The sequence below is a fragment of the Lissotriton helveticus genome, chromosome 8 (genome assembly GCF_964261635.1).
Source record: "Lissotriton helveticus chromosome 8, aLisHel1.1, whole genome shotgun sequence".
NCBI lineage: Eukaryota > Metazoa > Chordata > Amphibia > Caudata > Salamandridae > Lissotriton > Lissotriton helveticus.
The window spans coordinates 1718046665-1718189444 of NC_136069.1; positions in this window are offsets into that span (position 1 = coordinate 1718046665).

Here is a 142780-nt window from a genome sequence, read left to right on the forward strand (position 1 = left end):
TCCCAGTGAGCAGATAAGGAGCTGCCACCCGTGGCTTGCAGTTGTGAGTGCTTCAGAGTGCACTGTACACACTGCCTCAGGCTGCAGAAGTGAATATAGGAGGGGCGTGCTCCCAGTGAGCAGATAAGGAGCTGCCACCCGTGGCTTGCAGTTGTGAGTGCATGAGAGTGCACTGTTCACACTGCTTCAGGCTGCAGAAGTAGATGTAGGAGGGGCGTGCTCCCAGTGAGCAGATAAGGAGCTGCCCCCCGGGGCTTGCAGTTGTGAGTGCTTCAGAGTGCATTGTACACACTGCCTCAGGCTGCAGAAGTGAATGTAGGAGGTGCATGCTCCCAGTGAGCAGATAAGGAGCTGCCACCCGTGGCTTGCAGTTGTGAGTGCTTCAGAGTGCACTGCACACACTGCCTCAGGCTGCCGGAAGTGAATGTAGGAGGAGCATGCTCCCAGTGAGCAGATAAGGAGCTGCCACGCGTGGCTTGCAGTTGTGAGTGCTTCAGAGTGCACTGTTCACACTGCTTCAGGCTGCAGAAGTGAATGTAGGAGGGGCATGCTCCCAGTGAGCAGATAAGGAGCTGCCACGCGTGGCTTGCAGTTGTGAGTGCATGAGAGTGCACTGCACACACTGCCTCAGGCTGCCGGAAGTGAATGTAGGAGGTGCATGCTCCCAGTGAGCAGATAAGGAGCTGCCACGCGTGGCTTGCAGTTGTGAGTGCATGAGAGTGCACTGTTCACACTGCTTCAGGCTGCAGAAGTGAATGTAGGAGGGGCGTGCTCCCAGTGATCAGATAAGGAGCTGCCACGCATGGCTTGCAGTTGTGAGTGCTTCAGAGTGCACTGTACACACTGCCTCAGGCTGCAGAAGTGAATGTAGGAGGTGCATGCTCCCAGTGAGCAGATAAGGAGCTGCCACGCGTGGCTTGCAGTTGTGAGTGCATGAGAGTGCACTGCACACACTGCCTCAGGCTGCCGGAAGTGAATGTAGGAGGAGCGTGCTCCCAGTGAGCAGATAAGGAGCTGCCACCCGTGGCTTGCAGTTGTGAGTGCTTCAGAGTGCACTGTACACACTGCCTCAGGCTGCAGAAGTGAATATAGGAGGGGCGTGCTCCCAGTGAGCAGATAAGGAGCTGCCACCCGTGGCTTGCAGTTGTGAGTGCATGAGAGTGCACTGTACACACTGCTTCAGGCTGCAGAAGTGAATGTAGGAGGGGCATGCTCCCAGTGAGCAGATAAGGAGCTGCCACGCGTGGCTTGCAGTTGTGAGTGCTTCAGAGTGCACTGTTCACACTGCCTCAGGCTGCAGAAGTGAATGTAGGAGGAGCATGCTCCCAGTGAGCAGATAAGGAGCTGCCACGCGTGGCTTAAAGTTGTGAGTGCTTCAGAGTGCACTGTTCACACTGCCTCAGGCTGCAGAAGTGAATGTAGGAGGAGCATGCTCCCAGTGAGCAGATAAGGAGCTGCCACGCGTGGCTTGCAGTTGTGAGTGCTTCAGAGTGCACTGTTCACACTGCTTCAGGCTGCAGAAGTGAATGTAGGAGGGGCGTGCTCCCAGTGAGCAGATAAGGAGCTGCCCCCCGGGGCTTGCAGTTGTGAGTGCTTCAGAGTGCACTGTTCACACTGCCTCAAGCTGCCGGAAGTGAATGTAGGAGGAGCATGCTCCCAGTGAGCAGATAAGGAGCTGCCACGCGTGGCTTGCAGTTGTGAGTGCTTCAGAGTGCACTGCACACACTGCCTCAGGCTGCAGAAGTGAATGTAGGAGGTGCATGCTCCCAGTGAGCAGATAAGGAGCTGCCACCCGTGGCTTGCAGTTGTGAGTGCATGAGAGTGCACTGTACACACTGCCTCAGGCTGCCGGAAGTGAATGTAGGGGGGGCGTGCTCCCAGTGAGCAGATAAGGAGCTGCCACCCGTGGCTTGCAGTTGTGAGTGCATGAGAGTGCACTGCACACACTGCCTCAGGCTGCAGAAATGAATGTAGGAGGAGCATGCTCCCAGTGAGCAGATAAGGAGCTGCCACGCGTGGCTTGCAGTTGTGAGTGCTTCAGAGTGCACTGTACACACTGCCTCAGGCTGCAGAAGTGAATGTAGGAGGGGCGTGCTCCCAGTGAGCAGATAAGGAGCTGCCACGCGTGGCTTGCAGTTGTGAGTGCATGAGAGTGCACTGTTCACACTGCCTCAGGCTGCCGGAAGTGAATGTAGGAGGAGCATGCTCCCAGTGATCAGATAAGGAGCTGCCACGCGTGGCTTGCAGTTGTGAGTGCATGAGAGTGCACTGTACACACTGCCTCAGGCTGCCAGAAGTGAATGTAGGAGGGGCATGCTCCCAGTGAGCAGATAAGGAGCTGCCACGCGTGGCTTGCAGTTGTGAGTGCTTCAGAGTGCACTGCACACACTGCCTCAGGCTGCAGAAGTGAATGTAGGAGGGGCGTGTTCCCAGTGAGCAGATAAGGAGTTGCCACCCGTGGCTTGCAGTTGTGACTGCATGAGAGTGCACTGTTCACACTGCTTCAGGCTGCAGAAGTGAATGTAGGAGGAGCATGCTCCCGGTGAGCAGATAAGGAGCTGCCCCCCGGGGCTTGCAGTTGTGAGTGCATGAGAGTGCACTGTTCACACTGCTTCAGGCTGCAGAAGTGAATGTAGGAGGTGCATGCTCCCAGTGAGCAGATAAGGAGCTGCCACGCGTGGCTTGCAGTTGTGAGTGCATGAGAGTGCACTGTTCACACTGCTTCAGGCTGCAGAAGTGAATGTAGGAGGGGCGTGCTCCCAGTGAGCAGATAAGGAGCTGCCACGCGTGGCTTGCAGTTGTGAGTGCTTCAGAGTGCACTGCACACACTGCCTCAGGCTGCTGGAAGTGAATGTAGGAGGGGCATGCTCCCAGTGAGCAGATAAGGAGCTGCCACCTGTGGCTTGCAGTTGTGAGTGCATGAGAGTGCACTGCACACACTGCCTCAGGCTGCAGAAGTGAATGTAGGAGGGGCATGCTCCCGGTGAGCAGATAAGGAGCTGCCACCCGTGGCTTGCAGTTGTGAGTGCTTCAGAGTGCACTGTACACACTGCCTCAGGCTGCAGAAGTGAATGTAGGAGGGGCATGCTCCCAGTGAGCAGATAAGGAGCTGCCACCCGTGGCTTGCAGTTGTGAGTGCTTCAGAGTGCACTGTTCACACTGCCTCAGGCTGCCGGAAGTGAATGTAGGAGGGGCATGCTCCCAGTGAGCAGATAAGGAGCTGCCACGCGTGGCTTGCAGTTGTGAGTGCTTCAGAGTGCACTGTTCACACTGCTTCAGGCTGCAGAAGTGAATATAGGAGGTGCATGCTCCCGGTGAGCAGATAAGGAGCTGCCACCCGTGGCTTGCAGTTGTGAGTGCTTCAGAGTGCACTGCACACACTGCCTCAGGCTGCCGGAAGTGAATGTAGGAGGGGCATGCTCCCAGTGAGCAGATAAGGAGCTGTTGGACAGGCCGCATGGTCGGGCTGCCCCCTCCCCGCAATGGGGCCTGGACCCTGGCTCCCCCTGCATCCCCCAGCCAGAGTCCCCGACGACCACCCGAAGTACACTGCAATTCCTCACCCACAAGACACCAGCTCCGAACCCAGCTGGCCCGGGTCACCATCCACACCACGGCCTCGGCCGAGCCGCCATCTTGGACCACTACAGCACGAGGCCGCGTGGCCTCAACTCGACCCTCACCCCGGGCCCGGCCGGGCCCGACATCGAGGCACCAACCTCCCCCCGGGAGGCAGAGTGACCACTTGGCGAGTCAATGGGAGAAAGGAATCGTCAACGGCTCTCCTCCGCCAGGTGTCGATCACCCCCGGCCGCCTGGGCGCTGGCTCCACCCCCATGCTGGGTGTCTGGACTCCCTCATCCCGGACCTCCCGGCCCCCCAGGCGCGAGGGTCGGGACATCAAAGGGGACCAGACCTATAACTGGGGCAGGACCAGACCAGGAAACCAGTTGTATCCTGGAGTCGAGAGACCCGAGAAGAACTCATCCGTGACTTGGCCTGCTGGCGCTGCCGCGGCCCTCTGCCTCGTGAAACCATCGTCTTGGCCTGCTGGCGCTGCCGCGGCCCTCTGCCTCGTGAAACCATCGTCTTGGCCTGCTGGCGCTGCCGCGGCCCCTGCCTCGTGAAACCATCGTCTTGGCCTGCCGGCGCTGCCGCGGCCCTCTGCCTCGTGAAACCATCGTCTTGGCCTGCTGGCGCTGCCGCGGCCCCTGCCTCGTGAAACCATCGTCTTGGCCTGCTGGCGCTGCCGCGGCCCCCTGCTTTAAGAGACTATCACCTTGGCCTGCTGGCGCTGCCGCGGCCCGATCCACAGACACTCCAGCTCGAGGATTGTGAGCTCGCCTGTTACCACTACCTGTACCGATCCGGTACCAAGACTGTCCCGCTACCCCCTTTCCCTACAGAGACTAGAAGTGAGAGGACCCCCGGGTCCAAGATCTCCTGTATCGCTGATATCCTTGCCTTAAGAACCTTATATAAAGCCTTGAACTCGACTTGGTGTGGTGCCTGTTTGTGGGGAGGGAGGTAACTGGTCTGTACGATCGCCGGAGACGGTCCCCCTCGGGGATCTCTCCCTCGGTATCCGGCCGACCCTCAGGGTCCCCGTCTAACAGGAGCTGCCACCCGTGGCTTGCAGTTGTGAGTGCATGAGAGTGCACTGCACACACTGCTTCAGGCTGCAGAAGTGAATGTAGGAGGGGCATGCTCCCAGTGAGCAGATAAGGAGCTGCCACGCGTGGCTTGCAGTTGTGAGTGCATGAGAGTGCACTGCACACACTGCCTCAGGCTGCCGGAAGTGAATGTAGGAGGTGCATGCTCCCAGTGAGCAGATAAGGAGCTGCCACGCGTGGCTTGCAGTTGTGAGTGCATGAGAGTGCACTGTTCACACTGCTTCAGGCTGCAGAAGTGAATGTAGGAGGGGCGTGCTCCCAGTGATCAGATAAGGAGCTGCCACGCGTGGCTTGCAGTTGTGAGTGCTTCAGAGTGCACTGTACACACTGCCTCAGGATGCAGAAGTGAATGTAGGAGGTGCATGCTCCCAGTGAGCAGATAAGGAGCTGCCACGCGTGGCTTGCAGTTGTGAGTGCATGAGAGTGCACTGCACACACTGCCTCAGGCTGCCGGAAGTGAATGTAGGAGGAGCGTGCTCCCAGTGAGCAGATAAGGAGCTGCCACCCGTGGCTTGCAGTTGTGAGTGCTTCAGAGTGCACTGTACACACTGCCTCAGGCTGCAGAAGTGAATATAGGAGGGGCGTGCTCCCAGTGAGCAGATAAGGAGCTGCCACCCGTGGCTTGCAGTTGTGAGTGCATGAGAGTGCACTGTACACACTGCTTCAGGCTGCAGAAGTGAATGTAGGAGGGGCATGCTCCCAGTGAGCAGATAAGGAGCTGCCACGCGTGGCTTGCAGTTGTGAGTGCTTCAGAGTGCACTGTTCACACTGCCTCAGGCTGCAGAAGTGAATGTAGGAGGAGCATGCTCCCAGTGAGCAGATAAGGAGCTGCCACGCGTGGCTTAAAGTTGTGAGTGCTTCAGAGTGCACTGTTCACACAGCCTCAGGCTGCAGAAGTGAATATAGGAGGGGCATGCTCCCAGTGAGCAGATAAGGAGCTGCCACCCGTGGCTTGCAGTTGTGAGTGCATGAGAGTGCACTGTTCACACTGCTTCAGGCTGCAGAAGTGAATGTAGGAGGAGCATGCTCCCAGTGAGCAGATAAGGAGCTGCCACCCGTGGCTTGCAGTTGTGAGTGCTTCAGAGTGCACTGCACACACTGCCTCAGGCTGCAGAAGTGAATGTAGGAGGAGCGTGCTCCCAGTGAGCAGATAAGGAGCTGCCACGCGTGGCTTGCAGTTGTGAGTGCATGAGAGTGCACTGTTCACACTGCTTCAGGCTGCAGAAGTAGATGTAGGAGGGGCGTGCTCCCAGTGAGCAGATAAGGAGCTGCCCCCCGGGGCTTGCAGTTGTGAGTGCTTCAGAGTGCATTGTACACACTGCCTCAGGCTGCAGAAGTGAATGTAGGAGGTGCATGCTCCCAGTGAGCAGATAAGGAGCTGCCACCCGTGGCTTGCAGTTGTGAGTGCTTCAGAGTGCACTGCACACACTGCCTCAGGCTGCCGGAAGTGAATGTAGGAGGAGCATGCTCCCAGTGAGCAGATAAGGAGCTGCCACGCGTGGCTTGCAGTTGTGAGTGCTTCAGAGTGCACTGTTCACACTGCTTCAGGCTGCAGAAGTGAATGTAGGAGGAGCATGCTCCCAGTGAGCAGATAAGGAGCTGCCACCCGTGGCTTGCAGTTGTGAGTGCGTCAGAGTGCACTGCACACACTGCCTCAGGCTGCCGGAAGTGAATGTAGGAGGGGCATGCTCCCAGTGAGCAGATAAGGAGCTGCCACCCGTGGTTTGCAGTTGTGAGTGCATGAGAGTGCACTGCACACACTGCTTCAGGCTGCAGAAGTGAATGTAGGAGGGGCATGCTCCCAGTGAGCAGATAAGGAGCTGCCACGCGTGGCTTGCAGTTGTGAGTGCATGAGAGTGCACTGCACACACTGCCTCAGGCTGCCGGAAGTGAATGTAGGAGGTGCATGCTCCCAGTGAGCAGATAAGGAGCTGCCACGCGTGGCTTGCAGTTGTGAGTGCATGAGAGTGCACTGTTCACACTGCTTCAGGCTGCAGAAGTGAATGTAGGAGGGGCGTGCTCCCAGTGATCAGATAAGGAGCTGCCACGCATGGCTTGCAGTTGTGAGTGCTTCAGAGTGCACTGTACACACTGCCTCAGGCTGCAGAAGTGAATGTAGGAGGTGCATGCTCCCAGTGAGCAGATAAGGAGCTGCCACGCGTGGCTTGCAGTTGTGAGTGCATGAGAGTGCACTGCACACACTGCCTCAGGCTGCCGGAAGTGAATGTAGGAGGAGCGTGCTCCCAGTGAGCAGATAAGGAGCTGCCACCCGTGGCTTGCAGTTGTGAGTGCTTCAGAGTGCACTGTACACACTGCCTCAGGCTGCAGAAGTGAATATAGGAGGGGCGTGCTCCCAGTGAGCAGATAAGGAGCTGCCACCCGTGGCTTGCAGTTGTGAGTGCATGAGAGTGCACTGTACACACTGCTTCAGGCTGCAGAAGTGAATGTAGGAGGGGCATGCTCCCAGTGAGCAGATAAGGAGCTGCCACGCGTGGCTTGCAGTTGTGAGTGCTTCAGAGTGCACTGTTCACACTGCCTCAGGCTGCAGAAGTGAATGTAGGAGGAGCATGCTCCCAGTGAGCAGATAAGGAGCTGCCACGCGTGGCTTAAAGTTGTGAGTGCTTCAGAGTGCACTGTTCACACTGCCTCAGGCTGCAGAAGTGAATGTAGGAGGAGCATGCTCCCAGTGAGCAGATAAGGAGCTGCCACGCGTGGCTTGCAGTTGTGAGTGCTTCAGAGTGCACTGTTCACACTGCTTCAGGCTGCAGAAGTGAATGTAGGAGGGGCGTGCTCCCAGTGAGCAGATAAGGAGCTGCCCCCCGGGGCTTGCAGTTGTGAGTGCTTCAGAGTGCACTGTTCACACTGCCTCAAGCTGCCGGAAGTGAATGTAGGAGGAGCATGCTCCCAGTGAGCAGATAAGGAGCTGCCACGCGTGGCTTGCAGTTGTGAGTGCTTCAGAGTGCACTGCACACACTGCCTCAGGCTGCAGAAGTGAATGTAGGAGGTGCATGCTCCCAGTGAGCAGATAAGGAGCTGCCACCCGTGGCTTGCAGTTGTGAGTGCATGAGAGTGCACTGTACACACTGCCTCAGGCTGCCGGAAGTGAATGTAGGGGGGGCGTGCTCCCAGTGAGCAGATAAGGAGCTGCCACCCGTGGCTTGCAGTTGTGAGTGCATGAGAGTGCACTGCACACACTGCCTCAGGCTGCAGAAATGAATGTAGGAGGAGCATGCTCCCAGTGAGCAGATAAGGAGCTGCCACGCGTGGCTTGCAGTTGTGAGTGCTTCAGAGTGCACTGTACACACTGCCTCAGGCTGCAGAAGTGAATGTAGGAGGGGCGTGCTCCCAGTGAGCAGATAAGGAGCTGCCACGCGTGGCTTGCAGTTGTGAGTGCATGAGAGTGCACTGTTCACACTGCCTCAGGCTGCCGGAAGTGAATGTAGGAGGAGCATGCTCCCAGTGATCAGATAAGGAGCTGCCACGCGTGGCTTGCAGTTGTGAGTGCATGAGAGTGCACTGTACACACTGCCTCAGGCTGCCAGAAGTGAATGTAGGAGGGGCGTGCTCCCAGTGAGCAGATAAGGAGCTGCCACGCGTGGCTTGCAGTTGTGAGTGCTTCAGAGTGCACTGCACACACTGCCTCAGGCTGCAGAAGTGAATGTAGGAGGGGCGTGTTCCCAGTGAGCAGATAAGGAGTTGCCACCCGTGGCTTGCAGTTGTGACTGCATGAGAGTGCACTGTTCACACTGCTTCAGGCTGCAGAAGTGAATGTAGGAGGAGCATGCTCCCGGTGAGCAGATAAGGAGCTGCCCCCCGGGGCTTGCAGTTGTGAGTGCATGAGAGTGCACTGTTCACACTGCTTCAGGCTGCAGAAGTGAATGTAGGAGGTGCATGCTCCCAGTGAGCAGATAAGGAGCTGCCACGCGTGGCTTGCAGTTGTGAGTGCATGAGAGTGCACTGTTCACACTGCTTCAGGCTGCAGAAGTGAATGTAGGAGGGGCGTGCTCCCAGTGAGCAGATAAGGAGCTGCCACGCGTGGCTTGCAGTTGTGAGTGCTTCAGAGTGCACTGCACACACTGCCTCAGGCTGCTGGAAGTGAATGTAGGAGGGGCATGCTCCCAGTGAGCAGATAAGGAGCTGCCACCTGTGGCTTGCAGTTGTGAGTGCATGAGAGTGCACTGCACACACTGCCTCAGGCTGCAGAAGTGAATGTAGGAGGGGCATGCTCCCGGTGAGCAGATAAGGAGCTGCCACCCGTGGCTTGCAGTTGTGAGTGCTTCAGAGTGCACTGTACACACTGCCTCAGGCTGCAGAAGTGAATGTAGGAGGGGCATGCTCCCAGTGAGCAGATAAGGAGCTGCCACCCGTGGCTTGCAGTTGTGAGTGCTTCAGAGTGCACTGTTCACACTGCCTCAGGCTGCCGGAAGTGAATGTAGGAGGGGCATGCTCCCAGTGAGCAGATAAGGAGCTGCCACGCGTGGCTTGCAGTTGTGAGTGCTTCAGAGTGCACTGTTCACACTGCTTCAGGCTGCAGAAGTGAATATAGGAGGTGCATGCTCCCGGTGAGCAGATAAGGAGCTGCCACCCGTGGCTTGCAGTTGTGAGTGCTTCAGAGTGCACTGCACACACTGCCTCAGGCTGCCGGAAGTGAATGTAGGAGGGGCATGCTCCCAGTGAGCAGATAAGGAGCTGTTGGACAGGCCGCATGGTCGGGCTGCCCCCTCCCCGCAATGGGGCCTGGACCCTGGCTCCCCCTGCATCCCCCAGCCAGAGTCCCCGACGACCACCCGAAGTACACTGCAATTCCTCACCCACAAGACACCAGCTCCGAACCCAGCTGGCCCGGGTCACCATCCACACCACGGCCTCGGCCGAGCCGCCATCTTGGACCACTACAGCACGAGGCCGCGTGGCCTCAACTCGACCCTCACCCCGGGCCCGGCCGGGCCCGACATCGAGGCACCAACCTCCCCCCGGGAGGCAGAGTGACCACTTGGCGAGTCAATGGGAGAAAGGAATCGTCAACGGCTCTCCTCCGCCAGGTGTCGATCACCCCCGGCCGCCTGGGCGCTGGCTCCACCCCCATGCTGGGTGTCTGGACTCCCTCATCCCGGACCTCCCGGCCCCCCAGGCGCGAGGGTCGGGACATCAAAGGGGACCAGACCTATAACTGGGGCAGGACCAGACCAGGAAACCAGTTGTATCCTGGAGTCGAGAGACCCGAGAAGAACTCATCCGTGACTTGGCCTGCTGGCGCTGCCGCGGCCCTCTGCCTCGTGAAACCATCGTCTTGGCCTGCTGGCGCTGCCGCGGCCCTCTGCCTCGTGAAACCATCGTCTTGGCCTGCTGGCGCTGCCGCGGCCCCTGCCTCGTGAAACCATCGTCTTGGCCTGCTGGCGCTGCCGCGGCCCTCTGCCTCGTGAAACCATCGTCTTGGCCTGCTGGCGCTGCCGCGGCCCCTGCCTCGTGAAACCATCGTCTTGGCCTGCTGGCGCTGCCGCGGCCCCCTGCTTTAAGAGACTATCACCTTGGCCTGCTGGCGCTGCCGCGGCCCGATCCACAGACACTCCAGCTCGAGGATTGTGAGCTCGCCTGTTACCACTACCTGTACCGATCCGGTACCAAGACTGTCCCGCTACCCCCTTTCCCTACAGAGACTAGAAGTGAGAGGACCCCCGGGTCCAAGATCTCCTGTATCACTGATATCCTTGCCTTAAGAACCTTATATAAAGCCTTGAACTCGACTTGGTGTGGTGCCTGTTTGTGGGGAGGGAGGTAACTGGTCTGTACGATCGCCGGAGACGGTCCCCCTCGGGGATCTCTCCCTCGGTATCCGGCCGACCCTCAGGGTCCCCGTCTAACATTGGTGGCCAGCGACGGGATCCGAACCTACGCATAATCGTACAGAAAGTCACTCGCCCCACCACACACAACAACCATGTCAATAGAGAGCGGAACAACGGAGAAATTTCAGATGGAAAAATTGGAAGACTACAACCACCGGGAACTGAAGCAATATTGCATAGAACTTGGACTTCCAACCACAGGTCTTAGCACAAAGGAAGACTTCAAACGAGCCCTAGAAGCTTGGGCGGAAACGGGTACGGCCGTACCCCGAACACAAACAACCGAGACGAGCCCCGCACCAACTAAAGAAAGAGCGGATCTCTCCCTGGAAGAGATCCGAGAAAGAGAAAAAACCAGACTCCACGAATTAGAACTTGCCCGACTTCGCTTGGATGGGGAACTCAAGCTGGCAGAACAAAAAATAACCCTGGAACACTTACGGCTCAGGGAAGAGCGGGAAGACAAGCAAAGACAGAGGGAGCTAGAGGAAAAGAGACTAGAGTACGAACATGAGCGCAATCTCAAAGCACTGGAGGTCCAGAAACAGAATAAAGACCTCGGGCTCCCCGAACGACCGACCCCGTCTGCCTCGACCGAACCCAAGGTTCACATCCCCAAAGATGTCATCCGGGAATACCACAAGAACGATGATATACAGCAGTGGTTTAAAGCCTATGAGGTGGCAATGACCTCCCACCGGATTCCCCGAAGCGATTGGGGGGCCGGTTTATGGGGGAGGTTTGTCAACGAAGGGCGGGACGCCCTGCTACAACTCCCGGACCAGCTGATGACCTCCTACGACCACATGAAGGCCGCCCTCCTCACTCGATACGGGCTCACACCGGAGATGTACCGCCAACGGTTCCGCGACTGCAAACGGATTCCGGGTACAACTTGGGTGGAGTACGTGAACTTTTTTAGCCGAGCCTTCGAGGGGTGGATCAAGGGCAACAAAGTAACCACCTACGAACAACTCTTTGACCTTATCGTATGGGAGCACCTGTCGAACAACTGCTTCGTGGAGCTCCGGCAACACCTCCTGGACAGTAAGCTAACCGACCCTCGACAACTAGCCGTCGAAGCCGACCGGTGGGAAAGCACCCGAGTTGGCAGGAACGCACCCAGCGAATTATCCAGACCGTATCGCCCCCGAGGGGGAGGAGGAAGTCAGGGTCGGGGGAGAGACCCCGGCCCCTCGTCACCCCCCAGAAACCCCTCGACCCCGGTTGGCCGAGGAAGCCCTGCCGTCCGGGCCGGTTTCCGGGCCAACATTACGTGCCACAGGTGCCAGCGACCCGGCCACTACGCCAGTGATCCCAATTGCCCAAAGAACCCGAACACTACCCCCCGCCAAGTTGCAGCGGCGGCCCTAGGGGAAGAACTAATCCCGGAAGACCAGGAAGAGTACGAGACCGATCCCTCTGAATGGGCACCCGCCGCCATGGCACTGGTCTGCTTAGGGGAGAGAGACATGATTCCGCGGGCCCCCCTTCCCGCCAACACCCAGAAGTACGGTCAATGGGTCAACATTAATGGCCGCCGGGCGGAAGCCCTCCGCGACACCGGGGCCAGTGTAACGGCGGTCCGACGCCACCTCGTCACTCCAGACCAAATCTTGCCGAACATTCTTTGCCCTGTCCGATCAGCCGACAATTCCGAAAGCCTATGCCACATGGCCTGCGTCCCCTTCGAGTGGGGGGGAGTAACAGGGATGTTAAAAGTAACTGTCCGCGATGATGCCCCCGTGGACTGCCTCCTAGGAAACGACCTTGAAAGCTCTCCCTGGGCAGCTGTCGAACGGAGGGAGCACCTGGGGATGCTTGGCCTCCCCGAATGGGTCTGCGTCACGACCCGGTCCATGACCGCCCGCGCGGTCCCCAGCCCAGAAGAGCCCGAGTGGCCAGAACCTCCTCCCGCGCTCATCCCCGAGGAGGCCGCCCCAGAAGCCAGTCCATTGACCCAAACCGAAGAAGGATCCGACCAGCTTCGGGACGTCCCTGACCTGGCACAATGGCGGCAGGAGGGAGGCCCCACGCAGGAACAATTCCGGGCCGAACAGAAAACCTGTCCCTCTCTCGAAGGACTCCGGCAGCAAGCCCTGGCCCAGAGCGCCGGGGATACCTCGGGGGCCCACTGGATCTACTGGGACCAAGACCTGCTCTACAGCGAGCAGAAAGTTGCAGAACTAGGGGCCAGTCGGGTGCTGGTGGTGCCCCTTCGCTTCCGAGACTTCCTCCTGAACTTAGCCCACGATGTCCCCCTTGCCGGACACCTGGGGCAGGATAAAACCTACGACCGCCTGGTGACCCATTTTTTCTGGCCCCACATGCGGAAGGATGTCACCAACCACTGCAAGGCCTGCCCCACCTGCCAGGCCAGCGGAAAAAGTGGCCGAAAAATCAAAGCACCATTACAACCCTTTCCTGTCGTCACCACCCCGTTTGAACGAGTGGGAATAGACATTGTGGGGCCCCTCGACCCTCGAACAGCCCAAGGACACCGGTTCATCCTGGTCCTGGTAGACCACGCCACCCGCTATCCCGAAGCCATCCCCCTTCGGACTGTGACGGCCCCCGTGGTGGGCCGGGCCCTGATGGGGATCTTCTCCCGGGTGGGGTTCCCCCGGGAGGTCGTCAGTGACAGGGGCACGAACTTTATCTCCAGATATATGAAGTCCCTCTGGCAGCAATGCGGGGTCACCTACAAATTCACGACCCCCTATCACCCGCAAGGAAACGGACTGGTCGAGAGATTCAACCGCACCCTCAAGGGGATGATTATGGGTCTAGAAGAACCCCTTCGACGCCAGTGGGACGTACTGCTTCCATGCCTCCTGTTTGCCTATCGGGAGGTCCCGCAGAAGTCCCTCGGCTTCAGCCCCTTTGAACTACTGTACGGGCACCCCGTCCGGGGCCCCCTCAGCCTAGTCAAGGAAGGTTGGGAGCAGCCTCCCCAGAAAACTCCCCCGGACATCTACCGATATCTCCTGGCTCTCCGCAACCAGACCCGGCGGTTCCGAGACATCGCCAAAGCCAACCTCGAGGCCAGTCAGGAGGACATGAAGAGGTGGTACGATCAGCACACGTCCTCCATTGAGTTCGAACCTGGACAACAGGTCTGGGTGATGTCCCCGGTTGAGCCCTGTGCCCTCCAAGACAGATGGTCCGGGCCCTTCAAGGTAATCGAACGCAAGGGGCCCGTCACCTATTTAATCGACATGGAGACTGCCCGGAACCCCCTACGGGTCCTCCATGCCAACAGGCTCAAACCCCATTTTGTGCGATCCGAACTCAGCCTCCTGATGGCTACCGATACTGGGACAGAAGCAGACTCCGAACCCCTTCCGGACTTACTGAGGGCCCTCGAGCAGGATGGCTCGGTGGAAGGGGTCCAGCTCTCCGAGGCCCTGTCCCCGGAGCAACACCAAGACTGCCAAACGCTCCTGAGGCAGTTCGCCTCCCTGTTCTCCCTCACCCCCGGAGTCACCCCCTGGTGCCTCCACGATGTGGACACCGGGGACAGCCCTCCTATTCGACACCGGGCATACCGCGTACCAGACCGGGTACGAGCCTGCATCCAGACCGAGGTGTCCAAGATGCTGACCCTAGGAGTGATCGAACCCTCAGACAGTCCCTGGGCGAGCCCAGTCGTCCTGGTTCCCAAGGCAGCTGCCCCGGGCGTTGCCCCTGAGCTCCGGTTCTGCGTGGACTATCGAGGGCTGAATGCAGTTACCCGGACCGACGCTCATCCCATCCCCCGGGCAGACGAGCTAATTGACCGGATGGGGGCCGCCCGCTACCTGAGCATCTTCGACCTAACAGCGGGCTACTGGCAGATCGGCCTCACCCCTAGGGCCCAAGAACGATCCGCCTTCTCTACCCCAGACGGGCACTACCACTTTAAAGTCATGCCCTTCGGCATGAAAAACGCCCCGGCAACGTTCCAACGGCTGGTAAACCAGGTACTGGCGGGCCTGGAAGACTTCAGCGCCGCCTACCTGGACGACATTGCTGTGTACAGCCACCAGTGGACCGACCACCTCCGCCACCTGCGGGAGGTTCTACACGCCCTCCAGCAAGCAGGGCTCACCATCAAGGCCAGCAAGTGCCAAGTTGGCCAAGGGTCCGTGACCTACCTGGGACACCAAGTGGGAAGCGGGCTGGTGGCCCCTCTCCAACTCAAGATTGCTGCCATCCAGGCCTGGCAACCCCCGACGAGCCAAACGGAGGTCCGGGCCTTCCTGGGGCTCACCGGATACTACCGGCGGTTCGTGAAGGACTATGGCAGCATCGTGGGGCCCCTCACAGAGCTCACCTCCAAAAAGAGCCCCAAAACCGTCAACTGGACCCCGGACTGCCAATCAGCCTTCGAGAAGCTAAAGACCGCCATGTGCACGGCCCCCGTGCTCCAGGCTCCCGACTACAGCCGGGAATTCCTTGTGCAAACGGACGCCTCCGATCATGGTGTGGGGGCCGTCCTCTCCCAACTCAACGCCGAAGGGGTCGACCATCCGGTGGTCTTCATCAGCAGACGCCTCTTGCCCCGAGAACAGCGCTGGAGCACCATTGAGAGGGAGGCCTTCGCCGTAGTCTGGGCACTCAAGAAGCTCCGGCCATACCTCTTCGGCACCCACTTCCGGGTGCAAACAGACCACCGACCCCTGCAATGGCTGATGCAAATGCGGGGGGAGAACCCGAAGCTGTTGCGCTGGTCCATCTCCCTGCAGGGGATGGACTTCACGGTGGAACATCGTCCAGGCCAGGACCACGCCAACGCCGACGGCCTGTCACGCTTTTTCCGCCTCAGCGAGGAGAGTCCCCAGGAAGATGGCTGACTCTCCCCGCCTTCAGCTGGGGGGGACGCATGTTGGACAGGCCGCATGGTCGGGCTGCCCCCTCCCCGCAATGGGGCCTGGACCCTGGCTCCCCCTGCATCCCCCAGCCAGAGTCCCCGACGACCACCCGAAGTACACTGCAATTCCTCACCCACAAGACACCAGCTCCGAACCCAGCTGGCCCGGGTCACCATCCACACCACGGCCTCGGCCCAGCCGCCATCTTGGACCACTACAGCACGAGGCCGCGTGGCCTCAACTCGACCCTCACCCCGGGCCCGGCCGGGCCCGACATCGAGGCACCAACCTCCCCCCGGGAGGCAGAGTGACCACTTGGCGAGTCAATGGGAGAAAGGAATCGTCAACGGCTCTCCTCCGCCAGGTGTCAATCACCCCCGGCCGCCTGGGTGCTGGCTCCACCCCCATGCTGGGTGTCTGGACTCCCTCATCCCGGACCTCCCGGCCCCCCAGGCGCGAGGGTCGGGACATCAAAGGGGACCAGACCTATAACTGGGGCAGGACCAGACCAGGAAACCAGTTGTATCCTGGAGTCGAGAGACCCGAGAAGAACTCATCCGTGACTTGGCCTGCTGGCGCTGCCGCGGCCCTCTGCCTCGTGAAACCATCGTCTTGGCCTGCTGGCGCTGCCACGGCCCTCTGCCTCGTGAAACCATCGTCTTGGCCTGCTGGCGCTGCCGCGGCCCCTGCCTCGTGAAACCATCGTCTTGGCCTGCTGGCGCTGCCGCGGCCCTCTGCCTCGTGAAACCATCGTCTTGGCCTGCTGGCGCTGCCGCGGCCCCTGCCTCGTGAAACCATCGTCTTGGCCTGCTGGCGCTGCCGCGGCCCCCTGCTTTAAGAGACTATCACCTTGGCCTGCTGGCGCTGCCGCGGCCCGATCCACAGACACTCCAGCTCGAGGATTGTGAGCTCGCCTGTTACCACTACCTGTACCGATCCGGTACCAAGACTGTCCCGCTACCCCCTTTCCCTACAGAGACTAGAAGTGAGAGGACCCCCGGGTCCAAGATCTCCTGTATCGCTGATATCCTTGCCTTAAGAACCTTATATAAAGCCTTGAACTCGACTTGGTGTGGTGCCTGTTTGTGGGGAGGGAGGTAACTGGTCTGTACGATCGCCGGAGACGGTCCCCCTCGGGGATCTCTCCCTCGGTATCCGGCCGACCCTCAGGGTCCCCGTCTAACAGGAGCTGCCACCCGTGGCTTGCAGTTGTGAGTGCATGAGAGTGCACTGCACACACTGCTTCAGGCTGCAGAAGTGAATGTAGGAGGGGCATGCTCCCAGTGAGCAGATAAGGAGCTGCCACGCGTGGCTTGCAGTTGTGAGTGCATGAGAGTGCACTGCACACACTGCCTCAGGCTGCCGGAAGTGAATGTAGGAGGTGCATGCTCCCAGTGAGCAGATAAGGAGCTGCCACGCGTGGCTTGCAGTTGTGAGTGCATGAGAGTGCACTGTTCACACTGCTTCAGGCTGCAGAAGTGAATGTAGGAGGGGCGTGCTCCCAGTGATCAGATAAGGAGCTGCCACGCGTGGCTTGCAGTTGTGAGTGCTTCAGAGTGCACTGTACACACTGCCTCAGGATGCAGAAGTGAATGTAGGAGGTGCATGCTCCCAGTGAGCAGATAAGGAGCTGCCACGCGTGGCTTGCAGTTGTGAGTGCATGAGAGTGCACTGCACACACTGCCTCAGGCTGCCGGAAGTGAATGTAGGAGGAGCGTGCTCCCAGTGAGCAGATAAGGAGCTGCCACCCGTGGCTTGCAGTTGTGAGTGCTTCAGAGTGCACTGTACACACTGCCTCAGGCTGCAGAAGTGAATATAGGAGGGGCGTGCTCCCAGTGAGCAGATAAGGAGCTGCCACCCGTGGCTTGCAGTTGTGAGTGCATGAGAGTGCACTGTACACACTGCTTCAGGCTGCAGAAGTGAATGTAGGAGGGGCATGCTCCCAGTGAGCAGATAAGGAGCTGCCACGCGTGGCTTGCAGTTGTGAGTGCTTCAGAGTGCACTGTTCACACTGCCTCAGGCTGCAGAAGTGAATGTAGGAGGAGCATGCTCCCAGTGAGCAGATAAGGAGCTGCCACGCGTGGCTTAAAGTTGTGAGTGCTTCAGAGTGCACTGTTCACACTGCCTCAGGCTGCAGAAGTGAATGTAGGAGGAGCATGCTCCCAGTGAGCAGATAAGGAGCTGCCACGCGTGGCTTGCAGTTGTGAGTGCTTCAGAGTGCACTGTTCACACTGCTTCAGGCTGCAGAAGTGAATGTAGGAGGGGCGTGCTCCCAGTGAGCAGATAAGGAGCTGCCCCCCGGGGCTTGCAGTTGTGAGTGCTTCAGAGTGCACTGTTCACACTGCCTCAAGCTGCCGGAAGTGAATGTAGGAGGAGCATGCTCCCAGTGAGCAGATAAGGAGCTGCCACGCGTGGCTTGCAGTTGTGAGTGCTTCAGAGTGCACTGCACACACTGCCTCAGGCTGCAGAAGTGAATGTAGGAGGTGCATGCTCCCAGTGAGCAGATAAGGAGCTGCCACCCGTGGCTTGCAGTTGTGAGTGCATGAGAGTGCACTGTACACACTGCCTCAGGCTGCCGGAAGTGAATGTAGGGGGGGCGTGCTCCCAGTGAGCAGATAAGGAGCTGCCACCCGTGGCTTGCAGTTGTGAGTGCATGAGAGTGCACTGCACACACTGCCTCAGGCTGCAGAAGTGAATGTAGGAGGAGCATGCTCCCAGTGAGCAGATAAGGAGCTGCCACGCGTGGCTTGCAGTTGTGAGTGCTTCAGAGTGCACTGTACACACTGCCTCAGGCTGCAGAAGTGAATGTAGGAGGGGCGTGCTCCCAGTGAGCAGATAAGGAGCTGCCACGCGTGGCTTGCAGTTGTGAGTGCATGAGAGTGCACTGTTCACACTGCCTCAGGCTGCCGGAAGTGAATGTAGGGGGGGCGTGCTCCCAGTGAGCAGATAAGGAGCTGCCACCCGTGGCTTGCAGTTGTGAGTGCATGAGAGTGCACTGTACACACTGCCTCAGGCTGCCGGAAGTGAATGTAGGGGGGGCGTGCTCCCAGTGAGCAGATAAGGAGCTGCCACCCGTGGCTTGCAGTTGTGAGTGCATGAGAGTGCACTGCACACACTGCCTCAGGCTGCAGAAGTGAATGTAGGAGGAGCATGCTCCCAGTGAGCAGATAAGGAGCTGCCACGCGTGGCTTGCAGTTGTGAGTGCTTCAGAGTGCACTGTACACACTGCCTCAGGCTGCAGAAGTGAATGTAGGAGGGGCGTGCTCCCAGTGAGCAGATAAGGAGCTGCCACGCGTGGCTTGCAGTTGTGAGTGCATGAGAGTGCACTGTTCACACTGCCTCAGGCTGCCGGAAGTGAATGTAGGAGGAGCATGCTCCCAGTGATCAGATAAGGAGCTGCCACGCGTGGCTTGCAGTTGTGAGTGCATGAGAGTGCACTGTACACACTGCCTCAGGCTGCCAGAAGTGAATGTAGGAGGGGCGTGCTCCCAGTGAGCAGATAAGGAGCTGCCACGCGTGGCTTGCAGTTGTGAGTGCTTCAGAGTGCACTGCACACACTGCCTCAGGCTGCAGAAGTGAATGTAGGAGGGGCGTGTTCCCAGTGAGCAGATAAGGAGCTGCCACCCGTGGCTTGCAGTTGTGACTGCATGAGAGTGCACTGTTCACACTGCTTCAGGCTGCAGAAGTGAATGTAGGAGGAGCATGCTCCCGGTGAGCAGATAAGGAGCTGCCCCCCGGGGCTTGCAGTTGTGAGTGCATGAGAGTGCACTGTTCACACTGCTTCAGGCTGCAGAAGTGAATGTAGGAGGTGCATGCTCCCAGTGAGCAGATAAGGAGCTGCCACGCGTGGCTTGCAGTTGTGAGTGCATGAGAGTGCACTGTTCACACTGCTTCAGGCTGCAGAAGTGAATGTAGGAGGGGCGTGCTCCCAGTGAGCAGATAAGGAGCTGCCACGCGTGGCTTGCAGTTGTGAGTGCTACAGAGTGCACTGCACACACTGCCTCAGGCTGCTGGAAGTGAATGTAGGAGGGGCATGCTCCCAGTGAGCAGATAAGGAGCTGCCACCTGTGGCTTGCAGTTGTGAGTGCATGAGAGTGCACTGCACACACTGCCTCAGGCTGCAGAAGTGAATGTAGGAGGGGCATGCTCCCGGTGAGCAGATAAGGAGCTGCCACCCGTGGCTTGCAGTTGTGAGTGCTTCAGAGTGCACTGTACACACTGCCTCAGGCTGCAGAAGTGAATGTAGGAGGGGCATGCTCCCAGTGAGCAGATAAGGAGCTGCCACCCGTGGCTTGCAGTTGTGAGTGCTTCAGAGTGCACTGTTCACACTGCTTCAGGCTGCCGGAAGTGAATGTAGGAGGAGCATGCTCCCAATGAGCAGATAAGGAGCTGCCACGCGTGGCTTGCAGTTGTGAGTGCATGAGAGTGCACTGTTCACACTGCTTCAGGCTGCAGAAGTGAATGTAGGAGGAGCATGCTCCCAGTGAGCAGATAAGGAGCTGCCACGCGTGGCTTGCAGTTGTGAGTACATGAGAGTGCACTGTACACACTGCCTCAGGCTGCAGAAGTGAATGTAGGAGGAGCATGCTCCCAGTGAGCAGATAAGGAGCTGCCACGCGTGGCTTGCAGTTGTGAGTGCTTCAGAGTGCACTGCACACACTGCCTCAAGCTGCCGGAAGTGAATATAGGAGGGGCATGCTCCTGGTGAGCAGATAAGGAGCTGCCACGCGTGGCTTCCAGTTGTGAGTGCTTCAGAGTGCACTGTTCACACTGCCTCAGGCTGCAGAAGTGAATGTAGGAGGGGCGTGCTCCCAGTGAGCAGATAAGGAGCTGCCACGCGTGGCTTGCAGTTGTGAGTGCTTCAGAGTGCACTGCACACACTGCCTCAGGCTGCCGGAAGTGAATGTAGGAGGGGCGTGCTCCCGGTGAGCAGATAAGGAGCTGCCCCCCGGGGCTTGCAGTTGTGAGTGCTTCAGAGTGCACTGCACACACTGCCTCAGGCTGCAGAAGTGAATGTAGGGGGGGCGTGCTCCCGGTGAGCAGATAAGGAGCTGCCACGCGTGGCTTGCAGTTGTGAGTGCTTCAGAGTGCACTGTTCACACTGCCTCAGGCTGCAGAAGTGAATGTAGGAGGGGCGTGCTCCCAGTGATCAGATAAGGAGCTGCCACGCGTGGCTTGCAGTTGTGAGTGCTTCAGAGTGCACTGTACACACTGCCTCAGGCTGCAGAAGTGAATGTAGGAGGGGCGTGCTCCCAGTGATCAGATAAGGAGCTGCCACCCGTGGCTTGCAGTTGTGAGTGCTTCAGAGTGCACTGTACACACTGCCTCAGGCTGCAGAAGTGAATGTAGGAGGAGCGTGCTCCCAGTGAGCAGATAAGGAGCTGCCCCCCGGGGCTTGCAGTTGTGAGTGCTTCAGAGTGCACTGTACACACTGCCTCAGGCTGCAGAAGTGAATGTAGGAGGGGCATGCTCCCGGTGAGCAGATAAGGAGCTGCCACGCGTGGCTTGCAGTTGTGAGTGCATGAGAGTGCACTGCACACACTGCCTCAGGCTGCCGGAAGTGAATGTAGGAGGAGCATGCTCCCAGTGAGCAGATAAGGAGCTGCCACCCGTGGCTTGCAGTTGTGAGTGCATGAGAGTGCACTGCACACACTGCCTCAGGCTGCCGGAAGTGAATGTAGGAGGAGCATGCTCCCAGTGAGCAGATAAGGAGCTGCCACGCGTGGCTTGCAGTTGTGAGTGCTTCAGAGTGCACTGCACACACTGCCTCAGGCTGCCAGAAGTGAATGTAGGAGGGGCATGCTCCCAGTGAGCAGATAAGGAGCTGCCACGCGTGGCTTGCAGTTGTGAGTGCTTCAGAGTGCACTGTTCACACTGCCTCAGGCTGCAGAAGTGAATGTAGGAGGGGCGTGCTCCCGGTGAGCAGATAAGGAGCTGCCACCCGTGGCTTGCAGTTGTGAGTGCATGAGAGTGCACTGCACACACTGCCTCAGGCTGCCGGAAGTGAATGTAGGAGGAGCATTGTTGGAAATGGGATCCCCGGCTGGCCAGGGCTTTCGCCAAAGTCAGTCAGAGACCCCCACTCCCAAGTCAGGGCAAGGGAGTTACACGCCAAGATAACCCCTACTCACCCTCTAGGTAACGTGGCGCGAGCAGCAAGGCTAAACTTGGAGGCGATGTAAGTTAAGTATTTGCGCACGCACCCCAGCAACAACACCCAAAGGCCCACCACAAAGGAAACTCCACACAAGGTTATATAAAAATAGCCTTTGTATTACACCAAAACACATTAGATAAAACACACTTTACAATGTGCCAGAGGCACGGGCAGAATTTACAAGGGATTATTTACAAGACAGGGCCACCTGGACCACTGTCAGGAATCAGCACTTTTAGAAGTAACAATACAATACTTGTAGGCCTAGAACTTAGAACATAGCCTATCAGACAGTACCTTCCGTCCTGGTTGCACGGGATAATGCGAGTGACCTCCTTAGTAAGCTTGAGCGGGCGACCCAGCGAAGCGGCGCGGCTCAGGGGAGAGCGGCGCTGCTCGAGGCTTGGACGGGCTGCCGGCACGGTACAAGCGTTTCTCTGGGGCGACCAATGTGTGCGGCTCAGAAGAGGAGGGGGAGGCAGGATGCGGGCGACCCAGCGAAGCGGCGCGGCTCAGGGGAGAGCGGCGCTGCTCGAGGCTTGGACGGGCTGCCGGCACGAGCTGCCGAGGGGAACGAGCGAGGCACACTTCAGCGAGGCCCCAGGGGCCAAGGGAGATCAGACAAGTCCCATCAATTTGGCAGGGAAGGCACCATAGAGTCCACTGGTCCTGGGACTCTGGTCAGGGGGCAAGCTTAGTATCAAGCCCTTGGGATCACTTATAACAGAAGATCACTGTAACACAAAATAGGACATAAAGCACAAAACCAGTACCCACTGGTAACTGGTAAGTCCCCCCTACGCAATCCTAACCACCCTAGGAACAGGTCACGCAGGGAACCAGGACCTTACTAGCACCACCTGCACTAGCAAGAACAACCACCTCAGTATCACAATACACATAGGGGCATAGACCTGGGGACAAAACACATGATGCAGAACCTACATTCAGCGGTGTAAGGAACACATGACGCATCAACACACGTTCAGCGGTGTAAGGAACAGGGCACATAATGTATCAACAACACATTCAGAGGTGCAGAACACAGGGTGCGCAAAACATACTACACATTGTACATTTCCTAACACCCAAAAGCAATAGGACATAGATCATAACAGCATCTAAACCTTTAGCGTAGAACTCACAAAGTCCAGGTTGCGCCACTGCGCCAAGACCTAAACGTAGCAGCTGCCCACAAAGTGCTGGGCAGCTGAGGGACAGAACAGGGGGCCTAAACGCTGCAGCTGGCACTAAATGCTGCGCAGCTGGGGAAAGGCCAGGGATGAAGGAGTGCGCCTCACTCCTAAAGTCCACAGTGTATGTCCCTAGGGAAAGAAATACCTACACGGTGCAGCTGCCCACTACTTGCTGGGCAGCTGGGATCAGAACACGCCAGGGGCTCTCACTAGCCCCTCAGGAACACTGCGCCACACTGAGCCATCTGGCTCTCGAAATACTGGGCACCTTAGAGCCTCTCTGGGCTTGTAAATAGGGCGGGGCTTTTGCTGGAGTCCCCCCTCTGGGGACTCGAGATGGCCATCTGGGCAGTGGGGTCCCCCACAGGGGACCTAGGAACACCTGGAGAGCCACTCGGGGCTCGACGAACCATGAGGCCGGGTTGGAGCCTCTCAGGGCTCAAGAGCAGCAAGTGGGCCAATGTGGGAGCCTCGCTGGACTCAACAAACGACTGGCCTCTTAGAGCCTCTCTGGGCTCTTAACACAATTTTGCGGGCATAGTTGGAGTCCCCCCTCGGGGGACTCGACATCACTTGAGGCCTCACGGGCCTCACAACACCAGGGTCTCGCTCTGGAGGGGAGAGGCGGGCACCGGACACATGCCCCGACGCCCCCTCCCTTCCGCACACACTCACCGGGTCTCTGGCAGCAGTCTGCCGGGGCTCTCCCTCGCTCACGGGGGCCTCGGCGGACATCCTCTGGTAGCGAGCAGGGCTCTCCCTCACCTCATGGGAGCCCCGCCCGCTCGCTCTCTCATCTTCACCCGGTCCCCCATCTCGGGACCGGGGCACAAGGGGGAGCTGCAAGGCTCCGGGTCAAACTCCTCATCCTGGTGGCGCTGGCCAATCGCAGCGCGGCGGCGGGCGGGACTTCCTCCGGCAAACCGGAAGTCCCGCCCCGCGTCAGGCACAGTAGTGCCTGGCTTCCTGTTTTGTGGCGCTCGGGCCGCGGCGGTGAATCTCGGGGGCATTAAAGAGGGGTGGCACCCTCCAGAGATTAAATAAACAGCAATCAAGCGAGGTAGGCACTCGCTGGGGCCCAGGGGCCCTTCTCAGAACGGGGAAAATGTCGGGTGGGCACCGGCTTGAATAAACAGCGCTCCCAAGCGCTGTGGGCATGAATACAGCGCCTCCAGCACTATATGCAGGATACAGCGCTCCCAAGCGCTAGGAAGGAAAATATAGCGCTCCCAGCGCTATGAAGGCACAAACAGCCACAAAGTCCTTCAGGAGGTGGTCATCAGAAGTCCAGGGGCTGGGCAGGGCTCAGGGAGGCAAGCCATCCCTGAGCCCAAGCAGCAGCACGCCCCTGGCAAGATTCAAGCAGCAAACAAGAACATTTTCATGGGTTCACAGCCCCTCTTTTATACACCTTTCTCTTTGTCTTTAGGTGCAGGGTGGGGGCAGAACCAGTCGCAGCTGGTCTGGGAGTACTGTTGATGGCCCAACCACCCATTCTATTCACAGGCAGGGCTAGGGTCATCAGTCACACCACAGGGGGGCTGAGCCAGCATTGTGTGGGGAAAACCCAGCCCATCCAGGACACAGGTACACTCCTCCCACACATCACTCGTGCTAATCTCCCACTCACCACCGGGGCAGACCCACACAGACTTCCTGGAGCCTGGCATCCCAGCCAGCTCCAGCCAATCACACGCCAGCACCCTCACAGCACACGTACAGCCATGTCTAGAAATGGCGCTTCCCTACTAGACACATACATGCGGCATACACCATCTCGCAGCATTCACTCCCCCGAGTTCACACATACCAAACTTGACCATGCACACCTCACGCACCAGGAACTACCAGGGACACAGACATTCCCCATGCATTCCTATGGGAGGGCAGGCCAATCTCACACACGCACTCAGGGAGAGCACGCACTTTACACTGCGCCACAGTGTCAAAGTGCGCAAAGACCAGAAATCACTATAATTTCAAGGCAAAAAGTTCAGGGGTGACCCTGCCAGAAGGCCCAAGTCCAACACGACCCCCTTCCAGCCAAAACGCAGGGTAGACCAATCACCACCGTGATGGACTTCCCTGCTTGGGGCGATAGAACACGGACGCGGGCCCGCACTGCAGGGACACCCTCCGGTTCTATGCCACATTGATCCATAAGACAAGCACATACTTAAAAAAAACAGGCCCAACTAGGCTACCCCACTGGTACTCCTTAGTTGTCCACGGCCAGGACCAGGCCTTAGGCCACCCAGATACCACTGGTCCATGCCAATACACAGAGTGGGGGGTAGTAACCCCTGGCCTACAATAGCCATTCTCCACTCCCTTTCTCAGCGTAGTTCCTAACTACCACTGATCCTTCAACCCAGGGTCCGCACCCTCAGGCTGACCAGAGGTCACGGGCAAGAATGCCCCACCCTACCTCTACTTCTGAAGCACCCTCCAGAACACAACTCTCCCACCAGTTTAGGACCTGACTTCCTCAGCAGCAGTGACCACAGTCAGACCAGCACAAGATCGGTGTAGTAAGGCGTTGCACTTTGCAGGTTGCCAGATGCGGCACAGGCGGCGGCTCGCGGACCGCGTCGAGACGGGGACGGCGAGCGGCATAGACTGCGCGGCCGAAGGCAGACGCGGCTTAGTGCGGTGCCTACAGGACACCAGGCTGGTCATGACAGATAGGTCACCGCTCCCTTAACTGGTCTACCACCTGGGATTCAAATTCACCGGATGCACAGGGGTCAGACTCCATCTGACCCCCTTCCAGAGTTCCGCACCCTCCCACTGTAGAACAGGGTCCCTCCACTTAAGGTAGGCCCCACCTGCTCTCAGGGTAGTACCACAACACTCAGCCAAGAACCCTAAAGATCCCTGCTAGGCCTGTACCACCCCTTCTGGGAAACACAGGGTCTCTTCACTTAAGATGAGCCCCACCTGTGTTCACAGGGGTACCCCTAGAAGACAAACCGGCCAGGACACTGGCTACAGTCGCCCTGCCGTCCAGGACAGGCAACACCTGACCCTGGCTCCCTAACCTAGGGACGCTACCCTTTGGTTAGATGCCTGGCGCACCAGGACTTCTACAAGTTGAAAACAAAAATCTAAGACTTTCTCTCCTCCTTCAGCAGCAAGGCAACCACTGCAGGTCAATACCCCATACAGCTTACCCGGTTCCTTCTCTTCAGGCAGGAGTTCCCTCTTGTAACTTCAGGACACTACATACAGTTGCCCTGACGTCCAGATCCGGAAACACCGGCTACTGGCTCCCCAACCGAGGGACGTACCCTTTGGTCAGATGCCTGGCGCACCAGGACTTCCTTGAGGGTGACACAACTAATGTGTCGTGTACAAGTCTGCCTGACCCTCAGGACAGAAGTGGCATCACCATGGTCACTCACTGGCGACACAACCCTTCTGGCTGGCCCCTGACCCACTGGCTCTTCCACTGAGGAACCTATCCCCCTCGCACCCCTCCATCTGGACTTCTGCACCCTCCCAACTGGAGCGGTACTGCCAGACACCAGAACTACTGGAACCCTGGTTACAGAGGTTCCACGTTCTCCAGACACTCTGGAAGATCCTCCTCAAATGACCTATTGGTACAGCCTAGGCCCCCGACCTGATGTTCCCTTCAGAAACACTCCAGGCCCTGACACTGGGTTTCGGGCACCTGGAGACATGCAGTCCCACCCACTCCTTCTCCTCTTGAGACAGGACGTGAGCCCCTACACCGAGACCTAGCTGGGCTACACTGAACCTCTTCCACCACGCTGGGCTGGAAGACACCTCAGACACTCCTTTTGGAATCACTCCATCCCCTATGCCTCTCTCCTCCCAGAACATTACCAACTCCAAAATTCTGTCTCTCAACAGACCACAGAAATCAAAAAGCAGGCTCCACTATCTGCAGACGTTCTTGGGAAAAGTTCAACACACAGGACTTAGGTATCTGAACAAAACTAGCATTCAGCAAGCTCCCCATCCAGAGAACTCACAAACACATCCAGTGCCACACACCATTCATCCACACACACCCCTCCCCAGACTGGTAAGGCAGTTTCTACCACCCCTGACTTCTCAACCTGACCACACTTGACACAGGTACCATTACTCCAGGGCAGGGACGGGGGACACATGCACTGGACACACTTATGCTGCCACCACTGGATCCCACCCTTCTGGTGAATCCAGAAAACACACTGCACTTAGGGGGATGATCTACCCTCCCGAGCTAGGGACACCTAACTCAAAGTGCACAAGAAACACATTTCCACAGAAATGACATTTTTAGCAAATTCCATACAATAATCCCCAAAATGTTTTTATCTAAAATGCAGAGTTTTGTGGTATGGCCAGTTACTACTAAGGTACAACGCAAACACAAATCCTTATCCCACCGCTTGCCGCCAATGTTGGAAATGGGATCCCCGGCTGGCCAGGGCTTTCGCCAAAGTCAGTCAGAGACCACCACTCCCAAGTCAGGGCAAGGGAGTTACACGCCAAGATAACCCTACTCACCCTCTAGGTAACGTGGCGCGAGCAGCAAGGCTAAACTTGGAGGCGATGTAAGTTAAGTATTTGCGCACGCACCCCAGCAACAACACCCAAAGGCCCACCACAAAGGAAACTCCACACAAGGTTATATAAAAATAGCCTTTGTATTACACCAAAACACATTAGATAAAACACACTTTACAATGTGCCAGAGGCACGGGCAGAATTTACAAGGGATTATTTACAAGACAGGGCCACCTGGACCACTGTCAGGAATCAGCACTTTTAGAAGTAACAATACAATACTTGTAGGCCTAGAACTTAGAACATAGCCTATCAGACAGTACCTTCCGTCCTGGTTGCACGGGATAATGCGAGTTACCTCCTTAGTAAGCTTGAGCGGGCGACCCAGCGAAGCGGCGCGGCTCAGGGGAGAGCGGCGCTGCTCGAGGCTTGGACGGGCTGCCGGCACGGTACAAGCGTTTCTCTGGGGCGACCAATGTGTGCGGCTCAGAAGAGGAGGGGGAGGCAGGATGCGGGCGACCCAGCGAAGCGGCGCGGCTCAGGGGAGAGCGGCGCTGCTCGAGGCTTGGACGGGCTGCCGGCACGAGCTACCGAGGGGAACGAGCGAGGCACACTTCAGCGAGGCCCCAGGGGCCAAGGGAGATCAGACAAGTCCCATCAATTTGGCAGGGAAGGCACCATAGAGTCCACTGGTCCTGGGACTCTGGTCAGGGGGCAAGCTTAGTATCAAGCCCTTGGGATCACTTATAACAGAAGATCACTGTAACACAAAATAGGACATAAAGCACAAAACCAGTACCCACTGGTAACTGGTAAGTCCCCCCTACGCAATCCTAACCACCCTAGGAACAGGTCACGCAGGGAACCAGGACCTTACTAGCACCACCTGCACTAGCAAGAACAACTACCTCAGTATCACAATACACATAGGGGCATAGACCGGGGGACAAAACACATGATGCAGAACCTACATTCAGCGGTGTAAGGAACACATGACGCATCAACACACGTTCAGCGGTGTAAGGAACAGGGCACATAATGTATCAACAACACATTCAGAGGTGCAGAACACAGGGTGCGCAAAACATACTACACATTGTACATTTCCTAACACCCAAAAGCAATAGGACATAGATCATAACAGCATCTAAACCTTTAGCGTAGAACTCACAAAGTCCAGGTTGCGCCACTGCGCCAAGACCTAAACGTAGCAGCTGCCCACAAAGTGCTGGGCAGCTGAGGGACAGAACAGGGGGCCTAAACGCTGCAGCTGGCACTAAATGCTGCGCAGCTGGGGAAAGGCCAGGGATGAAGGAGTGCGCCTCACTCCTAAAGTCCACAGTGTATGTCCCTAGGGAAAGAAATACCTACACGGTGCAGCTGCCCACTACTTGCTGGGCAGCTGGGATCAGAACACGCCAGGGGCTCTCACTAGCCCCTCAGGAACACTGCGCCACACTGAGCCATCTGGCTCTCGAAATACTGGGCACCTTAGAGCCTCTCTGGGCTTGTAAATAGGGCGGGGCTTTTGCTGGAGTCCCCCCTCTGGGGACTCGAGATGGCCATCTGGGCAGTGGGGTCCCCCACAGGGGACCTAGGAACACCTGGAGAGCCACTCGGGGCTCGACGAACCATGAGGCCGGGTTGGAGCCTCTCAGGGCTCAAGAGCAGCAAGTGGGTCAATGTGGGAGCCTCGCTGGACTCAACAAACGACTGGCCTCCTAGAGCCTCTCTGGGCTCTTAACACAATTTTGCGGGCATAGTTGGAGTCCCCCCTCGGGGGACTCGACATCACTTGAGGCCTCACGGGCCTCACAACACCAGGGTCTCGCTCTGGAGGGGAGAGGCGGGCACCGGACACATGCCCCGACGCCCCCTCCCTTCCGCACACACTCACCGGGTCTCTGGCAGCAGTCTGCCGGGGCTCTCCCTCGCTCACGGGGGCCTCGGCGGACATCCTCTGGTAGCGAGCAGGGCTCTCCCTCACCTCATGGGAGCCCCGCCCGCTCGCTCTCTCATCTTCACCCGGTCCCCCATCTCGGGACCGATGCACAAGGGGGATCTGCAAGGCTCCGGGTCAAACTCCTCATCCTGGTGGCGCTGGCCAATCGCAGCGCGGCGGCGGGCGGGACTTCCTCCGGCAAACCGGAAGTCCCGCCCCGCGTCAGGCACAGTAGTGCCTGGCTTCCTGTTTTGTGGCGCTCGGGCCGCGGCGGTGAATCTCGGGGGCATTAAAGAGGGGTGGCACCCTCCAGAGATTAAATAAACAGCAATCAAGCGAGGTAGGCACTCGCTGGGGCCCAGGGGCCCTTCTCAGAACGGGGAAAATGTCGGGTGGGGACCGGCTTGAATAAACAGCGCTCCCAAGCGCTGTGGGCATGAATACAGCGCCTCCAGCGCTATATGCAGGATACAGCGCTCCCAAGCGCTAGGAAGGAAAATATAGCGCTCCCAGCGCTATGAAGGCACAAACAGCCACAAAGTCCTTCAGGAGGTGGTCATCAGAAGTCCAGGGGCTGGGCAGGGCTCAGGGAGGCAAGCCATCCCTGAGCCCAAGCAGCAGCACGCCCCTGGCAAGATTCAAGCAGCAAACAAGAAAATTTTCATGGGGTCACAGCCCCTCTTTAATACACCTTTCTCTTTGTCATTAGGTGCAGGGTGGGGGCAGAACCAGTCGCAGCTGGTCTGGGAGTACTGTTGATGGCCCAACCACCCATTCTATTCACAGGCAGGGCTAGGGTCATCAGTCACACCACAGGGGGGCGGAGCCAGCATTGTGTGGGGAAAACCCAGCCCATCCAGGACACAGGTACACTCCTCCCACACATCACTCGTGCTAATCTCCCACTCACCACCGGGGCAGACCCACACAGACTTCCTGGAGCCTGGCATCCCAGCCAGCTCCAGCCAATCACACGCCAGCACCCTCACAGCACACGTACAGCCATGTCTAGAAATGGCGCTTCCCTACTAGACACATGCATGCGGCATACACCATCTCGCAGCATTCACTCCCCCGAGTTCACACATACCAAACTTGACCATGCACACCTCACGCACAAGGAACTACCAGGGACACAGACATTCCCCATGCATTCCTATGGGAGGGCAGGCCAATCTCACACACGTACTCAGGGAGAGCACGCACTTTACACTGCGCCACAGTGTCAAAGTGCGCAAAGACCAGAAATCACTATAATTTCAAGGCAAAAAGTTCAGGGGTGACCCTGCCAGAAGGCCCAAGTCCAACAAGCATGCTCCCAGTGAGCAGATAAGGAGCTGCCACGCGTGGCTTGCAGGTGTGAGTGCTTCAGAGTGCACTGCACACACTGCCTCAGGCTGCCAGAAGTGAATGTAGGAGGGGCATGCTCCCAGTGAGCAGATAAGGAGCTGCCACGCGTGGCTTGCAGTTGTGAGTGCTTCAGAGTGCACTGTTCACACTGCTTCAGGCTGCAGAAGTGAATGTAGGAGGGGCGTGCTCCCAGTGAGCAGATAAGGAGCTGCCACCCGTGGCTTGCAGTTGTGAGTGCTTCAGAGTGCACTGTACACACTGCTTCAGGCTGCAGAAGTGAATGTAGGAGGGGCATGCTCCCAGTGAGCAGATAAGGAGCTGCCACCCGTGGCTTGCAGTTGTGAGTGCATGAGAGTGCACTGCACACACTGCCTCAGGCTGCAGAAGTGAATGTAGGAGGGGCGTGCTCCCAGTGAGCAGATAAGGAGCTGCCACGCGTGGCTTCCAGTTGTGAGTGCTTCAGAGTGCACTGTACACACTGCCTCAGGCTGCCGGAAGTGAATGTAGGAGGTGCATGCTCCCAGTGAGCAGATAAGGAGCTGCCACGCGTGGCTTGCAGTTGTGAGTGCATGAGAGTGCACTGTACACACTGCCTCAGGCTGCAGAAGTGAATGTAGGAGGGGCGTGCTCCCAGTGAGCAGATAAGGAGCTGCCACCCGTGGCTTGCAGTTGTGAGTGCTTCAGAGTGCACTGCACACACTGCCTCAGGCTGCTGGAAGTGAATGTAGGAGGAGCATGCTCCCAGTGAGCAGATAAGGAGCTGCCACGCGTGGCTTGCAGTTGTGAGTGCTTCAGAGTGCACTGCACACACTGCCTCAGGCTGCAGAAGTGAATGTAGGAGGTGCATGCTCCCAGTGAGCAGATAAGGAGCTGCCACCCGTGGCTTGCAGTTGTGAGTGCATGAGAGTGCACTGTACACACTGCCTCAGGCTGCCGGAAGTGAATGTAGGGGGGGCGTGCTCCCAGTGAGCAGATAAGGAGCTGCCCCCCGGGGCTTGCAGTTGTGAGTGCTTCAGAGTGCACTGTACACACTGCCTCAAGCTGCCGGAAGTGAATATAGGAGGGGCATGCTCCCAGTGAGCAGATAAGGAGCTGCCACGCGTGGCTTGCAGTTGTGAGTGCTTCAGAGTGCACTGTTCACACTGCCTCAGGCTGCAGAAGTGAATGTAGGAGGGGCATGCTCCCAGTGAGCAGGTAAGGAGCTGCCACCCGTGGCTTGCAGTTGTGAGTGCATGAGAGTGCACTGTACACACTGCCTCAGGCTGCCGGAAGTGAATGTAGGGGGGGCGTGCTCCCAGTGAGCAGATAAGGAGCTGCCACCCGTGGCTTGCAGTTGTGAGTGCATGAGAGTGCACTGCACACACTGCCTCAGGCTGCAGAAGTGAATGTAGGAGGGGCATGCTCCCAGTGAGCAGATAAGGAGCTGCCACCCGTGGCTTGCAGTTGTGAGTGCATGAGAGTGCACTGCACACACTGCCTCAGGCTGCCGGAAGTGAATATAGGAGGGGCGTGCTCCCAGTGAGCAGATAAGGAGCTGCCACCCGTGGCTTGCAGTTGTGAGTGCATGAGAGTGCACTGTTCACACTGCCTCAGGCTGCAGAAGTGAATGTAGGAGGAGCATGCTCCCAGTGAGCAGATAAGGAGCTGCCACGCGTGGCTTGCAGTTGTGAGTGCTTCAGAGTGCACTGCACACACTGCCTCAGGCTGCAGAAGTGAATGTAGGAGGGGCGTGCTCCCAGTGAGCAGATAAGGAGCTGCCACATGTGGCTTCCAGTTGTGAGTGCATGAGAGTGCACTGTTCACACTGCTTCAGGCTGCAGAAGTGAATGTAGGAGGAGCATGCTCCCGGTGAGCAGATAAGGAGCTGCCACATGTGGCTTCCAGTTGTGAGTGCATGAGAGTGCACTGTTCACACTGCTTCAGGCTGCAGAAGTGAATGTAGGAGGGGCGTGCTCCCAGTGAGCAGATAAGGAGCTGCCACGCGTGGCTTGCAGTTGTGAGTGCTTCAGAGTGCACTGTACACACTGCCTCAAGCTGCCGGAAGTGAATATAGGAGGGGCGTGCACCCAGTGAGCAGATAAGGAGCTGCCACGCGTGGCTTGCAGTTGTGAGTGCATGAGAGTGCACTGTTCACACTGCCTCAGGCTGCAGAGGTGAATGAAGGAGGGGCATGCTCCCAGTGAGCAGATAAGGAGCTGCCACGCGTGGCTTGCAGTTGTGAGTGCATGAGAGTGCACTGTTCACACTGCCTCAGGCTGCAGAAGTGAATGTAGGAGGTGCATGCTCCCAGTGAGCAGATAAGGAGCTGCCACGCGTGGCTTGCAGTTGTGAGTGCATGAGAGTGCGCTGTACACACTGCCTCAGGCTGCAGAAGTGAATGTAGGAGGAGCATGCTCCCAGTGAGCAGATAAGGAGCTGCCACGCGTGGCTTGCAGTTGTGAGTGCATGAGAGTGCACTGTACACACTGCCTCAAGCTGCCGGAAGTGAATATAGGAGGGGCGTGCTCCCAGTGAGCAGATAAGGAGCTGCCACGCGTGGCTTGCAGTTGTGAGTGCATGAGAGTGCACTGTACACACTGCCTCAAGCTGCCGGAAGTGAATATAGGAGGGGCGTGCTCCCAGTGAGCAGATAAGGAGCTGCCCCCCAGGGCTTGCAGTTTTGAGTGCATGAGAGTGCACTGTTCACACTACCTCAGGCTGCAGAAGTGAATGTAGGAGGGGCGTGCTCCCAGTGAGCAGATAAGGAGCTGCCACGCGTGGCTTGCAGTTGTGAGTGCTTCAGAGTGCACTGTACACACTGCCTCAGGCTGCAGAAGTGAATGTAGGAGGGGCATGCTCCCAGTGAGCAGATAAGGAGCTGCCACCCGTGGCTTGCAGTTGTGAGTGCTTCAGAGTGCACTGTTCACACTGCCTCAGGCTGCAGAAGTGAATGTAGGAGGAGCATGCTCCCAGTGAGCAGATAAGGAGCTGCCACGCGTGGCTTGCAGTTGTGAGTGCATGAGAGTGCACTGTACACACTGCCTCAGGCTGCCGGAAGTGAATGTAGGAGGAGCATGCTCCCAGTGAGCAGATAAGGAGCTGCCACGCGTGGCTTGCAGTTGTGAGTGCTTCAGAGTGCACTGCACACACTGCCTCAGGCTGCAGAAGTGAATGTAGGAGGAGCATGCTCCCAGTGAGCAGATAAGGAGCTGCCACCCGTGGCTTGCAGTTGTGAGTGCATGAGAGTGCACTGTTCACACTGCTTCAGGCTGCCGGAAGTGAATGTAGGAGGGGCGTGCTCCCAGTGAGCAGATAAGGAGCTGCCACGCGTGGCTTGCAGTTGTGAGTGCTTCAGAGTGCACTGTTCACACTGCTTCAGGCTGCCGGAAGTGAATGTAGGAGGAGCATGCTCCCAGTGAGCAGATAAGGAGCTGCCACCCGTGGCTTGCAGTTGTGAGTGCATGAGAGTGCACTGTTCACACTGCTTCAGGCTGCCGGAAGTGAATGTAGGAGGGGCGTGCTCCCAGTGAGCAAATAAGGAGCTGCCACACGTGGCTTGCAGTTGTGAGTGCTTCAGAGTGCACTGTACACACTGCCTCAGGCTGCAGAAGTGAATGTAGGAGGAGCGTGCTCCCAGTGAGCAGATAAGGAGCTGCCACGCGTGGCTTGCAGTTGTGAGTGCATGAGAGTGTACTGTACACACTGCCTCAGGCTGCAGAAGTGAATGTAGGAGGGGCATGCTCCCAGTGAGCAGATAAGGAGCTGCCACGCGTGGCTTGCAGTTGTGAGTGCTTCAGAGTGCACTGTACACACTGCTTCAGGCTGCAGAAGTGAATGTAGGAGGGGCATGCTCCCGGTGAGCAGATAAGGAGCTGCCACGCGTGGCTTGCAGTTGTGAGTGCATGAGAGTGCACTGTTCACACTGCTTCAGGCTGCTGGAAGTGAATGTAGGAGGGGCATGCTCCCAGTGAGCAGATAAGGAGCTGCCACGCGTGGCTTGCAGTTGTGAGTGCATGAGAGTGCACTGTACACACTGCTTCAGGCTGCCGGAAGTGAATGTAGGGGGGGCGTGCTCCCAGTGAGCAGATAAGGAGCTGCCACGCGTGGCTTGCAGTTGTGAGTGCTTCAGAGTGCACTGTTCACACTGCCTCCGGCTGCAGAAGTGAATGTAGGAGGTGCATGCTCCCAGTGAGCAGATAAGGAGCTGCCACGCGTGGCTTGCAGTTGTGAGTGCATGAGAGTGCACTGTACACACTGCCTCAGGCTGCCGGAAGTGAATGTAGGAGGTGCATGCTCCCAGTGAGCAGATAAGGAGCTGCCACGCGTGGCTTGCAGTTGTGAGTGCATGAGAGTGCACTGTACACACTGCCTCAGGCTGCCGGAAATGAATGTAGGAGGGGCATGCTCCCAGTGAGCAGATAAGGAGCTGCCACGCGTGGCTTGCAGTTGTGAGTGCTTCAGAGTGCACTGTACACACTGCCTCAGGCTGCAGAAGTGAATGTAGGAGGAGCATGCTCCCAGTGAGCAGATAAGGAGCTGCCCCCCGGGGCTTGCAGTTGTGAGTGCATGAGAGTGCACTGTTCACACTGCCTCAGGCTGCAGAAGTGAATGTAGGAGGAGCATGCTCCCAGTGAGCAGATAAGGAGCTGCCACCCGTGGCTTGCAGTTGTGAGTGCTTCAGAGTGCACTGTTCACACTGCCTCAAGCTGCCGGTAGTGAATGTAGGAGGGGCGTGCTCCCAGTGAGCAGATAAGGAGCTGCCACGCGTGGCTTGCAGTTGTGAGTGCTTCAGAGTGCACTGTTCACACTGCCTCAAGCTGCCGGAAGTGAATATAGGAGGGGCATGCTCCCAGTGAGCAGATAAGGAGCTGCCACCCGTGGCTTGCAGTTGTGAGTGCATGAGAGTGCACTGTACACACTGCCTCAAGCTGCCGGAAGTGAATATAGGAGGGGCATGCTCCCAGTGAGCAGATAAGGAGCTGCCACCCGTGGCTTGCAGTTGTGAGTGCATGAGAGTGCACTGTTCACACTGCTTCAGGCTGCAGAAGTGAATGTAGGAGGGGCATGCTCCCAGTGAGCAGATAAGGAGCTGCCACCCGTGGCTTGCAGTTGTGAGTGCTTCAGAGTGCACTGCACACACTGCCTCAGGCTGCAGAAGTGAATATAGGAGGAGCATGCTCCCGGTGAGCAGATAAGGAGCTGCCACCCGTGGCTTGCAGTTGTGAGTGCTTCAGAGTGCACTGCACACACTGCCTCAGGCTGCAGAAGTGAATGTAGGAGGAGCATGCTCCCAGTGAGCAGATAAGGAGCTGCCACGCGTGGCTTGCAGTTGTGAGTGCTTCAGAGTGCACTGCACACACTGCTTCAGGCTGCAGAAGTGAATGTAGGAGGGGCGTGCTCCCAGTGAGCAGATAAGGAGCTGCCACCCGTGGCTTGCAGTTGTGAGTGCATGAGAGTGCACTGTTCACACTGCTTCAGGCTGCAGAAGTGAATGTAGGAGGGGCATGCTCCCAGTGAGCAGATAAGGAGCTGCCACGCGTGGCTTGCAGTTGTGAGTGCATGAGAGTGCACTGTACACACTGCCTCAAGCTGCCGGAAGTGAATATAGGAGGGGCATGCTCCCGGTGAGCAGATAAGGAGCTGCCACCCGTGGCTTGCAGTTGTGAGTGCTTCAGAGTGCACTGCACACACTGCCTCAGGCTGCAGAAGTGAATGTAGGAGGAGCATGCTCCCAGTGAGCAGATAAGGAGCTGCCACGCGTGGCTTGCAGTTGTGAGTGCATGAGAGTGCACTGCACACACTGCCTCAAGCTGCCGGAAGTGAATATAGGAGGGGCGTGCTCCCAGTGAGCAGATAAGGAGCTGCCACGCGTGGCTTGCAGTTGTGAGTGCATGAGAGTGCACTGTACACACTGCCTCAGGCTGCAGAAGTGAATGTAGGAGGGGTGTGCTCCCAGTGAGCAGATAAGGAGCTGCCCCGCGTGGCTTGCAGTTGTGAGTGCATGAGAGTGCACTGTACACACTGACTCAGGCTGCAGAAGTGAATGTAGGAGGAGCATGCTCCCAGTGAGCAGATAAGGAGCTGCCACGCGTGGCTTACAGTTGTGAGTGCTTCAGAGTGCACTGTATACACTGCCTCAGGCTGCCGGAAGTGAATGTAGGAGGAGCATGCTCCCAGTGAGCAGATAAGGAGCTGCCACCCGTGGCTTGCAGTTGTGAGTGCTTCAGAGTGCACTGTTCACACTGCTTCAGGCTGCAGAAGTGAATGTAGGAGGGGCATGCTCCCAGTGAGCAGATAAGGAGCTGCCACGCGTGGCTTGCAGTTGTGAGTGCATGAGAGTGCACTGTTCACACTGCCTCAGGCTGCAGAAGTGAATGTAGGAGGGGCATGCTCCCAGTGAGCAGATAAGGAGCTGCCACCCGTGGCTTGCAGTTGTGAGTGCATGAGAGTGCACTGTACACACTGCTTCAGGCTGCAGAAGTGAATGTAGGAGGGGCGTGCTCCCAGTGAGCAGATAAGGAGCTGCCACGCGTGGCTTGCAGTTGTGAGTGCATGAGAGTGCACTGTTCACACTGCCTCAGGCTGCCGGAAGTGAATGTAGGAGGAGCATGCTCCCAGTGAGCAGATAAGGAGCTGCCACGCGTGGCTTGCAGTTGTGAGTGCTTCAGAGTGCACTGTACACACTGCCTCAGGCTGCCGGAAGTGAATGTAGGAGGAGCATGCTCCCAGTGAGCAGATAAGGAGCTGCCACGCGTGGCTTGCAGTTGTGAGTGCTTCAGAGTGCACTGTACACACTGCCTCAGGCTGCAGAAGTGAATGTAGGAGGAGCATGCTCCCAGTGAGCAGATAAGGAGCTGCCACCCGTGGCTTGCAGTTGTGAGTGCTTCAGAGTGCACTGCACACACTGCCTCAGGCTGCCGGAAGTGAATGTAGGAGGGGCATGCTCCCAGTGAGCAGATAAGGAGCTTCCCCCCGGGGCTTGCAGTTGTGAGTGCATGAGAGTGCACTGCACACACTGCCTCAGGCTGCAGAAGTGAATGTAGGAGGAGCATGCTCCCAGTGAGCAGATAAGGAGCTGCCCCCCGTGGCTTGCAGTTGTGAGTGCTTCAGAGTGCACTGCACACACTGCCTCAGGCTGCCGGAAGTGAATGTAGGAGGAGCATGCTCCCAGTAAGCAGATAAGGAGCTGCCACGCGTGGCTTGCAGTTGTGAGTGCATGAGAGTGCACTGTACACACTGCCTCAAGCTGCCGGAAGTGAATATAGGAGGGGCATGCTCCCAGTGAGCAGATAAGGAGCTGCCACGCGTGGCTTGCAGTTGTGAGTGCATGAGAGTGCACTGTACACACTGCCTCAGGCTGCCGGAAGTGAATGTAGGAGGAGCATGCTCCCAGTGAGCAGATAAGGAGCTGCCACCCGTGGCTTGCAGTTGTGAGTGCTTCAGAGTGCACTGTACACACTGCCTCAGGCTGCCGGAAGTGAATATAGGAGGGGCATGCTCCCAGTGAGCAGATAAGGAGCTGCCACGCGTGGCTTGCAGTTGTGAGTGCATGAGAGTGCACTGTTCACACTGCCTCAGGCTGCAGAAGTGAATGTAGGAGGGGCATGCTCCCAGTGAGCAGATAAGGAGCTGCCACCCGTGGCTTGCAGTTGTGAGTGCTTCAGAGTGCACTGTACACACTGCCTCAGGCTGCCGGAAGTGAATGTAGGAGGGGCATGCTCCCAGTGAGCAGATAAGGAGCTGCCACCCGTGGCTTGCAGTTGTGAGTGCATGAGAGTGCACTGTTCACACTGCTTCAGGCTGCAGAAGTGAATGTAGGAGGAGCATGCTCCCAGTGAGCAGATAAGGAGCTGCCACGCGTGGCTTGCAGTTGTGAGTGCTTCAGAGTACACTGCACACACTGCCTCAGGCTGCAGAAGTGAATGTAGGAGGAGCATGCTCCCAGTGAGCAGATAAGGAGCTGCCACCCGTGGCTTGCAGTTGTGAGTGCATGAGAGTGCACTGCACACACTGCCTCAGGCTGCAGAAGTGAATGTAGGAGGGGCATGCTCCCAGTGAGCAGATAAGGAGCTGCCACGCGTGGCTTGCAGTTGTGAGTGCTTCAGAGTGCACTGTTCACACTGCCTCAAGCTGCCGGAAGTGAATGTAGGAGGTGCATGCTCCCAGTGAGCAGATAAGGAGCTGCCACGCGTGGCTTGCAGTTGTGAGTGCTTCAGAGTGCACTGTACACACTGCCTCAGGCTGCAGAAGTGAATGTAGGAGGGGCGTGCTCCCAGTGAGCAGATAAGGAGCTGCCACCCGTGGCTTGCAGTTGTGAGTGCATGAGAGTGCACTGTTCACACTGCCTCAGGCTGCAGAAGTGAATGTAGGAGGGGCATGCTCCCAGTGAACAGATAAGGAGCTGCCACCCGTGGCTTGCAGTTGTGAGTGCATGAGAGTGCACTGCACACACTGCCTCAGGCTGCCGGAAGTGAATGTAGGAGGGGCGTGCTCCCAGTGAGCAGATAAGGAGCTGCCACGCGTGGCTTGCAGTTGTGAGTGCATGAGAGTGCACTGCACACACTGCCTCAGGCTGCAGAAGTGAATATAGGAGGGGCATGCTCCCAGTGAGCAGATAAGGAGCTGCCACCCGTGGCTTGCAGTTGTGAGTGCATGAGAGTGCACTGTTCACACTGCTTCAGGCTGCAGAAGTGAATGTAGGAGGAGCATGCTCCCAGTGAGCAGATAAGGAGCTGCCCCCCGGGGCTTGCAGTTGTGAGTGCATGAGAGTGCACTGTACACACTGCCTCAGGCTGCAGAAGTGAATGTAGGAGGAGCATGCTCCCAGTGAGCAGATAAGGAGCTGCCACGCGTGGCTTGCAGTTGTGAGTGCATGAGAGTGCACTGTTCACACTGCTTCAGGCTGCAGAAGTAGATGTAGGAGGGGCGTTGTTGGACAGGCCGCATGTTCGAGCTGTCCCCCCTTCCCGCAATGGGACCAGGACCCTGGCTCTCCCTGCATCCCCAGCCAGAGTCCCCAAACGACCACCCGAAGTACCCTGCAATCCCTCCACTACAAGACACCAGCTCCGGACCCAGCTGGCCCGGGTCACCATCTACCCCACGACATCGACCCGGCCGCCATTTGGGGCACTGCAGCACGAGGCCGCGTGGCCTCAACTCGACCCTAACCCCGGGCCCGGCCGGCCCCGACATCGAGGCCCCAACCTCCTTCCAGGAGGCAGAGTGACCACTTGGCGAGTCAATGGGAGAAGGAATCGTCAACGGCTCTCCTCCGCCAGGTGTCGATCACCCCAGGCCGCCCTGGGCGCTGGCTCCACCCCCCTGCTGGGTGTCTGGACTCTCTCATCCCGGACCTCCCGGCCCCCAGGCGCGAGGGTCCGGACATCAAAGGGGACCAGACCTATAACTGGGGCAGGGCCAGACCAGGAAACGAGTTGTATCCTGGAGGCGAGAGACCCGAGAAGAACTCATCCGTGACTGGCCTGCTGGCGCTGCCGCGGCCCTCTGCCTCGTGAAACCATCGTCTTGGCCTGCTGGCGCTGCCGCGGCCCTCTGCCTCGTGAAACCATCTTGGCCTGCTGGCGCTGCCGCGGCCCTCTGCCTCGTGAAACCATCGTCTTGGCCTGCTGGCGCTGCCGCGGCCCTCTGCCTCGTGAAACCATCGTCTTGGCCTGCTGGCGCTGCCGCGGCCCTCTGCCTCGTGAAACCATCGTCTTGGCCTGCTGGCGCTGCCGCGGCCCTCTGCCTCGTGAAACCATCGTCTTGGCCTGCTGGCGCTGCCGCGGCCCTCTGCCTCGTGAAACCATCTTGGCCTGCTGGCGCTGCCGCGGCCCTCTGCCTTTTGAGACTACCATCTTGGCCTGCTGGCGCTGCCGCGGCCCGATCCACAGACACTCCAGCTCGAGGATTGTGAGCTCACCTCTTACCACTACCTGTACCGATCCGGTACCAAGACTGTCCCGCTACCCCCTTTCCCTACAGAGACTAGAAGTGAGAGGACCCCCGGGTCCGAGATATCCTGTATCGCTGATATCCTTGCCTTAAGAACCTTATATAAAGCCTTGAACTCGACTTGGTGTGGTGCCTGTTTGTGGGGCGGGAGGTACTTGTCTGTACGATCGCCGGAGACGGTCCCCCTCGGGGATCTCTCCCTCAGTATCCGGCCGACCCTCAGGGTCCCCGTCTAACATTGGTGGCCAGCGACGGGATCCGAACCTACGCATAATCGTACAGAAAGTCACTCGCCCCACCACACACAACAACCATGTCAATAGAGAGCGGAACAACGGAAAAATTTCAGATGGAAAAATTGGAAGACTACAACCACCGGGAACTGAAGCAATATTGCATAGAACTTGGACTTCCAACCACAGGTCTTAGCACAAAGGAAGACTTCAAACGAGCCCTAGAAGCTTGGGCGGAAACGGGTACGGCCGTACCCCGAACACAAACAACCGAAACGAGCCCCGCACCAACTAAAGAAAGAGCGGATCTCTCCCTGGAAGAGATCCGAGAAAGAGAAAAAAACAGACTCCACGAATTAGAACTTGCCCGACTTCGCTTGGATGGGGAACTCAAGCTGGCAGAACAAAAAATAACCCTGGAACACTTACGGCTCAGGGAAGAGCGGGAAGACAAGCAAAGACAGAGGGAGCTAGAGGAAAAGAGACTAGAGTACGAACATGAGCGCAATCTCAAAGCACTGGAGATCCAGAAACAGAATAAAGACCTCGGGCTCCCCGAACGACCGACCCCGTCTGCCTCGACCGAACCCAAGGTTCACATCCCCAAAGATGTCATCCGGGAATACCACAAGAACGATGATATCCAGCAGTGGTTTAAAGCCTATGAGGTGGCAATGACCTCCCACCGGATTCCCCGAAGCGATTGGGGAGCCGGATTATGGGGGAGGTTTGTCAACGAAGGGCGGGACGCCCTGCTGCAACTCCCGGACCAGCTGATGACCTCCTACGACCACATGAAGGCCGCCCTCCTCACTCGATACGGGCTCACACCTGAGATGTACCGCCAGCGGTTCCGCGACTGCAAACGGATTCCGGGTACAACTTGGGTGGAGTACGTGAACTTTTTTAGCCGAGCCTTCGAGGGGTGGATCAAGGGCAACAAAGTAACCACCTACGAACAACTCTTTGACCTTATCGTATGGGAACACCTGTCGAACAACTGCTTCGTGGAGCTCCGGCAACACCTCCTGGACAGCAAGCTAACCGACCCTCGACAACTCGCCGCCGAAGCCGACCGGTGGGAAAACACCCGAGTTGGCCGGAGCACACCCAGCGAAGTATCCAGATCGTATCGCCCCCGAGGGGGAGGAGGAAGTCAGGGTCGGGGGAGAGACCCCGGCCCCTCGTCACCCCCCAGAAACCCCTCGGCCCCGGTTGGCCGGGGAAGCCCTGCCGTCCGGGCCGGTTTCCGGGCCAACATTACGTGCCACAGGTGCCAGCGACCCGGCCACTACGCCAGTGATCCCAACTGCCCAAAGAATCCGAACACTACTCCCCGCCAAGTTGCAGCGGCGGCCCTAGGGGAAGAAATAATCCCGGAAGACCAAGAGGAGTACGAGACCGATCCCTCTGAATGGGCACCCGCCGCCATGGCACTGGTCTGCTTAGGGGAGAGAGACATGATTCCGCGGGCCCCCCTTCCCGCCAACACACAGAAGTACGGTCAATGGGTCAACATTAATGGCCGCCGGGCGGAAGCCCTCCGCGACACCGGGGCCAGTGTAACGGCGGTCCGACGCCACCTCGTCACTCCAGACCAAATCTTGCCGAACATTCTTTGCCCTGTGCGATCAGCCGACAACTCCGAAAGCCTATGCCACATGGCCTGCGTCCCCTTCGAGTGGGGAGGAGTAACAGGGATGTTAAAAGTAACTGTCCGCGATGATGCCCCCGTGGACTGCCTCCTAGGAAACGACCTTGAAAGCTCTCCCTGGGCAGCTGTCGAACGGAGGGAGCACCTGGGGATGCTTGGCCTCCCCGAATGGGTCTGCGTCACGACCCGGTCCATGACCGCCCGCGCGGTCCCCAGCCCAGAAGAGCCCGAGTGGCCAGAACCTCCTCCCGCGCTCATCCCAGAGGAGGCCGCCCCAGAAGCCATTCCCTTGACCCAAACCGAAGAAGGACCCGACCAGCTTCGGGACGTCCCTGACCTGGCACAATGGCGGCAGGAGGGAGGCCCCACGCAGGAACAATTCCGGGCCGAGCAAAAAACCTGTCCTTCTCTCGAAGGACTCCGGCAGCAAGCCCTGGCCCAGAGCACCGGGGATACCTCGGGGGCCCACTGGATCTACTGGGACCAAGACCTGCTCTACAGCGAGCAGAAAATTGCAGAACTAGGGGCCAGTCGGGTGCTGGTGGTGCCCCTTCGCTTCCGAAACTTCCTCCTGAACTTAGCCCACGATGTCCCCCTTGCCGGACACCTGGGGCAGGATAAAACCTACGACCGCCTGGTGACCCATTTTTTCTGGCCCCACATGCGGAAGGATGTCACCAACCACTGCAAGGCCTGCCCCACCTGCCAGGCCAGCGGAAAAAGTGGCCGAAAAATCAAAGCACCATTACAACCCTTTCCTGTCGTCACCACCCCGTTTGAACGAGTGGGAATAGACATTGTGGGGCCCCTCGACCCTCGAACAGCCCAAGGACACCGGTTCATCCTGGTCCTGGTAGACCACGCCACCCGCTATCCCGAGGCCATCCCTCTTCGGACTGTGACGGCCCCCGTGGTGGGCCGGGCCCTGATGGGGATCTTCTCCCGGGTGGGGTTCCCCCGGGAGGTCGTCAGTGACAGGGGCACGAACTTTATCTCCAGATATATGAAGTCCCTCTGGCAGCAATGCGGGGTCACCTACAAATTCACGACCCCCTATCACCCGCAAGGAAACGGACTGGTCGAGAGATTCAACCGCACCCTCAAGGGGATGATTATGGGTCTAGAAGAACCCCTTCGACGCCAGTGGGACGTACTGCTGCCATGCCTCCTGTTTGCCTATCGGGAGGTCCCGCAGAAGTCCCTCGGCTTCAGCCCCTTTGAACTACTGTACGGGCACCCCGTCCGGGGCCCCCTCAGCCTAGTCAAGGAAGGTTGGGAGCAGCCTCCCCAGAAAACTCCCCCGGACATCTACCGGTATCTCCTGGCTCTCCGCAACCAGACCCGGCGGTTCCGAGACACCGCCAAAGCCAACCTCGAGGCCAGTCAGGAGGACATGAAGAGGTGGTACGATCAGCACACGTCCTCCATTGAGTTCGAACCTGGACAACAGGTCTGGGTGATGTCCCCGGTTGAGCCCTGTGCCCTCCAAGACAGATGGTCCGGGCCCTTCAAGGTAATCGAACGCAAGGGGCCCGTCACCTATTTAATCGACATGGAGACTGCCCGGAACCCCCTACGGGTCCTCCATGCCAACAGGCTCAAACCCCATTTTGTGCGATCCGAACTCAGCCTCCTGATGGCTACCGATACTGGGACAGAAGAAGACTCCGAACCCCTTCCGGACTTACTGAGGGCCCTCGAGCAGGATGGCTCAGTGGAAGGGGTCCAGCTCTCCGAGGCCCTGTCCCCGGAGCAACGCCAAGACTGCCAAACGCTCCTGAGGCAGTTCGCCTCCCTGTTCTCCCTCACCCCCGGAGTCACCCCCTGGTGCCTCCACGATGTGGACACCGGGGACAGCCCTCCTATTCGACACCGAGCATACCGCGTACCAGACCGGGTACGAGCCTGCATCCAGACCGAGGTGTCCAAGATGCTGACCCTAGGGGTGATCGAACCCTCAGACAGTCCCTGGGCGAGCCCAGTCGTCCTGGTTCCCAAGGCAGCTGCCCCGGGCGTTGCCCCTGAGCTCCGGTTCTGCGTGGACTATCGAGGGCTGAATGCAGTTACCCGGACCGACGCTCATCCCATCCCCCGGGCAGACGAGCTAATTGACCGGATGGGGGCCGCCCGCTACCTGAGCATCTTCGACCTAACAGCGGGCTACTGGCAGATCGGCCTCACCCCTAGGGCCCAAGAACGATCCGCCTTCTCTACCCCAGACGGGCACTACCACTTTAAAGTCATGCCCTTCGGCATGAAAAACGCCCCGGCAACGTTCCAACGGCTGGTAAACCAGGTACTGGCGGGCCTGGAAGACTTCAGCGCCGCCTACCTGGACGACATTGCTGTGTACAGCCACCAGTGGACCGACCACCTCCGCCACCTGCGGGAGGTTCTACACGCCCTCCAGCAAGCCGGGCTCACCATCAAGGCCAGCAAGTGCCAAGTTGGCCAAGGGTCCGTGACCTACCTGGGACACCAAGTGGGAAGCGGGCTGGTGGCCCCTCTCCAACTCAAGATTGCTGCCATCCAGGCCTGGCAACCCCCTACGAGCCAAACGGAGGTCCGGGCCTTCCTGGGGCTCACCGGATACTACCGGCGGTTCGTGAAGGACTATGGCAGCATCGTGGGGCCCCTCACGGAGCTCACCTCCAAAAAGAGCCCCAAAACCGTCAACTGGACCCCGGACTGCCAATCAGCCTTCGAGAAGCTAAAGACCGCCATGTGCGCGGCCCCCGTGCTCCAGGCTCCCGACTACAGCCGGGAATTCATTGTGCAGACGGACGCCTCCGATCATGGTGTGGGGGCCGTCCTCTCCCAACTCAACGCCGAAGGGGTCGACCATCCGGTGGTCTTCATCAGCAGACGCCTCTTGCCCCGAGAACAGCGCTGGAGCACCATTGAGAGGGAGGCCTTCGCCGTAGTCTGGGCACTCAAGAAGCTCCGGCCATACCTCTTCGGCACCCACTTCCGGGTGCAAACAGACCACCGACCCCTGCAATGGCTGATGCAAATGCGGGGGGAAAACCCGAAGCTGTTGCGCTGGTCCATCTCCCTGCAGGGGATGGACTTCACGGTGGAACATCGTCCAGGCCAGGACCACGCCAACGCCGACGGCCTGTCACGCTTTTTCCGCCTCAGCGAGGAGAGTCCCCAGGAAGATGGCTGACTCTCCCCGCCTTCAGCTGGGGGGGACGCATGTTGGACAGGCCGCATGTTCGAGCTGTCCCCCCTTCCCGCAATGGGACCAGGACCCTGGCTCTCCCTGCATCCCCAGCCAGAGTCCCCAAACGACCACCCGAAGTACCCTGCAATCCCTCCACTACAAGACACCAGCTCCGGACCCAGCTGGCCCGGGTCACCATCTACCCCACGACATCGACCCGGCCGCCATCTTGGGGCACTGCAGCACGAGGCCGCGTGGCCTCAACTCGACCCTAACCCCGGGCCCGGCCGGCCCCGACATCGAGGCCCCAACCTCCTTCCAGGAGGCAGAGTGACCACTTGGCGAGTCAATGGGAGAAGGAATCGTCAACGGCTCTCCTCCGCCAGGTGTCGATCACCCCAGGCCGCCCTGGGCGCTGGCTCCACCCCCCTGCTGGGTGTCTGGACTCTCTCATCCCGGACCTCCCGGCCCCCAGGCGCGAGGGTCCGGACATCAAAGGGGACCAGACCTATAACTGGGGCAGGGCCAGACCAGGAAACGAGTTGTATCCTGGAGTCGAGAGACCCGAGAAGAACTCATCCGTGACTGGCCTGCTGGCGCTGCCGCGGCCCTCTGCCTCGTGAAACCATCGTCTTGGCCTGCTGGCGCTGCCGCGGCCCTCTGCCTCGTGAAACCATCTTGGCCTGCTGGCGCTGCCGCGGCCCTCTGCCTCGTGAAACCATCGTCTTGGCCTGCTGGCGCTGCCGCGGCCCTCTGCCTCGTGAAACCATCGTCTTGGCCTGCTGGCGCTGCCGCGGCCCTCTGCCTCGTGAAACCATCGTCTTGGCCTGCTGGCGCTGCCGCGGCCCTCTGCCTCGTGAAACCATCGTCTTGGCCTGCTGGCGCTGCCGCGGCCCTCTGCCTCGTGAAACCATCTTGGCCTGCTGGCGCTGCCGCGGCCCTCTGCCTTTTGAGACTACCATCTTGGCCTGCTGGCGCTGCCGCGGCCCGATCCACAGACACTCCAGCTCGAGGATTGTGAGCTCGCCTCTTACCACTACCTGTACCGATCCGGTACCAAGACTGTCCCGCTACCCCCTTTCCCTACAGAGACTAGAAGTGAGAGGACCCCCGGGTCCGAGATATCCTGTATCGCTGATATCCTTGCCTTAAGAACCTTATATAAAGCCTTGAACTCGACTTGGTGTGGTGCCTGTTTGTGGGGCGGGAGGTACTTGTCTGTACGATCGCCGGAGACGGTCCCCCTCGGGGATCTCTCCCTCAGTATCCGGCCGACCCTCAGGGTCCCCGTCTAACAGGCGTGCTCCCAGTGAGCAGATAAGGAGCTGCCACCCGTGGCTTGCAGTTGTGAGTGCGTCAGAGTGCACTGTACACACTGCCTCAGGCTGCAGAAGTGAATGTAGGAGGAGCGTGCTCCCAGTGATCAGATAAGGAGCTGCCACGCGTGGCTTGCAGTTGTGAGTGCTTCAGAGTGCACTGCACACACTGCCTCAGGCTGCAGAAGTGAATGTAGGAGGTGCATGCTCCCAGTGAGCAGATAAGGAGCTGCCAGGCGTGGCTTGCAGTTGTGAGTGCATGAGAGTGCACTGTACACACTGCCTCAGGCTGCAGAAGTGAATGTAGGAGGTGCATGCTCCCAGTGAGCAGATAAGGAGCTGCCACGCGTGGCTTGCAGTTGTGAGTGCATGAGAGTGCACTGTACACACTGCCTCAGGCTGCAGAAGTGAATGTAGGAGGTGCATGCTCCCAGTGAGCAGATAAGGAGCTGCCACGCGTGGCTTGCAGTTGTGAGTGCATGAGAGTGCACTGCACACACTGCCTCAGGCTGCCGGAAGTGAATGTAGGAGGAGCATGCTCCCAGTGAGCAGATAAGGAGCTGCCACCCGTGGCTTGCAGTTGTGAGTGCTTCAGAGTGCACGGTTCACACTGCTTCAGGCTGCAGAAGTGAATGTAGGAGGAGCATGCTCCCAGTGAGCAGATAAGGAGCTGCCCCCCGTGGCTTGCAGTTGTGAGTGCTTCAGAGTGCACTGTACACACTGCCTCAGGCTGCAGAAGTGAATGTAGGAGGTGCATGCTCCCAGTGAGCAGATAAGGAGCTGCCACGCGTGGCTTGCAGTTGTGAGTGCATGAGAGTGCACTGCACACACTGCCTCAGGCTGCCGGAAGGGAATGTAGGAGGAGCATGCTCCCAGTGAGCAGATAAGGAGCTGCCACCCGTGGCTTGCAGTTGTGAGTGCTTCAGAGTGCACTGCACACACTGCCTCAGGCTGCCGGAAGTGAATGTAGGAGGGGCATGCTCCCAGTGAGCAGATAAGGAGCTGCCACCCGTGGCTTGCAGTTGTGAGTGCATGAGAGTGCACTGCACACACTGCTTCAGGCTGCAGAAGTGAATGTAGGAGGGGCATGCTCCCAGTGAGCAGATAAGGAGCTGCCACGCGTGGCTTGCAGTTGTGAGTGCATGAGAGTGCACTGCACACACTGCCTCAGGCTGCCGGAAGTGAATGTAGGAGGTGCATGCTCCCAGTGAGCAGATAAGGAGCTGCCACACGTGGCTTGCAGTTGTGAGTGCATGAGAGTGCACTGTTCACACTGCCTCAGGCTGCAGAAGTGAATGTAGGAGGAGCATGCTCCAAGTGAGCAGATAAGGAGCTGCCACGCGTGGCTTGCAGTTGTGAGTGCATGAGAGTGCACTGTTCACACTGCTTCAGGCTGCAGAAGTGAATGTAGGAGGAGCATGCTCCCAGTGAGCAGATAAGGAGCTGCCCCCCGTGGCTTGCAGTTGTGAGTGCTTCAGAGTGCACTGTACACACTGCCTCAGGCTGCAGAAGTGAATGTAGGAGGTGCATGCTCCCAGTGAGCAGATAAGGAGCTGCCACGCGTGGATGGCAGTTGTGAGTGCATGAGAGTGCACTGCACACACTGCCTCAGGCTGCCGGAAGTGAATGTAGGAGGAGCATGCTCCCAGTGAGCAGATAAGGAGCTGCCACCCGTGGCTTGCAGTTGTGAGTGCTTCAGAGTGCACTGCACACACTGCCTCAGGCTGCCGGAAGTGAATGTAGGAGGGGCATGCTCCCAGTGAGCAGATAAGGAGCTGCCACCCGTGGCTTGCAGTTGTGAGTGCATGAGAGTGCACTGCACACACTGCTTCAGGCTGCAGAAGTGAATGTAGGAGGGGCATGCTCCCAGTGAGCAGATAAGGAGCTGCCACGCGTGGCTTGCAGTTGTGAGTGCATGAGAGTGCACTGCACACACTGCCTCAGGCTGCCGGAAGTGAATGTAGGAGGTGCATGCTCCCAGTGAGCAGATAAGGAGCTGCCACGCGTGGCTTGCAGTTGTGAGTGCATGAGAGTGCACTGTTCACACTGCTTCAGGCTGCAGAAGTGAATGTAGGAGGGGCGTGCTCCCAGTGATCAGATAAGGAGCTGCCACGCGTGGCTTGCAGTTGTGAGTGCTTCAGAGTGCACTGTACACACTGCCTCAGGCTGCAGAAGTGAATGTAGGAGGTGCATGCTCCCAGTGAGCAGATAAGGAGCTGCCACGCGTGGCTTGCAGTTGTGAGTGCATGAGAGTGCACTGCACACACTGCCTCAGGCTGCCGGAAGTGAATGTAGGAGGAGCGTGCTCCCAGTGAGCAGATAAGGAGCTGCCACCCGTGGCTTGCAGTTGTGAGTGCTTCAGAGTGCACTGCACACACTGCCTCAAGCTGTCAGAAGTGAATGTAGGGGGGGCATGCTCCCAGTGATCAGATAAGGAGCTGCCACGCGTGGCTTGCAGGTGTGAGTGCTTCAGAGTGCACTGCACACACTGCCTCAGGCTGCCGGAAGTGAATGTAGGAGAGGCGTGCTCCCGGTGAGCAGATAAGGAGCTGCCACCCGTGGCTTGCAGTTGTGAGTGCTTCAGAGTGCACTGCACACACTGCCTCAGGCTGCCGGAAGTGAATGTAGGAGGGGCGTGCTCCCGGTGAGCAGATAAGGAGCTGCCACCCGTGGCTTGCAGTTGTGAGTGCTTCAGAGTGCACTGTTCACACTGCCTCAGGCTGCAGAAGTGAATGTAGGAGGAGCATGCTCCCAGTGAGCAGATAAGGAGCTGCCACGCGTGGCTTGCAGTTGTGAGTGCATGAGAGTGCACTGTTCACACTGCTTCAGGCTGCAGAAGTGAATGTAGGAGGGGAAGCTCCCAGTGAGCAGATAAGGAGCTGCCACGCGTGGCTTGCAGTTGTGAGTGCTTCAGAGTGCACTGTTCACACTGCCTCAGGCTGCAGAAGTGAATGTAGGAGGAGCATGCTCCCAGTGAGCAGATAAGGAGCTGCCACGCGTGGCTTAAAGTTGTGAGTGCTTCAGAGTGCACTGTTCACACTGCCTCAGGCTGCAGAAGTGAATGTAGGAGGGGCATGCTCCCAGTGAGCAGATAAGGAGCTGCCACGCGTGGCTTGCAGTTGTGAGTGCTTCAGAGTGCACTGTTCACACTGCTTCAGGCTGCAGAAGTGAATGTAGGAGGGGCATGCTCCCAGTGAGCAGATAAGGAGCTGCCACGCGTGGCTTGCAGTTGTGAGTGCATGAGAGTGCACTGCACACACTGCCTCAAGCTGCCGGAAGTGAATGTAGGAGGAGCGTGCTCCCAGTGAGCAGATAAGGAGCTGCCCCCCGGGGCTTGCAGTTGTGAGTGCTTCAGAGTGCACTGTACACACTGCCTCAAGCTGCCGGAAGTGAATGTAGGAGGAGCATGCTCCCAGTGAGCAGATAAGGAGCTGCCACGCGTGGCTTGCAGTTGTGAGTGCTTCAGAGTGCACTGCACACACTGCCTCAGGCTGCAGAAGTGAATGTAGGAGGTGCATGCTCCCAGTGAGCAGATAAGGAGCTGCCACCCGTGGCTTGCAGTTGTGAGTGCTTCAGAGTGCACTGTACACACTGCCTCAGGCTGCAGAAGTGAATGTAGGAGGAGCATGCTCCCAGTGAGCAGATAAGGAGCTGCCACCCGTGGCTTGCAGTTGTGAGTGCATGAGAGTGCACTGTACACACTGCCTCAGGCTGCAGAAGTGAATGTAGGAGGGGCATGCTCCCAGTGAGCAGATAAGGAGCTGCCACGCGTGGCTTGCAGTTGTGAGTGCTTCAGAGTGCACTGTACACACTGCCTCAGGCTGCCGGAAGTGAATGTAGGGGGGGCGTGCTCCCAGTGAGCAGATAAGGAGCTGCCACCCGTGGCTTGCAGTTGTGAGTGCATGAGAGTGCACTGCACACACTGCCTCAGGCTGCAGAAGTGAATGTAGGAGGAGCATGCTCCCAGTGAGCAGATAAGGAGCTGCCACGCGTGGCTTGCAGTTGTGAGTGCTTCAGAGTGCACTGTACACACTGCCTCAGGCTGCAGAAGTGAATGTAGGAGGGGCGTGCTCCCAGTGAGCAGATAAGGAGCTGCCACGCGTGGCTTGCAGTTGTGAGTGCATGAGAGTGCACTGTTCACACTGCCTCAGGCTGCCGGAAGTGAATGTAGGAGGAGCATGCTCCCAGTGAGCAGATAAGGAGCTGCCACGCGTGGCTTGCAGTTGTGAGTGCATGAGAGTGCACTGTACACACTGCCTCAGGCTGCCAGAAGTGAATGTAGGAGGGGCGTGCTCCCAGTGAGCAGATAAGGAGCTGCCACGCGTGGCTTGCAGTTGTGAGTGCATGAGAGTGCACTGTACACACTGCCTCAGGCTGCCAGAAGTGAATGTAGGAGGGGCGTGCTCCCAGTGAGCAGATAAGGAGCTGCCACGCGTGGCTTGCAGTTGTGAGTGCTTCAGAGTGCACTGCACACACTGCCTCAGGCTGCAGAAGTGAATGTAGGAGGGGCGTGTTCCCAGTGAGCAGATAAGGAGCTGCCACCCGTGGCTTGCAGTTGTGACTGCATGAGAGTGCACTGTTCACACTGCTTCAGGCTGCAGAAGTGAATGTAGGAGGAGCATGCTCCCGGTGAGCAGATAAGGAGCTGCCCCCCGGGGCTTGCAGTTGTGAGTGCATGAGAGTGCACTGTTCACACTGCTTCAGGCTGCAGAAGTGAATGTAGGAGGTGCATGCTCCCAGTGAGCAGATAAGGAGCTGCCACGCGTGGCTTGCAGTTGTGAGTGCATGAGAGTGCACTGTTCACACTGCTTCAGGCTGCAGAAGTGAATGTAGGAGGGGCGTGCTCCCAGTGAGCAGATAAGGAGCTGCCACGCGTGGCTTGCAGTTGTGAGTGCATGAGAGTGCACTGCACACACTGCCTCAGGCTGCTGGAAGTGAATGTAGGAGGGGCATGCTCCCAGTGAGCAGATAAGGAGCTGCCACCTGTGGCTTGCAGTTGTGAGTGCATGAGAGTGCACTGCACACACTGCCTCAAGCTGCCGGAAGTGAATATAGGAGGGGCATGCTCCCGGTGAGCAGATAAGGAGCTGCCCCCCGGGGCTTCCAGTTGTGAGTGCATGAGAGTGCACTGTACACACTGCCTCAGGCTGCAGAAGTGAATGTAGGAGGTGCATGCTCCCAGTGAGCAGATAAGGAGCTGCCACGCGTGGCTTGCAGTTGTGAGTGCATGAGAGTGCACTGCACACACTGCCTCAGGCTGCCGGAAGTGAATGTAGGAGGAGCGTGCTCCCAGTGAGCAGATAAGGAGCTGCCACCCGTGGCTTGCAGTTGTGAGTGCTTCAGAGTGCACTGCACACACTGCCTCAAGCTGTCAGAAGTGAATGTAGGGGGGGCATGCTCCCAGTGATCAGATAAGGAGCTGCCACGCGTGGCTTGCAGGTGTGAGTGCTTCAGAGTGCACTGCACACACTGCCTCAGGCTGCCGGAAGTGAATGTAGGAGAGGCGTGCTCCCGGTGAGCAGATAAGGAGCTGCCACCCGTGGCTTGCAGTTGTGAGTGCTTCAGAGTGCACTGCACACACTGCCTCAGGCTGCCGGAAGTGAATGTAGGAGGGGCGTGCTCCCGGTGAGCAGATAAGGAGCTGCCACCCGTGGCTTGCAGTTGTGAGTGCTTCAGAGTGCACTGTTCACACTGCCTCAGGCTGCAGAAGTGAATGTAGGAGGAGCATGCTCCCAGTGAGCAGATAAGGAGCTGCCACGCGTGGCTTGCAGTTGTGAGTGCATGAGAGTGCACTGTTCACACTGCTTCAGGCTGCAGAAGTGAATGTAGGAGGGGAAGCTCCCAGTGAGCAGATAAGGAGCTGCCACGCGTGGCTTGCAGTTGTGAGTGCTTCAGAGTGCACTGTTCACACTGCCTCAGGCTGCAGAAGTGAATGTAGGAGGAGCATGCTCCCAGTGAGCAGATAAGGAGCTGCCACGCGTGGCTTAAAGTTGTGAGTGCTTCAGAGTGCACTGTTCACACTGCCTCAGGCTGCAGAAGTGAATGTAGGAGGGGCATGCTCCCAGTGAGCAGATAAGGAGCTGCCACGCGTGGCTTGCAGTTGTGAGTGCTTCAGAGTGCACTGTTCACACTGCTTCAGGCTGCAGAAGTGAATGTAGGAGGGGCATGCTCCCAGTGAGCAGATAAGGAGCTGCCACGCGTGGCTTGCAGTTGTGAGTGCATGAGAGTGCACTGCACACACTGCCTCAAGCTGCCGGAAGTGAATGTAGGAGGAGCGTGCTCCCAGTGAGCAGATAAGGAGCTGCCCCCCGGGGCTTGCAGTTGTGAGTGCTTCAGAGTGCACTGTACACACTGCCTCAAGCTGCCGGAAGTGAATGTAGGAGGAGCATGCTCCCAGTGAGCAGATAAGGAGCTGCCACGCGTGGCTTGCAGTTGTGAGTGCTTCAGAGTGCACTGCACACACTGCCTCAGGCTGCAGAAGTGAATGTAGGAGGTGCATGCTCCCAGTGAGCAGATAAGGAGCTGCCACCCGTGGCTTGCAGTTGTGAGTGCTTCAGAGTGCACTGTACACACTGCCTCAGGCTGCAGAAGTGAATGTAGGAGGAGCATGCTCCCAGTGAGCAGATAAGGAGCTGCCACCCGTGGCTTGCAGTTGTGAGTGCATGAGAGTGCACTGTACACACTGCCTCAGGCTGCAGAAGTGAATGTAGGAGGGGCATGCTCCCAGTGAGCAGATAAGGAGCTGCCACGCGTGGCTTGCAGTTGTGAGTGCTTCAGAGTGCACTGTACACACTGCCTCAGGCTGCCGGAAGTGAATGTAGGGGGGGCGTGCTCCCAGTGAGCAGATAAGGAGCTGCCACCCGTGGCTTGCAGTTGTGAGTGCATGAGAGTGCACTGCACACACTGCCTCAGGCTGCAGAAGTGAATGTAGGAGGAGCATGCTCCCAGTGAGCAGATAAGGAGCTGCCACGCGTGGCTTGCAGTTGTGAGTGCTTCAGAGTGCACTGTACACACTGCCTCAGGCTGCAGAAGTGAATGTAGGAGGGGCGTGCTCCCAGTGAGCAGATAAGGAGCTGCCACGCGTGGCTTGCAGTTGTGAGTGCATGAGAGTGCACTGTTCACACTGCCTCAGGCTGCCGGAAGTGAATGTAGGAGGAGCATGCTCCCAGTGATCAGATAAGGAGCTGCCACGCGTGGCTTGCAGTTGTGAGTGCATGAGAGTGCACTGTACACACTGCCTCAGGCTGCCAGAAGTGAATGTAGGAGGGGCGTGCTCCCAGTGAGCAGATAAGGAGCTGCCACGCGTGGCTTGCAGTTGTGAGTGCTTCAGAGTGCACTGCACACACTGCCTCAGGCTGCAGAAGTGAATGTAGGAGGGGCGTGTTCCCAGTGAGCAGATAAGGAGCTGCCACCCGTGGCTTGCAGTTGTGACTGCATGAGAGTGCACTGTTCACACTGCTTCAGGCTGCAGAAGTGAATGTAGGAGGAGCATGCTCCCGGTGAGCAGATAAGGAGCTGCCCCCCGGGGCTTGCAGTTGTGAGTGCATGAGAGTGCACTGTTCACACTGCTTCAGGCTGCAGAAGTGAATGTAGGAGGTGCATGCTCCCAGTGAGCAGATAAGGAGCTGCCACGCGTGGCTTGCAGTTGTGAGTGCATGAGAGTGCACTGTTCACACTGCTTCAGGCTGCAGAAGTGAATGTAGGAGGGGCGTGCTCCCAGTGAGCAGATAAGGAGCTGCCACGCGTGGCTTGCAGTTGTGAGTGCATGAGAGTGCACTGCACACACTGCCTCAGGCTGCTGGAAGTGAATGTAGGAGGGGCATGCTCCCAGTGAGCAGATAAGGAGCTGCCACCTGTGGCTTGCAGTTGTGAGTGCATGAGAGTGCACTGCACACACTGCCTCAAGCTGCCGGAAGTGAATATAGGAGGGGCATGCTCCCGGTGAGCAGATAAGGAGCTGCCCCCCGGGGCTTCCAGTTGTGAGTGCATGAGAGTGCACTGTTCACACTGCCTCAAGCTGCCGGAAGTGAATATAGGAGGGGCATGCTCCCGGTGAGCAGATAAGGAGCTGCCACCCATGGCTTCCAGTTGTGAGTGCATGAGAGTGCACTGTTCACACTGCCTCAAGCTGCCGGAAGTGAATATAGGAGGGGCATGCTCCCGGTGAGCAGATAAGGAGCTGCCACCCGTGGCTTGCAGTTGTGAGTGCATGAGAGTGCACTGTTCACACTGCCTCAGGCTGCAGAAGTGAATGTAGGAGGGGCATGCTCCCGGTGAGCAGATAAGGAGCTGCCACCCGTGGCTTGCAGTTGTGAGTGCATGAGAGTGCACTGTTCACACTGCCTCAGGCTGCAGAAGTGAATGTAGGAGGGTCATGCTCCCAGTGAGCAGATAAGGAGCTGCCACGCGTGGCTTGCAGTTGTGAGTGCTTCAGAGTACACTGCACACACTGCCTCAGGCTGCAGAAGTGAATGTAGGAGGAGCATGCTCCCAGTGAGCAGATAAGGAGCTGCCACCCGTGGCTTGCAGTTGTGAGTGCTTCAGAGTACACTGCACACACTGCCTCAGGCTGCAGAAGTGAATGTAGGAGGAGCATGCTCCCAGTGAGCAGATAAGGAGCTGCCCCCCGTGGCTTGCAGTTGTGAGTGCATGAGAGTGCACTGCACACACTGCCTCAGGCTGCAGAAGTGAATGTAGGAGGGGCATGCTCCCGGTGAGCAGATAAGGAGCTGCCACCCGTGGCTTGCAGTTGTGAGTGCTTCAGAGTGCATTGTTCACACTGCTTCAGGCTGCCGGAAGTGAATGTAGGAGGAGCATGCTCCCAGTGAGCAGATAAGGAGCTGCCACGCGTGGCTTGCAGTTGTGAGTGCATGAGAGTGCACTGTTCACACTGCTTCAGGCTGCAGAAGTGAATGTAGGAGGAGCATGCTCCCAGTGAGCAGATAAGGAGCTGCCACGCGTGGCTTGCAGTTGTGAGTGCATGAGAGTGCACTGTACACACTGCCTCAGGCTGCAGAAGTGAATGTAGGAGGAGCGTGCTCCCAGTGAGCAGATAAGGAGCTGCCACGCGTGGCTTGCAGTTGTGAGTGCTTCAGAGTGCACTGCACACACTGCCTCAAGCTGCCGGAAGTGAATATAGGAGGGGCATGCTCCTGGTGAGCAGATAAGGAGCTGCCACGCGTGGCTTCCAGTTGTGAGTGCTTCAGAGTGCACTGTTCACACTGCCTCAGGCTGCAGAAGTGAATGTAGGAGGGGCGTGCTCCCAGTGAGCAGATAAGGAGCTGCCACGCGTGGCTTGCAGTTGTGAGTGCTTCAGAGTGCACTGCACACACTGCCTCAGGCTGCCGGAAGTGAATGTAGGAGGGGCGTGCTCCCAGAGAGCAGATAAGGAGCTGCCCCCCGGGGCTTGCAGTTGTGAGTGCTTCAGAGTGCACTGTTCACACTGCCTCAGGCTGCAGAAGTGAATGTAGGAGGAGCATGCTCCCAGTGAGCAGATAAGGAGCTGCCACCCGTGGCTTGCAGTTGTGAGTGCATGAGAGTGCACTGTTCACACTGCTTCAGGCTGCAGAAGTGAATGTAGGAGGGGAAGCTCCCAGTGAGCAGATAAGGAGCTGCCACGCGTGGCTTGCAGTTGTGAGTGCTTCAGAGTGCACTGCACACACTGCCTCAGGCTGCAGAAGTGAATGTAGGAGGAGCATGCTCCCGGTGAGCAGATAAAGAGCTGCCACCCGTGGCTTGCAGTTGTGAGTGCATGAGAGTGCACTGCACACACTGCTTCAGGCTGCAGAAGTGAATGTAGGAGGGGCGTGCTCCCGGTGAGCAGATAAGGAGCTGCCACCCGTGGCTTGCAGTTGTGAGTGCTTCAGAGTGCACTGCACACACTGCCTCAGGCTGCAGAAGTGAATGTAGGAGGAGCATGCTCCCGGTGAGCAGATAAGGAGCTGCCACCCGTGGCTTGCAGTTGTGAGTGCATGAGAGTGCACTGCACACACTGCTTCAGGCTGCAGAAGTGAATGTAGGAGGGGCGTGCTCCCAGTGAGCAGATAAGGAGCTGCCACCCGTGGCTTGCAGTTGTGAGTGCATGAGAGTGCACTGCACACACTGCCTCAGGCTGCAGAAGTGAATGTAGGAGGGGCGTGCTCCCAGTGAGCAGATAAGGAGCTGCCACCCGTGGCTTGCAGTTGTGAGTGCTTCAGAGTGCACTGCACACACTGCCTCAGGCTGCAGAAGTGAATGTAGGAGGGGCGTGCTCCCAGTGAGCAGATAAGGAGCTGCCACCCGTGGCTTGCAGTTGTGAGTGCATGAGAGTGCACTGTTCACACTGCCTCAGGCTGCAGAAGTGAATGTAGGAGGAGCATGCTCCCAGTGAGCAGATAAGGAGCTGCCACCCGTGGCTTGCAGTTGTGAGTGCATGAGAGTGCACTGTACACACTGCCTCAGGCTGCAGAAGTGAATGTAGGAGGAGCATGCTCCCAGTGAGCAGATAAGGAGCTGCCACGCGTGGCTTGCAGTTGTGAGTGCATGAGAGTGCACTGTTCACACTGCTTCAGGCTGCAGAGGTGAATGTAGGGGGAGCGTGCTCCCAGTGAGCAGATAAGGAGCTGCCACCCGTGGCTTGCAGTTGTGAGTGCATGAGAGTGCACTGTTCACACTGCTTCAGGCTGCAGAAGTAGATGTAGGAGGGGCGTGCTCCCAGTGAGCAGATAAGGAGCTGCCACCCGTGGCTTGCAGTTGTGAGTGCTTCAGAGTGCACTGCACACACTGCCTCAGGCTGCCGGAAGTGAATGTAGGAGGGGCGTGCTCCCAGTGAGCAGATAAGGAGCTGCCCCCCGGGGCTTGCAGTTGTGAGTGCATGAGAGTGCACTGTACACACTGCCTCAGGCTGCAGAAGTGAATGTAGAAGGAGCATGCTCCCGGTGAGCAGATAAGGAGCTGCCACGCGTGGCTTGCAGTTGTGAGTGCTTCAGAGTGCACTGTACACACTGCCTCAGGCTGCCGGAAGTGAATGTAGGAGGAGCATGCTCCCAGTGAGCAGATAAGGAGCTGCCACGCGTGGCTTGCAGTTGTGAGTGCATGAGAGTGCACTGTTCACACTGCTTCAGGCTGCAGAAGTGAATGTAGGAGGTGCATGCTCCAAGTGAGCAGATAAGGAGCTGCCACGCGTGGCTTGCAGTTGTGAGTGCTTCAGAGTGCACTGTTCACACTGCCTCAGGCTGCAGAAGTGAATGTAGGAGGAGCATGCTCCCAGTGAGCAGATAAGGAGCTGCCACGCGTGGCTTGCAGTTGTGAGTGCATCAAAGTGCACTGTTCACACTGCCTCAGGCTGCCAGAAGTGAATGTAGGAGGAGCATGCTCCCAGTGAGCAGATAAGGAGCTGCCACCCGTGGCTTGCAGTTGTGAGTGCATGAGAGTGCATTGTTCACACTGCTTCAGGCTGCAGAAGTGAATGTAGGAGGGGCGTGCTCCCGGTGAGCAGATAAGGAGCTGCCACGCGTGGCTTGCAGTTGTGAGTGCTTCAGAGTGCACTGCACACACTGCTTCAGGCTGCAGAAGTGAATGTAGGAGGAGCATGCTCCCAGTGAGCAGATAAGGAGCTGCCACGCGTGGCTTGCAGTTGTGAGTGCTTCAGAGTGCACTGTACACACTGCCTCAGGCTGCAGAAGTGAATGTAGGAGGTGCATGCTCCCAGTGAGCAGATAAGGAGCTGCCACGCGTGGCTTGCAGTTGTGAGTGCATGAGAGTGCACTGTTCACACTGCTTCAGGCTGCAGAAGTGAATGTAGGAGGGGCGTGCTCCCAGTGAGCAGATAAGGAGCTGCCACCCGTGGCTTGCAGTTGTGAGTGCTTCAGAGTGCACTGTACACACTGCCTCAGGCTGCAGAAGTGAATGTAGGAGGTGCATGCTCCCAGTGAGCAGATAAGGAGCTGCCACGCGTGGCTTGCAGTTGTGAGTGCTTCAGAGTGCACTGTTCACACTGCCTCAGGCTGCAGAAGTGAATGGAGGAGGGGCGTGCTCCCAGTGAGCAGATAAGGAGCTGCCACGCGTGGCTTGCAGTTGTGAGTGCTTCAGAGTGCACTGCACACACTGCCTCAGGCTGCAGAAGTGAATGTAGGAGGTGCATGCTCCCGGTGAGCAGATAAGGAGCTGCCACGCATGGCTTGCAGTTGTGAGTGCTTCAGAGTGCACTGCACACACTGCCTCAGGCTGCAGAAGTGAATGTAGGAGGTGCATGCTCCCAGTGAGCAGATAAGGAGCTGCCCCCCGGGGCTTGCAGTTGTGAGTGCTTCAGAGTGCACTGTACACACTGCCTCAGGCTGCAGAAGTGAATGTAGGAGGTGCATGCTCCCAGTGAGCAGAGAAGGAGCTGCCACGCGTGGCTTGCAGTTGTGAGTGCTTCAGAGTGCACTGTTCACACTGCCTCAGGCTGCAGAAGTGAATGTAGGAGGAGCATGCTCCCAGTGAGCAGATAAGGAGCTGCCCCCCGGGGCTTCCAGTTGTGAGTGCATGAGAGTGCACTGTTCACACTGCTTCAGGCTGCAGAAGTTAATGTAGGAGGAGCATGCTCCCAGTGAGCAGATGAGGAGCTGCCACGCGTGGCTTGCAGTTGTGAGTGCATGAGAGTGCACTGTTCACACTGCTTCATGCTGCAGAAGTGAATGTAGGAGGAGCATGCTCCCAGTGAGCAGATAAGGAGCTGCCACGCGTGGCTTGCAGTTGTGAGTGCATGAGAGTGCACTGTACACACTGCCTCAGGCTGCCAGAAGTGAATGTAGGAGGAGCATGCTCCCAGTGAGCAGATAAGGAGCTGCCACATGTGGCTTCCAGTTGTGAGTGCATGAGAGTGCACTGTTCACACTGCTTCAGGCTTGTTGGACAGGCCCCATGAAGGGCTCGCTCCCTCCCCGCATGACAGGGCCCTGGTACCGGCCCTCCAGGTGCTACCCGCCGGAGCAACCCGCAACCCGTCCCCCATGGGACGTCTGCTCCCGGGAATCCCGGTGTCCCTGGCCTGGGCCACCGGCAGCACCCTTGCCCGGGCCAGCCGCCATCTTGGACACTGCGCCACGAGGCCGCGTGGCCTCAGCTCGACCCCAACCCCGGGCCTGGCCAGGCCCCGACATCCCGGCACCACCATCCACCCAGGAGGTGAACGGACCACTTGGCAGGTCAATGGGAGTAAGAAGTGTCGATGGCTCCCTCCCGCCAGGTGCCGATCACCCCCAGCCTACCCGGGCGCTGGCTCCACCCCCCTGCTGGGTGTCTGGACTCCCTCATCCCGGACCTCCCGACCTCCAAGAGCGAGGGTCCGGACATCAAAGAGTGCCAGACCTATAACTGAGGCAGCCCCAGAACAGGAAGGCAGTTGTATCCAGGAGTCGAGAGACACCGAGAAGAACTCATCCTTGACGGACTGCTGGCGCTGCCGCAGCCCTGCCTTGTGAACTATTGTCCTGCCTGCTGGCGCTGCCGCGGCCTTCTGCAACCTTCATCCTCGTGGGACCTGCTGGCGCTGCCGTGGCCCGTTGCAACCTTCATCCTCGTGGGACCTGCTGGCGCTGCCGCGGCCCGTTGCAACCTTCATCCTCGTGGGACCTGCTGGCGCTGCCGCGGCCCGTTGTAACCGTCACCCTCGTTGGGACCTGCTGGCGCTGCCGCGGCCCGTTGCCACCTACGATCTCTTCGGGACCTGCTGGCGCTGCCGCGGTCCGATCCATCCGAACGCCGAGCTCGAGGATTGTGAGCTACCGCCGTTTTCACCCCAGTACCCGTAGGTACCAAGACTGTCCCGCTACCCCCTTTCCCTACTAGAGACTAGAATTGAGAGGATCATCGTGTCCTGATCTCCTTGTATCGTACTACCTTACTTCAAGAACTGCTTATAAAAGGTGTTAATCTGATCTTCGTGTGGTGTCCATCTGTGGGGGGGAAGTTACTTGTCTGTACGATCGCTGGAGACGGCCCTCACCGGAGGCCTCTCCCCTTGTGCTCGGCCGACCCCCCAGGTCCCCGTCTAACATTGGTGGCCAGCGGCGTGATCCGAACCAACGCGTACCGTACAGATAGTAACTCACCCTACGACTAAACCACAATGACGACCAAAGAGAGCAGATCTGCAGAGAAGTTCCAGATGGAAAAGCTGGAGGAATACAGCCACCGAGAGCTAAAACAATTTTGCATGGACTTAGGCATTGCTACCACCGGGCTAAGCACAAAAGAAGACTTCAAAAACGCCCTAGAGGCCTGGACAGAGACGAATACCGCCACACCCCGGGACCTCGAAGCCCCGGAAGTCAACACCACCCTGACGGAAGAACGGAGAACAGGTCCCTCCCGAGAAGAGATCCAGGAGCGGGAAAAAAATAGACTACACGAGTTAGACTTGGCACGGCTCAAATTAGACGGAGAATTGAAGCTGGCGGAACAAAAAATAAACTTAGAACACTTACGGCTCAGAGAAGAGCGAGAGGAAAAACAGAGACAGAGGGATCTCGAAGAAAAAAGACTGGCATACGAACACGAGTGCAAACTAGCAGAGATAGAAATACGCAAACTGAACAAAAACCTAGGGGTGCCCGAGCCACCGCGCTCCCCGGGTACTACCGAACAGAAGGTCCACATCCCCAAGGATGTGGTCCGAGAATACCACCAGAACGACGACATACAGCAGTGGTTCAAGGCCTACGAGATCGCCATGACGGCCCACCGGATCGCTCGAAGTGACTGGGGAGCCGGGCTATGGGGAAGATTCGTCAATGAGGGCCGTGATGCCCTGCTGCAGCTTCCGGACCATCAAATGACGTCCTATGACCACATGAAGGCCGCCCTCCTCAGTCGATATGGGCTTACGCCCGAAATGTACCGCCAGAGGTTCCGCAACTGCACCCGGATCCCAGGTACAACTTGGTTGGAATACGTAAACTATTTCAGCCAAGCCTTCGAGGGGTGGATCAAGGGTAACAACGTAACCACCTACGAACAACTCTTCAATCTCATTGTGTGGGAGTGTTAGACGGGGACCCTGAGGGTCGGCCGGATACTGAGGGAGAGATCCCCGAGGGGGACCGTCTCCGGCGATCGTACAGACAAGTACCTCCCGCCCCACAAACAGGCACCACACCAAGTCGAGTTCAAGGCTTTATATAAGGTTCTTAAGGCAAGGATATCAGCGATACAGGATATCTCGGACCCGGGGGTCCTCTCACTTCTAGTCTCTGTAGGGAAAGGGGGTAGCGGGACAGTCTTGGTACCGGATCGGTACAGGTAGTGGTAAGAGGCGAGCTCACAATCCTCGAGCTGGAGTGTCTGTGGATCGGGCCGCGGCAGCGCCAGCAGGCCAAGATGGTAGTCTCAAAAGGCAGAGGGCCGCGGCAGCGCCAGCAGGCCAAGATGGTTTCACGAGGCAGAGGGCCGCGGCAGCGCCAGCAGGCCAAGACGATGGTTTCACGAGGCAGAGGGCCGCGGCAGCGCCAGCAGGCCAAGACGATGGTTTCACGAGGCAGAGGGCCGCGGCAGCGCCAGCAGGCCAAGACGATGGTTTCACGAGGCAGAGGGCCGCGGCAGCGCCAGCAGGCCAAGACGATGGTTTCACGAGGCAGAGGGCCGCGGCAGCGCCAGCAGGCCAAGACGATGGTTTCACGAGGCAGAGGGCCGCGGCAGCGCCAGCAGGCCAAGACGATGGTTTCACGAGGCAGAGGGCCGCGGCAGCGCCAGCAGGCCAAGATGGTTTCACGAGGCAGAGGGCCGCGGCAGCGCCAGCAGGCCAGTCACGGATGAGTTCTTCTCGGGTCTCTCGACTCCAGGATACAACTGGTTTCCTGGTCTGGCCCTGCCCCAGTTATAGGTCTGGTCCCCTTTGATGTCCGGACCCTCGCGCCTGGGGGCCGGGAGGTCCGGGATGAGAGAGTCCAGACACCCAGCAGGGGGGTGGAGCCAGCGCCCAGGGCGGCCTGGGGTGATCGACACCTGGCGGAGGAGAGCCGTTGACGATTCCTTCTCCCATTGCCTCGCCAAGTGGTCACTCTGCCTCCTGGAAGGAGGTTGGGGCCTCGATGTCGGGGCCGGCCGGGCCCGGGGTTAGGGTCGAGTTGAGGCCACGCGGCCTCGTGCTGCAGTGCCCCAAGATGGCGGCCGGGTCGATGTCGTGGGGTAGATGGTGACCCGGGCCAGCTGGGTCCGGAGCTGGTGTCTTGTAGTGGAGGGATTGCAGGGTACTTCGGTCGGTCGTTTGGGGACTCTGGCTGGGGATGCAGGGAGAGCCAGGGTCCTGGTCCCATTGCGGGAAGGGGGGACAGCTCGAACATGCGGCCTGTCCAACATGCGTCCCCCCCAGCTGAAGGCGGGGAGAGTCAGCCATCTTCCTGGGGACTCTCCTCGCTGAGGCGGAAAAAGCGTGACAGGCCGTCGGCGTTGGCGTGGTCCTGGCCTGGACGATGTTCCACCGTGAAGTCCATCCCCTGCAGGGAGATGGACCAGCGCAACAGCTTCGGGTTCTCCCCCCGCATTTGCATCAGCCATTGCAGGGGTCGGTGGTCTGTTTGCACCCGGAAGTGGGTGCCGAAGAGGTATGGCCGGAGCTTCTTGAGTGCCCAGACTACGGCGAAGGCCTCCCTCTCAATGGTGCTCCAGCGCTGTTCTCGGGGCAAGAGGCGTCTGCTGATGAAGACCACCGGATGGTCGACCCCTTCGGCGTTGAGTTGGGAGAGGACGGCCCCCACACCATGATCGGAGGCGTCCGTCTGCACAATGAATTCCCGGCTGTAGTCGGGAGCCTGGAGCACGGGGGCCGTGCACATGGCGGTCTTTAGCTTCTCGAAGGCTGATTGGCAGTCCGGGGTCCAGTTGACGGTTTTGGGGCTCTTTTTGGAGGTGAGCTCTGTGAGGGGCCCCACGATGCTGCCATAGTCCTTCACGAACCGCCGGTAGTATCCGGTGAGCCCCAGGAAGGCCCGGACCTCCGTTTGGCTCGTAGGGGGTTGCCAGGCCTGGATGGCAGCAATCTTGAGTTGGAGAGGGGCCACCAGCCCGCTTCCCACTTGGTGTCCCAGGTAGGTCACGGACCCTTGGCCAACTTGGCACTTGCTGGCCTTGATGGTGAGCCCGGCTTGCCGGAGGGCGTGTAGAACCTCCCGCAGGTGGCGGAGGTGGTCGGTCCACTGGTGGCTGTACACAGCAATGTCGTCCAGGTAGGCGGCGCTGAAGTCTTCCAGGCCCGCCAGTACCTGGTTTACCAGCCGTTGGAACGTTGCCGGGGCGTTTTTCATGCCGAAGGGCATGACTTTAAAGTGGTAGTGCCCGTCTGGGGTAGAGAAGGCGGATCGTTCTTGGGCCCTAGGGGTGAGGCCGATCTGCCAGTAGCCCGCTGTTAGGTCGAAGATGCTCAGGTAGCGGGCGGCCCCCATCCGGTCAATTAGCTCGTCTGCCCGGGGGATGGGATGAGCGTCGGTCCGGGTAACTGCATTCAGCCCTCGATAGTCCACGCAGAACCGGAGCTCAGGGGCAACGCCCGGGGCAGCTGCCTTGGGAACCAGGACGACTGGGCTCGCCCAGGGACTGTCGGAGGGTTCGATCACCCCTAGGGTCAGCATCTTGGACACCTCGGTCTGGATGCAGGCTCGTACCCGGTCTGGTACGCGGTATGCTCGGTGTCGAATAGGAGGGCTGTCCCCGGTGTCCACATCGTGGAGGCACCAGGGGGTGACTCCGGGGGTGAGGGAGAACAGGGAGGCGAACTGCCTCAGGAGCGTTTGGCAGTCTTGGCGTTGCTCCGGGGACAGGGCCTCGGAGAGCTGGACCCCTTCCACTGAGCCATCCTGCTCGAGGGCCCTCAGTAAGTCCGGAAGGGGTTCGGAATCTTCTTCTGTCCCAGTATCGGTAGCCATCAGGAGGCTGAGTTCGGATCGCACAAAATGGGGTTTGAGCCTGTTGGCATGGAGGACCCGTAGGGGGTTCCGGGCAGTCTCCATGTCGATTAAATAGGTGACGGGCCCCTTGCGTTCGATTACCTTGAAGGGCCCGGACCATCTGTCTTGGAGGGCACAGGGCTCAACCGGGGACATCACCCAGACCTGTTGTCCAGGTTCGAACTCAATGGAGGACGTGTGCTGATCGTACCACCTCTTCATGTCCTCCTGACTGGCCTCGAGGTTGGCTTTGGCGGTGTCTCGGAACCGCCGGGTCTGGTTGCGGAGAGCCAGGAGATACCGGTAGATGTCCGGGGGAGTTTTCTGGGGAGGCTGCTCCCAACCTTCCTTGACTAGGCTGAGGGGGCCCCGGACGGGGTGCCCGTACAGTAGTTCAAAGGGGCTGAAGCCGAGGGACTTCTGCGGGACCTCCCGATAGGCAAACAGGAGGCATGGCAGCAGTACGTCCCACTGGCGTCGAAGGGGTTCTTCTAGACCCATAATCATCCCCTTGAGGGTGCGGTTGAATCTCTCGACCAGTCCGTTTCCTTGCGGGTGATAGGGGGTCGTGAATTTGTAGGTGACCCCGCATTGCTGCCAGAGGGACTTCATATATCTGGAGATAAAGTTCGTGCCCCTGTCACTGACGACCTCCCGGGGGAACCCCACCCGGGAGAAGATCCCCATCAGGGCCCGGCCCACCACGGGGGCCGTCACAGTCCGAAGAGGGATGGCCTCGGGATAGCGGGTGGCGTGGTCTACCAGGACCAGGATGAACCGGTGTCCTTGGGCTGTTCGAGGGTCGAGGGGCCCCACAATGTCTATTCCCACTCGTTCAAACGGGGTGGTGACGACAGGAAAGGGTTGTAATGGTGCTTTGATTTTTCGGCCACTTTTTCCGCTGGCCTGGCAGGTGGGGCAGGCCTTGCAGTGGTTGGTGACATCCTTCCGCATGTGGGGCCAGAAAAAATGGGTCACCAGGCGGTCGTAGGTTTTATCCTGCCCCAGGTGTCCGGCAAGGGGGACATCGTGGGCTAAGTTCAGGAGGAAGTTTCGGAAGCGAAGGGGCACCACCAGCACCCGACTGGCCCCTAGTTCTGCAATTTTCTGCTCGCTGTAGAGCAGGTCTTGGTCCCAGTAGATCCAGTGGGCCCCCGAGGTATCCCCGGTGCTCTGGGCCAGGGCTTGCTGCCGGAGTCCTTCGAGAGAAGGACAGGTTTTTTGCTCGGCCCGGAATTGTTCCTGCGTGGGGCCTCCCTCCTGCCGCCATTGTGCCAGGTCAGGGACGTCCCGAAGCTGGTCGGGTCCTTCTTCGGTTTGGGTCAAGGGAATGGCTTCTGGGGCGGCCTCCTCTGGGATGAGCGCGGGAGGAGGTTCTGGCCACTCGGGCTCTTCTGGGCTGGGGACCGCGCGGGCGGTCATGGACCGGGTCGTGACGCAGACCCATTCGGGGAGGCCAAGCATCCCCAGGTGCTCCCTCCGTTCGACAGCTGCCCAGGGAGAGCTTTCAAGGTCGTTTCCTAGGAGGCAGTCCACGGGGGCATCATCGCGGACATTTACTTTTAACATCCCTGTTACTCCTCCCCACTCGAAGGGGACGCAGGCCATGTGGCATAGGCTTTCGGAGTTGTCGGCTGATCGCACAGGGCAAAGAATGTTCGGCAAGATTTGGTCTGGAGTGACGAGGTGGCGTCGGACCGCCGTTACACTGGCCCCGGTGTCGCGGAGGGCTTCCGCCCGGCGGCCATTAATGTTGACCCATTGACCGTACTTCTGTGTGTTGGCGGGAAGGGGGGCCCGCGGAATCATGTCTCTCTCCCCTAAGCAGACCAGTGCCATGGCGGCGGGTGCCCATTCAGAGGGATCGGTCTCGTACTCCTCTTGGTCTTCCGGGATTATTTCTTCCCCTAGGGCCGCCGCTGCAACTTGGCGGGGAGTAGTGTTCGGATTCTTTGGGCAGTTGGGATCACTGGCGTAGTGGCCGGGTCGCTGGCACCTGTGGCACGTAATGTTGGCCCGGAAACCGGCCCGGACGGCAGGGCTTCCCCGGCCAACCGGGGCCGAGGGGTTTCTGGGGGGTGACGAGGGGCCGGGGTCTCTCCCCCGACCCTGACTTCCTCCTCCCCCTCGGGGGCGATACGATCTGGATACTTCGCTGGGTGTGCTCCGGCCAACTCGGGTGTTTTCCCACCGGTCGGCTTCGGCGGCGAGTTGTCGAGGGTCGGTTAGCTTGCTGTCCAGGAGGTGTTGCCGGAGCTCCACGAAGCAGTTGTTCGACAGGTGTTCCCATACGATAAGGTCAAAGAGTTGTTCGTAGGTGGTTACTTTGTTGCCCTTGATCCACCCCTCGAAGGCTCGGCTAAAAAAGTTCACGTACTCCACCCAAGTTGTACCCGGAATCCGTTTGCAGTCGCGGAACCGTTGGCGGTACATCTCAGGTGTGAGCCCGTATCGAGTGAGGAGGGCGGCCTTCATGTGGTCGTAGGAGGTCATCAGCTGGTCCGGGAGTTGCAGCAGGGCGTCCCGCCCTTCGTTGACAAACCTCCCCCATAATCCGGCTCCCCAATCGCTTCGGGGAATCCGGTGGGAGGTCATTGCCACCTCATAGGCTTTAAACCACTGCTGGATATCATCGTTCTTGTGGTATTCCCGGATGACATCTTTGGGGATGTGAACCTTGGGTTCGGTCGAGGCAGACGGGGTCGGTCGTTCGGGGAGCCCGAGGTCTTTATTCTGTTTCTGGATCTCCAGTGCTTTGAGATTGCGCTCATGTTCGTACTCTAGTCTCTTTTCCTCTAGCTCCCTCTGTCTTTGCTTGTCTTCCCACTCTTCCCTGAGCCGTAAGTGTTCCAGGGTTATTTTTTGTTCTGCCAGCTTGAGTTCCCCATCCAAGCGAAGTCGGGCAAGTTCTAATTCGTGGAGTCTGGTTTTTTCTCTTTCTCGGATCTCTTCCAGGGAGAGATCCGCTCTTTCTTTAGTTGGTGCGGGGCTCGTTTCGGTTGTTTGTGTTCGGGGTACGGCCGTACCCGTTTCCGCCCAAGCTTCTAGGGCTCGTTTGAAGTCTTCCTTTGTGCTAAGACCTGTGGTTGGAAGTCCAAGCTCTATGCAATATTGCTTCAGTTCCCGGTGGTTGTAGTCTTCCAATTTTTCCATCTGAAATTTTTCCGTTGTTCCGCTCTCTATTGACATGGTTGTTGTGTGTCATGGGGCGAGTGACTTTCTGTACGATTATGCGTAGGTTCGGATCCCGTCGCTGGCCACCAATGTTAGACGGGGACCCTGAGGGTCGGCCGGATACTGAGGGAGAGATCCCCGAGGGGGACCGTCTCCGGCGATCGTACACACAAGTACCTCCCGCCCCACAAACAGGCACCACACCAAGTCGAGTTCAAGGCTTTATATAAGGTTCTTAAGGCAAGGATATCAGCGATACAGGATATCTCGGACCCGGGGGTCCTCTCACTTCTAGTCTCTGTAGGGAAAGGGGGTAGCGGGACAGTCTTGGTACCGGATCGGTACAGGTAGTGGTAAGAGGCGAGCTCACAATCCTCGAGCTGGAGTGTCTGTGGATCGGGCCGCGGCAGCGCCAGCAGGCCAAGATGGTAGTCTCAAAAGGCAGAGGGCCGCGGCAGCGCCAGCAGGCCAAGATGGTTTCACGAGGCAGAGGGCCGCGGCAGCGCCAGCAGGCCAAGATGATGGTTTCACGAGGCAGAGGGCCGCGGCAGCGCCAGCAGGCCAAGACGATGGTTTCACGAGGCAGAGGGCCGCGGCAGCGCCAGCAGGCCAAGACGATGGTTTCACGAGGCAGAGGGCCGCGGCAGCGCCAGCAGGCCAAGACGATGGTTTCACGAGGCAGAGGGCCGCGGCAGCGCCAGCAGGCCAAGACGATGGTTTCACGAGGCAGAGGGCCGCGGCAGCGCCAGCAGGCCAAGACGATGGTTTCACGAGGCAGAGGGCCGCGGCAGCGCCAGCAGGCCAAGATGGTTTCACGAGGCAGAGGGCCGCGGCAGCGCCAGCAGGCCAGTCACGGATGAGTTCTTCTCGGGTCTCTCGACTCCAGGATACAACTGGTTTCCTGGTCTGGCCCTGCCCCAGTTATAGGTCTGGTCCCCTTTGATGTCCGGACCCTCGCGCCTGGGGGCCGGGAGGTCCGGGATGAGAGAGTCCAGACACCCAGCAGGGGGGTGGAGCCAGCGCCCAGGGCGGCCTGGGGTGATCGACACCTGGCGGAGGAGAGCCGTTGACGATTCCTTCTCCCATTGCCTCGCCAAGTGGTCACTCTGCCTCCTGGAAGGAGGTTGGGGCCTCGATGTCGGGGCCGGCCGGGCCCGGGGTTAGGGTCGAGTTGAGGCCACGCGGCCTCGTGCTGCAGTGCCCCAAGATGGCGGCCGGGTCGATGTCGTGGGGTAGATGGTGACCCGGGCCAGCTGGGTCCGGAGCTGGTGTCTTGTAGTGGAGGGATTGCAGGGTACTTCGGTCGGTCGTTTGGGGACTCTGGCTGGGGATGCAGGGAGAGCCAGGGTCCTGGTCCCATTGCGGGAAGGGGGGACAGCTCGAACATGCGGCCTGTCCAACAGGGAGCACCTCTCCAACAACTGTTTCGTCGAGCTCAGGCAGCACCTCCTCGACAGTAAATTGACTGAACCACGGCAGCTCGCCACCGAGGCGGACCGGTGGGAGAGCACCCGAGTGGCCCGGAGTGGGCCGAATGAGCAGAACAGAACCAACCAAGGTCATCATCGTCCCCGAGGAGGAGGAGGAGGACAGGGCCGGGGCAGAGACGCTGTCCCGGCCACTCCCGCTAACACCACCCCGCCCCCAGCCGGCCGGGGAAACCCCCCCGATGCGCCCGGGGTTCCGAGCCAACGTTAAGTGTCACCGATGCCAGCGAGTCGGCCACTATGCCAGTGACCCGACCTGCCCGAAGAACCAGACTCCCGGGCCCCGCCAGGTGGCGGCCGCCGCCCTAGGAGAAGAACAAGTCTCCGAAGACCCTGAAGCATACGAGTCGGAGCAGTTCGAGTGGGAACCTGCCGCCATGACCCTGGCCTGCCTAGGGGGAAGAGACATGGTCCCGCGGACTCCCCTGCCAGCCAACACTCGGAAGTACAGCCAATGGGTGAGCATAAATGGGCGCAAGGCCGAAGCCCTGCGTGACACCGGGGCCAGTGTGACGGCCGTCCGTTGTCACCTGGTGACCCCAGAACAAATCCTGCCAAACGTTCTTTGCCCCGTCCGATCGGCAGACAATTCGGAGAGCCTGTGTCGGATGGCTTGCGCCCCCTTCGAATGGGGAGGAGTGTCCGGCATGCTAAAAGTAACTGTCCGCGACGATGCCCCCGTGGACTGCCTCCTGGGGAACGATCTCGAGAGCTCCCCGTGGGCAGCTGTTGAAAGAAGAGAGCATCTGGGGATGTTGGGTCTCCCGGACTGGGCGTGCGTGACCACCTGGTCCATGGCCACCCGCACCATCCCTAGACCGGAAGAACCCGAGTGGTCAGCACCTCCTCCCCCGATCGCTCCAGAAGAAGACTCCATCCATACCGACCACCCGGAACCAACCCCAGAGGGGCCCGCACAGCCCCCCGAACTTCCCGACCTGGCTCAGTGGCGTCAAGAAGGGGGGCCCACCCAAGAACAATTCCGGCAGGAGCAAAAGACCTGTCCCTCCCTCAAGGGACTGCGACAGCAAGCGCTCGCCCAGGGCCAAGGAGACACCACCGGGGCCCACTGGGTTTATTGGGACAATGATCTCTTGTACAGCGAGCAAAGAATCGCAGAGCTGGGGGCCAGTCGAGTGCTGGTGGTGCCCCTCCACGTAAGAGACTTCCTGTTGTACTTGGCCCATGATGTCCCCCGGCTGGGCACCTGGGGCAAGACAAAACCTACCACCGCCTGGTGACTCACTTTTTCTGGCCCAAAATGAGAAATGACGTCTCCAACCACTGCCGGTCCTGCCCGACCTGCCAGGCCAGCGGGAAGAGCGGCCGCAAACTCAAGGCACCCCTACAACCATTCCCCGTGGTGACCACCCCGTTCAAAAGGGTGGGAATAGACATTGTGGGGCCCCTGGACCCCCGAACAGCACAAGGGCATCGCTTCATCCTGGTCCTGGTGGACCACGCCACCCGCTATCCTGAGGCGGTCCCCCTTCGCACTGTAACAGCCCCAGTAGTGGGTCGAGCCTTAATGGGGATCTTTTCTCGAGTGGGCTTCCCCCGGGAAGTCGTCAGCGACAGGGGTACGAACTTCATTTCAAAGTATATGAAATCCCTCTGGCAGCAGTGCGGGGTCACTTACCGATTCACAACCCCCTATAACCCCCAGGGAAACGGACTGGTTGAGCGGTTCAACCGCACTCTCAAGGGGATGATCATGGGGCTAGAAGAACCCCTACGCCGCCAGTGGGACGTGCTACTACCGTGCTTCCTCTTCGCCTACCGAGAAGTCCCCCAGAAGTCCCTCGGCTTCAGCCCCTTCGAACTCCTGTACGGACACCCCGTTCGCGGGCCTCTCAGCCTAGTGAAGGAGGAATGGGAAATGGCCCCCCTAAAAACCCCTCCAGACGTCTACAAATACCTCCTGACCCTCCGCAATCAGACCCGGCGATTCAGGGAGATCGCCAAAGCCAATCTTGAGGCCAGTCAAGAGGACATGAAGAAGTGGTACGATCAACATGCCTCCTCCATCGAGTTTGAACCGGGTCAGCAGGTATGGGTGATGTCCCCCACCGAACCGTGTGCCTTGCAGGACAAATGGACGGGGCCCTTCAAGGTGATTGAGCGCAAGAGCCCCGTCACCTATCTCATCGACCTGGAGTCCCCCCGGAACCCCCTCCGGGTTCTCCACGCCAACAGACTCAAACCACACTTCGCGCGCTCAGAGCTCAGCCTGCTGATGGCTACCGACAGTGGCGCAGAAGGAGACTCCGAGCCCCTCCCTGACCTACTGAGGACCCGTGAAAGAGATGGTTCGGTGGACGGGGTCCGACTCTCCGAGGCCCTGACCCCGGAGCAGCGTCAAGATTGTCGGGCCCTCCTGCTGCCGTTCGCAACCCTGTTTTCTCTCACACCCGGAGTCACCTCCTGGTGCCTGCACGACAAGACACTGGGGACAGTCCTCCTGTCCGACACCGGGCGTACCGAGTACCGGATCGGGTACGTACCTGCATCAAAGAAGAAGTCTCCAAGATGCTCGCCCTCGGGGTCATCGAACCTTCGGACAGTCCCTGGGCCAGCCCGGTCGTACTGGTCCCCAAGGCCGCGGCCCCGGGCACCACACCTGAGCTCCGATTCTGCATCGACTATCGGGGTCTGAACGCGGTCACCCGAACCGACGCTCACCCTATCCCCCGAGCAGATGAACTAGTCGACCGCATGGGGGCAGCCCGCTACCTAAGCATCTTCGACCTGACAGCCGGCTACTGGCAGATCGGCCTCACCCCCAGGGCCCAAGAACGTTCCGCTTTCTCCACCCCGGATGGGCACTACCATTTCAGAGTGATGCCATTCGGCATGAAAAACGCTCCAGCCACTTTTCAAAGACTGGTGAACCAGGTATTGGCGGGCCTCGAAGAATTCAGCGCCGCCTACCTGGACGACATCGCGGTATACAGCCGCCACTGGACAGACCACCTCCACCACCTCCGAGAGGTCCTGCAGGCCCTCCAACAGGCCGGCCTCACAATAAAGGCCAGCAAGTGCCAAATCGGCCAGGGGTCCGTGACCTACCTCGGACACCAAGTGGAGAGTGGTCTGGTGGCCCCCCTTCAACTCAAGGTAGCTGCCATTCAGTCCTGGCAACCCCCCGAAACACAAACCGAGGTCCGAGCCTTTCTGGGACTCACCGGATACTACCGGCGGTTCGTGAAGGACTATGGCAGCATTGTGGGGCCCCTCACGGAACTCACGTCTAAGAACCACCCAAAAAGAGTCAACTGGACTCCCGACTGTCAAGCGGCCTTCGAGAAGCTGAAGGCCGCCATGTGCACCGCTCCTGTGCTCCAGGCCCCCGACTACAGCCGCGAGTTCATCGTTCAGACCGATGCCTCCGACCATGGTATTGGGGCCGTCCTCTCCCAACTGAACCCCGAGGGAGTCGACCAAGCAGTGGCCTTCATCAGCAGACGCCTACTGCCCCGAGAGCAGCGCTGGAGCACTATTGAGCGGGAGGCCTTCGCCGTAGTGTGGGCCCTCAAGAAGCTCCGGCCTTACCTCTTCGGAACCCACTTCCGGGTACAAACAGATCATCGGCCCCTGCAATGGCTAATGCAAATGCGGGGGGAGAATCCCAAACTATTGCGGTGGTCCATCTCCCTGCAGGGGATGGACTTCACTGTAGAGCATCGCCCTGGTCAAGACCACGCCAACGCGGACGGCCTGTCCCGCTTTTTCCGCCTCGACGAGGAAAGTCCCCAAGAGGATGGATGACTCTCCCCGCCTTCAGCTGGGGGGGACGCATGTTGGACAGGCCCCATGAAGGGCTCGCTCCCTCCCCGCATGACAGGGCCCTGGTACCGGCCCTCCAGGTGCTACCCGCCGGAGCAACCCGCAACCCGTCCCCCATGGGACGTCTGCTCCCGGGAATCCCGGTGTCCCTGGCCTGGGCCACCGGCAGCACCCTTGCCCGGGCCAGCCGCCATCTTGGACACTGCGCCACGAGGCCGTGTGGCCTCAGCTCGACCCCAACCCCGGGCCTGGCCAGGCCCCGACATCCCGGCACCACCATCCACCCAGGAGGTGAACGGACCACTTGGCAGGTCAATGGGAGTAAGAAGTGTCGATGGCTCCCTCCCGCCAGGTGCCGATCACCCCCAGCCTCCCCGGGCGCTGGCTCCACCCCCCTGCTGGGTGTCTGGACTCCCTCATCCCAGACCTCCCGACCTCCAAGAGCGAGGGTCCGGACATCAAAGAGTGCCAGACCTATAACTGAGCCAGCCCCAGAACAGGAAGGCAGCTGTATCCTGGAGTCGAGAGACACCGAGAAGAACTCATCCTTGACGGACTGCTGGCGCTGCCGCAGCCCTGCCTTGTGAACTATTGTCCTGCCTGCTGGCGCTGCCGCGGCCTTCTGCAACCTTCATCCTCGTGGGACCTGCTGGCGCTGCCGCGGCCCGTTGCAACCTTCATCCTCGTGGGACCTGCTGGCGCTGCCGCGGCCCGTTGTAACCGTCATCCTCGTTGGGACCTGCTGGCGCTGCCGCGTTCCGTTGCCACCTACGATCTCTTCGGGACCTGCTGGCGCTGCCGCGGTTCGACCTGTCCGACCACCGAGCTCGAGGATTGTGAGCTATCGCCGTTGCACCTCAGTACCCGTAGTTACCAAGACTGTCCCGCTACCCCCTTTCCCTACTAGAGACTAGAATTGAGAGGATCATCGTGTCCTGATCTCCTTGTATCGTACTACCTTACTTCAAGAACTGCCTATAAAAGGTGTTAATCTGATCTTCGTGTGGTGTCCATCTGTGGGGGGGAAGTTACTTGTCTGTACGATCGCTGGAGACGGCCCTCACCGGAGGCCTCTCCCCTTGTGCTCGGCCGACCCTCCAGGTCCCCGTCTAACATGGCTGCAGAAGTGAATGTAGGAGGGGCATGCTCCCAGTGAGCAGATAAGGAGCTGCCACATGTGGCTTCCAGTTGTGAGTGCATGAGAGTGCACTGTTCACACTGCTTCAGGCTGCAGAAGTGAATGTAGGAGAGGCATGCTCCCGGTGAGCAGATAAGGAGCTGCCCCCCGGGGCTTGCAGTTGTGAGTGCATGAGAGTGCACTGTTGTAGGAAATGGGACCCCCGGCCGGCCAGGGCTTGCGCCACAGCCAGTCAGAGACCGCCCCTCCTATATAAAGTCGACCCCTGCTCGCCCTCTAGGTAACGCGGCGCGGGCAGTCAGGCCTATCTCGGAGGACATGTGTGAAGCATTTGCGAACGCACCCACCAACAGCAACATCCCAGGCCTCCCACAAAAGGAACTCCACACGAAGTATATACGAAAATAGTCTTTGTATTAGACAGGACACATAGGAACATACACTTTACAAGGGGCTCAAGGCACTGCAGGGGTTACCAGGGAAAAGGTACAGGGCAGGGCCAAGGGACCACTGCCAGTGGTACGCATCTGATGGAACTGGCATTAGAACACATATCTCCTGGGAGCTTCCTAGAACTAGCAGTAGAACTCACTCTGACCAGGGATCACATACATGAGACATCGGGTACTCAGGAGGGAAACGACAAGGTACATAACACAACAGAGGCCCCCATCAGCAGGGCAACACATAGTAGATCAGCAGGGCAACACATAGTAATTCTCAGCATCACATTGATATTAGTCAGTAGCACCCCCTAGGCCAGATGACCGTCCTGGGGCAGGGGCGCCTTAGAGTCTCAATGTCAGGGTAGGCTGCAGGTAGCCTACCATCAGCCTAAACGTGGCAGCTGCCCACGAAGTGCTGGGCAGCTGAAATGATGAGGGCACAGGTTGGGGCCTCGCAGGCTCGGACCACAGGGACAGGGGTGGAGCCTCGCAGGCTCAGCAGGAATGAGCGCCATGAAGGGAGCCTTTAGGGCTCAAGAACAAAGATGCGGGGCGTGAGCCTAGCAGGCTCGGCAGGGCAAGGGCCCAAGGTGGAGCCTCTCGGGGCTCGAGGAAATGTGGGGCACGTGGGGCCTCTCCGGGCTCGTAGAACCAAGAGCCATGGTGGAGCCTCTCGGGCTCCAAGGACAAGGGCGGAGCCTCTCGGGGGCCCAGGAGGCAAGGTAGGGCAGGCGGGGTCCCCGTCGGGGTAGCCGGCATCACTGGGGGCCCCACGGGCCTCAGGGTATGACTGGGGACTCACTCGGGGGAGGGGCGAGCACCGATAATGTGCCCGACGCCCCTCCTCCCTCTCGCGCACTGCAGCACTCACCGGTCAGACGCGCCGGTCTCTGCTGCTGCGCCGGCTTCTCGTTGCTCCCCGGGGCCCTCCCTCACTCTCGGGAGCCCCGGGGGGGTGTCGGCAGCTTCTCGGGGCAGGGCAGGAGCGTGGAGTAGGCTCCCGCGGCTCCGGCCTCGACGCACTCCATCGGCCGGCCTCCTTCCTTTCCTCGGGCCGGCAGCCAATCACGGCGCGGCCTGGGGGACCACGTGACACGGGAGTCCCGGGCCGGCGCCCAATACCAGCGCGGCCCGGGGATGACGTCACGAGGGTCCCGGGCAGCGGCGGTGAGCTCGGGGAAATTGACGAGGGTTCAGGCTCCCTCTATCCGGATAGCAATCACGGGGGCAAGTAGGCGAAGAAGGCACTCGCTGGGGAAATTAAGCGGCACTTCACTAGAACGGGGACAGCACCGGGTAGGCCCCGGTTTATAGGGTATAGCGCTCCCAGCGCTGGCCACCTGAAAGAAGCGCTCCAAACACTAGAGGCAGGAGCCAGCGCTCCTCGGCGCTAGGTCAGCGGAACAGCGCTCCCAAGCGCTAGGGGAAAAGTAGCAAGGTCCAGGAAGAGCCCAGGGGCTCAGGTGGAGCATATCAGCGCTCAGAAGGGAAAAAGGGACCCCAGTAGTCCAGGAGCAGGGCAGGGCCCAGGGAGGCACGCCCTTCCCTGAGCCCAAGCAGCAGCACGACCCTGGCAGGGTCCCAAGCAGGAAGAAGAAGAGAGAGAGAAAAGGGCCCACCCTCCTTTTATACAGGAGCTCCCTTTGTCTCCAAAAGGGGCAGGCAGGGAGAGAACCAGCTGGAACTGGTTATAAGGAATTTCTTGGTGCTGGCCAGGCCAGGGACACTGGACGCACCCCCGGGGGGGTGGGGCCAGCCTGGTGGGGGAGGGCCCAGCCGGCTTCAGCCAATCAGGCGCCAGCACACCTACTGCACACATACACCAAGGTCTAGAAGTGGCCCTTCCCTTCTAGCCACACGCATGCCGCATACATCATCTTGTAGCATTCAACCTCACGAGCGCACACATACCAAACACGGCCCGGCACGCCCCCCCGCCTCAGGAACTACCCGAGCCACATACATCCCCCATGCATTCCTATGGGCGGCAGGTCTCTCTCACCACACACACACTCAGGAGGGGAATCACCATCCCCCGGACACATATACTAAGCACAAAACTTCAGGGGTGGACCTGCCAGACGGGCCAAGTCCAACACATGCCCCTCCCAGCCCAAACGCAGGGCAGACCAATCCCTACCGGGATGGACTTCCCTGCTGCAGGACGATAGGACGTGGACGCGGCCCGCACTGCCGGACCAATAGACATACCCAGATTAAAAATAATAAAAGTTAAAAAAAACAACAACAAAAAAACAACCAAAAAAACTAAAAATGAAGACATAGGCCCAACCAGGCTACCCAGCTGGTACTCCTTAGTTGCCCATGACTAGGACCAGGCCCTAAGCCATCCAGATACCACTGGTCCCTGCTAATCCGAAGTGGGGGGCGGTACCCCTGGCCCCCAATAGCCATTCTCCACTCCCTTTCTCAGTGTAGCCACGACTACCACTGTTCCTTCCACCTAGGGTCCGCACCCTCAGGTTTGCCAGAGGTCACGGGCAAGAATGCCCCACCCTACCTCTACTTCTGAGGTTCCGCGTTCTCCCAGGAGAAACACTGTTGGACTTGGCCCGTTTGGCAGGTTCACCCCTGAACTTTTTGCCTTGAAATTATAGTGATTTCTGGTCTTTGCGCACTTTGACACTGTGGCGCAGTGTAAAGTGCGTGCGCACTTGGAGTGCGTGTGTGAGATAGGCCTGCCCTCCCATAGGAATGCATGGGGAATGTATGTGTCCCTGGTAGTTCCTGATGCGTGGGGAGTGCAGGCTCGAGTTTAGTATGTGTGAACTCGTGAGAGTGAATGCTGCGAGATGGTGTATGGGGCATGTATGTGTCTAGAAGGGAGTGCTACTTCTGGACATTGATGTGTGTGTGCAGTGAGGGTGCTGGAGCGTGATTGGCTGGAGCTGGCTGGCATGCCAGGCTCCAGAAAGTCTGGATGGGTCTGCCCGGTGGTGAGTGTGAGATTAGCATGAGTGATGTGTGGGAGGAGTGTACCTGTGTCCTGGATGGGCTGGGTTTTCCCCACACAATGCTGGCTCCGCCCCCCTGTGGTGTGTCTAACGACCCTAGCCTCCCCAGTGAATGAAATGGGTGGTTGGGCCATCAAGAGTGCTCCAGAACCAGCTGCGACTGGTTTCTCCCCCACCCTGCACCCTTAGACAAAGGATTTGTCTGTATAAAAAGAGGCTGTGACCTCTTGAAAAATGTTCTTGTTCCCAACTTGAATCTTGCCAGGGGCGTGCTGCTGCTTGGGCTCAGGGGAAGGCTTGCCTCCCTGAGCCCTGCCCAGCCCCTGGACTGCCCTGCCCAACCCCTGGACTGCTGAGATGCTGGATTTCTGAAGGACTTTGTGGCTCTTCGTGTTCTTAGTGCTTGGGAGCGCTTCATCTCTGCCCTGGCGCTTGAGAGCGCTTTACTTTCCACTTATAGCGCTGGGAGCGCTGTCCCTTGACCCCCTAGCGCTGGAGAGCGTTTTTCATGCCCACAAGCGCTTGAGAGCGCTGTTTATTCGAGCCGGTGCCCACCCGGCATTTGCCCCGTTCTGAGAAGGGCCCCTGGGCCCCAGCGAGTGCCCACCTCGCTGTCTTGGTTTTTAATTAATCTCGAGGGTGCCACCCCTCTTAAATGCCCCCCAGATTCACCGCCGCGGCCCGAGCGCCGCAAAACAGGAAGCCAGGCACTACGGTGCCTGACTCGGGGCGGGACTTCCGGTTTTGCGGGGAAGTCCCGCCCGCCGCTGCATCGTGATTGGCTGCCCGCTCCGCCGCCGGCAGAGAAGATGGCGAGATGCTGCCCGGGGCTCCCTTGAGCTGTTGGGAGCCCCGGTGGTGCTGCGGAGAGCTGGAGTCCTCGAGAAGAGGAGAGGACCCCCCCGCTGGAACCGCCGCCTGGGAGAGCCCCGCAAGCCTGCCGCTTCCGACGAGCAGCCGCACCAGATGAAGAGGAGTCCCCCCGAGAAGCCCGGTGAGTGAGGAAGGGCTGGGGGGGGGAGCTCCGTGAGACCCAGTGTTGACTGTGCCAGTGCAGGCACAGAGTCAGAGCGGCCCCGTGTGCTCAGTGGGCCGCTCCAACGATTGGACATCTCTACCAGGGGCCCCATGGAGGTCCCGGGGGCCCGTGGTCACCTAGAGCCCGGGAGGGGCTCCCATGACAGGAGGCATGTTTCCTTCAGGAGCCTAGATGGCTCCCCTCCCCCCCCCATGATTTTTAGAGCCTAGAGGGCTCCTTGGGGAACTTTATTTTGAGAACCGAATAGTTCAATCGGGCCCAGAGGGGCCCAGGCTTCAGTGTTAAGGGGACATATTTGCTTCCAGAGCCTGGTGGGCTCCAAAACGCGCAATATGCATTCCTAGAGCCAGAGGGCTCCCACAGGTGGCCGTTTTTGTCCTAGGGCCAGTGAGGGCCCTGTCGCAGTTTTGTTCCTGAGGGGCCAGTGAGGGCCCCTGTCGCAGATTTGTTTTCCAGCTGCCCAGCAATTAGTGGGCAGCTGCACCGTTTAGGTCTCTCTCTTTTAGGGACATGTACTCTGGACTTTAGGAGTGAGGCGCACTCCTTCATCCCTGGCCTTTCCCCAGCTGCGCAGCACTTAGTGCCAGCTGCAGCTTTTAGGCCCCCTGTTCTGTCCCACAGCTGCCCAGCACTTTGTGGGCAGCTGCCACGTTTAGGCCCTGACATTGGGACACATGGACAGTCACAGGTGGTGACTTGTGAGTTTGGCGCAATTGTTCATTTTGCTTACACCTCTGAATGTATGTCATGCATTGCATCATGTGTATGTTCTTACACCCCTACAGGTATTGTGATACATAGGTGGTTGTTTTCTCCCTAGTGCAGGTGGTGCTAGTGAGGTCCTGTTACCAGTAGTTACTGGTTGTGTGCTATTTTGTGCTAAAGTACATTTATATTTTACCTTCTAAGTGCTATTTCTGAAAGTGCTACTTCTGATTCCTGACAGTGGTCCAGGTGGCCCTGTCTTGTACATATCCCCTGTAAATTCTGCCCGTGCCCCTGGCACATTGTAAAGTGTGTGTTTTATCTAATGTGTTTTGGTGTAATACAAAGGCTATTTTTATATAACCTTGTGTGGAGTTTCCTTTGTGGTGGGCCTTTGGTTGTTGTTGCTGGGGTGCGTGCGCAAATACTTAGCCTACATCGCCTCCAAGTTTAGCCTTGCTGCTCGCGCCACGTTACCTAGAGGGTGAGTAGGGGTTATCTTGGCGTGTAACTCCCTTGCCCTGACTTGGGTGTGGTGGTCTCTGACTGACTTTGGCGAAAGCCCTGGCCAGCCAGGGATCCCATTTCCAACATTGGCGGCAAGCGGTGAGGATAAGGATTTGTGTTTGCATTGTACCTTAGTAGCAGCTGGCTGCACCACAAAACTCTGCATTTTAGATAAAAACATTTTGGGGATTATTGTTTTAAGTTTGCTGAAAATGTCATTTCTGTGGAAATGTGTTTCTTGTGCACTTTGAGTTAGGTGTCCCTAGCTCGGGAGGGTAGATCATCCCCCTAAGTGCAGTGTGTTTTCTGGAATCACCAGAAGGGTGGGATCCAGTGGTGGCAGCATAAGTGTGTCCAGTGCATGTGTCCCCCGTCCCTGCCCTGGAGTAATGGTACCTGTGTCAAGTGTGGTCAGGTTGAGAAGTCAGGGGTGGTAGAAACTGCCTTACCAGTCTGGGGAGGAGTGTGTGTGGATGAATGGTGTGTGGCACTGGATGTGTTTGTGAGTTCTCTGGATGGGGAGCTTGCTGAATGCTAGTTTTGTTCAGATACCTAAGTCCTGTGTGTTGAACTTTTCCCAAGAACGTCTGCAGATAGTGGAGCCTGCTTTTTGATTTCTGTGGTCTGTTGAGAGACAGAATTTTGGAGTTGGTAATGTTCTGGGAGGAGAGAGGCATAGGGGATGGAGTGATTCCAAAAGGAGTGTCTGAGGTGTCTTCCAGCCCAGCGTGGTGGAAGAGGTTCAGTGTAGCCCAGCTAGGTCTCGGTGTAGGGGCTCACGTCCTGTCTCAAGAGGAGAAGGAGTGGGTGGGACTGCATGTCTCCAGGTGCCCGAAACCCCGTGTCAGGGCCTGGAATGTTTCTGAAGGGAACATCAGGTCGGGGGCCTAGGCTGTACCAATAGGTCATTTGAGGAGGATCTTCCAGAGTGTCTGGAGAACGTGGAACCTCTGTAACCAGGGTTCCAGTAGTTCTGGTGTCTGGCAGTACCGCTCCAGTTGGGAGGGTGCATAAGTCCAGGTGGAGGGGTGCGAGGGGGATAAGTTCCCCAGTGGAAGAACCAGTTGGTCAGGGGCCAACCAGAAGGGTTGTGTCGCCAGGGAGTGACCATGGTGATGCCACTTCTGTCCTGAGTGTCAGGCAGACTTGTACACGACACATTAGTTGTGTCACCCTCAAGGAAGTCCTGGTGCGCCAGGCATCTGACCAAAGAGGTACGTCCCTTGGTTGGGGAGCCAGTAGCCGGTGTTTCCGGATCTGGACGTAAGGGCAACTGTATGTAGTGTCCTAAAGTTACAAGAAGGGACTCCTGCCTGAAGAGAAGGAACTGGGTAAGCTGTATGGGGGATTGACCTGCAGTGGTTGCCTTGCTGCTGAAGGAGGAGAGAAAGTCTTAGATTTTTGTTTTCAACTTGTAGAAGTCCTGGTGCGCCGGGCATCTAACCAAAGGGTAGCGTCCCTAGGTTGGGGAGCCAGGGTCAGGTGTTGCCTGTCCTGGACGGCAGGGCGACTGTAGCCAGTGTCCTGGCCGGTTTGTCTTCTAGGGGTACCCCTGTGAACCCAGGTGGGGCTCATCTTAAGTGAAGAGACCCTGTGTTTCCCAGAAGGGGTGGTACAGGCCTAGCAGGGATCTTTAGGGTTCTTGGCGGAGTGTTGTGGTACTACCCTGAGAGCAGGTGGGGCCTACCTTAAGTGGAGGGACCCTGTTCTACAGTGGGAGGGTGCAGAACTCTGGAAGGGGGTCAGATGGAGTCTGACCCCTGTGCATCCGGTGAATTTGAATCCCAGGTGGTAAACCAGTTAAGGGAGCTGTGACTCTGTCATGACCAGCCTGGTGTCCTGTAGGCACCGCACTGAGCCGCGTCTGCCTTCGGCCGCGTAGCCTATGCCGCTCGCCGTCCCCGTCTGGACGCGGTCCGCGAGCCGCCGCCTGCGCCGCATCTGGCAACCCGCAAAGTGCAACGCCTTACTACACCGTTCTTGTGCTGGTCTGACTGGTCACTGCTGCTGAGGAAGTCAGGTCCTAAACTGGTGGGAGAGTTGTGTTCTGGAGGGTGCTTCAGAAGTAGAGGTAGGGTGGGGCAATCGTGCCCGTGACCTCTGGTCAGCCTGAGGGTGCGGACCCTAGGTTGAAGGATCAGTGGTAGTTTGGAACTACACTAAGAAAGGAAGTGGAGAATGGCTATTGTAGGCCAGGGGTTACCACCCCCCACTCTGTGGATGGGCATGGACCAGTGGTATCTGGGTGGCCTAGGGCCTGGTCCTAGCCGTGGACAACTAAGGAGTACCAGTGGGGTAGCCTAGTTGGGCCTGTTTTTTTTAAGGATGTGCTTGTCTTATGGATCAACGTGGCGTAGAACAGGAGGGTGTCCCTACAGTGCGGGCCCGCGTCCGTGTTCTATCGCCCCAAGCAGGGAAGTCCATCACAGTGGTGATTGGCCTACCCTGCGTTTTGGCTGGAAGGGGGTTGTGTTGGACTTGGCCCGTTTGGCAGGTTCACCCCTGAACTTTTTGCCTTGAAATTATAGTGATTTCTGGTCTTTGCGCACTTTGACACTGTGGCGCAGTGTAAAGTGCGTGCGCACTTGGAGTGCGTGTGTGAGATAGGCCTGCCCTCCCATAGGAATGCATGGGGAATGTATGTGTCCCTGGTAGTTCCTGATGCGTGGGGAGTGCAGGCTCGAGTTTAGTATGTGTGAACTCGTGAGAGTGAATGCTGCGAGATGGTGTATGGGGCATGTATGTGTCTAGAAGGGAGTGCTACTTCTGGACATTGATGTGTGTGTGCAGTGAGGGTGCTGGAGCGTGATTGGCTGGAGCTGGCTGGCATGCCAGGCTCCAGAAAGTCTGGATGGGTCTGCCCGGTGGTGAGTGTGAGATTAGCATGAGTGATGTGTGGGAGGTGTGTACCTGTGTCCTGGATGGGCTGGGTTTTCCCCACACAATGCTGGCTCCACCCCCCTGTGGTGTGTCTAACGACCCTAGCCTCCCCAGTGAATGAAATGGGTGGTTGGGCCATCAAGAGTGCTCCAGAACCAGCTGCGACTGGTTTCTCCCCCACCCTGCACCCTTAGACAAAGGATTTGTCTGTATAAAAAGAGCTGTGACCTCTTGAAAAATGTTCTTGTTCCCAACTTGAATCTTGCCAGGGGCGTGCTGCTGCTTGGGCTCAGGGGAAGGCTTGCCTCCCTGAGCCCTGCCCAGCCCCTGGACTGCCCTGCCCAACCCCTGGACTGCTGAGATGCTGGATTTCTGAAGGACTTTGTGGCTCTTCGTGTTCTTAGTGCTTGGGAGCGCTTCATCTCTGCCCTGGCGCTTGAGAGCGCTTTACTTTCCACTTATAGCGCTGGGAGCGCTGTCCCTTGACCCCCTAGCGCTGGAGAGCGTTTTTCATGCCCACAAGCGCTTGAGAGCGCTGTTTATTCGAGCCGGTGCCCACCCGGCATTTGCCCCGTTCTGAGAAGGGCCCCTGGGCCCCAGCGAGTGCCCACCTCGCTGTCTTGGTTTTTAATTAATCTCGAGGGTGCCACCCCTCTTAAATGCCCCCCAGATTCACCGCCGCGGCCCGAGCGCCGCAAAACAGGAAGCCAGGCACTACGGTGCCTGACTCGGGGCGGGACTTCCGGTTTTGCGGGGAAGTCCCGCCCGCCGCTGCATCGTGATTGGCTGCCCGCTCCGCCGCCGGCAGAGAAGATGGTGAGATGCTGCCCGGGGCTCCCTTGAGCTGTTGGGAGCCCCGGTGGTGCTGCGGAGAGCTGGAGTCCTCGAGAAGAGGAGAGGACCCCCCCGCTGGAACCGCCACCTGGGAGAGCCCCGCAAGCCTGCCGCTTCCGACGAGCAGCCGCACCAGATGAAGAGGAGTCCCCCCGAGAAGCCCGGTGAGTGAGGAAGGGCTGGGGGGGGGGAGCTCCGTGAGACCCAGTGTTGACTGTGCCAGTGCAGGCACAGAGTCAGAGCGGCCCCGTGTGCTCAGTGGGCCGCTCCAACGATTGGACATCTCAACCAGGGGCCCCATGGAGGTCCCGGGGGCCCGTGGTCACCTAGAGCCCGGGAGGGGCTCCCATGACAGGAGGCATGTTTCCTTCAGGAGCCTAGATGGCTCCCCTCCCCCCCCATGATTTTTAGAGCCTAGAGGGCTCCTTGGGGAACGTTATTTTGAGAACCGAATAGTTCCACCGGGCCCAGAGGGGCCCAGGCTTCAGTGTTAAGGGGACATATTTGCTTCCAGAGCCTGGTGGGCTCCAAAACGCGCAATATGCATTCCTAGAGCCAGAGGGCTCCCACAGGTGGCCGTTTTTGTCCTAGGGCCAGTGAGGGCCCTGTCGCAGTTTTGTTCCTGAGGGGCCAGTGAGGGCCCCTGTCGCAGATTTGTTTTCCAGCTGCCCAGCAATTAGTGGGCAGCTGCACCGTTTAGGTCTCTCTCTTTTAGGGACATGTACTCTGGACTTTAGGAGTGAGGCGCACTCCTTCATCCCTGGCCTTTCCCCAGCTGCGCAGCACTTAGTGCCAGCTGCAGCTTTTAGGCCCCCTGTTCTGTCCCACAGCTGCCCAGCACTTTCTGGGCAGCTGCCACGTTTAGGCCCTGACATTGGGACACATGGACAGTCACAGGTGGTGACTTGTGAGTTTGGCGCAATTGTTCATTTTGCTTACACCTCTGAATGTATGTCATGCATTGCATCATGTGTATGTTCTTACACCCCTACAGGTATTGTGATACATAGGTGGTTGTTTTCTCCCTAGTGCAGGTGGTGCTAGTGAGGTCCTGTTACCAGTAGTTACTGGTTGTGTGCTATTTTGTGCTAAAGTACATTTATATTTTACCTTCTAAGTGCTATTTCTGAAAGTGCTACTTCTGATTCCTGACAGTGGTCCAGGTGGCCCTGTCTTGTACATATCCCCTGTAAATTCTGCCCGTGCCCCTGGCACATTGTAAAGTGTGTGTTTTATCTAATGTGTTTTGGTGTAATACAAAGGCTATTTTTATATAACCTTGTGTGGAGTTTCCTTTGTGGTGGGCCTTTGGTTGTTGTTGCTGGGGTGCGTGCGCAAATACTTAGCCTACATCGCCTCCAAGTTTAGCCTTGCTGCTCGCGCCACGTTACCTAGAGGGTGAGTAGGGGTTATCTTGGCGTGTAACTCCCTTGCCCTGACTTGGGTGTGGTGGTCTCTGACTGACTTTGGCGAAAGCCCTGGCCAGCCAGGGATCCCATTTCCAACAGACACCCTCAGAACACACCTTCCTACCAGTCTGGGAACTTCCTCCCTCCACTGGTCTTCCACCTGGGAACTAAGCGTTCAGCTCTCCCCAAGGCAAGCCGCGGCCGAGCCAGCAGGTCTTCCTTGTCCGGGATACAACTTAACATGAATTCCGCCAGGGCGACACCTGACACCTAAAATACCACACGATGAGCCGCAGCAGCGCCAGCAGGTCTCAGTACAACGCAACATAAATTCAGCCAGGGGGACACCTGACACCTAAAGCACCACAAGATGAGCCGCGGCAGCGCCAGCAGGTCTCAGTACAACGCAACATAAATTCAGCCAGGGCGACACCTGACACCTAGAACACAACAAGATGAGCCGCGGCAGCGCCAGCAGGTCTCCGTGCAACGCAACATAAATTGCGCCAGGGCGACACCTGACACCTAGAACACAACAAGATGAGCCGCGGCAGCGCCAGCAGGTCTCAGTACAACGCAACATAAATTCAGCCAGGGCGACACCTGACACCTAGAACACAACAAGATGAGCCGCGGCAGCGCCAGCAGGTCTCAGTACAACGCAACATAAATTCAGCCAGGGCGACACCTGACACCTAGAACACTACAAGATGAGCCGCGGCAGCGCCAGCAGGTCTCAGTACAACGCAACATAAATTCAGCCAGGGCGACACCTGACACCTAGAACACAACAAGATGAGCCGCGGCAGCGCCAGCAGGTCTCAGTACAAAGCAACATAAATTCAGCCAGGGCGACACCTGACACCTAGAACACTACAAGATGAGCCGCGGCAGCGCCAGCAGGTCTCAGTACAACGCAACATAAATTCAGCCAGGGCGACACCTGACACCTAGAACACAACAAGATGAGCCGCGGCAGCGCCAGCAGGTCTCAGTACAACGCAACCTAAATTCAGCCAGGGCGACACCTGACACCTAGAACACTACAAGATGAGCCGCGGCAGCGCCAGCAGGTCTCAGTACAATTCAACCTAAATTCAGCCAGCGGGGTAAGGGAACCTGATGCATCCAACACATTCAGCGGGGTAAGGAAGGACAGGATTATCGTTGATTCAGCAAGCTCCCCATCCCAGAGAACTTACACCCCCTTACTCAGCACACCTCAACATTCATCCACACATCGTCCCTTAGACTGGTAAGACAGTTTTCTACCACCCAGATTCCTCAACCTGACCCTTGTGGCACAGGTACCATTACTCTAGGGGAGGGACAAGGACCATACACTTTTGAACACAACTACGCAGACACCACTGGATCCCACCCTTCTGGTGAATCCAGAAAACCATCTTGTACTAGGGAGATGATTTACCCTCCCAAGCTAGGGGCAACTAACTAACAGGGTACACGCACACTTTTTCCACAGAACAGACATTTCCATTGATCATAAAACATTTCCATAGAGCAGACATTTTTAGCAACCTGACCTGACCCCATGTGGCGCAGGTATCATTCCTCCAGGGAAGGAACAGGGACCATACACATTGAACACAACTACGCTGCCACCACTGGATCCCACCCTTCTGGTGAATCCAGAAAACACATTGCACTAGGGGGTTGATCTACCCTCCCGGGCTAGGGTCACCTAACCAGAACACATTTTTCACAGAACAGAAATTAAGTAACCTCCTAAGAACAATAATCTCCTTTCTTTGCGACCAGTTACAATACAGAGTTTTTGTAGGGAGGCCAGTTATCGTTGTGGTACTGCGCAAACACAAGTCCGGATCCCACCGCTGCCACCAGTGTAGGAAATGGGACCCCCGGCCGGCCAGGGCTTGCGCCACAGCCAGTCAGAGACCGCCCCTCCTATATAAAGTCGACCCCTGCTCGCCCTCTAGGTAACGCGGCGCGGGCAGTCAGGCCTATCTCGGAGGACATGTGTGAAGCATTTGCGCACGCACCCACCAACAGCAACATCCCAGGCCTCCCACAAAAGGAACTCCACACGAAGTATATATGAAAATAGTCTTTGTATTAGACAGGACACATAGGAACATACACTTTACAAGGGGCTCAAGGCACGGCAGGGGTTACCAGGGAAAAGGTACAGGGCAGGGCCAAGGGACCACTGCCAGTGGTACGCATCTGATGGAACTGGCATTAGAACACATATCTCCTGGGAGCTTCCTAGAACTAGCAGTAGAACTCACTCTGACCAGGGATCACATACATGAGACATCGGGTACTCAGGAGGGAAACGACAAGGTACATAACACAACAGAGGCCCCCATCAGCAGGGCAACACATAGTAGATCAGCAGGGCAACACATAGTAATTCTCAGCATCACATTGATATTCGTCAGTAACACCCCCTAGGCCAGATGACCGTCCTGGGGCAGGGGCGCCTTAGAGTCTCAATGTCAGGGTAGGCTGCAGGTAGCCTACCATCAGCCTAAACGTGGCAGCTGCCCACGAAGTGCTGGGCAGCTGAAATGATGAGGGCACAGGTTGGGGCCTCGCAGGCTCGGACCACAGGGACAGGGGTGGAGCCTCGCAGGCTCAGCAGGAATGAGCGCCATGAAGGGAGCCTTTAGGGCTCAAGAACAAAGATGCGGGGCGTGAGCCTAGCAGGCTCGGCAGGGCAAGGGCCCAAGGTGGAGCCTCTCGGGGCTCGAGGAAATGTGGGGCACGTGGGGCCTCTCCGGGCTCGTAGAACCAAGAGCCATGGTGGAGCCTCTCGGGCAATTACACACAGAGAAGGTCCCAGGGGAAAGTTTATAGACCCTACTGTTAAGCCCCCTGTATAGAAGTGACACCAACCTATAATTAACAGAGAGTCAAAAAACAAGCCAACAATGTACCCAAATAAAGTTACACAGGAAATAGTTATTAAACTATGCGAGTTCCCAACAGGCCACCATCGAGACCGCCCTTCATCATCTGGGATCTCTAGTGCATAATTTCTGTCACATTAGCGGGTAAAAAACCTGTGCTGGTAGATGACTACACCAGGCACAGGAAAAACCACAGTGATATTTACAGATGTGAAACAGAAAGGCGTATCTAAATGGGAACTAAATAGCAGTGCGTGAAAAAGATGTGTGTTTGTGAAAAGAAAGAAAAAATGCTCTAAAATTAGGTAGTGGTCGGGAAAACAATTTAATAAACACCCTCACACTCCTAAATCAATAAAAACAGTGCAATAGTGGTTTAACAAAATATTTAGTGGCTATTTGTTAAACCACTATTGCATTTTTTCTTTCTTTTCACAAACACACATCTTTTTCACGCACTGCTATTTAGTTCCCATTTAGATACGCCTTTCTGTTTCACATCTGTAAATATCACTGTGGTTTTTCCTGTGCCTGGTGTAGTCATCTACCAGCACAGGTTTTTTACCCGCTAATGTGACAGAAATTATGCACTAGAGATCCCAGATGATGAAGGGCGGTCTCGATGGTGGACTGATGGGAACTCGCATAGTTTAATAACTATTTCCTGTGTAACTTTATTTGGGTACATTGTTGGCTTGTTTTTTGACTCTCTGTTAATTATAGGTTGGAGCCTCTCGGGCTCCAAGGACAAGGGCGGAGCCTCTCGGGGGCCCAGGAGGCAAGGTAGGGCAGGCGGGGTCCCCGTCGGGGGACCCGGCATCACTGGGGGCCCCACGGGCCTCAGGGTACGACTGGGGACTCACTCGGGGGAGGGGCGAGCACCGATAATGTGCCCGACGCCCCTCCTCCCTCTCGCGCACTGCAGCACTCACCGGTCAGACGCGCCGGTCTCTGCTGCTGCGCCGGCTTCTCGTTGCTCCCCGGGGCCCTCCCTCACTCTCGGGAGCCCCGGGGGGGTGTCGGCAGCTTCTCGAGGCAGGGCAGGAGCGTGGAGTAGGCTCCCGCGGCTCCGGCCTTGACGCACTCCATCGGCCGGCCTCCTTCCTTTCCTCGGGCCGGCAGCCAATCACGGCGCGGCCTGGGGGACCACGTGACAGGGGAGTCCCGGGCCGGCGCCCAATACCAGCGCGGCCCGGGGATGACGTCACGAGGGTCCCGGGCAGCGGCGGTGAGCTCGGGGAAATTGACGAGGGTTCAGGCTCCCTCTATCCGGATAGCAATCACGGGGGCAAGTAGGCGAAGAAGGCACTCGCTGGGGAAATGAAGCGGCACTTCACTAGAACGGGGACAGCGCCGGGTAGGCCCCGGTTTGTAGGGTATAGCGCTCCCAGCGCCGGCCACCTGAAAGAAGCGCTCCAAACACTAGAGGCAGGAGCCAGCGCTCCTCGGCGCTAGGGCAAAAGTAGCAAGGTCCAGGAAGAGCCCAGGGGCTCAGGTGGAGCATATCAGCGCTCAGAAGTGAAAAAGGGACCCCAGTAGTCCAGGAGCAGGGCAGGGCCCAGGGAGCCACGCCCTTCCCTGAGCCCAAGCAGCAGCACGACCCTGGCAGGGTCCCAAGCAGGAAGAAGAAGAGAGAGAGAAAAGGGCCCACCCTCCTTTTATACAGGAGCTCCCTTTGTCTCCAAAAGGGGCAGGCAGGGAGAGAACCAGCTGGAACTGGTTATAAGGAATTTCTTGGTGCTGGCCAGGCCAGGGACACTGGACGCACCCCCGGGGGGGTGGGGCCAGCCTGGTGGGGGAGGGCCCAGCCGGCTTCAGCCAATCAGGCGCCAGCACACCTACTGCACACATACACCAAGGTCTAGAAGTGGCCCTTCCCTTCTAGCCACACGCATGCCGCATACATCATCTTGTAGCATTCAACCTCACGAGCGCACACATACCAAACACGGCCCGGCACGCCCCCCCGCCTCAGGAACTACCCGAGCCACATAAATCCCCCATGCATTCCTATGGGCGGCAGGTCTCTCTCACCACACACACACACTCAGGAGGGGAATCACCATCCCCCGGACACATATACTAAGCACAAAACTTCAGGGGTGGACCTGCCAGACGGGCCAAGTCCAACAACTGTTCACACTGCTTCAGGCTGCAGAAGTGAATGTAGGAGGTGCATGCTCCCAGTGAGCAGATAAGGAGCTGCCACGCGTGGCTTGCAGTTGTGAGTGCATGAGAGTGCACTGTTCACACTGCTTCAGGCTGCAGAAGTGAATGTAGGAGGAGCATGCTCCCAGTGAGCAGATAAGGAGCTGCCACGCGTGGCTTGCAGTTGTGAGTGCATGAGAGTGCACTGTACACACTGCCTCAGGCTGCCGGAAGTGAATGTAGGAGGTGCATGCTCCCAGTGAGCAGATAAGGAGCTGCCACGCGTGGCTTGCAGTTGTGAGTGCATGAGAGTGCACTGTTCACACTGCTTCAGGCTGCAGAAGTGAATGTAGGAGGAGCATGCTCCCAGTGAGCAGATAAGGAGCTGCCACGCGTGGCTTGCAGTTGTGAGTGCTTCAGAGTGCACTGCACACACTGCCTCAGGCTGCCGGAAGTGAATATAGGAGGGGCATGCTCCCGGTGAGCAGATAAGGAGCTGCCACGCGTGGCTTCCAGTTGTGAGTGCTTCAGAGTGCACTGTACACACTGCCTCAGGCTGCAGAAGTGAATGTAGGAGGGGCGTGCTCCCAGTGAGCAGATAAGGAGCTGCCATGCGTGGCTTGCAGTTGTGAGTGCATGAGAGTGCACTGTTCACACTGCTTTAGGCTGCAGAAGTGAATGGAGGAGGGGCGTGCTCCCAGTGAGCAGATAAGGAGCTGCCACCCGTGGCTTGCAGTTGTGAGTGCATGAGAGTGCACTGTTCACACTGCTTCAGGCTGCAGACGTGAATGTAGGAGGAGCATGCTCCCAGTGAGCAGATAAGGAGCTGCCACGCGTGGCTTGCAGTTGTGAGTGCTTCAGAGTGCACTGTTCACACTGCTTCAGGCTGCAGAAGTGAATGTAGGAGGAGCATGCTCCCAGTGAGCAGATAAGGAGCTGCCACGCGTGGCTTGCAGTTGTGAGTGCATGAGAGTGCACTGTACACACTGCCTCAGGCTGCAGAAGTGAATGTAGGAGGGGCGTGCTCCCAGTGAGCATGTAAGGAGCTGCCACCCGTGGCTTGCAGTTGTGAGTGCTTCAGAGTGCACTGCACACACTGCCTCAGGCTGCCGGAAGTGAATATAGGAGGGGCGTGCTCCCAGTGAACAGATAAGGAGCTGCCACCCGTGGCTTGCAGTTGTGAGTGCTTCAGAGTGCACTGCACACACTGCCTCAGGCTGCCGGAAGTGAATATAGGAGGGGCATGCTCCCAGTGAGCAGATAAGGAGCTGCCACGCGTGGCTTGCAGTTGTGAGTGCATGAGAGTGCACTGTTCACACTGCCTCAGGCTGCCGGAAGTGAATATAGGAGGGGCATGCTCCCAGTGAGCAGATAAGGAGCTGCCCCCGGGGCTTGCAGTTGTGAGTGCTTCAGAGTGCACTGTTCACACTGCCTCAGGCTGCAGAAGTGAATGTAGGAGGGGCGTGCTCCCAGTGAGCAGATAAGGAGCTGCCCCCCGGGGCTTGCAGTTGTGAGTGCATGAGAGTGCACTGTACACACTGCCTCAGGCTGCAGAAGTGAATGTAGGAGGGGCGTGCTCCCAGTGAGCAGATAAGGAGCTGCCACGCGTGGCTTGCAGTTGTGAGTGCTTCAGAGTGCACTGTTCACACTGCCTCAGGCTGCAGAAGTGAATGTAGGAGGAGCATGCTCCCAGTGAGCAGATAAGGAGCTGCCACGCGTGGCTTGCAGTTGTGAGTGCTTCAGAGTGCACTGTTCACACTGCCTCAGGCTGCAGAAGTGAATGTAGGAGGAGCATGCTCCCAGTGAGCAGATAAGGAGCTGCCACGCGTGGCTTGCAGTTGTGAGTGCATGAGAGTGCACTGTACACACTGCCTCAGGCTGCAGAAGTGAATGTAGGAGGGGCGTGCTCCCAGTGAGCAGATAAGGAGCTGCCACCCGTGGCTTGCAGTTGTGAGTGCATGAGAGTGCACTGTTCACACTGCTTCAGGCTGCAGAAGTGAATGTAGGAGGGGCGTGCTCCCAGTGAGCAGATAAGGAGCTGCCACGCGTGGCTTGCAGTTGTGAGTGCTTCAGAGTGCACTGTTCACACTGCTTCAGGCTGCAGAAGTGAATGTAGGAGGGGCGTGCTCCCAGTGAGCAGATAAGGAGCTGCCACCCGTGGCTTGCAGTTGTGAGTGCTTCAGAGTGCACTGTACACACTGCCTCAAGCTGCCGGAAGTGAATATAGGAGGGGCGTGCTCCCAGTGAGCAGATAAGGAGCTGCCACCCGTGGCTTGCAGTTGTGAGTGCTTCAGAGTGCACTGTACACACTGCCTCAAGCTGTCAGAAGTGAATGTAGGAGGAGCGTGCTCCCGGTGAGCAGATAAGGAGCTGCCACCCGTGGCTTGCAGTTGTGAGTGCTTCAGAGTGCACTGTACACACTGCCTCAAGCTGTCAGAAGTGAATGTAGGAGGTGCATGCTCCCGGTGAGCAGATAAGGAGCTGCCACCCGTGGCTTGCAGTTGTGAGTGCATGAGAGTGCACTGTTCACACTGCCTCAGGCTGCAGAAGTGAATGTAGGAGGGGCATGCTCCCAGTGAGCAGATAAGGAGCTGCCACCCGTGGCTTGCAGTTGTGAGTGCTTCAGAGTGCACTGCACACACTGCCTCAGGCTGCAGAAGTGAATGTAGGAGGTGCATGCTCCCAGTGAGCAGATAAGGAGCTGCCACGCGTGGCTTGCAGTTGTGAGTGCATGAGAGTGCACTGTACACACTGCCTCCGGCTGCAGAAGTGAATGTAGGAGGTGCATGCTCCCAGTGAGCAGATAAGGAGCTGCCACGCGTGGCTTGCAGTTGTGAGTGCTTCAGAGTGCACTGTTCACACTGTCTCAGGCTGCAGAAGTGAATATAGGAGGTGCATGCTCCCAGTGAGCAGATAAGGAGCTGCCACGCGTGGCTTGCAGTTGTGAGTGCATGAGAGTGCACTGTACACACTGCCTCTGGCTGCAGAAGTGAATGTAGGAGGTGCATGCTCCCAGTGAGCAGATAAGGAGCTGCCACGCGTGGCTTGCAGTTGTGAGTGCTTCAGAGTGCACTGTACACACTGCCTCAAGCTGCCGGAAGTGAATGTAGGGGGGGCGTGCTCCCAGTGAGCAGATAAGGAGCTGCCACCCGTGGCTTGCAGTTGTGAGTGCTTCAGAGTGCACTGTACACACTGCCTCAGGCTGCCGGAAGTGAATGTAGGAGGGGCGTGCTCCCAGTGAGCAGATAAGGAGCTGCCACGCGTGGCTTGCAGTTGTGAGTGCTTCAGAGTACACTGCACACACTGCCTCAGGCTGCAGAAGTGAATGTAGGAGGAGCATGCTCCCAGTGAGCAGATAAGGAGCTGCCACCCGTGGCTTGCAGTTGTGAGTGCATGAGAGTGCACTGTTCACACTGCCTCAGGCTGCAGAAGTGAATGTAGGAGGGGCATGCTCCCAGTGAGCAGATAAGGAGCTGCCACGCGTGGCTTGCAGTTGTGAGTGCTTCAGAGTGCACTGTTCACACTGCCTCAGGCTGCAGAAGTGAATATAGGAGGGGCATGCTCCCAGTGAGCAGATAAGGAGCTGCCACCCGTGGCTTGCAGTTGTGAGTGCATGAGAGTGCACTGTTCACACTGCTTCAGGCTGCAGAAGTGAATGTAGGAGGAGCATGCTCCCAGTGAGCAGATAAGGAGCTGCCACGCGTGGCTTGCAGTTGTGAGTGCTTCAGAGTGCACTGTTCACACTGCCTCAGGCTGCAGAAGTGAATGTAGGAGGGGCGTGCTCCCAGTGAGCAGATAAGGAGCTGCCACCCGTGGCTTGCAGTTGTGAGTGCATGAGAGTGCACTGCACACACTGCCTCAGGCTGCAGAAGTGAATGTAGGAGGGGCGTGCTCCCAGTGAGCAGATAAGGAGCTGCCCCCCGGGGCTTCCAGTTGTGAGTGCATGAGAGTGCACTGCACACACTGCTCAGGCTGCCGGAAGTGAATGTAGGAGGAGCATGCTCCCAGTGAGCAGATAAGGAGCTGCCACGCGTGGCTTGCAGTTGTGAGTGCATGAGAGTGCACTGTTCACACTGCCTCAGGCTGCAGAAGTGAATGTAGGAGGGGCATGCTCCCAGTGAGCAGATAAGGAGCTGCCACGCGTGGCTTGCAGTTGTGAGTGCATGAGAGTGCACTGTTCACACTGCCTCAGGCTGCAGAAGTGAATGTAGGAGGGGCGTGCTCCCTGTGAGCAGATAAGGAGCTGCCACCCGTGGCTTGCAGTTGTGAGTGCTTCAGAGTGCACTGTTCACACTGCCTCAGGCTGCAGAAGTGCATGTAGGAGGGGCGTGCTCCCAGTGAGCAGATAAGGAGCTGCCCCCCGGGGCTTGCAGTTGTGAGTGCTTCAGAGTGCACTGCACACACTGCCTCAGGCTGCAGAAGTGAATATAGGAGGGGCATGCTCCCGGTGAGCAGATAAGGAGCTGCCACGCGTGGCTTGCAGTTGTGAGTGCTTCAGAGTGCACTGCACACACTGCCTCAGGCTGCCGGAAGTGAATGTAGGAGGAGCATGCTCCCAGTGAGCAGATAAGGAGCTGCCACATGTGGCTTGCAGTTGTGAGTGCTTCAGAGTGCACTGTTCACACTGCTTCAGGCTGCAGAAGTGAATGTAGGAGGAACATGCTCCCAGTGAGCAGATAAGGAGCTGCCACGCGTGGCTTGCAGTTGTGAGTGCATGAGAGTGCACTGTTCACACTGCCTCAGGCTGCCGGAAGTGAATATAGGAGGGGCATGCTCCCGGTGAGCAGATAAGGAGCTGCCACCCGTGGCTTGCAGTTGTGAGTGCTTCAGAGTGCACTGTTCACACTGCTTCAGGCTGCAGAAGTGAATGTAGGAGGAGCATGCTCCCAGTGAGCAGATAAGGAGCTGCCACGCGTGGCTTGCAGTTAAGAGTGCATGAGAGTGCACTGTACACACTGCCTCAGGCTGCCGGAAGTGAATATAGGAGGGGCGTGCTCCCAGTGAGCAGATAAGGAGCTGCCACGCGTGGCTTGCAGTTGTGAGTGCATGAGAGTGCACTGTTCACACTGCTTCAGGCTGCAGAAGTGAATGTAGGAGGGGTGTGCTCCCAGTGAGCAGATAAGGAGCTGCCACGCGTGGCTTGCAGTTGTGAGTGCATGAGAGTGCACTGTACACACTGACTCAGGCTGCAGAAGTGAATGTAGGAGGGGCGTGCTCCCAGTGAGCAGATAAGGAGCTGCCACGCGTGGCTTGCAGTTGTGAGTGCTTCAGAGTGCACTGTACACACTGCCTCAGGCTGCAGAAGTGAATGTAGGAGGTGCATGCTCCCAGTGAGCAGATAAGGAGCTGCCACCTGTGGCTTGCAGTTGTGAGTGCATGAGAGTGCACTGTACACACTGACTCAGGCTGCAGAAGTGAATATAGGAGGGGCATGCTCCCGGTGAGCAGATAAGGAGCTGCCACGCGTGGCTTGCAGTTGTGAGTGCTTCAGAGTGCACTGTACACACTGCCTCAAGCTGCCGGAAGTGAATATAGGAGGGGCATGCTCCCGGTGAGCAGATAAGGAGCTGCCACCCATGGCTTGCAGTTGTGAGTGCATGAGAGTGCACTGTTCACACTGCCTCAGGCTGCAGAAGTGAATGTAGGAGGGGCGTGCTCCCAGTGAGCAGATAAGGAGCTGCCACCCGTGGCTTGCAGTTGTGAGTGCTTCAGAGTGCACTGTTCACACTGCTTCAGGCTGCAGAAGTGAATGTAGGAGGTGCATGCTCCCAGTGAGCAGATAAGGAGCTGTCACCTGTGGCTTGCAGTTGTGAGTGCATGAGAGTGCACTGCACACACTGCCTCAAGCTGCCGGAAGTGAATATAGGAGGGGCATGCTCCCGGTGAGCAGATAAGGAGCTGCCACGCGTGGCTTGCAGTTGTGAGTGCTTCAGAGTGCACTGTTCACACTGCTTCAGGCTGCAGAAGTGAATGTAGGAGGGGCGTGCTCCCAGTGAGCAGATAAGGAGCTGCCACCCGTGGCTTGCAGTTGTGAGTGCTTCAGAGTGCACTGTACACACTGCCTCAAGCTGCCGGAAGTGAATATAGGAGGGGCATGCTCCCAGTGAGCAGATAAGGAGCTGCCACCCGTGGCTTGCAGTTGTGAGTGCTTCAGAGTGCACTGTACACACTGCCTCAAGCTGCCGGAAGTGAATATAGGAGGGGCATGCTCCCAGTGAACAGATAAGGAGCTGCCACGCGTGGCTTGCAGTTGTGAGTGCTTCAGAGTGCACTGTACACACTGCCTCAAGCTGCCGGAAGTGAATATAGGAGGGGCATGCTCCCAGTGAGTAGATAAGGAGCTGCCACCCGTGGCTTCCAGTTGTGAGTGCATGAGAGTGCACTGTACACACTGCCTCAAGCTGCCGGAAGTGAATATAGGAGGGGCGTGCTCCCAGTGAGCAGATAAGGAGCTGCCACCCGTGGCTTGCAGTTGTGAGTGCTTCAGAGTGCACTGTTCACACTGCTTCAGGCTGCAGAAGTGAATGTAGGAGGAGCGTGCTTCCAGTGAGCAGATAAGGAGCTGCCACCCATGGCTTGCAGTTGTGAGTGCTTCAGAGTGCACTGTACACACTGCTTCAGGCTGCAGAAGTGAATGTAGGAGGGGCATGCTCCCAGTGAGCAGATAAGGAGCTGCCACGCGTGGCTTGCAGTTGTGAGTGCATGAGAGTGCACTGTACACACTGCCTCAGGCTGCAGAAGTGAATGTAGGAGGTGCATGCTCCCAGTGAGCAGATAAGGAGCTGCCACGCGTGGCTTGCAGTTGTGAGTGCATGAGAGTGGAGTTCTGGACTTTTTGGTTCCGTCCAGAGGTGTCAGGGACAACACCCGAAGACCCCGGAGTTCAACCTGTCTCGGTGCACAAACAAACAGAAACACGGGCTTCTCGATGGTGGCGTCAAAGACCAAAGGTTTATTACTGCAGGGACACAGAAGTCACAGAAACTACACATGGGCAGTATCTAGGAGCCTGTTCAATTTGTACAAAGAGGGTTGTTCCTTATATACTAAATATTCTGCTCGGGGCAAATTCTTTACATGTTACCACAGTTCTAAACATTCGTGTCTTAAACAATAAATATTTGGCGTTGCACAGGAATCGTCAACAGTATCTGATGTCAAAACATTACGAATGAGGGGTTCCCACTATTCCATCATAATCCCATGTCAATTTCTCATTCAAGACCCGGACCGCCTCATCGTAAATTTCGTTACCTCCCCCTAATAAAGGCCCAGAAGGAAAGGAGCAGAGCCAGGTGTAGAAGATAGAAAGACAGGATAAGAGATGTTTGTGGGTCGTAAATGGGCACGGTTACCAGTTTCGGCCACCTAATCATGATCAGGCCAACGAACACAAGAACCAGTATAGCAGGACTGGCCTCAGGCTGGGGAGGCAGTTCTTGCCGAGTCATGCTGCTACAGCGTTGCTGGCCTAAGGTGCACGTGTCACTAGCAAGGTGAATCGCCGGTTAAAGCCTACGTGTCCTTTAATGAAAAGAGGTCATTGCGTGTCCATTGACTATGTGAGGGCAAGGAATACAAAATGGCTTCCGTGTTCTAAGATGGATGCCACGGGTAGATCAGAAATGTGTTTGTAACAGGAGTGCTCTTGCTCGTAGCATAGCGAAAACACCAGGATATACTAAATGGATCATTTGCGGTTCACTGATACCAAAATTATGTATTTACGACAATGTTACAAACACGAGTAAAATCGTTACGGAACCTCAGACCCTCCTTTTGCCCTTACATAGGCAATTACTCAGTCTATGTCAGAGTCAGAGTCTAATTCTATGCTCATTAGGTCAGTGACATGTTGTTGCATCATCATCCTGTCTCGTACCTTTTCTCCAAATGCAGGTGGTTTTCTGAAACAGGTTGCAGCACAGAGACTACACAAAGCGGGACCACATTGGATGATAAGGCAGCACGAGAATAGAAATACTAGGATGGCACCAATGACCATCAGAACCTTCCATCCCCACGCTGATACCAGAGTCCAAAACCACTCCATGAAGGACCAGTTTCCCTTGTCTACGTGTATGGAGTCGGAAATCTTGTGTAGCTTAGAGATCGCTTCATAGACTGTTGGAGCATTATTTGGAATAAAGACACAGCAGCTCGATTGGATCATTCTGCATACCCCACCTCGATCTGCAAGTATTACGTCTAGAACCATTCGGTTCTGCAACGTCATGAGACGATCCGCCTGAAGCTCAGCTGTTAAGTTACTAAGGGCACCAGCAGTTTCTGTAATAGTAGATTCAACTACCCGTGTTAGTTGACGTAGATTTCTACTATTGGCCATAGGCCCCCAAAACGGAAGGAAACCTTTGAAGAAGTCTCCAGCTTCCTGACCAGCGGTATCTTCCTTGCTGAAGACACCTCTTGCTACTCTGGTCTTGTGATAATCTGAAGAAGCAGTGTATGTCGGAGGTAACAATCGAGCAATATAACATGAACCTGAGAAGTCAGCAGGCAGCCATGTATATGCTCTGTCCTGACAGATGAAGTAAGTACCCCTAGCAGTAAGGAAGGCAGGGGAGGAGTTAGACGGAAATACGTAAGTTCAACGCACTTACTCTTCCCTAGCTGAGCTCTCAGATTTCTCCCATTTCCTTGCAAACAGACCTGACCTCGGTGAGGCACGACCCAAACTGAAGTGGAGCTTTTACGCTTGCTTTCTCCCAAACTAAGGCGATACTCGGTAGAGTTCCAACTCAAATACACCCGTAATTCATCTCTAGAGTAAGATGGAGTATTATTGACGTCTTTAATCATGTCAATAATTCCCTGGACCAAAGCTTTGTTGGCTGAGTTGTATTTAGTGGACCGTGGTGGACGCGGAGGATAGGTCTCAAGGGCATATGAAAAAATGGTCTGAAAGGCCTGAAATGATCCATTGTAGCTAAAAGGCAAGACTAGATAGGGAATGCCTTTATCCATAGTGTGAGGTATCAAACCACACACCCAGCAGTCTGTAGTATTAACTACCAGTTGGTGTTGATGCAAGAGCTGTACAAATGTATTGTTAATAAATTCTGAGCGTCGAGCTTGTTCGTGTTCAGGAAATGAGTGAAAAGAATGCATAGAAGAAACCGTAGAAGTAGTAGGATCAAGGGGAGGTACTGTAGTTACTGGCATAAAAATCAAATGTACACCAAAGACGATTCCACCCACCAACGTTATCAAAACAATTAAAAATGTAACTGCACATTGCATTAGAAAGCATTTGCTGTGAAGTATTCTGTACAGTCTATTTCTGCGAACATAAATTACATTTTCTCGTTGCAGCTCAGGAAGCTCCATCTTCTACGACCGTTCGCGACCACTGATGATGTGTACGTAGATGAAAATGCCTCTATCAGCCCTGGGAGTTCCCAGAACTAACAGAAAGATCGACCTTGTGTCTGACCCCCGCAGATTCAACTAGGCACACAGCCACGACCCTACGGCTACCCAGACGGCAAGGCAATTTTAAAACAAAAAGAAACAATACAAAGTATTAGCAAACTTCCTGGCTGGAGGCAATGTATAGAAAATTCAAATCTGAAAATAGGCAGTTTCCTGCTTTATTTGTCCATATTGCGAGGTCGCAAGTTGTATCTCAGTTTTGCAGGAGCTGTCTGATCTGGAAACAATGTATTTTCAGCTGACGTTGCAATGTTCACGTTTTCAGATGACAAATGTTCTTTTGGTGCAGATGGCAAATGTTCGTTGGGTGTGGATGACAAATGTTCAGGGTTCAAAAGAGCAGTTTCAGGAGGAGAGTCAGAATTTGGTGAATCCGTGATCAGTTCTGCATCGCTGAAAGGTATGAACCTGGGGACTTGTTCCGTTTCAGAGGCACCGATTCCTTTCTTTACCCAGTTGTCGTAAGGAAGTGGCAGAGGCACACGTTTGACATGTGTCGTATGGATCCAGTTCTTCCTTCCGGCCACACGAATAGCAGTTCTCGTTGCTAGTAGGACTTGGAAAGGGCCAATGAATCTGGGTTGAAGATTTTTCGTTCTTGCAAAATTTCTAATGACCACCTGGTCACCCGGTTTCAGCTGATGGCCTGGACTCTCCGGTGGCTTTGGCAATGCATCGAAAACCTGTTGGTGAATAAGACTCAATTTAGCAGTCAAGTCGAAAAGGTAATCAATTAACATTGGGTATTCCAGCTGTTTGAATTCTTTTGGTCTAGGTACCCCCCAAACATTTGCAGGACGACCAAAAACTATTTCATAAGGACTAAGCCCTACTCTAGAATGTACAGTTGCTCTTGTTGATAGCAAAGCCAAAGGCAATGCGTCTGGCCAGGACAAACCCGTGGATGCTTGTATCTTAGCAAGTTTCAGTTTAAGGGTGCCATTGTAACCCTCGACTAAACCCGCGGACTGGGGATGATTCGCACTATGAAACTTCTGTCTAATCCCTAGGCCGGCACACACACTCTGCATAACTTTCCCTACGAACTCACTTCCGTTATCTGACCATACAATCCGTGGCATTCCGTATCTGGGGAAGTATTCTTTAAGAAGAATTTTGGCAGTGGATAAGGCAGTATTGTCCTTTAGCGGGTATGCTTCGATCCATCTGGAGAAAGCACAAACTACCACTAGGACGTATTTCAGATTATTACAACGATCCATGTGAATGAAGTCTAGCTGGATCACTTCGAAGGGGCAGGAAGGAGGAGCGAAATGACCTGCAGGTGTGGGGATTCCCTTGCCAGGATTATGCATCAAGCATACCATACAATTTCTCACCACTCTCTCTGCACACTTACTAATCCCATCATTCTTCCAGACCGGAGCCAACATCTTACAAATCCCTTTTGAACTGATGTGTGCTGTTCCATGTGCCATCGTTACTACTGCAAGCACATACGCATCAGGCAACATCCAACGCTGTTGTTCCGACAAGTCAATCCAACACCCACTCGAGTCCAATTTACCCGTGCTCTCTCTCCATGCAAGTTTTTCCTCCTCAGTCGCCTCTTTCTGAATTTCTTTCACGCTTTCCACTGTGTCTTCACACATTCCAGACTCAGAAATCCATCTTGCAGACGTTGCAACATACATTCTACTCATCATATTTCTAGCTGTCTGTTTTGCAGTCTCATCGGCTAAAGCATTCCCACGACCAACATCATCCGTGATTGCTTTATGAGCACTGCATTTCACAATCGCAACTTCAGTCGGCAAGGTTAGAGATTCCAACAAGTCATTAACTAGCTGACCATGTTGAATCTTAGTCCCATGGGACGTAATGAAACCTCTCTCTTTCCACAAACGGCCAAAACTATGGGCCACGCCGAACGCGTATTGACTATCTGTGAACACATTCACTCTCTTTCCCTTAGCTAAAACGCACGCTCTTGTCAGCGCGACCAATTCTGCAGCCTGGGCAGAATTCTGACTCACTCTTGCAGTCTCCACAATCGTACTCAAAGTCGTTACTGCATAAGCAGCAGTCACATCACCATTCTCTAATTTGAAGCAAGACCCGTCCACATACAACGTGCCATCTGGATCTGATAACGGAGTGTCTTTTAGATCAATTCGTCCTTTTGTTTCTTCCTCAGTTTTGAAACAACAGTCGTGTGGTTCGGAATCACTCGACTCTTGGCTAGTCGGCAACAATGTTGCTGGATTCAATACATTGCATCTTTTGATCTGAATGTGACTAGCTAACAGTGTCAGTTCATAACCTGATAATCTAGCACTGGTAAGGTGCTGCGTCTTGGTTCGGTTCATGAGTGTATCCACCGCATGAGGAACCATAACCACTAGCATGTTGTTCATTACTAAACCAGCAGATTGTCGAATGGAAGCTGCAGCTGCGGCTGTAGCTCTCAAGCAACTAGGCAATGCTCTGGCTACCGGATCTAACGTTGATGAAAAATACGCACAAGGGCGTTGTTTATCGCCAAATTTCTGTGTCAAAACACTCAATGCACAACCTTCTCTCTCGTGGACATAGAGCGTGAATGGCTTACTGTAGTCGGGTGTACCCAATACAGGTGCTGAACACAGTGCATTTCGTAACTCAGAAAAACTCTGCTGACATTCAGCAGACCATGGTACCGGACTCGGAACACCTTTCCCAGTCAAGGCTACCAATGGTTTTGCTAAAAGAGAAAAATTTGGGATCCATTGCCTACAATATGAGGTAATACCTAAAAAGGCACGTACTTCTCTCTGCGTGCTAGGAACATTCATCTGTGTAATTGCTTTTATTCTCTCTGGGGTCAACTTCCTTCCCTCCTTTGACAAGAGATGACCTAGGTAGGTCACTTCTTGGCAGCAGTATTGTATTTTTGAAGGTGACACCTTGTGATTCAAATTTGACAAATGATGCAATAAAGAAATCGTAGCTGTTTTGCAAGTTTCCTTGTCATCAGCAGCCACTAAAAGATCATCAACATATTGTATTAAAGCAGAACCAGGAGGAAGTACGAAGGAATCTAACTGGCTTTTTAATGCTTTCTCTGTAAATGGATGGGCTTTCACAATAGCCTTGTGGAGCGCGTTTAAACCTGAAGCTTCGTCCTCCTAGAGAGAAACCGAAGATATCTCTGCTTTCTTCGGCTATCGGAATGCTGAAAAAGGCATTTTTCAAGTCGACAACCGAAAACCATGCTGCTGTAGCAGGAATCAACGTTAACAATGCAGTAATGTCTGGAACCACAGGAAACTGTGGAATCACAATTTTATTAACCTCTCTGAGATCAATTACAAACCTATATACTGGAGGTTTTGTAGGGTCAGTTCGTTTCAAAATAGGCAGTACAGGACTATTACAGACATTACCTCTAGTTTCTTCTATAACGTCTTTCTCAATCAGATCATGCACTATCAGTAGGAGCGCACGCTCACCTTCACTAGAGATTCTGTATTGTGGAATTCGTGGAAGTTTGACATTTGCTTTCAAAGTTACTACATAGGGTGGAATTTCCAATAGACCTACATCATTAGGACCAGTCGCCCAAAGAGTATCAGGGAGTGAACGCAGCTCTGGTGGGAGCGCATCCATCGACAAGTACATCGGAGAGATTATTCTTTTACCTAACGTAAGCTGTACTCCTGCTGGAGAACAGTACAATGTCGCGTACAGGCGTTTTAACAAGTCTAAACCAAGCAGATTTTCGTTACAACCTGTCGTCAAAATCAGGGGTGCTTTCAATTGACAGGGTCCAACAGAAATAGACAAAGGATTAGAAACAGGGTTATGAACAGGGGCGCCCGAAAAACCTACTGAAACGTTTGTTGAGCCAGACAAAGGTGCGCCAGGGAGTTTCGCATGTATGATAGAACTTTTTGCTGCACCAGTATCCAACAGAAACGGTTCGACTATACCTGATGCTGCTACTGCGACATAAGGCCCACTCTGATCTACTGGAACTGATACTACTCCCTCTCTTTGTCCATGGCTGTCCTAGTACTCACTTTGCTGAACTTCCTCACTAGCTTCATAATAGTCTTCAACATGATACTGTGGAGACCTATTCTGTTGGGCAGGTTGTCCATTTCGCTGGTCGAAATAATTAGAAGGGCGATCACTCGTCTGCGGAGGCATAGCACCTCTTCCTCGACTTCTAGAATTTTGCATAGAACTACCACGACCTCTCTGAGCTGCCGCAGCATTATTTTGTGCCCGAACTGGACACTCATTTTTGTAATGACCTTCCACTTTGCAATAAGCACATGGATTCCATTGGTATTGTGGCCTTTGAAAATTATAATCCGTTCTTTGATATGGCCCTTGCTGTATATTAGTCTGATTCGTGCGAGGCGGATAAGCTTGCTGTAAAAGTACTTTAGTTTTTAAATCTTTCGTCTTTTTATCTGATTTTTCTTTCTCCTCTTTGTCCCTATTTTCATAGTACTGGGCAGTAGCAAGTATTTGCGCAGTCGTAGAGACAGCCCACGCACTTTCAGAATTCTTTAATTTACCACTAAGTTCTGGCAACAGATTGTGCACAAATTTATCAACAAATAATCTCTGGCCTCCTTCTGTGCTCATATCCTGACCACTATGATCCACGAAAGTCTCCTCGAATCTTGTGAAAAAATCGGAGACGCTTTCGTCTTTCTTTTGTTTGCACGCGGACAATTTGTCCCAGTTAACGCGCAATGCTGGCATCAAGGTTTTCATTAAATCGATTATTCTACCAGGCAAATTAGCAATTAGGGGTTCTGGTTTGGAACCACCTATTTGTTGACCATCTGCTGCAATTATAGCTGCCCAGTCACCACCTAGGGCAACTGGATGATTCTCTTTACGAATTTTAGCCCAAATTGGTTGTGGTACTACATTACCAAATAGCAGATCTATGTCAGCAAGATTCAATACACAAGCGTCAACTGTTTGAGCCAACTCTTTGTAGTACCCTGCAGGATTTTTACGCGGATCTGGCAAGGCCTGTTTCACTGCTAATACTTCAGCTCGCTTCCATGGAATATGTATCCATACTCTCTGGAATTGGGCCGGAGCGGCTGCAATACCAAGGTTTACATTAGCTTGCACAGCTTCACGCCAAATTGGTGGAACCTCTCTCATTGGGTATTGACGATTTTGTTTCGCACTGCGTTTCTCTAACTCTCTCGGTGAACGAAGGGATGAGTCGGTCCTATAACTTAGAACCAGTTCCATCGCTTCTTTTATATTTTGACCAACTATCATACCTGCAGCAAACTCTTTCTGAACATTAATTAATTCTTCTAGATTTGATTCAGGGTCATCCTCTTCCAATTCCTCACGTAGAAGGAAACACATTTCATCGAACACATATCGTTGTGTCGGTTCATTCCATTGCATAAATGTATCTAATACATCTTGTACATTATATCTTCCAACTTTTGAAACCCATCTAAGAGCAGTGGAATCTAATATTCCTCTTTCTTCAGTACTGGGAAGCTGGCTACGCCTCTGCACAGAGTCAGAGGTAGGAGTCTTAATCAGAGTTTTATAGAAGGGAGATAGAATATTAGAGACAGAATCAGTGATTCTCCGACGAACAGAAAGTGGAGTCATAATATTAGCAGAAGCAGTAAATAGAGTAGCAGTTGGAACAGATAGATTAGGAACAGTAGGAGTAGCAGGCAAAATAGCTTGTGAACTAGCAGGTGTGAGCGACACAGGCATAGGCAAAGAAGCCGGCAACCCTGGAAGAGGGGTTGTCGAAGGAACATGAATATTGACCACAGGAGGTACAGGAACTTGATTCAGGGGAGCGGGAACAGGGACACCAGGTTGTCCAGCAACCGGTAATTGAACATTCGGTATAGGTGGAGCCGTAGCACCCTGTGCATACGGTGGGGGTGATCGTAACAAATAAGACAACAGGGGATCCTTTTCAGGGTCCTCTACTATCTTAGCCGTACTCGATGGCAAAGCAGGATAGCATTTGTCTATCGCTAAATTACGCTCTCTATTGGCCACCTCCATCGCTTTCTCAGACTCGTTGAGTTGCAGCTGCTTAGCAGACTGTTCTAAAGTCAACTCTTGCTCTTTCTGTTCTTTCTTCAACTTTTTAATTTCTCTCTGTTTAGATTCTTTTCGCCAATAACGGAAAGAATCAAACATTGCCGGCCGGGCTTTCTTCTTGAACAACCTTCTTTCTAGATTATCGAGAACTTCAGGTTCAAAACTACCATGTAGTGGCCAACTAAGGACACCATCTTTCTCTGTATAGTGGATCCATACCTCGTTATAAGAGATAGGGCCCACACCAAATTTGCAATATAGATCATAAAGGGGAGTTCCAATCGGAGGAACCAAACACGAGTCCTCCAACTGGGAATCACTGTTGCAACTGAAACAAGACAACATCCAATTTTTCCGACTTACCATTTTATAATCCGGAACACGAAACAAACGAGACACAAACAGAAAAAAATGCGCACTCGAACCAAAAACTTAGGCCTACCAGAACTGACAAATGTATCGATACCTGAACTGAACAGAATGATTATCGTAACCAGAATAACCAGTGATAATCTTACAGAACTGAACTGAACTGAGAACTAAAAGGATTATCCAAACAGGAGCAACCCTCACAAAATACTTAACTGAGGCACTGAAGACGTCACCAAGGAGAAACCCGTCACGTCTCGCCGTACTAAGGACTGCACCTCGGGTCCAAGACAGGGCGACGGTCAAGGCAACGGACCACTGCAGCCGTCTGAACGGGAACCCTCGCGGAAGAGAACGTCGGGGCCACTTTTGCGATATGCCGGGATCGATGAAGTGGGGCGCCTCCCTCTGAAATCTTCACACGAAGCTCCTCGAACTCTTCAGGCTTTTGGACCGGTACCGAATGACGTCGCCCCACGTTGGGCGCCAATTGGAGTTCTGGACTTTTTGGTTCCGTCCAGAGGTGTCAGGGACAACACCCGAAGACCCCGGAGTTCAACCTGTCTCGGTGCACAAACAAACAGAAACACGGGCTTCTCGATGGTGGCGTCAAAAACCAAAGGTTTATTACTGCAGGGACACAGAAGTCACAGAAACTACACATGGGCAGTATCTAGGAGCCTGTTCAATTTGTACAAAGAGGGTTGTTCCTTATATACTAAATATTCTGCTCGGGGCAAATTCTTTACATGTTACCACAGTTCTAAACATTCGTGTCTTAAACAATAAATATTTGGCGTTGCACAGGAATCGTCAACAGTATCTGATGTCAAAACATTACGAATGAGGGGTTCCCACTATTCCATCATAATCCCATGTCAATTTCTCATTCAAGACCCGGACCGCCTCATCGTAAATTTCGTTACCTCCCCCTAATAAAGGCCCAGAAGGAAAGGAGCAGAGCCAGGTGTAGAAGATAGAAAGACAGGATAAGAGATGTTTGTGGGTCGTAAATGGGCACGGTTACCAGTTTCGGCCACCTAATCATGATCAGGCCAACGAACACAAGAACCAGTATAGCAGGACTGGCCTCAGGCTGGGGAGGCAGTTCTTGCCGAGTCATGCTGCTACAGCGTTGCTGGCCTAAGGTGCACGTGTCACTAGCAAGGTGAATCGCCGGTTAAAGCCTACGTGTCCTTTAATGAAAAGAGGTCATTGCGTGTCCATTGACTATGTGAGGGCAAGGAATACAAAATGGCTTCCGTGTTCTAAGATGGATGCCACGGGTAGATCAGAAATGTGTTTGTAACAGGAGTGCTCTTGCTCGTAGCATAGCGAAAACACCAGGATATACTAAATGGATCATTTGCGGTTCACTGATACCAAAATTATGTATTTACGACAATGTTACAAACACGAGTAAAATCGTTACGGAACCTCAAGAGTGCACTGTACACACTGCTTCAGGCTGCAGAAGTGAATGTAGGAGGGGCGTGCTCCCAGTGAGCAGATAAGGAGCTGCCACCTGTGGCTTGCAGTTGTGAGTGCATGAGAGTGCACTGCACACACTGCCTCAAGCTGCCGGAAGTGAATATAGGAGGGGCATGCTCCCGGTGAGCAGATAAGGAGCTGCCCCCCGGGGCTTCCAGTTGTGAGTGCATGAGAGTGCACTGTTCACACTGCCTCAGGCTGCAGAAGTGAATGTAGGAGGGGCATGCTCCCGGTGAGCAGATAAGGAGCTGCCACCCGTGGCTTCCAGTTGTGAGTGCTTCAGAGTGCACTGCACACACTGCCTCAGGCTGCCGGAAGTGAATGTAGGAGGGGCGTGCTCCCAGTGAGACGATAAGGAGCTGCCACGCGTGGCTTCCAGTTGTGAGTGCTTCAGAGTGCACTGTACACACTGCCTCAGGCTGCCGGAAGTGAATGTAGGAGGTGCATGCTCCCAGTGAGCAGATAAGGAGCTGCCACGCATGGCTTGCAGTTGTAAGTGCATGAGAGTGCACTGCACACACTGCCTCAAGCTGCCGGAAGTGAATATAGGAGGGGCATGCTCCCGGTGAGCAGATAAGGAGCTGCCACGCGTGGCTTCCAGTTGTGAGTGCTTCAGAGTGCACTGTACACACTGCCTCAGGCTGCAGAAGTGAATGTAGGAGGGGCGTGCTCCCAGTGAGCAGATAAGGAGCTGCCACGCGTGGCTTGCAGTTGTGAGTGCATGAGAGCGCACTGTTCACACTGCCTCAGGCTGCCGGAAGTGAATGTAGGAGGAGCATGCTCCCAGTGAGCAGATAAGGAGCTGCCACGCGTGGCTTGCAGTTGTGAGTGCATGAGAGTGCACTGTACACACTGCCTCAGGCTGCAGAAGTGAATGTAGGAGGGGCGGGCTCCCAGTGAGCAGATAAGGAGCTGCCACGCGTGGCTTGCAGTTGTGAGTGCATGAGAGTGCACTGCACACACTGCCTCAGGCTGCTGGAAGTGAATGTAGGAGGAGCATGCTCCCGGTGAGCAGATAAGGAGCTGCCACCCGTGGCTTGCAGTTGTGAGTGCTTCAGAGTGCACTGTACACACTGCTTCAGGCTGCAGAAGTGAATGTAGGAGGGGCATGCTCCCAGTGAGCAGATAAGGAGCTGCCACCCGTGGCTTGCAGTTGTGAGTGCATGAGAGTGCACTGTACACACTGACTCAGGCTGCAGAAGTGAATGTAGGAGGGGCGTGCTCCCAGTGAGCCGATAAGGATCTGCCACGCGTGGCTTGCAGTTGTGAGTGCTTCAGAGTGCACTGTTCACACTGCTTCAGGCTGCCAGAAGTGAATGTAGGAGGAGCGTGCTCCCGGTGAGCAGATAAGGAGCTGCCACGCGTGGCTTGCAGTTGTGAGTGCATGAGAGTGCACTGCACACACTGCCTCAGGCTGCCGGAAGTGAATGTAGGAGGGGCATGCTCCCAGTGAGCAGATAAGGAGCTGCCACGCGTGGCTTGCAGTTGTGAGTGCTTCAGAGTGCACTGCACACACTGCCTCAGGCTGCAGAAGTGAATGTAGGAGGAGCATGCTCCCAGTGAGCAGATAAGGAGCTGCCCCCCGGGGCTTGCAGTTGTGAGTGCATGAGAGTGCACTGCACACACTGCCTCAAGCTGCCGGAAGTGAATATAGGAGGGGCATGCTCCCGGTGAGCAGATAAGGAGCTGCCACCCGTGGCTTGCAGTTGTGAGTGCTTCAGAGTGCACTGTACACACTGCCTCAGGCTGCAGAAGTGAATGTAGGAGGGGCATGCTCCCAGTGAGCAGATAAGGAGCTGCCACCCGTGGCTTGCAGTTGTGAGTGCATGAGAGTGCACTGTACACACTGCCTCAAGCTGCCGGAAGTGAATATAGGAGGGGCATGCTCCCAGTGAGCAGATAAGGAGCTGCCACCCGTGGCTTCCAGTTGTGAGTGCATGAGAGTGCACTGTACACACTGCCTCAAGCTGCCGGAAGTGAATATAGGAGGGGCGTGCTCCCAGTGAGCAGATAAGGAGCTGCCACCCGTGGCTTGCAGTTGTGAGTGCATGAGAGTGCACTGTACACACTGCCTCAGGCTGCCAGAAGTGAATGTAGGAGGAGCGTGCTCCCAGTGAGCAGATAAGGAGCTGCCCCCCGGGGCTTGCAGTTGTGAGTGCTTCAGAGTGCACTGTTCACACTGCTTCAGGCTGCAGAAGTGAATGTAGGAGGAGCATGCTCCCAGTGAGCAGATAAGGAGCTGCCACCTGTGGCTTGCAGTTGTGAGTGCATGAGAGTGCACTGCACACACTGCCTCAAGCTGCCGGAAGTGAATATAGGAGGGGCATGCTCCCGGTGAGCAGATAAGGAGCTGCCACGCGTGGCTTGCAGTTGGGAGTGCTTCAGAGTGCACTGTTCACACTGCTTCAGGCTGCAGAAGTGAATGGAGGAGGGGCGTGCTCCCAGTGAGCAGATAAGGAGCTGCCACCCGTGGCTTGCAGTTGTGAGTGCATGAGAGTGCACTGTACACACTGCCTCAAGCTGCCGGAAGTGAATATAGGAGGGGCATGCTCCCAGTGAGCAGATAAGGAGCTGCCACCCGTGGCTTCCAGTTGTGAGTGCATGAGAGTGCACTGTACACACTGCCTCAAGCTGCCGGAAGTGAATATAGGAGGGGCGTGCTCCCAGTGAGCAGATAAGGAGCTGCCACCCGTGGCTTGCAGTTGTGAGTGCTTCAGAGTGCACTGCACACACTGCCTCAGGCTGCAGAAGTGAATGTAGGAGGAGCATGCTCCCAGTGAGCAGATAAGGAGCTGCCACGCGTGGCTTGCAGTTGTGAGTGCATGAGAGTGCACTGTTCACACTGCTTCAGGCTGCAGAAGTGAATGTAGGAGGGGCGTGCTCCCGGTGAGCAGATAAGGAGCTGCCACCCGGGGCTTGCAGTTGTGAGTGCTTCAGAGTGCACTGCACACACTGCCTCAGGCTGCCGGAAGTGAATATAGGAGGGGCGTGCTCCCAGTGAGCAGATAAGGAGCTGCCACGCGTGGCTTGCAGTTGTGAGTGCATGAGAGTGCACTGTTCACACTGCTTCAGGCTGCAGAAGTGAATGTAGGAGGAGCGTGCTCCCAGTGAGCAGATAAGGAGCTGCCACCCGTGGCTTGCAGTTGTGAGTGCATGAGAGTGCACTGCACACACTGCCTCAGGCTGCAGAAGTGAATGTAGGAGGTGCATGCTCCCAGTGAGCAGATAAGGAGCTGCCACCCGTGGCTTCCAGTTGTGAGTGCATGAGAGTGCACTGTACACACTGCCTCAAGCTGCCGGAAGTGAATATAGGAGGGGCGTGCTCCCAGTGAGCAGATAAGGAGCTGCCACCCGTGGCTTGCAGTTGTGAGTGCATGAGAGTGCACTGTACACACTGCCTCAGGCTGCCAGAAGTGAATGTAGGAGGAGCGTGCTCCCAGTGAGCAGATAAGGAGCTGCCCCCCGGGGCTTGCAGTTGTGAGTGCTTCAGAGTGCACTGTTCACACTGCCTCAGGCTGCAGAAGTGAATGTAGGAGGTGCATGCTCCCAGTGAGCAGATAAGGAGCTGCCACCCGTGGCTTGCAGTTGTGAGTGCATGAGAGTGCACTGTACACACTGACTCAGGCTGCAGAAGTGAATGTAGGAGGGGCGTGCTCCCAGTGAGCAGATAAGGAGCTGCCCCCCGGGGCTTGCAGTTGTGAGTGCTTCAGAGTGCACTGCACACACTGCTTCAGGCTGCAGAAGTGAATGTAGGAGGAGCATGCTCCCAGTGAGCAGATAAGGAGCTGCCACCCGTGGCTTGCAGTTGTGAGTGCATGAGAGTGCACTGTACACACTGCCTCAAGCTGCCGGAAGTGAATATAGGAGGGGCATGCTCCCAGTGAGCAGATAAGGAGCTGCCACCCGTGGCTTCCAGTTGTGAGTGCATGAGAGTGCACTGTACACACTGCCTCAAGCTGCCGGAAGTGAATATAGGAGGGGCGTGCTCCCAGTGAGCAGATAAGGAGCTGCCACCCGTGGCTTGCAGTTGTGAGTGCTTCAGAGTGCACTGTTCACACTGCCTCAGGCTGCAGAAGTGAATGTGGGAGGAGCATGCTCCCGGTGAGCAGATAAGGAGCTGCCCCCCGGGGCTTGCAGTTGTGAGTGCTTCAGAGTGCACTGCACACACTGCCTCAAGCTGCCGGAAGTGAATGTAGGAGGTGCATGCTCCCAGTGAGCAGATAAGGAGCTGCCCCCCGGGGCTTGCAGTTGTGAGTGCATGAGAGTGCACTGTACACACTGCTTCAGGCTGCAGAAGTGAATGTAGGAGGGGCGTGCTCCCAGTGAGCAGATAAGGAGCTGCCACCCGTGGCTTGCAGTTGTAAGTGCATGAGAGTGCACTGTACACACTGCCTCAGGCTGCAGAAGTGAATGTAGGAGGTGCATGCTCCCGGTGAGCAGATAAGGAGCTGCCACCCGTGGCTTGCAGTTGTGAGTGCATGAGAGTGCACTGTACACACTGCCTCAAGCTGCCGGAAGTGAATATAGGAGGGGCATGCTCCCAGTGAGCAGATAAGGAGCTGCCACCCGTGGCTTGCAGTTGTGAGTGCATGAGAGTGCACTGTTCACACTGCCTCAGGCTGCAGAAGTGAATGTGGGAGGAGCATGCTCCCGGTGAGCAGATAAGGAGCTGCCCCCCGGGGCTTGCAGTTGTGAGTGCTTCAGAGTGCACTGCACACACTGCCTCAAGCTGCCGGAAGTGAATGTAGGAGGTGCATGCTCCCAGTGAGCAGATAAGGAGCTGCCACATGTGGCTTCCAGTTGTGAGTGCATGAGAGTGCACTGTACACACTGCTTCAGGCTGCAGAAGTGAATGTAGGAGGGGCGTGCTCCCAGTGAGCAGATAAGGAGCTGCCACCCGTGGCTTGCAGTTGTGAGTGCATGAGAGTGCACTGTACACACTGCCTCAGGCTGCAGAAGTGAATGTAGGAGGTGCATGCTCCCGGTGAGCAGATAAGGAGCTGCCACCCGTGGCTTGCAGTTGTGAGTGCATGAGAGTGCACTGTTCACACTGCTTCAGGCTGCGTGTGGGGAGTGGGAGAGGCGCACCAGGCCCTCTGCGAGCTTACACAGTGCTCACAGGCAGACACAGGAGAGCCCTCCCTGGCCCCAGAGATTCGAGGATCCTTACCTTCAAGGAATAGCGCCCCTGCACAGAATACCTGCACCCTTTGGAGATGGCGGATAAGAACGTAGAATGGCGCAGACACAGGTACAAAGTGTGAAGGGTATCACAAGAGGATGGGCGTGATAGAGGGGAGAAGGGGCTGTAGTTCGCAACACATGCTTGACAGTACGGTAAAGGATGAAAGTGCAAACCTTTTAGATAAACTGTCTGATGCACAATGTGGGATTTCAGGGCGGTCTCATACACCAGTCTCCATTGCAGGATGATAGAATAGCCGGGCCTTGCAAGAAACCAGGCAGAGGACAGGGCATGTCTTTTCCTGACCTCTAGAGGCAAAACTCTACTAGATGAGAGGAGTTACTAATACAATGAATGAGGGACCAGAATGTACCTTCGGATTGGTTTCATTTGACTCCCAGTGAGGGTCACTCCTGGATTTGGGAGGGAATCCTGTCTCGCCTCAGCTGGCTGTAACACAATGTTTGGTAAGTGTATTACAGTCCTCAAGGGTCAAGTGTTACATTTGCAAATCCAAGAATTGACGTCTCCTGACACACCCAGGACTCCTGATAACTACTCAGACCAGAAGGGGGAGGGGCGAGTTTACATGGACCGCTGAGGCTGTATCCGGACTTGGATAGAGGGGATGGAGGAGCGCTGATGGAGGAGCCTGACGGAGGAGCGCTGGCAGAGGAGCAACGACGGGGGATCGCTGATGGAGGAGCCTGGCGGAGGAGCGATGATGGGGAAGTGTGAAGTAATCAGAAAGAAGCTGGAACTGTAGGTTCTTAAGTTACTTTATTAGTTTTGATGTCAAGTTATAAGTTATAGCGATAACCCCATCAGGAGCAGCTGTCCTGCTGCTCAGCCCTCACTCAACTGAAACACAAGATATAACAAAGTGCTGACGGAGGAGCCTGGCAGAGGAGCGCTGGCAGAGGAGCACTGACGGGGGAGCGCTGATGGAGGAGCCTGGTGGAGGAGCACTGATGGTGGAGCCTGGCGGAGGAGCGCTGACAGAGGAGCCTGGTGGAGGAGCCTGGCGGAGGAGCGCTGGCGGAGGAGCCTGGCGGAGGAGCGCTGGCGGAGGAGCGCTGACAGAGGAGCCTGGTGGAGGAGCACTGATGGAGGAGCCTGGCAGAGGAGTGCTGACAGAGGAGCCTGGTGGAGGAGCCTGGCAGAGGAGCACTGATGGGGGATTGCTGATGGAGGAGCCTGGTGGAGGAGCACTGATGGAGGAGCCTGGCAGAGGAGTGCTGACAGAGGAGCCTGGTGGAGGAGCCTGGCAGAGGAGCGCTGGCAGAGGAGCGCTGATGGAGGAGCCTGGCGGAGGAGAGCTGATGGGGGATCGCTGATGGAGGAGCCTGGCCGAGGAGCGCTGGTGGAGGAGCGCTGATGGAGGAGCCTGGTGGAGGAGCACTGATGGAGGAGCCTGACGGAGGAGCGCTGACAGAGGAGCCTGGCAGAGGAGCGCTGACGGGGGATCGCTGATGGAGGAGCCTGGTGGAGGAGCACTGATGGAGGAGCCTGGCAGAGGAGCGCTGACAGAGGAGCCTGGTGGAGGAGCCTGGCGGAGGAGCGCTGGCGGAGGAGCGCTGATGGAGGAGCCTGGCGGAGGAGAGCTGATGGGGGATTGCTGATGGAGGAGCCTGGTGGAGGAGCGCTGATGGAGGAGCCTGGCGGAGGAGCGATGGCAGAGGAGCACTGACGGGGGAGTGCTGATGGAGGAGCCTGGTGGAGGAGCACTGATGGAGGAGCCTGGCGGAGGAGCGCTGACAGAGGAGCCTGGCAGAGGAGCGCTGGCGGAGGAGCACTGATGGAGGAGCTTGGCGGAGAAGCACTGACGGGGGATCGCTGACGGGGAGTGCTGATGGAGGAGCCTGGTGGAGGAGCCTGGCGGAGGAGCGCTGGTAGAGGAGCGCTGATGGAGGAGCCTGGCGGAGGAGCAATGAGGGGGAAGTGCTGACGGAGGAGCCTGGCGGAGGAGCGCTGGCAGAGGAGCGCTGACAGGGAGCGCTGATGGAGGAGCCTGGTGGAGAAGCACTGATGGAGGAGCCTGGTGGAGGAGCGCTGATGGAGGAGCCTGGCGGAGGAGCGCTGACAGAGGACCCTGGTGGAGGAACGCTGGCGGAGGGCACTGAGGGAGGAGCTTGGCAGAGGAGCACTGACGGGGGATCGCTGATGGGGAGTGCTGATGGAGGAACCTGGTGGAGGAGCGCTGGCGGAGGAGCGCTGATGGAGGAGCCTGGCGGAGGAGCGATGATGGGGAAGTGCTGACGGAGGAGCCTGGCGGAGGAGCCTGGCGGAGGAGCGATGACGGGGGATCGCTGATGGAGGAGCATGGTGGAGGAGCACTGATGGAGGAGCCTGGCAGAGGAGCGCTGACAGAGGAGCCTGGTGGAGGAGCCTGGCAGAGGAGCGCTGGCAGAGGAGCGCTGATGGAGGAGCCTGGCGGAGGAGAGCTGATGGGGGATCGCTGATGGAGGAGCCTGGCCGAGGAGCGCTGGTGGAGGAGCGCTGATGGAGGAGCCTGGTGGAGGAGCACTGATGGAGGAGCCTGACGGAGGAGCGCTGACAGAGGAGCCTGGCAGAGGAGCGCTGACGGGGGATCGCTGATGGAGGAGCCTGGTGGAGGAGCACTGATGGAGGAGCCTGGCAGAGGAGCGCTGACAGAGGAGCCTGGTGGAGGAGCCTGGCGGAGGAGCGCTGGCGGAGGAGCGCTGATGGAGGAGCCTGGCGGAGGAGAGCTGATGGGGGATTGCTGATGGAGGAGCCTGGTGGAGGAGCGCTGATGGAGGAGCCTGGCGGAGGAGCGATGGCAGAGGAGCACTGACGGGGGAGTGCTGATGGAGGAGCCTGGTGGAGGAGCACTGATGGAGGAGCCTGGCGGAGGAGCGCTGACAGAGGAGCCTGGCAGAGGAGCGCTGGCGGAGGAGCACTGATGGAGGAGCTTGGCGGAGGAGCACTGACGGGGGATCGCTGACGGGGAGTGCTGATGGAGGAGCCTGGTGGAGGAGCCTGGCGGAGGAGCGCTGGTAGAGGAGCGCTGATGGAGGAGCCTGGCGGAGGAGCGATGATGGGGAAGTGCTGACGGAGGAGCCTGGCGGAGGAGCCTGGCAGAGGAGCGCTGACAGGGAGCGCTGATGGAGGAGCCTGGTGGAGAAGCACTGATGGAGGAGCCTGGTGGAGGAGCGCTGATGGAGGAGCCTGGCGGAGGAGCGCTGACAGAGGACCCTGGCGGAGGAACGCTGGCGGAGGGCACTGAGGGAGGAGCTTGGCAGAGGAGCACTGACGGGGGATCGCTGATGGGGAGTGCTGATGGAGGAACCTGGTGGAGGAGCGCTGGCGGAGGAGCGCTGATGGAGGAGCCTGGCGGAGGAGCGATGATGGGGAAGTGCTGACGGAGGAGCCTGGCGGAGGAGCCTGGCGGAGGAGCGATGACGGGGGATCGCTGATGGAGGAGCCTGGTGGAGGAGCACTGATGGAGGAGCCTGGCAGAGGAGCGCTGACAGAGGAGCCTGGTGGAGGAGCCTGGCAGAGGAGCGCTGGCAGAGGAGCGCTGATGGAGGAGCCTGGCGGAGGAGAGCTGATGGGGGATCGCTGATGGAGGAGCCTGGCCAAGGAGCGCTGGTGGAGGAGCGCTGATGGAGGAGCCTGGTGGAGGAGCACTGATGGAGGAGCCTGACGGAGGAGCGCTGACAGAGGAGCCTGGCAGAGGAGCGCTGACGGGGGATCGCTGATGGAGGAGCCTGGTGGAGGAGCACTGATGGAGGAGCCTGGCAGAGGAGCGCTGACAGAGGAGCCTGGCGGAGGAGCACTGGCGGAGGAGCGCTGATGGAGGAGCCTGGCGGAGGAGAGCTGATGGGGGATTGCTGATGGAGGAGCCTGGTGGAGGAGCGCTGATGGAGGAGCCTGGCGGAGGAGCGATGGCAGAGGAGCACTGACGGGGGAGTGCTGATGGAGGAGCCTGGTGGAGGAGCACTGATGGAGGAGCCTGGCGGAGGAGCGCTGACAGAGGAGCCTGGCAGAGGAGCGCTGGCGGAGGAGCACTGATGGAGGAGCTTGGCGGAGGAGCACTGACGGGGGATCGCTGACGGGGAGTGCTGATGGAGGAGCCTGGTGGAGGAGCCTGGCGGAGGAGCGCTGGTAGAGGAGCGCTGATGGAGGAGCCTGGCGGAGGAGCAATGAGGGGGAAGTGCTGACGGAGGAGCCTGGCGGAGGAGCGCTGGCAGAGGAGCGCTGACAGGGAGCGCTGATGGAGGAGCCTGGTGGAGAAGCACTGATGGAGGAGCCTGGTGGAGGAGCGCTGATGGAGGAGCCTGGCGGAGGAGCACTGACAGAGGACCCTGGCGGAGGAACGCTGGCGGAGGGCACTGAGGGAGGAGCTTGGCAGAGGAGCACTGACGGGGGATCGCTGATGGGGAGTGCTGATGGAGGAACCTGGTGGAGGAGCGCTGGCGGAGGAGCGCTGATGGAGGAGCCTGGCGGAGGAGCGATGATGGGGAAGTGCTGACGGAGGAGCCTGGCGGAGGAGCCTGGCGGAGGAGCGATGACGGGGGATCGCTGATGGAGGAGCCTGGTGGAGGAGCACTGATGGAGGAGCCTGGCAGAGGAGCGCTGACAGAGGAGCCTGGTGGAGGAGCCTGGCAGAGGAGCGCTGGCAGAGGAGCGCTGATGGAGGAGCCTGGCGGAGGAGCGCTGGCAGAGGAGCGCTGACAGAGGAGCCTGGCAGAGGAGCGCTGGCAGAGGAGCGCTGATGGAGGAGCCTGGCGGAGGAGAGCTGATGGGGGATCACTGATGGAGGAGCCTGGTGGAGGAGCACTGATGAAGGAGCCTGACGGAGGAGCGCTGGCAGAGGAGCGCTGATGGAGGAGCCTGGCCGAGGAGCGCTGGTGGAGGAGCGCTGATGGAGGAGCCTGGTGGAGGAGCACTGATGGAGGAGCCTGACGGAGGAGCGCTGACAGAGGAGCCTGGCAGAGGAGCGCTGACGGGGGATCGCTGATGGAGGAGCCTGGTGGAGGAGCACTGATGGAGGAGCCTGGCAGAGGAGCGCTGACAGAGGAGCCTGGTGGAGGAGCCTGGCGGAGGAGCGCTGGCGGAGGAGCGCTGATGGAGGAGCCTGGCGGAGGAGAGCTGATGGGGGATTGCTGATGGAGGAGCCTGGTGGAGGAGCGCTGATGGAGGAGCCTGGCGGAGGAGCGATGGCAGAGGAGCACTGACGGGGGAGTGCTGATGGAGGAGCCTGGTGGAGGAGCACTGATGGAGGAGCCTGGCGGAGGAGCGCTGACAGAGGAGCCTGGCAGAGGAGCGCTGGCGGAGGAGCCTGGCAGAGGAGCGCTGGCGGAGGAGCACTGATGGAGGAGCTTGGCGGAGGAGCACTGACGGGGGATCGCTGACGGGGAGTGCTGATGGAGGAGCCTGGTGGAGGAGCCTGGCGGAGGAGCGCTGGTAGAGGAGCGCTGATGGAGGAGCCTGGCGGAGGAGCAATGAGGGGGAAGTGCTGACGGAGGAGCCTGGCGGAGGAGCGCTGGCAGAGGAGCGCTGACAGGGAGCGCTGATGGAGGAGCCTGGTGGAGAAGCACTGATGGAGGAGCCTGGTGGAGGAGCGCTGATGGAGGAGCCTGGCGGAGGAGCGCTGACAGAGGACCCTGGCGGAGGAACGCTGGCGGAGGGCACTGAGGGAGGAGCTTGGCAGAGGAGCACTGACGGGGGATCGCTGATGGGGAGTGCTGATGGAGGAACCTGGTGGAGGAGCGCTGGCGGAGGAGCGCTGATGGAGGAGCCTGGCGGAGGAGCGATGATGGGGAAGTGCTGACGGAGGAGCCTGGCGGAGGAGCCTGGCGGAGGAGCGATGACGGGGGATCGCTGATGGAGGAGCCTGGTGGAGGAGCACTGATGGAGGAGCCTGGCAGAGGAGCGCTGACAGAGGAGCCTGGTGGAGGAGCCTGGCAGAGGAGCGCTGGCAGAGGAGCGCTGATGGAGGAGCCTGGCGGAGGAGAGCTGATGGGGGATCACTGATGGAGGAGCCTGGCCGAGGAGCGCTGGTGGAGGAGCGCTGATGGAGGAGCCTGGTGGAGGAGCACTGATGGTGGAGCCTGACGGAGGAGCGCTGACAGAGGAGCCTGGCAGAGGAGCGCTGACGGGGGATCGCTGATGGAGGAGCCTGGTGGAGGAGCACTGATGGAGGAGCCTGGCAGAGGAGCGCTGACAGAGGAGCCTGGTGGAGGAGCCTGGCGGAGGAGCGCTGGCGGAGGAGCGCTGATGGAGGAGCCTGGCGGAGGAGAGCTGATGGGGGATTGCTGATGGAGGAGCCTGGTGGAGGAGCGCTGATGGAGGAGCCTGGCGGAGGAGCGATGGCAGAGGAGCACTGACGGGGGAGTGCTGATGGAGGAGCCTGGTGGAGGAGCACTGATGGAGGAGCCTGGCGGAGGAGCGCTGACAGAGGAGCCTGGCAGAGGAGCGCTGGCGGAGGAGCACTGATGGAGGAGCTTGGCGGAGGAGCACTGACGGGGGATCGCTGACGGGGAGTGCTGATGGGGAGTGCTGATGGAGGAGCCTGGCGGAGGAGCGCTGGTAGAGGAGCGCTGATGGAGGAGCCTGGCGGAGGAGCAATGAGGGGGAAGTGCTGACGGAGGAGCCTGGCGGAGGAGCGCTGGCAGAGGAGCGCTGACAGGGAGCGCTGATGGAGGAGCCTGGTGGAGAAGCACTGATGGAGGAGCCTGGTGGAGGAGCGCTGATGGAGGAGCCTGGCGGAGGAGTGCTGACAGAGGACCCTGGCGGAGGAACGCTGGCGGAGGGCACTGAGGGAGGAGCTTGGCAGAGGAGCACTGACGGGGGATCGCTGATGGGGAGTGCTGATGGAGGAGCCTGGTGGAGGAGCCTGGCGGAGGAGCGCTGGTAGAGGAGCGCTGATGGAGGAGCGATGATGGGGAAGTGCTGACGGAGGAGCCTGGCGGAGGAGCACTGATGGAGGAGCCTGGCGGAGGAGCGCTGACAGAGGAGCCTGGCAGAGGAGCGCTGGCGGAGGAGCACTGATGGAGGAGCTTGGCGGAGGAGCACTGACGGGGGATCGCTGACGGGGAGTGCTGATGGAGGAGCCTGGTGGAGGAGCCTGGCGGAGGAGCGCTGGTAGAGGAGCGCTGATGGAGGAGCCTGGCGGAGGAGCGATGATGGGGAAGTGCTGACGGAGGAGCCTGGCGGAGGAGCGCTGGCAGAGGAGCGCTGACAGGGAGCGCTGATGGAGGAGCCTGGTGGAGGAGCACTGATGGAGGAGCCTGTTGGAGGAGTGCTGACGGAGGAGCCTGGCGGAGGAGCGCTGATGGAGGAGCCTGGCAGAGAAGCGCTGGTGGGGGAGCACTGATGGAGGAGCACTGATGGGGGAGCACTGATGGAGGAGCCTGGTGGAGGAGCCTGGCGGAAGAGCACTGACCAAGGAGCGCTGACGGGGGAGCCCTGACGGAGGAGCCTGGTGGAGGATCACTGACCGAGGAGCGCTGACGGGGGAGCCTGGCGGAGGAGCCTGGCAGGGCTTTCAGTGGAGTGATGAAGGCTCTGGACTTCGAAGGTGTGACAGGCAGTGGGAGTTGCAACAGGCACAGACTCCTTGAGCTGCCTGCCCCAACACCCAGTCTCACCTGTCTTATGACGCTAACAGAATAAAGAAACATACGATAAGTTTGAATATCGAACGTATGTTCAGAGGTCTAACTTACGCTTCTGCTCTGACGCCCCCACCTGGCCACGAACCCGTGATTTGCACCAGGAGCAAAGCTGTGCTCCCTCTCGCTTCCAGTCTTTCAATCTCTTGCCCCTTGCCCCATCGCTCTCATCCCTTCATTTAAGACCTGACAGAGGGAGAGGTGTGGCGCCGCGGCCAGGGCGACTGACGCTGGAATCTGGGGATCAGGGTTCGATCCCCGGCTCCGGCGGCAGGTTAGCCCAGCACCATGTGACTCTGGGCAATAGCTTGCTTAATCTTCCCGACGGCCCCCAGCGCCTAGAGACCCTTACGGGTGATTGTGCGCTTTACAAATGTGGATTATTATTCTCAGCATTTCCCAGTTGCACCTGATGCTGTTTTAGCCCTGCTGATTGCTTTCATTCTCAGCCCCGCCCCTGCTCCAGGAAACAAAACTTTACCTTTTGTTCCTCGAGCAGCCACAAAAGCGAAACCGCCGTTGGGCCTGGATTGAGGCCAGAGGCCAGATTGTCTGCTTACTCCCCCTTCGGAGGCCTATCTCTCCCTGGCATTCAGAAGCCCACAGGTTAGCATCTTGTGTTTTTAGGAAAATCCCTTAATCAGAATGCGTCCATATGTAATGCAACTGGTGCTCATGTAAAGCGCTTCGGATCGAGTTCGCGCCATATAACACGGCAAAAAAAAAAAAAGACTGCGTTGCGACTGACTACAAACCCACTGGAAAAAACTTTACTAGTCTATTGTACGGTTCGCAATAAAACTCTGGGGCATATTACCAATGCGGGCGATAGGCACTTTTCACCGGTTTAGGGGCCCGCTTTGCATGTTAGCGATATTTATCGCTAATGACATGCAAAGTGGGCGTACCCAACGCGTTGGCGACTGAAAGCAGTCGAAAACGTCGCTATCGCCTATTCACAAGGCTGGCGTAGCGATGGAAATATTCCCGCTATCGCCTAAAACTAACGCCTGCTCAGAGCAGTTCTTAGCCATGTTATCCAATGGGAGGTGGATAACATGGCTAAGAGCATTTCGTCGCTAATGCGAGAATATCCCTGTATACTCAGCGATATTCTCGCATTTCGCAGCTATCGCTGGCTATTTTAGCGCTATGGAGTAAAACGTTGCTAATAGCATGTTTTATCCGCTAAAATATTTGATAGGCAGCGATAAAAAAAAGTCGCTAAGCGCATTTAGCGATAAATTTCGCTAGTTGTTGTTAATATGCCCCTATGTTTTATATTCATCATCTGCATTTGAATTCTGTCTTTAGCAGGTCACTAAACTCACAACTCAAACTCACAATACACAACACTCTTGCTGAATCTTAAAGTGGACCTCCTTTTTCGAACGTCCGTGCCACAGCGCTGTGACGTCACTGTCCCCCGGGGCTATAGCCAGGGCCATTGGAATGAAACAATTTTGCAGCTACTGTTTCATTACTATTATGGATTTGCCGCATAAACCATAATCTTCTGCATAATTTGCACATGTACAAAAAAACTCAAATGGATGAAAAGTAAATAAAAATGCTGCAACACGCATGGCTACTCAGTGAAAGGCTCTTTGAAAGTTCGACTTGCCCTTTTTCTGTTGCTTGTTGCTCTATTTCGCTGTTAAACTGGAACTAACAAGATGAAACATTTGCGCGTACAGATGTTAACCAGTGGGAAACTGACAAATTATGGAAATAAAACTATTTAAAAATGTGCCACATTATGCCGTATAATTTGCCTTCTCTTGCTGCATTGTTTAGTCACCCCTGGCATAATCTGGTCCTCCCCTGCTGCCCTGTGACCGTGGCTATAGCACTGGGATTTGCCCGACTAACTGTTCAACAGCGCCAATGAAGTAATTATAAACTCTTCTTTAATTAGTGCAACTGCAATGTGACGTCTGCGTCTCCCTTAAACCAAACCCTTAAAACTTCCCAGCACTTCTGGCACACCAGTCCTAGCACTGCAGTTAATTAGTTAACTTATTTTAGAGCCATCTATAATGGTTTAAATCCTACCTTAAAGCTGTTATCAGTGGGGTTGTGAGAAGTTGGCCTGGCATATGCTGTCCACTATTCTAGTGGGCACCTTGCACCAGTACAAACGAGCCTTATTGATGGTAGGTTAAAGACAACCTTTATAGAAAGCTATCCTAGTGGTAGCTGTGGAGAGCAGCCTTCAGGCTAAGTCTTGAAGGAATGTAAACCAGCTTGTTTTACCAGTCTAATCTCATGAATGACCAAATGAAAGGAGAACCACACCAGGTATATATATAAAATATATGTATTTATTTATTCTAAACACATCCCTCTAGTCTCTTTATGAGACTAGAGGCAAAAGTACATTCAATAAACTTATTTAGCACACAGTAAACTAGCACAAAATACATTGAGCCTAGGGGCGTACCAAACCATATAATAAGTAAGTGGTATAAGAACCACGACTTGCATAGATATAAGGCCTAGAGCCTTTAGAACTGCTGGGGCCACCATGAACCAACCAAGGTAGTGACACAGGGGACCATCGGGGGACGCGTGCAGTGTCTAAACACAGCCGTGAATCACCATTAACTTCTATGGGGAAAGTCGCGGTTGGAATTTTAAAGATAAAGGACACTGTTAGATTTGGGGATCTCTAGTTGGCACAAACAGGGACCCTCTCCTCTAGTCAGGGTAAGGGAATTAAACTCCTAAAATAACCCCTGCTCTCCCTCTAGGTAGCTTCGCACGAGCAGTCAAGTCTTATTTTAGAGGCATTGTAAGTTAAGCAGTTGTGACCACATACAATAACCCAGTGACAACACTACAAATGGACACCATACAGGTTTTATATAAAAAATAAGTAGACTTTATATAGAGTTACCACAAGACCATAAACGACAAAAATGCACACTATGATTACTTTAAGATGGTAGATTAAGCTTAGTTCAGTTCAGTTCTTAGATGCGACACTCTGCGTCAATGTACCTTAGGTTGCGTTGCGCTTCGACAACAAGCAATGTTGCAGCGATGGGAATGCGGCAAAGTTCAGGTGCAAAGAAATAAAGACGTGCAGATCTTCCAGATGATTCTCGCTTCTCGGGGATGCGAGAAGCTCTCGGTTCGATGCGTGGTCTGCAGCGGCGACATCCAAGATGCAACGGCAGCAGCTCCAGCGGCCATGAACTTCTCCCACGATGCGGAAGCTTCCGCTCGATGCGAAAACTACAGCAGCGACATCCAAGATGAGACGGCAGCATCTCCGACGGCGGCGCGCTGCTCGGGGATGCGAGGTGCTCTTGGTCGTTGCGGTGTAATGCGACAGTTCCAGCTGCGACACCCTCCTTCGGAGTTGCGGCGGCAGGCACAGCGACGGTGACACACTCCAACCTCACTGGGAGATTCTTCTCCTGACAACTACAGCGGCAACACCCTCCTTTGGAGGTGCCACGGCAGCAGCAGTGACGGCAACACGCTTCCTCTTTGTTGTGGCACGCTTCTCTCCGATGCGGTGCAGTGCGACAGTTCCAGCGGCGACACCCTCCTACGGAGTTGCGACAGCAGGCACAGTGAACGCGACACACTTCTTCTTGTTGAGTCGCGTTTCCAGCTCCTTGCGACACGCAGTTCCTCAGAAGGTCAAAAACAGCAGCAGGCACTTCCACAAGAACTCTGGGGAGCTGGGGGTTGAAGTCTGTTGTCCCTGACACTTCACCAGGAGGCTAGCTCTTTTCCAAGCCCTTGGAGATCCTTCACAAGTTCGAAGCAAAGTACACACAGTTCCTTTCTCCTTCCTTTGGCACTAAGGCAATCACTGCAGGCCAATCCCCCAAGCAGCACTTCAGCTTTGGAATAGTCTCTCCTCAGTTTCTTCAGGTTCCTCTCCTCAGTAAAGGTTTCTTCTTGTAGTCCAAAGTGATCTAATTTCATGGGATCAGGGTCCCAATATTTATACCCCAAAATCCTTTGTTCTCTGAGGGGAGAGGGGCCTTTGCCCAGTCCAAACCAGTTCTGAAGCACTCTGTTTACCAGACCTCTCCTTTTCTTTCACAGTGCAGGGCAGGCACATCAGACGCCCTACAGGAGGTGGAGCCAGCATTGTGGAAGGCAAGTATAGTCCCGGAACACTTTGTTTACAGGACTCCTTCTTTTCTTTCAGTGTACAGGACAGAGACATCAACCGCTCCCCAAGGGGTGGAGCCAGCATCGTGGAAGGCAGGCACAGCCCGATTCAAGGTTCAGGTGCAACAACTCCCTCCCATCTAGATGCAGATCTCTCTTTTCAACAGTGGGTGACTCATCCTGTCTCTTGGAATCCCCCAGCCCTGTCACCCACAAAACCAGACAAAGGAATACACAACCTAGCAGAGGCAGGTTTGAATGGTTAGACAAGCAAATACCTACTTTCTAAAAGTGGTATTTTAAAACACAGAAAATTAAAAGCAACTTTGCTAAAATATATATTTTATTATTCTGAGTCCAGGCATACTAAACTCAAATGTTTACCATGTTCGCTGGGCCTGTTAGGATTATAAAATGTAATAACTCTAACAGCCCATTCTAGCCTATGGAGAACAGGTAGCCTTGCAATAGTGGAAAATTAAAATGGCTGTAATTCACTATTAGGACATGCCATACACATCAGGGCTTGTCCTACCTTATACTTAGAATGCACCCTGCCCTTGGGCCTACCATAGGGGTGACTGATATGAAGAAAAGGGAAGGTTTAGGGACTGGGAAGTCGGTGCACTTGCCCAGTCAGCATGACAGTACCAGATTGCACGAAGTCTCTGCAATGGCAGACAGTAGACACATTTTACAAGGCTGCTTCTGTGGGTGGCACAACTAGTACTGCAGGCCCACCAGCAGCATTTGGATTTACACGCCCTGGGCACACTCAGTGCACTAGACTAGGGTCTGACAAGTAAACCAAATAGCCAAACATGGAACCACTGATTAATACATCTGTTTACAATAGGAAGCACTTGCACTGTGGCACTGGATAGCAGTGGCACAGTGCCCAAAGCATCTAACACCAGCAAAAATACATGAGGCAACAGCAAAAATGGAAGGGAGACCAACGCCAATGGTGCCAGGTCTTACAGACACTTAAAAGAGAACTTGGAGCAAACCCCTTTAGAACTCGAGTTACATCACCCAGGGAAGCCGGTTGCATAGGTGTCTTTTCGTGTCGGGTTTTGTCGTCGATTTCAATGGAGAGCTGCTGCAAAGTGCTGCTGGCGTCCAAGGGGAAGGTTTCTGGAGGGATTCAAGGGTGGATCAGAGATCTGAAGAACCTGAAAGCAGAGGGGACAGAGTCTGGGTCACTAGCCAGTGACCTGGAAGGCGATGAGTAGATGCCCACCGATGTCTGGTAATTTCAGGTGAAGAAGGTGAAGCTTTACTCTTCAGCCGTGAGGTCCTGGAGACATCGACGATGACCAGGAGCTGGATTGAAGCTGTCCCACATATGATATCGAGTGATGCTGTGTCGGTGCCTGGATTGGACCCAACAAGCCTTGGCAACAGCAACCCACAAAAGCAGAGATTGGCTTTGGTGCAGACCAGCAAGGTCTGATGGACTCACCTCTTGGTAGGAAGTCAGGGCACATATGGAGCAACCAGAGAAGCCCAAAGTAAAGTAGAGTTACCTTCGAAGGGACCCACCAGTCAACAGACTAGGGATTGTGAAGGAGCCTCGATCGGAAATGCAAGAAGCAGGCCCATGGAACACTCATGGAGTGTAGGCCCACAATCTTCGGTGCAGATGATGCTTGGGGCGTGGGCTACAAGTAACCTAAAGCACAACTTCAGGAAAGCTCAGGAAGTCAAAGCACTTAGCAATTTTGCACGGTGTCCAGGTTTCCGGTTCCATGTCACTCGTTCAGGCTGCGGGTCTCAGCTTTGCTGCGGACTCGTATCGGCCTTAGAGAAGTCTGAAAATCCTCTACCTGGGCTGCAGGTATGGCGGGAGCTTCAGAGATGCAGACCGGCAAATGCTTTGTTGATACCTGTTTGAACAGTGTCACTCCTTGACCCCAAAGGAGATTCTTCCGTCTTCTAGTCATGTAGAATCTCGAAGTTCCAGGATATATGTTGCAGTGTTTCGTCCAGGTGTAATCTGAAGTCCTAGGGATTGGGGTCCCATACTTATACTGAGATGGGGGGTTGGACATACTCTGGGTACCCACCTATGGGAGGGTCTAGGGAGTGGGGTGGTTACACCCATTTCCCTTTGTCCAGTTTCAGGCCAGAGCAGGGGCTGAGTGCCCCTGAAACTGGTTTGAACTGGGATATGCACAGGGACAACAAGTGTGCCCCCAGCACTGTTTGAAAAGCATTCTCCGAATGCACCCACCCAGTCCCAATACAATAAAGCCTGTCTGGGAGGCGGTTACACCTCCTTGTGACAGGAAACCTATTATCCAGGCCTCCCCTGCCGGAGTTTTGTCCAGCAGCAGGAGGTCAGACCCGTGTCTGTGGCTGCAGCATACATTTTGTGATGCTAAGGTTCTTTTAAACTATTACCGTTTAGGTCAGTGTGTATATGTCTCTCCCTCTCGAAGGGTAGACTTCTACCCCCGCCGCCAGTACTAGCAAGAGGGTAGGATTACAAAGTGTTTTTTAATCCTACCTGGCCGCCAAGACTTGGAACTCCCTTCCGACCCGCCTCCGCCTGACCCAAGACCACCTCGCCTTCAGGAAGCAGCTCAAGACCTGGCTGTTCGAGCAGTAGCGGCCCCCCCCCCCCCCCCCCAGCGCCTTGAGACCCTCCGGGTGAGTAGCGCGCTATATAAATGCTCTGATTGATTGATTGATTGATTTGACACCAAACACAACATGTATCGATGCAGCCATTCCAAAGTTAGCTTTTACCGCGAGGGTATAATGCACTTAAGAGTATATAGTCTGGCTGAATCACAGAACAGCCTCAGAGAATAGATTCCAAAAGCTGCTGAAGGGTACTGCTCATGCATGGGCACCCTCTCACACAAAACCAAGCACTCCGCCTTCAGGATTTAAGGCCTGCCATAGGAGTGACATAGGAGTGAGGTTTATTTGTGTCAGTGATTAAAGGTAGATATAGGTAGCCTATATCTTAGTAAGGGGTGCAGGCGCCACCTTACTCAGGCTGCAGTAGCAGACCGGTGGTGTCATTTTGGAAAGCTTGCCAGGGGTGGCCTAATACATGCTTCAGCTCCTGGTAGGCCTCTGGGGTACCTATGCCCTTGGTACCTAGTGTACCATATACTAGGGACACACAGACAGACGTGGGTCCCTTGCTCACTGTGCCACTGGAATCAAGCTATCCTGGCTGAAGAGGGGTGAAACCCCAAAACCGGTCCTAGGATGCTTGTTTCTGGTCCAGGGAAGACCTGGCTTGGCAGTTTGGGGTGGACTGTTCCCATGAGGCAAAGGGTCATGATTTGCATACCGCCAGGTCTAAACCTGGGGTGGCATGATGAGAAAAATAATGATGGATTTAATCCAGATCTCTTGACTGGGGGTGAATGTTTTGATTTGTTTCTGCATTCCGTCCATCAATTGTGCGTCTTTTACTTTCTGGCCCTAAGTGAGCCAGGTATGCCCAGACGTGGGTCCTGGGCTCATTGTGCCATTGGAATCATTCTACCCTGGCTGAAGAGGGGTGAAACCCCGAAACCTGTCCTAGGATGCTTGTTTCCGGTCCAGGGAGGACCTGTCTTGGCAGTTCGGTCTGGACTGTTCCAATGAGGCACAGGGCCAAGACTGATTTGCACATGGCCAGGTCTAAACTGCGGTGGCATGGTGAGCAAAAGAATGATGGATTTCACCCAGATCTCTTGATTGGGAGTGAATGTTTTGATGTTTCTGCATTCTTTCCATCAATTGTGTGTCTTTTGCTTTCTCACCCTAAGTGCACCAAGTATGCCCAGACGTGGGTACTTGGACTCACTGTGCCACTGGAATCAAGCAATCCTGGCTGAAGAGGGGTGAAACCCCAAAACCTGTTCTAGAATGCTTGTTTCTGGTCCAGGGAGGACCTGGCTTGGCAGTTCGGGCTGGATTGTTCCCATGAGGTATAGGGTCAAGACTGATTTGCATATGGCCAGGTCTTAACTGGGGTGGCATGGTGAGCAAAAGAATGATGGATTTAACCCAGATTGCTTGACTGTGGTGAATGTTTTGATTTGTTCTCTATTCTGTCTATCTATTGTGTGTTTTTTGCTTTCTTGCACTAAGTGCGCCAGGTATGTCCAGAAGTGGGTCCTGGGCTCACTGTGCCACTGGAATCAAACTATTCTAGCTGAAGAGGGGTGAAACCCCAAAATCTGTTCTAGGATGCTTGTTTCTGGTCCAGGGAGGACCTGGCTTGGCAATTCGGGCTGGACTGTTCCCATGAGGCACAGGGTCAAGACTGATTTGCATTTGTGGTTTTTACAATTTCACAATTTTCACAATTTCCTGGTAGTCCATTTTCTGCAATTAGTAGCCCTTTACTTAGATATTTGTCACCCCAATAGTTGTCGCATCGTGCAGAAGCTTCACGCATCGTGGGAGAAGAGTGTCGCCGCTGGAGCTGCTGCAGTCGCATCGCGGAACAAGGATGTCGCCGCTGCAGTCCACGCATCGAGCCGAGAACTTCTCGCATCCCCGAGAAGCGTATTGCAACTGGAAGATCTTCATGTCTTTAGTCCTTTGCACCTGAACTTTGCCGCATTCCCATCGCTGCGACATTGCTTGTCGTGGAATCGAAACGCAACCTAAGGTACATTGACGCAAAGTGTTGCATCTAAGAACTGAACTGAACTAAGCTTAAATCTACCATCTTAAAGTGATAGTGTTGTGTATTTTTGTCGTTTATGGTCTTGTGGTAACTCTATATAAAGTCTACTTATTTTTTATATAAAACCTGTGTGGTGTCCATTTGTAGTGTTGTCACTGGGTTACTGTATGTGGTCACAACTGATTAACTTACAACGCCTCTGAGATAAGCCTTGATTGCTTGTGCCACACAACCTAGAGGGTGAGCAGGGGTTATTTTAGGTGTGTAATCCCCTTGTGCTGACTAGAGGAGATGGTCCCTGCTTGTCACACGTGCCTACCTGTGCCAACTAGAGACCCCCAAATCTAATATGCACAGTATTACACAAGTCTAACTACATTAGACCCTAACCACCTAAGTATAAATCACGATAGGGGCGTAAATCACACAGTGAAGTATAATCTCACTAACACAAACCAAAATAGGCAAAACAACCTCATAAACATAAACCATATTTAGAGGTATCAAATAGGGTGCGTAAAACATACTATAGACAATACATTTCCTAGCACCAAAGTCCCGCCTCGGCTGATCTCGGCGGTTCTTGGGCTCATAATTCCTCAGACCTGATTTCTCGCCTCGGTGCCTACTCTGAGCATGAGTCCCACGCTGCGACTCTGGGCAATAGCTTGCTTAGTCTCCACAACGGCCCCCTTCAGTGCTGGGGATGCCTGGCTGCACCCCGGGGATGCCCAGGAGTGGACATTTTACGGGGAAAAGCCAGGACGTGTTCCCTAGCGGTATGAATACAGCGCCAGGACACTCCGGATTCCAGAGTAACAGTGTGCTCTATAAATATGCCTACATTTACATTTACATTTACATATTAGCACATAAAGCACATTAGGGTCTGGCGCCCTATAAATGTAACAATCTCCCCTGGCCAACTGGCCATCTCAAATAGGGGGCTCAAATGCTGTATGTCCACAAAGTCAGGGCTGCTGCCTAGGTAGCGAAAGTCAAGGGTGCGCCACGGCGCAAACCTAAATGTTGCAGCTGCCCACTACTTGCTGGGCAGCTGAGAACGATAAAGGAAGGCCTAAACGTTGCAGCTGGCACTAAGTGCTGTGCAGCTGTGGAGGTAGGGTTGGGGCAAAAGAGTGCGTCTCACTCCAGGGTTAAAAAGCATGTCCTCTGAAAATGAAGAACCTAAATGGTACAGCTGCCCACTACTTGCTGGGCAACTGTGAAGTAGAAATTGCGGCATGGGCTCTCAGTAGCCCTTAACAGGAATGTGCCAAACGTTGGAGCCATCTAGGCTCTAGAAATAAAAAGGGTGGAGCCAGCACAGGCTCTAAATTACATATGTCCCAAGCCCCTTATGGGGACTTTAAAAATAAGGGGCGAAGCGTGGGAGCCGCTCAGGCTCTGTAAATAAATAATGTACCCCTGGGAGCCATCTAGGCTTGGAAAGTAGTGGGGCCAAACTGTGGACCCATCTGGTTTTGAAAAATAATATGGAGCGTTGGAGCAATCTAGGCTCTGAAACTACTATGTCCCATTGTTGGAGCCACTCGGGGCTCGGTAATTAAATAATGCCCCCAAACGAAGTTGCAGTGGCCCGCAACTGCGGCGCTGCTGTGAATGTCAGCCCCACACTGGGAAAGGGTCACGGGCCTCTCAGAGCACCTACTGCACAACGGTGGAGCGGCCTGCTCTCTGGCGGGACCGCACTGGATCGGTGCCTTGACCGGCACCACCCTGCCCTCTCAAACCCTCACTCACCGGCTCGGGGAAGGACTCCTCGCCTGTCTCCTTAGTGGCGGAAGGCAGGCTCTGGGGCGAAGGACTCGGATCTCCTCTCGGCGCGACGGGGAGCATCTCTGGTCTCCCTCTCCACAAGTCCACAAGGGAGACCAGCAAGGCGCGGGACGGCTTCCCCAGGCAAGAGGAAGTGGAAACAAAGGTCACTAGGCCCCGCCTATGTCCCGGGCGAGAGGCACCTGACTTCCGGTTTGCAATGAGGGGTAGGCTCCCTCAAGTGTGTAAATAACACACATCCAGTGGGGTGGGCACCCGCTAGGAAGCTCAACTAAGCGGGGTGGGCACCCGCAGCGATTAAAAAATGAAATGAAGATGCAGGGTGGGCACCTGCTTAAATTAAATCAAAATAAGCGGGTGGGCACCCGCAAGCATCAACATCGGTAGGGAGGGGGATCCCCACGTCGGGATTCCCTCCCGCAAGCTGCAGCCCAGCACTGCCATGGCAAGTAGAAGCGCTCCTTCCTCCTGGGGGAGAGCTAAAAATATAGTGCTCCCAGAGTGCAAAAAGGCTGCAAAAGTCTTGGAGCAAAGAAATGGAGCAACCAGCTCCTCAGCAAAGGAAAAGTCCTCCAGGCATCTAGGCAAGTAATACGGGTCCCAGCAAAAAGTCCTCCAGGCATCCCGGGGCAGGGCAGGGCCCAGGGAGGCAAAACTTCCCCTGGGCCCCAACAGCATCACGCCCCTGGTAGTTTCAAGTCAAAGAACAAGAACATTTACTTGGGGTCACAGCCCCTTATTTATACACCATTTCCCCTTTATGACACAGCACAGGGCTAGGAGAGAACCAGATACAACTGGTTCAGGCACACTTGAGCACTTTGATTTGCTCAGCTCCTTTCCTCTATTCACAGGACAGGCCAGGGACATCAGACGCACCACAGGGGGTGGAGCCAGCATTGTGGAGGGGAGGCCTGCCCTATTCACGTCCCAGGTGCACTCCTCCCTCCCATCTTCATGCAGATCTCCCTATTCACCACCGGGCAGACCCATCCTGGCTCCTGGAGCCAAGCACACCAGCCAGCCCCTGTCAATCACAAGACAGACATACAATTCACATCAGGCAGGCAGAGACTGCACACAGAAATGCCAACTTCTAAAAGTGGCACTTCTCCACTAGTCACAATAAATCTGCGCACACCATTGCGCAGCATTTAATCTCACATACCAAACTCACCGCTGCACTCCTCTCACATCAGGAATTTCCATGGACACTCATATCCCCCATGCATTCCTATGGGAGGGCAGGCTAATCTCACCACACGCACTCTGAGAGCGCATGCACTTTACACTGGGACACAGTGCTAAAGTGCACAGAGGCCACAAATCACTAGTATCAGATCACAGTTCAAGGCAAAAAGTTCAAGGGTAAACCTGCCAAAAGGGCCAAGTCCAACAGTGCCATTTTAGACAGCATTCCCAGAGGTGGCATAATACATGTTGCAGCCCCTGGTATGACTCTGGGGTGCCCTATGCCCTTGGTACATAGTATACCATATACTAGGGACTCATAAGGGTACCCCAGAATACAATCTGGAGTGTATCTATGTACATGCAATCATTTTAGAGAGGAAGCAGCTAGACTGGGACCCTGAATAGCAGGGTCCCAGCCAGACTAAAGTCAAAAACCAGTGAAACATCAGCAAAAAGTGGGGGTAACCATAAGAAGCAGATCTTCTCTCCTACAGTCTTCACAACTCAGAAACAATTATTTACTGCAGAGAATTCAAGTATGATTAAACACTGTGAAAGTATTTGAGCAGGCTTGATTAGCACATTCCAAAAAATAATTTAATTTAATTTGTTAATGTGCATTCTATATCTGCCACTTCTAGCTAAATGATTAATGTGAAGATGGGATACATAGAAGGGAAAGAATATGATAATTATACCATGATACTGCATAGACGTATTATGCACTACATGAGCAATGGTACCCCCTAAAACATAATTCAAAGGTCAAAGAGCTAGGGGGAAAAACACAATGGATACTGGGTAATGCTTCTGCATGACATGTATTGCTTCCTTGTAGGCTAGCTAGAGCTCTAAGGACTGTCCATCATGGAACTTATTGAATTATACATGTAAAAACAAAATTATAAGATTTTTAATTTATCGTTCACATTAATACAAAAAGATGAAATAATCTAGCTATACATAATTTAAAAAAATGTATGAACCCAAGAGTTATTCATGATTGCCAATGCGCCATTGCTTTACATTGTAACTTGCATCTCACACCAAGATCCATTTGGGAACTATACAAACATCAATGGATCAATAGTGATCATGACATGTCATGTACACCCATGTATTCACCCACACACAACCATTCTGACCTCATACACAGCAACTCACTCACACACTCACATCTCACACTTAAACACCCAACCACATGAGCATACCCCTCTGGAATTGACAACAAGAGACCTTCAAACAATATCCGCTATGATGATGTCAGTTGGGGGTTCACAACAACCAGGTCAACGCAGGTTTTGGTGGGAATGACAATACCTATCGACCTTCGTCAGGACCACTCATATGTCTGACTATAGGTGAGTGGCGGGGGTATCTGTGGATAGATGGACATGAAAATGCCATATGGACAGCCCCGTACAATATCTCATCTTATTAATCATTTATTTTATATATACATGCTTATGGTATTCATTCTAGCCAGAATTAAGCCTTTGTAATAGATGAAAAGATAAAAAGAAGATGCGTGCATAAGAAAGAAGTTGTGCATCTTCTTAGGTACGACACCTGAAAGGTGAAAAAATTGTGTGACTTCTTGGAATACAACGCCGTAGTTGTGCAGCTTCATATAAACTTATGACAAAGCGACCGTTGGTGTCCACTCTACCTTATAGCCCTTATTTCCACATTTTAATTTTCTTACAGCATGCAACCATTGTAGTCGGCTGTGAAGATGTAATAAGGTTCTTAATGAGGAGCGAAGGTCTGCCCAGGAAAATCACCTATGTGTCAGACCCACTAATCGTAATGGGATCATTACTGGTTACATTTTACCGCTGCCAGAAAACCTGGCCTGAACACCCATGAAGGGGAGATGGGGGGCAGCTGAATGCAATATATGGAAATGATATACTTCAGGGGGGAACATCCTTTACAACGCAACTTTTACAACGCACTACTATTACGACGCAACGTTTACAAAGCAAATTATTACAACGCATTGCGCTGGGGGGCGCTCTAGGATAGGGAATAGATTAATTACTATCCAACACCTTCCCTACTATCCATGGGGACTGGAGTTGGAATAGTAACTTAACCTATTCACTATCCAGCGCCCCCCACCGCAAGTCGTTGTAACGACTTGCGTTGTAAAACCTGCGTCTTCAGTAGATGGCTTTTCTGTTTCAACTGGTCCAGCAGATGGCAAAAATATACAAATTTGCCAAACTATTAGAAAGCTGGAAATAGTGAAGGAGAAAAGGTAACAATAAAGAATAGTAAAGAAATAATGAAGTATTGTTAGACTTGGCATCTTTTGGCGTGTTTCCCCTGAGTTTTTGCTTTCTGACCTCCTGGTTTTGACTCTGTTTCTGCTGGTGTAATGATTCTGCACACTTCCCTCACTGCTGATCAGTGGTAAAGTTCAAGTACTCCTGTTGTAAAATGTGTTATGGATTGATATTTCCATAATTGGCTTATTTGATTTATGTGTCAGTCCCTAGTAAAGTGCACTGCTAGTGCCAGGGCCTATAAATCAAATGCTGTTGGTGGGCTGCAGCACTGGATTGTGCCGCCCACGCAAACAGCCAGTAAAGTGTGACTCTGGCCTGCCATTGCAGACCCTGTGTGCAGCCTGGGGCAGCTATGTCGACTTGGCAAGTGCACACACTCGCAGGTCCATAACACCTTGGCTGCTAGCAATATTTTCCTTCTGTGCTGCCTTGCCAGAATCCCCATTGTTCATGACGAGCTCAGCTTGTCATCAGCACAGCTCAACTGTGCCTCATGACGAGCTGAGCTCGTTATGAGCATCGAAGAGGTTAAACATTCTCTTTTGTACATGTGAGTCGCCCATGGTATCTCCCTGGGCAGGGTGCATTTTAGGTGAAATGTAGGACATGCCCTGGTGTGTGTGGCATGTCCTAATAGTGAATTACAGCCTAATTTCACTATTGCAAGGCTACCTGTTCCCCGTAGGCCAGAATGGGCAGTTTGATTATAACATCCTATAATCCTAACTGACCCAGGGAACATGGTAGAAAGTTGAGTTTAGTATGCCTGAATGGTAAAATGCATCTTTTAGTGAAGTTGGTTTTTAACATTCTGTGTTTGAAAATACCACTTTTAGAAAGTAGGTATTTTCTGACCTAACCATCCAGCCTGCCTCTGCTAGCTTGTGTATTATCTGTCTGATTTGTGAGTGACAGGGACTGGGGGAGACTCCAGGAGACAGGGTGAGTCAGGACAGGGCTGAATAGGCACATCTACACATAGATGGGTGGGAGGAGTAGCACCTGGGTCTGAATAGGGCTGGGCTTGCCTTTCACAATGCTGGCTCCACCTCCTGTGGTGCGTCTGAGGACCTTGGCCCACACAGACAAAGGAAGAAGGTGCACACTGGCAGAATGCACCCCAAACGGATTTGAAATAGGTCCAGGCCCCACTGCCTTCAGAGGACAAAGGAATTGTTGGTATAAATATTGGGGCCCAGACCCCAAGACTTTAGAACTCGCTGGAATCAAGGAACCTGCCAAGAAGAAGAGCTGGCAGAGCTGCCAGGAGGAGTACTGCCCCTTTGCTGTGTTGTTGCTTTGTTGGGTTGGCCTGCAGCTGCGGCTTCTGGCTTGGGCACTGAACAGGACTGGACTGAACTTTCTCTACTTGTGCTTAGTATCTCCAAGGGCCTGAAACCGAGCCGGCTTCCTGTTAAAGAAGTCTCAGGGACTGCAAAGACTTTACTAACCTCTGGGTAGTGCTCCTGGAACCGCTGTTTTAGTTGCCACAGAGAAGTGGGTACCCCGACCGACTCCGTCATCCGACTTTGTTGCAGGCCTTGTGTTCTGAAGGCACCGCAGGCCGCACATTTCGCCCTGCACCTCACGCCTTGGTCTCACCAATGCCATCTGCACGATCGTCACCGAGCAGCTGCCTGCACCGCATCGAGGGGCACCGCAACCCACATCGCCTTGCTTCATTTCGCTGGCCTGGTCTCACCGACATGATCGCCGCTGGCCCGACACCCGTGACCGCCTCGTCATGCACAGCTGTCCGGCTCGGCCAGCACCAAGTCCAGCCAACCGGCTCTGTCACTTGCATAGCAACCTGCCAACACCGCACCGAGCACCATCTCGCCCTGCACCTCACGCCTTGGTTTCACTGACGCCGTCTGGACGATCGTCACCGAGCCACTGTTCGCACCGCATTGAGAGGCACTGCACCTTGCACTGCTTCCACTTTGCATCGCAACCTCGACGGATGCCAAGACCAACTCGCACCTCCCTGTGAACGGCACTAAGAAAGGTACTGTTAACGAGTCTGATCCTGCTGTTGCTGGCCCGTACTGACGCGGTCAGCTGGAACTGCGAGACTCTGTTGTTTTCAGCATCGCGGTAGGCTCAGACCGAGCTACTGACTCGAATGAACTGTGCTTTCAACGTATTTTTGCCATTTAAAGACATCTGGTAAATTAACTATTTTTAAAGTACTATATTGTGGATTTATATCGTATTTGGTCTTGTCTTAAATATATAACAATATTGGATATTTTTCTAAACTGTTGTGGTGTCCTTTTGTAGTGCTTACACTGTATTACTGTTGGTTATGTGCAAATGCTTTACACACTGCCTCTGAGATAAGCCTGACTGCTCGTGCAAAGCTACCAAGGGGGTGAGCAGGGGTTATTTTAGGAGTGTAGCTCCCTTATCATGACTACAGTGGTGGTTTCTGCCTGGCTTTGGTGCAAAATTAGCCAACGAGAAATCCCATTTCTAACAAGTATGATATCAAAACACGTGTAGAATTTTTAATGAAGGTGCTCACAAGTCTTACCAGTTATGTGCTCATATCCGGGTATATCATAGCATACAGCTTCACCCTGGTGTGCAGAAAACCGGCTTAGAATTTTGCCGTACCTAGGGAAATAAAACACATGGGTCACCATGCCAGTGTGTTGGTATTGGTTACTAGATTCATTGCATGCCAATCAAATAAGGTGCCATGAACACCTCCTGCATAGGGTAATTGTCCTTTTTTTTTCTTCCTAATATCAGTGATTGGAAAACAGATCCCACTCTGACTCAAGATCGCAGCATTGTATAATATCAAAGTGCAATATATAAAGGTAACAAGACTTTTAACCGTGCGTTGTGTATACGGGAGCTGGTCAGAATTGCACTCAAGCCTTGTATTACCGGTATTACATAACCCAATACCCGGTCGAATCAGTTGCTGAGTCTCCTGACTCCCACCGAGACTCCCTAAGGTGCTGAGTGGGACAAAATATTTTTTAGAGGTCGCCTAAACAGTACAAGATGTATATAGAGAACTACAGTGCATAGGACAAATCAGAGTCATACTCTGGTCTTGTATTTCTAATTTTTCTGTAAAACCTACTCATAGTTAGAACAAACCGGATTAGCAGAGCCAAACCGGCTCGGTCTCCTAACTCCTGCCCAGAAATATCATACGTGCCTCTTGGAGCACCGAAAAAAAAGAAAGAAAGAACAGAGCGATAAAGACTGTTTATAAAGACTCCAAATGAGTAACACTATCTGTATTCCCTTGGTGTTACTACTTACCTTTGCTTCGGGTTTTATCGCAACTATCTCTGACCGCATCACTAACAGGTTCGGGTGATTCTGGAGGGTAGCAGTACGAACACCCAATAATACTGGTGTCGACATGCTGGAACGTCCTCAGGTCTTGTGTGATTCAAGCTCTGCAACAAGGGTGACGATGGGCCACATCTTATAGTATGTGGATACTACTATGATGCACATCGAGAGAATTGTCATTAAACAACAAGCCTTTGCAATGCACTAGGTCTCGCATTACTGAAAGTTTGAGCTATTGGCGTTGCTAATAATAATGCACCTTCGATAGCTCAAACTTTCAGTAATTAGAGACCTATTGCATTGAAAATTAATCACAGCACTCACGCTTTAGCTTTAAACATTTTAAGCTGAAGGGTAGATGCTGCAACTGCTTCAAAAGTAAAGAAATAGACCAAAGCATTTTTTAAATTTCTTTACTTTTGAAGTAATCAGGGCACTCACGCTTTAGCTAAAGATGTTTAAAGCTAAAGCATGGGTGCCACCATTGTTAAAAAAGTAAATAAATAGAAAAAAAGGCATGCAGCCGCATTCGTTGAACCTAAGCCACAGCCGCCATTATTCCAGCTGAGGAGTGCACACTGGTTTAATTTAAAAAAAGCGTTTCAGGAGAGCCATTTAAGAAAATAGTGCCATGGGGCTGTAATTAAAACATACCGATTAACTACATATGTAACAGGGGGTGTCCTCATGGGAGGTTACAGAAAGAGAAAAGGCAGAACTAAGGAGGGTCTTCTAAGCCTATCGACCAATCAAAGGCCACCATTTACAAAGGCCAGTGAAAGGAGCCAATTAAAAAGATGGGTGGAGCTTTGTGCCTGTATTCTGAGTACACCATGTCTCAAAGATATACCGAAAGCCCTACCTAGGCAAGACCTAAAAATAGTGATTTGACTTTGCCACACATTGTGAGGGCGAACTTGAGTTCAAGCAGTTTGCACTGCTCATGCAGCTGGAATGGCAGGACTGCCGTCGTTGGTTTACTTGGGTAACTCAGGGTGGCACAAACAGTGCTTCAGGCCCTGGTGACCCGTTCAACCCCCATGCCATACGCACCACTTGTACCATTTACCAGGTAGTTGTAAGGTATTTAAAGCCCTTCCCAATTAGGGTTACCAATTCATATATAAATATATATGTATATCAATTTTAGGAAGAGAGCACTGGCATTGGGGCCTGGATAGCAGGCTTCAGAGCACTTTCAGAATCAAAAACCATTAGCATTGTGGTTCAAATGGGGCAAAAAGGTGGGGGCAGGGACACCTGCATAAAGCCTGTTTTCTTACAGAACTTTGGGCCACTAGTGGACAAGCTGGTGCACGTGGGCTACTTACTCAAACTGCAGCACTGTACGGCCTTGCTTCTCCTATTGTACTTTAACATGTATCAGGCGCAGTGTCTAGAAACAAAAGGAGAACTCCCTCTTGACCTAACGATTTTACCACTGGGAACCACCTCTAGTTTAAAGGGCATACATAAGCCACATATTCATCTTATTTTTGTTTATTTTCTTCGTTTTTATTTATAATATCTTTTTTATCATTCATTGCATCATTTTTTTCATCTTCAAAAACAGATAGTTATTTACTGTATTTCATATCATTTTCTTCTTGAAACATGTACAAAAATTCATTTAAAGTTCAATTACATGAAAAAAAAATTTTTTATATATAAATCTCTTTAAAAAGCAAGACAATTATAATACACCAGGTCGAGAAACACAAACACATATACTCGCTCACACACCCTACTCATGCATAACTCCACTACAACCAAAAAGACATCCTGTTGTTTATACACCAGTAACCAAAAGGTTAGATCTAGCTAAAGGAATGGCCGACACGTTTCGGTGGAAGAACTGCAATGTGGACCTCCTTCATCAGGACCACCCAGGGGCGATTTCAACAGTGTGTCTTGCAACCTGGGATTAATGTCTGTAAAAGAATGTGTATATATAAAAAATCATTACATGAGTATGCCCATATGTATTCATATACCTTTTGAGACAACCGTGAACAGGACCACACACAGCAAACTAACATTCTCACCACTCTGTGCAACCTTATACCCCTAAATGCTTGAATATGCGAATATATTCAGGGACCAAACTACCTGCAACCACATTCTCACCACACTGTGCCACCTTATAACCCTAAATGCTTGAGTATGCGAATATATTCAGGATTTATTGGAACAAAGATTGACAAGAAATATCTATAACTAGGCGGGTAGGGCTAAACGTTTTTGGGCCCATGAATCTTATAAGTCTGCCTGGGAGGCTGGACAGGATTAGGACTCTGCCACAAAGAATTTTGTTCACTAGTAGGAGGAGGAAGGGCAGGATATACCAGTGGAAAAACTAAACCATGAACAATGTAATGAAAATAACGAAGTTATTAAAATGGTTCATAGTAAAACACCCAAGTGACAGATAAGTGAGAAGGTCAAAGTTCACACTAATACAAAGTGTCACTAAGATCCCAATACATACACACTTTTAAGCACTTCCTTCAATAAAATACAAACTTTTTTAGAAAGCAAAAGAAAATGCAGGAAACACAACTGTTAGATACTACAACTTTCCAGGAAAATATTGAGCATTTAAAGGGTAAAGAATAAGCCCTTCTTCGGGTGGGCAGACTCTGAGGGGCGTTTTCCTATTTCTAATATGAAAAATAAATGTAAAAAAGTTATTGCTCAGTGGGAAATGTACAGTAGTACATTGTGAAACCTCTATCAGTTAATGCACTGCAGAGGTCTGTGTGTAACCAGAGACCCACAGAATTAAATCTTGATTGGTGCAGTGGAGAATAGTGATGTGTATTTTTAGTACTACAAAGTCACAGCCTGTGACAGAAAGCACTGTGAATATGCAAGTCAATTTTTTATACTTGCATTACACACAGGGTAAGATACAATGCTGCAAAACGTGTGAATAGTTTAACAATAAAATGGTGCTTGAACTTTCCAGCCCAGTAGTTAACTCGTTGCACTTCAACTAAAAAAAAACACATCTTTGTCTTCACAAAGAGCCGGAACTGCTCCCAAGCATCCTTTACACTTGCAGATTACCAGGGCATTTGCCTTTTATGCAGACAAACAGCTGATAACGGTCTCAATTAGCCATCCCAGGATGGCAGACGGCGGTCTTTTTACAGGGACAAGTGAAGCTGGGAGTCTGCGACCCCCTTCCTAGGACTCCAGGACCCCCCTGGGAGTCACCCCCCACAGTTTGAAGACCTCTGCTCTAAGCCTTCCACTGAAGCTCTTCTTTCACAAAGGGAATCCTTTTCTAAGTTCTCAAATGTGCCATCACTGGCCCTACCCACATTCAGTACATGCGCTACATTACGTTCAGAACATGGATAGTGTCTCCTAACATTACCAGATAGCTTCATGATCAGCCACTAACAAGCCTCGATCCTTCTCTTTGCACGTGTTGCTTATTTCATGCTACGGTTTGAAATTCCCACTTAGGACTCTACAGCTTCTCCTTACTGACACCTCATTCAGTCCGATTTAACCGATAAGCTTAAACCTTCACATTAGTCTTACATCCTTTCCTTTTCTCAAAAGAGCCGCTCCAATCCTGCACGAGGTGGGCAGTCTTGAGGTGGTGAATTCAGGATATAACCTGCTTCTTGACACTGCTTGAAAGGCATCCCTCTGTCTTTTCTCACATCAACTGAATGACAATCACAGCCCTCACAAGCTGGATGCCAGTGCAAGAATGCCTCAAGAACAAGTTACTTACCCACCATCATTTGGATTTGGATAGTCTAATTAACTAATGGTTCCTCATCTTAAAACATCTGCGCAGGTGCAAGACTGGATGCGAGCCATTTTTTTAAGCAGTCTAGGTGGTGTTGTGCAGCTCTCCTCCTGTGTTGGCTCAATATCACTGCCAGAAGTGACGGTGGAGCTGCAACAAAGTGCCATCCCTGCACGCTGACATCAGTTTCTTGTCTTTACCCTTTCTGTGCCCTTAGTTGTGTGAACACCTGTGGGTTACAGTGTGCCAAGGACCAACTTGCAAGCCTTTTTAGATTTCTTTTGTAAACACATTTTATTGCCTTTTACATGTCATATAACATAACCACTTTCAGGGTGTCAATGTGCAGTAAGAAAGAGAACACGACCGAGCAACTGCATGAGTTGTTGCCCCTCTTTGGTTCCATTCGCAAGTGTTTGGCTATACGGGTCACACCGCTATCTAATATCGGTGTGGCATTCATACAAGAATGTTCCCCCCTCTCCTCTTCCCCAACCAGAAACTAAGCCTCCCCTCCCCCTCCCTTCCCTCACTGCTGTCTCCCCTTGACCACTAATGCAAGCCTTTTAGATGTTAAAAAAGAGACTATTTTACAGAATGAAGATAAGGAAGGGCAGTGAGGAATCTGTAGTTAGATAGAGTGGACACCTGAAAGAGTATCACCAAAGATGAGTAACTTCTTTAGAAGGCTACTTCTAACCACAGATTCCTCTCCTTAAAACATTTACCAAATAAGTACATCCCCAAATTTATGTTTTCATGGAGTCTGCTCAGACCAAAACACCTTGCAAAACTGAGCAGGTAATGTGTTCTTCCTGTCAAATCTGGTGCTCAGGGCAGGAGTGCTTTGTGAACGTATGAACCAATGCCCACACAGACTGGCTGATATCAAGGGCAGGCAGTAGCCGCATCAACTCAGTGATCGCAACCGTAGTCATGGTGGAATGGGATCTTAGACTTTCCAGGATCTGCTTCTTGTCCAGTCTGTAGCAGATCCTACTGCACAGGGCTCTCCACCTCAACAAGGCATCTTCTGTTGAGTAATCTTTTGTCCAGAAAGCCCCAAACATATTTGAGTCTCTGATCCTTGGAATGATCTATGTAAGGTCCAACCATGGGGATCATAGGTAAGAGGGGAAGCAAAGAAACCTGGCAGACTAGAGCAACGGATTACCAAATGTGAAAGGGAACCACGACTATTGGTAAAAAGGAAACTCAAGTCATCAGCACCAACTGGTCTGTAACAAAATAATA